This window comes from Eurosta solidaginis, chromosome 2 (assembly GCF_040869045.1).
Source record: "Eurosta solidaginis isolate ZX-2024a chromosome 2, ASM4086904v1, whole genome shotgun sequence".
Classification (NCBI taxonomy): Eukaryota; Metazoa; Arthropoda; class Insecta; order Diptera; family Tephritidae; genus Eurosta; species Eurosta solidaginis.
In genome coordinates this window covers 294,685,527-294,807,422 of record NC_090320.1, presented here as the reverse complement: position 1 = coordinate 294,807,422, position 121,896 = coordinate 294,685,527, and the positions used below count along the sequence as shown (strand labels likewise).

At 37.6% G+C, this 121,896-nt stretch overlaps 3 protein-coding genes across 4 annotated transcripts; all 3 read right to left on the bottom strand.

Annotated features, from left to right (window-relative positions):
* Positions 1-208: 208 nt before the first annotated feature.
* Positions 209-32,144, bottom strand: LOC137241234 (bilin-binding protein-like). Its single transcript, XM_067768603.1, has 6 exons — positions 32,055-32,144; positions 9,904-10,018; positions 9,652-9,779; positions 7,363-7,439; positions 7,206-7,298; positions 209-601 (listed from the first exon to the last, which is right to left on the bottom strand). Exons 1-6 carry the CDS (start codon positions 32,075-32,077, stop codon positions 381-383), a joined length of 657 nt encoding a protein of 218 aa, XP_067624704.1. The 5' UTR covers positions 32,078-32,144; the 3' UTR covers positions 209-380.
* Positions 32,145-58,848: 26,704 nt separating this feature from the next.
* On the bottom strand, positions 58,849-99,525 carry LOC137241233 (apolipoprotein D-like). 2 transcript variants are annotated; one of them, XM_067768601.1, is made up of 6 exons: positions 99,403-99,525; positions 68,576-68,690; positions 68,324-68,451; positions 66,037-66,113; positions 65,880-65,972; positions 58,849-59,237 (listed from the first exon to the last, which is right to left on the bottom strand). In XM_067768601.1, exons 1-6 carry the CDS (start codon positions 99,423-99,425, stop codon positions 59,017-59,019), a joined length of 657 nt encoding a protein of 218 aa, XP_067624702.1. In that variant the 5' UTR covers positions 99,426-99,525; the 3' UTR covers positions 58,849-59,016. The 2 variants fall into 2 exon arrangements, with proteins under 2 accessions (XP_067624702.1, XP_067624703.1); XM_067768602.1 differs by having other exon boundaries at positions 66,046-66,113.
* On the bottom strand, positions 79,826-91,372 carry LOC137241229 (uncharacterized). Its single transcript, XM_067768595.1, has 3 exons — positions 91,339-91,372; positions 82,578-91,274; positions 79,826-82,513 (listed from the first exon to the last, which is right to left on the bottom strand). The coding sequence occupies exon 2, from the start codon at positions 87,630-87,632 to the stop codon at positions 86,238-86,240; it is 1,395 nt and encodes a 464-aa protein (XP_067624696.1). The 5' UTR covers positions 87,633-91,274; positions 91,339-91,372; the 3' UTR covers positions 79,826-82,513; positions 82,578-86,237.
* Positions 99,526-121,896: the final 22,371 nt, after the last annotated feature.

The window sequence follows — 121,896 nt, the reverse complement described above, 5'->3', positions numbered from 1 at the left end:
TTGGTACTAGTACAAATATGTACTCAGTACTTTACAGGTCTGGGGTATAAGCGGAGCACGCTACCATCACACAACGGTGGCCGCCGAACAGGTCGTAGTTATCGCGATAAAATTTCGTAATCGCCAACTTTAGATCAGCCATATCGTAAAGTATCAATAGAATTATCGAACAAACATATTACACATTTAAAAAATTTCACAAAAAATATTAACTTGTAATAAGAAAATTCTATATTTTGTGTTCAGATCCAATTACAAGAATGAGAAGAAATTTCAGTATTATAATAAAATTACTGACAATTACAAGTGTTAACTAGATATTTTTAATATAAAAGTATGTACATATATGCAAATGTAAATTAGATATAAATCAAAAATATTTAGAAATCAAGACCTTGCCCCTTTTTCGCATATTTCTTACGCAGCTCCTGCTGCACCTTCTTCAGCTGATCTGTGACTGACTCTCCATAACCTCCGCAATCCTTATGAAGGGCCGGTACGAGTTCCTCTCCGGAAATCTTTTTGGCTTTTAAAGCTTTCAAGTAACCTTTTTTAACTTTATCGGATGGTTCAAGGTCTCGTGTATGTATCCAAACGTATTCTGAATTTTGGAAGAGAAAATAATGTTATAAATATGTTTATATGTGATTTTTGAATGACATGTAAAACTATGATAACGTTCGTGCATTTGTCCTCCATTTTTCAAAATTTATTAAAGGTATAAATGGATTGTTGAACTCTAATCCATTACGTACACTTTTGGTTCAGGGAATATGTTAAAGATATGTGTGGGAATTTTCGAATTTGGTTTGTTATCGAAATTATTACGATGTTGGGCCATCTTCAGTGTCATTGTTTTTTCTGCTTTCCATCGTTTTGTAGAAAAAATAGCTAAAACCTATTGCAAATACAACTACACGAAGCCCAACATAACAGCTGTATTTTGCTTAATGTTTGACGTATCTAAATTTGAGAGTTGGCGAAAATCCCATATTGAAAATTTGCGATTTTTCCAGAGCTAACGTTGAGAACAAGGTTAGGTTAGGTTGAACTGGCCGGTCCATGAGGACCTCACATAGACTGAATAAGTCCGTAGTGTTACCAGAAGTTTTTTTTAACGACCAAACTGAAAAACCCTATCAAAAGCCAGGACCAATGTTATAAAACAACTCCATCCTCTTTGCAAATACTAGAAGCTTCCTGGAATTAAGCCACTTGCTGCTTCTAGATATGACAGCTGTATCACTCCTAAACCCGCACTTCCTACATCTGCTATCACTGACCAAGCCTAATTTAAAGGCATGTGACGCCTGAAGGCAGTACCCAGTCAGGATACCCGTCATGAGTCTACAGTCCTCTCTTTTTAATGATAGAAGCAACTTTGTTAGTCTAAGGTTGTAAGACCTACACATAACCTTAGACACTTCACAGCCCCGCGCTTGAACCCACACTTTACCGCTTGGTCGATCATGTGCACATCTCGCTTTCGCTTAATCTCGCCCAGTCTAATTGGGACGTCTACGGAGCAAGCTTCAAGGGATGCGCCCTTTTTAGCTAGTTCATCCGCTTTTTCATTCCCATCTATTCGCATATGCCCTGGGATCCAATATAGATGTATGCTTCTCGCTGTCCCGATTCTCTCCAGAGATTGCTTACACTCTAACACACATTTAGATGCTGTGCTATGCGAGATTATTGCCTTAATTGCTGCTTGACTGTCAATATAAAAGTTAACGCGGTTGCAGCTTAAGCTATTCTCTTCCAGGGTTTCTACTGCTTTGGTTACGGCTAATATTTCCGCTTGGAAAACGCTACAGTAACCCGGCAGCCTGTAGGATCTGTTTATTTCCGGATCAGCACAGTATACCGCAGACCCTACTCCTTCCACTACTTTGGAACCATCTGTGTACACATGTATCGCCCCGTCTGCCATTTGTGCAGCCTTGCGCCAACCGTTCACCTCTATTGTGGCCTTAAGATCTTTCACGAAGCGCAGATAGGGAATCAGGTAGCCTGTTCGTCTTATGATTGATGACGCTATACTACTATGGCCATATGGTCGGCGCTCAAGCTGCCCCGAGGCACCGAGCCTGGTTGCGGTTGTTAATGCTTTGTTCTTTGCTACCAGGTCTACAGGTGGAGTGTGCAGAATGGCATACAGTGCAGCCGTCGGGGTTTTTTTCAGGGCTCCCGTAATGCTAAGCATCGATAGTCTGCATACCCCCTCTAATTTGTTGAGGTATGTTGTTTTTTGTGTGGCTTTCCACCAAAAAAGAACTCCATAGTATAGAATAGGGCTTACAATCGCTGTAAAAACCCAATGAGAAAGAGAGGGCGATAAGCCCCACGTACACCCCAGTATTCTTTTACATGCATAAAGTGCCGTTGAGGCCTTCTTCACCCTCTCCTCCACATTAAGCTTCCATGACAGCTTACTGTCTAGGATGATACCTAGAAATTTTTTGCAAGGTTTCTCCTGTAAGGTCGCTCCTCCTAACTTAGGCCTGGTCCAATTTGGGACCTTGTATCTCTTTGTAAACAAGACCATATACGTCTTCTCAGCATTCACTTTCAACCCGACATTAGATGCCCAGGTATGAATATCCCGAAGCGCCCGATCCATCAAAGAACTAATCGTTGGAAGGCAATTTCCACTTATGTCAATTGCAACGTCCTCTGCGTAAGCCGTAAGTTTTACGGGTCCCTCATCGAATCGCCTGAGCAGTTGGTTGATGACCAGCGTCCACAGCAGAGGTGATAGCACCACTCCCTGCGGTGTGCCCCTGTCCACTGATTTCGTGGCCTCGCAATATCCCCATTGTGATGTAATTCTCCTACAATATAACATGCAGCCGATCCATCTGATTAAGGCGGCATGTACTTTAATGTAATTAAGACCAACCATAATCGCCCATTTAGAAACATTATTGAAAGCCCCGGCAATGTTCAAGAAGACTCCTATAGCATACTCGTTATATTCCAGGGATTTCTCTATGCTTATTACCACCCTATGTAATGCGGTGTCTGCCGGCTTGCCTTTGGTGTACGCATGCTGTGTTGTGGACAGCAGCTTTTCATCCACGTTGGGCTTTATGTACACATCTATCAGCCTCTCAAAGGTTTTGAGCAGAAATGATGTTAAGCTAATGGGTCTATAGTCTTTGGGATACACGTGACCGATCTTCCCGCCTTTGGTAGGAAAGCTACACGAGCAGTTCTCGAAGAGTGCGGTACATGATTCAGCCTTATGCACCCATCGAATATTGTTTTAAGCCATTCCACGACCGCCATACTTGAAACTTTTAGCATAGCCGGGAATATACAGTCTTGGCCCGGCGATGTAAACTTAGAAAACGTTTTCACTGCCCATTCTGTCTTGGTATCGGTCACCAAGCCCGGCATTACCTGCTCCGTGATCGAAGTGTGAGTGATGTCTGCTGGCTCTTCTAAACCGTCCCCAATGGGAAATGTGTGTGAAGTAGCACCTTAAGGGATTCCTCACTACTAAGTGGCCATTCCCCGTCCTCTTTATTTATTAGTCCCTAGGCTATATTTCCCCTTGCTAGGACTTTTTTCAACCGTGCTGTTTCGCTGGAGCACTCGATGTCCGTACAGAATCTTTTCCAGAAGATTCTCTTCGCCCTGGAAATTTCACGCTGGCAGATCCTAAGTAGATCCCTGTATTCGTCCCGACAAGCTTCGCTTTCCGCGGTCTTTGCGAGCCTCAACATTTCTTTTACCTGTCTTTTTAGAAGACTCAGCTCATTGCTTCACCATGGCGGCTTTGCTTTTCCTCTGAATGTTCTTAGAGGGCAAGCTTTGTTATACGCAGTCATAAGCGTCCTTGTTAGGAATTCATTCGACTCCTCCAGTTCTTCCACATTGGCAACCTCTTTGGGTTGTCCCAGTTTTGTTTCTACCTGTTCTTGAAATTTAGTCCAGTTCGTTGACCTAGGGTTTCTAAAGGTTCCTCCCTTCTCTACCCCCTTTAGGGGGATGCTGAAACTGATATACGCATGGTCGGAGAAGGATGGTCTATCAAGAACCATCCAATCATACCTTGTTATGTCACGCTCGGAGCTCAATGTAATATCCAGAACATTACTGAATGTTGGACCAATGTTTGTAGGGACATTTTCCCTGTTGGCTATATGCAAATTGGTTTGCAGGATGTAACAAAATAGAGATTCGCCTCTCTCGTTCGTATCTGCTCCTCCCCACGCATTGTGGTGCGCATTTGCATCGGCGCCTTTGACCAACCGCCCTTTGCGCCTTTCCTCCTGTACTAGCCTTTTGCACTTCATCGGTGGAACCTCCGCAGCACGGGCAATGTAGCAGGACGCCAGGATAAATGCCTGCTTATTCTTTTCCTCAACGGCCACCACTACGAGGTCCTCAGTAGTGTAATTAGGCAGCATATATGATTGCAGCTGTTCGCCAAAAACGTGCGCGCTAAGTCCAGAAACCTTTCCTCCCGATGAGAGCCACGGCTCGTGAATCAGCGCCACGTCAAACGAACCCCCCTCCAGGGTTAGGAGGAGTTCGCTCGACGCCACTTTACTGTGTTGGAGGTTTATTTGTAGGACTCGCAGCACCATTTGGCTGTTTGTGCCCCTCCAGCACCTACGTCGTGACGTCGTCGTCCTCCCCTTGCGCTTTTCGTTGAGAGTATTCGAGGCCCCCTTCAGCCTCTCGTAACTGTTGTGCCGGGTGTTCCTCTGTGCGAGTCACAGCACCATTTTAGAATAAGGCTAACGTTAATTTGAGATTTTCAATTAGAGTTCTCACAACCATCACAAACATGGAATAGTCTGGAATCAAAGAGATGTTCTTACATGTTTCTTAAGTCGTAGTGAAGTTTGAAAATTTTTCAAAACCGTCTTTGCTTTCAAAAGTTGAGCAATGCAGAAAATCAAATTGGGAGCTAAATTTTCCTACAAGTTTTGAGAATTTTTGTTCTGTTGCTTGCTCGGAAAAATCCGCAAAATAAATTTATTTTTTATTACCTATCAATTTGATCACTTATTGCAATGGAAAATAGTTAGTAGTTTGAAAAATGTTTAAAAATGTATTAGATAAAAATAAGTAGACATATTTTTTGAAAAAAAAAAAAAAAAAATAACAAAAATATTTTATAAAAAAAATAATTAAACAAATGAATTTAATTAAACTATTAAAAGAAACAGCAGGAAAAGTTTGTATAAAAATTAGTAATTCAAAAAATTTTATTAAAAAAAATAATACAACATAAATTATTTAAATCAAATTCAAAAAATTGTAAAAATTTTTACAAATAAATTAATAAATTATTTTTCATATGTTTGTGTGTTTAATGGCGTGTTCAATTTACTTAAGATTTTTTAAGAATAAATGAGCTTAAAGTCGATAAATGACAATTGTTATTCAATTATTATTTTTGGTTTTATTAGGAAAAACTGAAAAGAAGTTTTCGAAATGGTACCATCGCAATTTGCCAGTAAATGTTTCCTTCTTTTCAGTTTTTTCCAATAAAACCAAAAATAATAATTGAATAACAATTGTCATTTATCGACTTTAAGCTCATTAATTCTTAAAAAAATTTAAGTAAATTATTTTTCTATAAAAGTTTTTAATGTAAAAAAGAATTTATGAGACAATTGGTAAAGAGTTAAAAAAAAAAAATTAAAAACTTTTACAACTTGTTAATAACAAGTAAGGGGTGTCTAAGTTCGGGTGAAACCGAACATTATATACTCAGCGTGAGCTTCAATTGTACATTTCATTTCACATAAATTACTTTTCTACATAACACGTGGCACCGCCCGTTTAAAAGAAAAATATCTCCCCATTTCCTCTTACAGTAAAACTTGATAAGTGAAATATCATTGATTCAAAACTACTATTTGCTAAGATATAGCTTATTGCTCTAGTCTACGACCCTTTTAAACTTGTTTTATATCTAAGTTGCCGTGGTCTTTAACCGATCCCGTCCATTTTTACTAGAAATATATTCCGCTATAAAGAAAATATGTGTACACAAATAAATTACGATATGTTAATTTTTCTTCGAGTTATGGCTCACGAAACATAGAAAATTGCTTAGTCATAAAAGGAGCGGTGCACCGCCCATTTTTTAAAATTTGGAGTTTTTCCTATTTATTGTTATAAATTCACTTGGGAAATGAAATACCATTGATTTAAACTCTTTTTTTGCAAAGATATAGCTTATTTTATTCGTCCACGACCCTTTTAGAAATCTTTTATATAAAAGTGGGCGTGGTCCTTAACCGATTTCGTTAATTTTTCTTCAAAGCATTTCTTATAGTAAAGGCAACCTCTCTTTGTTACGGTAAGTTTAACGATTTTCGATTTATGATTAATAATATTTGTAAAATTAATTTTATCATAACTGGGCGCTGCCACTCCCATTTAAAAAAATGTTTCCAAATTTTTGTCAAGAGTCCCAATGTCAAATTTCAACATTCTATGTGTATTATTTACTAAATAATCAGGTTTTTGGGTTTTCGAAAGTGTTTTATATATAAAAAGTGGGCGTGGTTATCATCCGATTTCGCTCATTTTCAATACCCATCTATCCTGGGTCCAGATAAGCTAGTGTAGCAAATTTGGTGAAGATATCTCAATATTTACTCAAGTTATCGTGCTAACAGACGAACGGACGGACGGACGGACGGACGGACATGGCTGAATCAAATTTTATTTCGATACTGATAATTTTGATATATGGAAGTCTATATCTATCTCGATTCCTTTATACCTGTACAACCAACCGTTATCCAATCTAAGTTAATATACTCTGTGTACAAAGCACGCTGGGTATAATAAGTAAAAAAGTTTTTTTACTCCAATTATTGCACCGCACTATGGACTCATTGATCCATGAGGTCATAACGGACCGGCCAGGTCAACTATACATTGCAATACATTTTAAAATATATGTCCTGTATGTGAGAGAGTCGTACTAGCGTGTGCTCCTATATCTTCTTTACTGCCTTTATCGCATAGAGAATGAGAATAAGTCGGCTGAAATAACTTTTAGTAAAATAAGACATTGTCCAAAAAACTTAAGATTCGAAAAGGTTTTCACTGGCACTGGTTTTCCACCAATTAGAAAACCGTTTCTACATGCATAATAGGGACCTGTTCTGGCGGCGTTCGGACACAGACACAAATCGAAATGTTTATTCAAAACAAAAAATACTAACCGGTGTGTTTATCCGATTTTATATTCTCGCAGAAATAGAAGATAATATATTTTTTGTAATCAACACTTAGAATTTTGTAAAGAAAAGGCAAAGCTGCAAAATATAAATAAAAGTTATAGTTTCAATTTCTTAGAAAGATATGATTATAATAACATACTTATTTCACCATATTTAACTTGAAATTGTCCATCCGAATGGAATATAAGTTTTCCGGTTTTACATTCTGCGGACCCGCTAATAAATGTGAAAAATATGTGTTAAACTGTTGTGTATATTTTCAAATTAAACAACAAGAAGAGTATGTGAACGCTACTGCGAGTTTAAAGAGGGGGCGAGACGCCTTTGCAGGAGGAAAAAAGCATAGGCAGAAAGGCATGAGTGCGAGGAGCATGAGGTCCTTAGTCCGATGTTTAGAGAGTACTTAGATTATATTGGGAATACTCCTCTGACCTTCCAAATGGAGACAGCGATGTACCTATCGCCCAAGCAAGATGATTTCTTTGAGCCCGCAATCGATGAATTTATGGAATTTATGTTCCTCCATCCGACTATGACGCAATCAGAATAGCAATAACCAGATTGAAAAACAAAAAAGCCGCGGACGCTGATAGATTGCGGAGCTATTAAAATACGGCGGCGAGGAGTTGGTAAGGCGCATGCATCAGCTTCTTCGCAAAATGTGGGCGGACGAGTGTATGCCCGACGATTGGAATCTAAGTGTTCTTTGTCCAAAGTATTTTTTGTCCACAAGAAAGGGGATTTTGCACACTGCACCAACTATCGCGGAATTGGCCTTCTTAATATCGCATATAAGGTCCGGTCAAGTGTATTTTGCGAAAGATTGAAGCCCACCGTGAATCGGCTGACTGGACCTGATCAGTGCGGCTTCGGACCTGTTAAATCTACTAATGACCAGATATTCACAATGCGCCAAATTTTGGAAAAAAACCGCGAAAAAAGAATCGACACACATCACCTCTTCGTCGATTTTAAAGCCGCCTTCGACAGCACGAAATGGAGCTCCTATATGCCGCTATGTTTCAATTTGGTTTCTCCGCCAAATTTATACGGCTGTGCAAATTGACGTTGTGCAACACCATCAGCTCAGTCAGAATTGGGAAGGACTTCTCCGAGCCGTTCGTAACTAAACGAGTTTTCAGACAGGTTGAGCCCCTATCGAGCGATTTCTTTAATTTGATGCTGGAGAAAATTATACTAGCTGCAGAACTTAAACGCTCTGGAACAATATTCTATAAAAGCGTGCAACTACTGGCATATACTGATGACATTTATATCATCGGCCTAAATATCCGCGCCGTTAGTTCTGCTTCGCCAAACTGGAAGAAGAAGCGGTAAAGATGGGTTTGATGGTGAATGAGAACAAAACAAAGTACCTGCTGTCATCGAGCGAAGAGTTAGCGCATATGCGCCTCGGCAGCCACGCTGCTGTTGGCAGCCATAATTTAGAAATAGTAAAAGATTTCGTTTATTTGGGAACCAGCATCAACACTAGCAACAACATCAGCTCTGAAATCCAGCGAATAATCACCCTTGCCAATAAATGCTACTTTGGACTAGGTAGGTAACTGAAAAGTAAAGTCCTCTCTTGGCAAACGAAAATCATACTCTACAAGTCAGTTATCGTACGCGTCCTGCTTTATGCGGCAGAAGCATGGATCATGACAACATAAGATGAAGCGGCTCTGGGGGTGTTTGAAAGGAAAGATCTACGAAAGATTTATGTACCTCTACGAGTTGGCGATGGCGAGTAACGAAGAAGATTTAGCGATGAGCTGTACGAGCTATACGCAGATATCAACATAATCCAGCGAATTAAAACACAACAGCTGCGCTGGCTAGGCCATGTTATGCGAATGAAAGATGACGATCCAGCCACGAAAGTTTTTCTATCGGAACCCGCCTATGGAAGTAGAAGTAGAGGGCGGCCCCTATTCCGCTGGAAGGACCAGGTGGAAAACGAATTAAACTCCCTTGGTGTGACCAATTGGCGCCGGTTGGCAGAGAGAAGGAGCGACTGGCGCGCTTTGTTGGACGTTCATAATCGTGTAAACGCTTAAGCGCCAATTAGGTACGTAAGTAAAGATAGCATAACGCCGAAACCGGTTTGTCTCCAAACAAAACTTGACAAGGAATGACGGAAAATGGTTCCAATTCAAGTAATTGATGTATATTGAAGCAATTTTCCATCATTCCTTGTCAAATTTGATTTGAATACAAACCGGCTTCAGTAAAGTGCCATCTTCAGTGTTAGTTTTTGAGAACGAAAAGGGAAACAAATATTTTACCTATGCACTTGGAATTTGAAAAAAGTTTCTTTTGACACAAAAGTCTTCACTTTTACATCCTGTCGTAAAATCACCAACATAAAAGGTAACATAACTTTCAACTAAAACCAAAAGCTTTGCCTGCAATTAAAAATACTTACATTAATCTACTTATTTGGAAGTTTTTTACTTGAGGCTCATCGTTATCTCCAAGACTGTAATCAGACTTTTGGCATCGGTCAAAGCTAATCTTATCGAAACTACTTTGCATATACCAGGTACCTGTGAACTGTAAATAATTAAAACATAAGCTTTGAAAATGGTGTTGAAGTCTATGCATAGAACTATAAAATTGGCCTAGCTTTATAGAGCTGGCACTTAATTTATTTAAGTATATAGAACTTAATACTCACCCTTTTTAAGTCCAATTTTTTCTTATATGCTATTTTCGGACACCGACCTGGTTTTGTAAGTCCTCCGGCCACCAAACATGATGATGTCAAAAAAATAAAAATTAACAAAGGGACACTGAAAAACAAGGGAAATTAATTTTAAACAAGTAAGGAAGGTTAAGTTCGGGTGTAACCGAACATTACATACTCAGTTGAGAGCTATGATGACAACATAAGGGAAAATAACCATGTAGGAAAATGAACCGAGGGAAACCCTGGAATGTGTATCAAATGAAAGGCATTAAAGAGTATTTTATGAGGGAGTGGGCCATAGTTCTATAGGTGGACGCCATTTAGGGATATAGCCATAAAGGTGGATCAGGGTTGACTCTAGAATGCGTTTGTACGATATGGGTATCAAATGAAAGGTGTTAATGAGTATTTTAAAAGGGAGTAATCCTTAGTTCCATAGGTGGACGTCGTTTCGAGATATCGCCACAAAGGTGGACCAGGGGTGAACCTAGAATTTGTTTGTACAATATGGGCATCAAACGAATGGTGTTAATGAGTATTTTAAAAGGGAGTGGGCCTTAGTTCTATAGGTGGATGCCGTTTCGAAATATCGCCATAATGGTGGACCAGGGGTGACTCTAGCATGCGTTTGTACGATATGGGTATCAAATGAAAGGTGTTAATGAGTATTTTAAAAGGGAGTAATCCCTAGTTCCATAGGTGGACGCCGTTTCGAGATATCGCCATAAAGGTGGACCAGGGGTGACTCTAGAATGCGTTTGTACGATATGGGTATCAAATGAAAGGTGTTAATGAGTATTTTAAAAGGGAGTAATCCCTAGTTCCATAGGTGGACGCCGTTTCGAGATATCGCCATAAAGGTGGACCAGGGGTGACCCTAGAATTTGTTTGTACAATATGGGCATCAAACGAAAGGTGCTAATGAGCATTTTAAAAGGGAGTGGGCCTTAGTTCTATGGGTGGACGCCGTTTCGAAATATCGCTATAAAGGTGGACCAGGGGTGACTCTAGAATGCGTTTGTACGATATGGGTATCAAATGAAAGGTGTTAATGAGTATTTTAAAAGGGAGTAATCCCTAGTTCCATAGGTGGACGCCGTTTCGAGATATCGCCATAAAGGTGGACCAGGGGTGACCATAGAATTTATTTGTACAATATGGGTATCAAAAGAAAGGTGTTAATGAGTATTTTAAAAGGGAGTAATCCTTAGTTCCATAGGTGGACGCCGTTTCGAGATATAGCCATAAAGGTGGAGCAGGGGTGACCCTAGAATTTGTTTGTACAATATGGGTATCAAAAGAAAGGTGTTAATGAGTATTTTAAAAGGGAGTAATCCTTAGTTCCATAGGTGGACGCCGTTTCTAGATATCGCCATAAAGGTGGGCCAGGGGCGACTCTATAATTTGTTTGTACAATATGGGTATCAAATGAAAGGTGTTAATGAGTATTTTAAAAGGGAGTAATCCTTAGTTCTATAGGTGGACGCCGTTTTGAGATATCGCCATAAAGGTGGAGCAGGGGTGACCCTAGAATTTGTTTATACAATATGGGTATCAATCGAAAGGTGTTAATGAGTATTTTAAAAGGGAGTAATCCTTAGTTCCATAGGTGGTCGCAGTTTCGAGATATCGCCATAAAGGTGGACCAGGGGTGACCCTAGAATTTGTTTGTACAATATGGGTATCAAGAGAAAGGTGTTAATGAGTATTTTAAAAGGGATTAATCCTTAGTTCCATAGGTGGACGCCGTTTCGATATATCGCCATAAAGGTGGAGCAGGGGTGACCCTAGAATTTGTTTGTACAATATGGGTATCAAACGAAAGAGTTAATGAGTATTTTAAAAGGGAGTGGGCCTTAGTTCTATAGGTGGACGCCTTTTCGAGGTATCGCAGTAAAGGTGGACCAGGGGTGACTCTGGACTTTGTTTGTACGATATGGGTATCAAATGAGGGGTGTTAATGAGTATTTTTAAAAGGGAGTGGGCCTTCGTTCTATAGGTGTTCGCCTTTTCCAGATATCGCCATAAAGGTGGACCAGGGGTGACTTTAGAATATGTTTGTACGATATGGGTATCAAATGAAAGGTGTTAAGGAGTATTTTAAAAGGGCGTGGGGCTTAGTTCTATAGGTGGACGCCTTTTGAGATATCGCCATAAAGGTGGACCAGGGGTGACTCTAGAATGAGTTTGTACGATATGGCTATCAAATTAAAGGTATTAATGAGAGTTTTAAAAGGGAGTGGTGTGAGGCGTTTTCCAGATATCGACCAAAATGTGGACCAGGGTGACCCAGAACATCATCTGTTGGATACCGCTAATTTATTTATATATGTAATACCTGCCAAGATTTTAAGGGTTTTTTATTTCGCCCTGCAGAACTTTTTCATTTTCTTCTACTTAATATGGTAGGCGTCACAACCATTTTATAAAGTTTTTTCTAAAGTTATATTTCGCGTCAATAAAACAATCCAATTACCTTACCATGTTTCATCCCTTTTTTCGTATTTGGTATAGAATTATGACATTTTTTCATTTTGCATAATTTTCGATATCGAAAAAGTGGGCGTGTTCATAGTTGGATTTCGTTCATTTTGCATACCAAGATAAAGTGAGTTCAAGTAAACACGTGAACTAAGTTCATTAAAGATATGCCGATTTTTGCTCAAATTATCGTGTTAACTGCCATGCGGAAGGACAGACGGACGACTGTGTATAAAAACTGGGCGTGGCATCCACCGATTTCGCCCATTTTCACAGAAAACAGTTAACATCATAAAATCTATGCCCGTACCAAATTTCAAAAGGATTGGGTAATTTTTGTTCGACTTATGGTGTTTAAGCGACTTAAACTATGAACATTTTTCGTTCGTTTGTTTCAGTAGATCAGTTTTCGCTATTTTTTGGAGGATGTTGGGATGGTTTGCCGTGATCTTTTTTAGGGGAAAGCCGGTTGAATTGAGAGCGTCTATGGTCTCTGTTAGGGATTGCTCGGCTGATTGAAGATCATGACTGCCAGATAAAATATCGTCAACATACGTCTCGGATTTTAGTATTGGGGCTGCGCGTGGATGGGAATCGGCTATGTCTTTCGCCAGCTCGTGTAGAGTGCGAATAGCCAGGAAAGGCGCGCAGTTAACCGCGAAGGTGACCGTTTTTAACTTGTAGTCCTTTATTGGACTGTGTTCGGGGGTTCGGAATATTATCCGTTGGTAGTCTCGGTCATCGGGGTGCAAGAGAATTTGGCGGTACATTTTCTCGACATCGCCATTAAACACATATTTATATGTTCGCCATTTCAGCAACATAAGTCGGAGATCGGGTTGGAGGGTTGGTCCGGTACATAAAACATCGTTGAAGGAGTGACCGGAACCCGACTTTTTGGAGGCGTTGAACACAACTCTGACTTTTGTTGTCTTTTTGTCTGGCCTTACGACTGCATGGTGAGGGAGATAGAATGAGCAGTATTTACCCAGGGATTCTATTTCGTTGGGACTGCATTCTTCCATGTGGCCTAGGGACAGATATTCTTCGAGTACCTGGTCGTACTGCTGCTTGAGATCGCCCTTTTTTGAGAGGGAACGTTCCATGCCGTGGAACTGTCGTAGGGCTGGTTCATATCCGGCTCGAAGGACCAAAAGGAATGCTTGGTGGGAGTTGAACCCGCAACCCCGGGCGTTTGGTCGGTTACGTCAGCCACTGTGCCACGACTCATACGCTTACAAGCACATAAAATTACTCATTTATAACTCTTAATAAACTGCTCGCCCTCAATTGCCCAAAGCTTAGACATGGTCCTTCGAGCTGGATTACTGGCTCGTATGGAAGTTTCATTAGACGACTAAGCCGTCTAAGGGGGGAGTATGTTTAAGCGACTTAAACTATGAACATTTTTCGTTCGTTTGTTTCAGTAGCCATTGAGTGTGCTTGTAATTCTCAACTGGTTAGTGAAATATTCTAAAGACATAGTTTGAGTTTTTTAATTAAAATCGAGGTTCTTCGGATGGTGTGCTAATACATCAGAGCCCAGTGCTCGCCTCCATATCACACTTTGAAGGGGTTCTTCAAATAGAAGATGAGGTGGCTCATTAGAGCGAAACCTCAGAGTGCCCAACGCTCGCCCCAAATTAAATAAATAGAGGTTTTTCTAGTAGAAAATGGGGTGCCAATACCTCAGAGCCGTCCCGTGCTCGCCTCCATATCACATTTTAAAGGGTTCTTCAAATAGAGGATGAGGTGGCTTAGTAGAGCGAAGCCTCAGAGCCCCCAGTGCTCGCCCCCAAATTAAATAAATAAAAGGTGTACTGATGCTATGCATCCTCCCATGACTTAAACACACCAATAACACTAAAACTACCCAACTTAATAAACTAAACCCCTTAAAATAAACACAAATAAATAAAGGTGTACTGATGCTATGCATCCTCCCATGACTTAAATACACCAATAACACTAAAACTACCCAACTCAATAAATGTAATACATTAAAGCAAAAACCCCATAAACTCAATACAGTCCATTAATAATAATAATTTATAAATTTAAAAAAAAGGAATGCTTGGTGGGAGTTGAACCCGCAACCCCGGGCGTTTGGTCGGGTACGTCAGCCACTGTGCCACGACTCATACGCTTACAAGCACATAAAATTACTCATTTATAACTCTTAATAAACTGCTCGCCCTCAATTGCCCAAAGCTTAGACATATGGCGTTAACAGTATCCTAGACAAATTAAATGAAAAAAGGGCAGAGCCACGCCCATTTTGAAATTTTCTTTTATTTTTATATTTTGTTGCACCATATCATTACTGGAGTTGAATGTTGACATAATTTACTTATATCCTGTAAAGATATTAAATTTTTTGTTAAAATTTTACTTAAAAAAAAATTGTTTTTTAAAAGTGGGCGTGTTCCTTCTCCGATTTTGCTAATTTTTATTAAGCGTACATATAGTAATAGGAGTAACGTTCCTGCCAAATTTCATCATGATATCTTCAACGACTGCCAAATTACAGCTTGCAAAAGTGTTAAATTACCTTCTTTTAAAAGTGGGCGGTGCCACGCCCATTGTCCAAAGTTTTAATAATTTTCTATTTTGCGTCATAAGTTCAACTCATCTACCAAGTTTCGTCGCTTTAGCTGTCTTTTGTAATGAATTATCGCACTTTTTCGGTTTTTCGAAATTTTCGATATCGAAAAAGTGGGCGTGGTTATAGTCCGATATCGTTCATTTTAAATAGCGATCTGAGATGAGTACTCAGGAACCTACATACCAAATTTCATCAAGATACCTCAAAAGTTACTCAAGTTATCGTGTTAAAGGACGGACGGACGGACGGACATGGCTCAATCAAATTTTTTTTCGATCCTGATTATTTTGATATATGGAAGTCTATATCTATATCGATTCCTTTATACATGTACAACCAACCGTTATCCAATCAAACTTAATATACTCTGTGAGCTCTGCTCAACTGAGTATAAAAAAGTGATATTGTTAAAAGAAACTTGGTGGGCTGAGTAAATTATTTTATTACATTTTATTACATTTTGCTTTTGATTTTATATTTTTTTTAACTTAGTTTGATACTTTTTATTTAATTTTATATATTTTTATATTCTTTAATTTAAAGTGAAAAACTTTATCTTTTTTTAATTTTATTTTATTTTATTTGTTTCTTCCTTGAGCTCCACTTTGGCCTATACATTATACATCGGTTGTATACAACAAGACATATAAAACCATTTATACTAAATATACATAGGTAAATTCATAATAATCTGTAAATTACATGTCAGTATCTAAAAACGAACGTACAATGGAGATGGAATTACTGCCTTTTGAATAGGTAGAAGCTTATCTTATAATTTTAGTTTCTCCAGGGTCGTCATAAGAGTTTTGGGTACCACGCCTGTTGATGAGATGATTACTGGCCCTATGCTTACTTTGTCAAGGTGCCATAACAGCTTCATTTCCTGAGCAAGTCCTATGTACTTTCTTTTCTTTTCTGAGTGCATGTCTTTCAAGTTGTGCGTATTGGGAACCCCAATATCAATTAAATACGCGCTATTTTCTTTCTTTTCTAATAGGACTATATCTGGTCTGTTATGGGGTATGTTCTATCTGTAAATATAGTGCGGTCCCAGTAAAGTTTATATTCGCTACTGTCACCGACAGTTTGCTTGTGAGAGCAGTGAGGGCATTCGCTGGTTGACTGTGAAGTAGAACGGTAGTCAGTTCGTGGTACAATCAATTTCCTTAACATTTGAATTATAATTTAACCTAAACCTTTTGTTAATTAAATAAATAAATACATGTATTACTTTTATAAACGTAGTGAGACTATTCATTTTAATCCATTTGGACATTCCTGACACTACTTTCTAGCACTGCCGAGGGAGTATATTTATAATACGGAAACAGATTCGTACGGATTGCCAAGCGCTGGTGAACGATTTTCGCTACGCCGTTATGTCTTGCTAAATAGTCTGTTGCTGCGAGCATAACGCAAGCTCCTGTTATGTGCTGTATTGTTTCCGACTGCTGTTGGCACTTCCTGCATTTGTCACTGCCAATTTCAGCGCGTACAATGTATTTTAAGTAATTTTTTGTGGCAATGACTTGGTCCTGTATTGCTATCATGAGGCCCTCAGTTTCCATAAAGAATCCTGAATTCTTCAGCCATAGGTTTGAAGCAACGGTATCGATCCCTGGTTGGCTTAATGAATGGGGGTGTCTGCCATGGAGTGTTTTCTTTTTCCATTCATCAATGAGTAGTGCTGTATGAATAGAATCGCTTTCTTTATTCTGTATGTCGACATTAAACAGGTTTAAAAGCGTATAGTTTTTATCCGCTCCGCATGCAGCTTGGTGTAGTGCTGTGTTCTGCCCTAAGAAATACTGGCGTAGGTTTGCGATCTGTTTTTTTATAAAGATGTTGGATACCTATCAGGCCACGCCCTCCTAGACTTCTAGATAAGTTTATTCTCTCCACTGCAGATTTCGGGTGATGTGCTCCGTATTGTGAGCTGTGTTTGACTCACTCTTTTAACACCTTCCAACTGCGTGTAAGACCATTTTAATACTCCGAAACTATACTTTAGCACTGGTATCACAAACGTGTTTATTGCTTTAAATAAATTCCTGCCACTAAGACCAGATTTAAGGATTGATCTTGTTCTATATAGGAAGAAGTCAGTGATGTTCTGTATCATGACATTATGATGTATTCTTCTGGCCTGCATATAACCTAGGTATTTATAGTACTCATCTGCTTCTAATGCATCTATTTTTTCATTATTCGCTAAGGGAAAATTATGCTTTACTACATTTGCGTGCTGAACACTCAGTATTTTACATTTATCTAGTCCAAATGTCATACAAATATCTCGTGAGAAATCTTCGGTTATTTGAAGGAACTCATTCATGTGCCGCTCGGGCCCTGCATATAACTTACTATCGTCCATATAGAGGAGGTGTGAGACCTTATACGATGGACCTTCTCTTCCTTTTATGTTAAATCCATTTTTGGTATCATTAATCAAGGTCGATAGTGGATTAAGCGCGAGGCAGAACCAAAGAGGACTTAAGCTATCTCCTTGTAGTATGCCTCTTCTAATGGGTATCGTGGAAATACTTTGTAGTCCATTTTTTGTTTTTAGATTAAGTGTTATCTCCATATACTCGAAAGATATTCAAGAGTAGTTATTATGTTTGGAGCTAGTTTATACACTTTTAGCACCTCAGGTAACCATGAGTTGGGTACACTGTCATAGGCTTTCTTGTAGGCGATATATGTCGTATATATATTTCTTTATTTGTGGTATGCTTGTTCCATTACAATGGAGTCTATAAGAAGCTGCTCTTTGCATCCTTGGGAATTTTTTACACAACCTTTCTGTTCAATAGCAAGGATATTTTGCGTCTTTAGATGGTGGTAGATCTTATTAGCAATGCATGCTGTTAAAAATTTGTAAATTTTATCTTATTTTATTTCATCTTATTTTATTTTATTATTTAGTTTATTTCATACCATTTTTTTTATTTCACGTCAGTATAAATAGGCTTTTTGACCATTATTTGCTTAGTGCAAAGTTAAATTAAACTCCACTATTTCGGCTCAACGTTTCGCTAAGCATCTTAGCTTCTTCAGAGGCGAAACTGAATTTATTTAGTAAGTTTTATCACATCCAAGTAATTTTATCACAACAATAATGTACGTAAAAGAAAGTTATTAAAAGAAATTTCGGTTTTTTTTTACATATGTACGTATGTATGAAGGGGTGTGTTCAGTGAATACCTAAGAATGTGAAAATGTAAACAAAAACTTTATAATAAACATAAAAGGAATGCGGCGAAGATGTCATTCTTTCTATTAACAGTTCTATCTCTATTTTGCATAATTCTTAAGCTTTCTGTTGTGTATCTCACTTTTTCCCGCCTTTCCTTGTCCAATATTCTCGCTTTACGTAGATCAACAGAATGTCCGCTTTCCGTTGTGTGTTGCGGTAGTGCTGTATTATTATACCTTTCATGAAAATGAAATGGTATATTAATTTCGTCACGAAACCCAAAATTGTAAGTCCTTAAAGGAAAATAGATAGACCCACCATTAAGTATACCGAAATAATCAGGTTGAAGAGCTGAGCTGATTTAGCCATGTCCGTCTGTCCGTCTGTCTGTTTGTATGCAAACTAGTCCCTCAATTTTTGAGATATCTTGATAAAATTTGGTGAGCTGGTGTATTTCGGTGTCCGATTAGACATTTGTCGGAACCGGCCGGATCGGACCACTATAGCATATATCCTCCATAGAACCGATTTTTCAGAAAAAGAGGATTTTTGTAATATCTTACTCAATTTAACAGATTGAAGCCTCAAACTTCACCATATACTTTCGTATATTGCACATATTGTTGCCTGAAAAAATTGATGAGATCGGATTGTTCAGATAAGAAACTTTTCGTAATTACTGCCCTATTTTAAGAGCTAGAGGCTTCAAATTTCAACAAATGGTTCTGTTCCTTTCCAGGTCTTTAAGCTACAGTTTGAGAAGACCGCAGCAGTGAACAACTGGAATGTGGAAGATAAAGTTGCCGCACTCTTCGTAGCATTGAAAGGACCAGCTGCCGAAATCTTACAGACTATTCCAGAGTACGAACGGAACAGTTATGACGCATTGATGACTGCTGTAGAACGGCGATACGGAAGCGAACACAGGAAACAGATATTTCAAATAGAATTGCAAAACCGCTACCAAAAAGCTAACGAGACTTTGCAGGAGTTTGCTTCGGACATTGAAAGATTGGCTCATCTTGCAAATGCGGATGCACCCGTGGAATACACGGAAAGAGTGAAGATTCAGAGCTTTATAAATGGCATACGGGACGTCGAAACGAAGCGAGCCACATACGCGAACCCAAAGCAAACATTTGCTGAAACGGTATCACATGCATTGACCCAGGAAACTGCCTCCCTATTAAGTAAACCAGCATATAAGGCTCATCGTGTAGAAGTAGAAAGGTCAGAATGGGTAGACACAATTTTGGAAGCACTGAAGGGATCACAACAGAAAAATGCCGGAGTTATTAAATGTTTCAAGTGCGGCAACCCAGGTCATATTGCACGACATTGCAGCACCGGTCCCAATAGCCCCAACAATGTGGGTGGCCGTAAACGCAGAGTTGAAGGAGATGAGCAAATCTCCAAGTCCACACAATCGTTAAACTAAAGCGAGTCAGCCGCAAGGGGCGACAGCTGGCTCCCTCAATTGAATGCCCCATAATCTCTATCTCACAAATTGGAAGAAGGTCAAACAATCTTACTGTCGGAGGACATGTGGATGGAAAGGAACGTTTACTGACTGTAGATACGAGTGCATCTCATTCCATCATTCGAGCGAATTTAGTCAACAAGAAGATAACACCATTGCATGGAGCAAGATTGCGTACAGCCACTGGAGAAGACAGCACGGTTCTAGGAGAAGTATCATGTGAAGTCGCAATTGGGAACGTCACGGTAGTACACAGTTTTATAGTGGCAGAGATTGTTGATGAAATCATAATTGGAGTGGACTTCTTAATCGACCAGGGCATCAAGATCGACATGCAAAGCAAGACGATGCGATATAAGAACATGGATGTACCACTTAATTTCGGCTACGAGAGATGCTACAGCAGTAAACGAGTGCTGGTGGAAGAGAGTCAGCGAATACCACCAAAATCCGAAGCAGTCATCTGGGCAAAGGTTGATGGAGGTTGTGGGACAAACAAATTGTGGGTTGTCGAAGCAGCAAACAAATCAGCACTGAACATACTTGTAGGAAAAACCCTGGCTATGACAAAACAAGATGGACGTGTTCCGGTAAGAGTACTCAATGAGTTCAATTCACCACTCAAACTGACTAAAGGAGCTATTTTGGGAAAATGCCAAGAGGCTGAAGTAGTTATTAACTGTGAACAGCTCCAGGAACACGTTTCAGCTAGTAATACTAATCTTTCAAATGACATCACGGCATGGACGCAGGGGCTAGAGGAAGCATATCAGAGTAAGGCAAAACAACTGCTCCTAAAGTACGCGAACATATTTGACCAGGATGGTTCTAAACCAGGCCGCACCAACGTTGTGAAATATCAAATTGACACTGGAGATGGGAGGCCGATCCGTCAAGCTCCACGTAGTGTTCCACTGGCGAAGCGGCAAGTTGTGAGTCAAATTATACAAGAAATGAGCGACAGCGGCGTCATCGAACCATCAGCTAGTCCCTGGAGCTCACCGGTAGTACTTGTAAAGAAGAAGGATGGAAAAATGAGGTTTTGCGTGGACTACCGGAAGTTGAATGACGTTACGAAAAAGGATAGCTACCCATTGCCAAGAATTGACGACACTCTGGACTCGCTCTCTGGTACGAAATGGTTTTCCACGCTGGACTTGAAAAGCGGCTACTGGCAAGTGGAGGTAAAGGAGGAAGACAAAGAGAAAACAGCCTTCAGCGTCGGATATGGTCTTTGGCAATTTACAGTAATGCCCTTTGGACTATGTAATGCACCAGCTACTTTCGAGAGACTCATGGATCAGGTATTGAAAGGACTACATTGGAAAACATGCTTGGTGTACCTGGACGACATCATCGTATTGGGCAAGAATTTCGATGAACATCTTAAGAACTTGGAGGAAGTTTTCCAAAGAATAGCTGGCGCTGGTCTGAAGTTAAGTCCCAAAAAGTGTGCGCTGTTTAAAAAGGAAGTAAATTATTTGGGTCACAAGGTAACGACAGAGGGCATCTGCACTGCGAACGAAAAGATAGAGGCTGTAAAGGATTGGCCAAGACCACAGAACCTACATGAATTAAGAAGTTTCCTTGGGCTGTGCACATATTACCGCCGATTTGTACAACATTTTTCCAGCGTAGCCCATAGCCTCCATGAGCTTACAAGAAAAAATAAAGCTTTTGAATGGAAGAAGGAGCAAGAAGTGGCTTTCCAAACATTGAAGGAGCGTTTGTGCACTGCCCCAATGTTAGCATATCCGATTCCAGGAGCAACATTTATTCTAGATACAGATGCGAGTGGATATGCTATAGGAGGCGTTTTATCACAACTGGTCGATGGACAGGAGAAGGTAGTTGCATGTTACAGCCGTTCGATTGGAAAACTAGAGAGGAACTACTGCGTTACGCGGAGAGAGCTGTTGGCATTGGTAGAGTGCGTTAAACATTTTCACAAATACCTCTACGGCCAGCGATTCCGTGTCAGGACAGATCACGCAGCTTTAAAATGGCTACTGCAGTTCCGTAATCCGGAAGGACAATTGGCACGGTGGATCGAGCGACTACAAAGCTATGACTTTTCCATTGAGCATCGAAAAGGTAGTACCCATGGAAATGCCGATGCAATGTCACGAAGACCATGTAGTTTGGAATGCAAGCACTGTTCAAAAGCCGAAACTAAAGAAGACATTATAGATGTCCGGCTAATGACTATAACATGTACAGATGAATGGGACAAGGAACAGCTAAGAAAGTGCCAGCTAGAAGATGCAGATCTGTCACGTGTTATGCAAGGGCTCGAACGAAATGAAAGACCAAACAGAGAAGAGATGTCAGCAGAAAGTCCCATTGCGAAGTCATATTGGGCACAGTGGAACAGTTTAGAATTGATATCCGGTTGCCTTCATCGAGTATGGGAGAGTGAGGATGGTAAATACAAGAATAAACTGATAGTTGTTCCCAGAAAGAGGATTCCTGATGTGCTCAGCGAGCTGCATAATGGTCCAAGCGGAGGTCATCTTGGAATCACGAAGACGCTCGAGAAGATTAAACAGAGATTCTATTGGGTTGGTTGCCGTCAGTCAGTCACTGAGTGGATTGCGAACTGCGAGGTTTGCAGCAGAGCGAAAGGGCCCAGAACACGAAGTCATGGCCAGATGAAGCAATATAACTCAGGTGCGCCATTTGAAAGGATCGCTATGGATGTCGCCGGTCCATTTCCTACTAGCAACGGCGGAAACAAATATGTACTGGTAGTTATGGATTATTTCAGCAAATGGCCAGAGGTATACCCAATCCCAAATCAAGAAGCGGAAACGGTAGCAGAAGTGTTTATAAACAATTGGGTTGCAAGGTATGGTGTACCAATGGAGTTACATTCTGACCAAGGCAGGAATTTCGAATCAGCTGTGTTCCAGGAAATGTGTAAGTCATTGGGCATTCGAAAAACACGGACAACTGCATTGCATCCTCAATCCGATGGTATGGTAGAACGATTCAATAGAACATTGGAGGAGCACTTAAGGAAAGTAGTGGACAAGTACCATAAAGAATGGGATACCCGCATACCATTATTCTTGATGGCTTACCGATCAGCAGTGCATGAGACAACGGGCCAAACCCCTGCAAAAGTAATTTTTGGCAATGACCTTAGACTGCCAGCTGATTTGAAGTTTGGGATAGATGCCAATTCGGAGAGAAATGTCAGGAAATCCACTAGTGATTTGGAAGAAGAGCTAAGAGAAATACATGATCTGATAAGGCAACGAACAAAGATTATGAGCGACAAGATGAAAGCCAGATATGATAAAGCAATTAATTCAGAAGGTTTTCAGGAAGGAGATTTGGTGCTGTTATACAACCCACAACGTAAAAAAGGTTTGTTCCCGAAATTGCAGTGTAATTGGGAAAGCCCATACAAAGTTGTAAAACGGATCAACGATGTAGTGTACCGCATACAGACCATCGGTAAACCACGAACCAAAATGAAGGTGGTCCATTTGGAAAGGCTAGCAACGTTTAGATCGAGAGATTTGTCTGATCGGGACGATCAGACTTAGGTGGAGGGCAGTGTCACGGATATTAGCATAACTAAATTATCCCATTACTAAGGCGATGCTAAGGCCATGCCAAGCAGTATTTACGTTAATAATTAAATCAAGTATACACATATACAAGGCAGCCCAGAGAGATGTCACACACAAATGCATTTACTTATATGCCTATGTGCGCGCGAGAGACTGTAAATTACAAACATTCACATCAATAATTCAATCTTTATGTATCTACATAAACGAATAAATAATTGCGTCTACACATATGTACGTATACGAGCAGCGGAGCGGCAATGCACAAACACATGCATATATCTTATCTGAGTTGTCACAAGAGAGAGCAATAATTTGTGCACGTAGTTGTGGCTGGCGATTTTGTAGCCGAAACAACTAGTAAGTTCTGGAAATCGAAGAGCCTAGAAGTATGCAGCGTAAACTATTAAATCGGGGCAAGCGAGTAATAAGTAATTCAGTTTGATTTGAGTTGTCAAGCAGTTGCGATTAAGACGATATCTAGCGAGCAATAGCAGTATTATTTTGAATAGTAGAGTTTCATTGAGCTATCAATCAGTGTGGTTATTAAGCAAGCTATTCGTTGCACAGTTTGAGTGTATTGTGAAGTACTTTAATAAAGGCCATTTTGCATTATTACAAATTGGAGTTATTTATTCAACAGTTTAGTGATTCGAACTTAGCAGAGGATTGCAAATAAGAGGATTTGCAGCAAATTCGTTACAATATTTTATTACATTTTTCGTTCTCGGTTCCTTCACCAGGTATTTCGTATACTATATTAGCCGTGTTTTTTAACACGCGTATATCCGTTTACGCTTAAACTTTATATTAACTGCTAAGAGACAAACTATAAATACACCTCTGAAATTGCTGCGCATAAATTTTGTCCTTCTAAATTTCAATACGCATTATACTCAGATGTAACTGAAATATGTGTCTTTGTTTCACCCTCTACACTAATTCTATGTATTCTATGTGTGTCCACAATTCATCGCAACTGATTCAGCTATATGTTATACCCTATGGCCATCAGAGCGTTGCGTCTCCGCTTTTCGGTACACCCTGTTGCTGTAGCTAGTTGTTTAACCACAGCCGCTAGATGGGTCTCCTAAGCATTTTCTAAGCGAAGATAGGCATTTTTTTACACGCGCAAACGAAGCGTATACGCGCGTGTTAAAAAACACGGCTATTGTTGTGTTGTGAAAGGAGGAAAGAAAGGGCTTTTTGACAAGGAAAGGCGGGAAAAAGGGAGATACACTAGTAAAGCTATGAAAACAGTTTACTACGCATTATTTCACTCAAAATTGCTACATGGAATCACCTGTTGGGGAGGCGCCAGCTTGAACAAAATTCAACCCTTATAACATTGCAAAAGTTTGTAATACGGAAAATATGCAAGGTGACCCGAATGCAATCCTTAAGGGAGCTTTTTAGAAGGTTACTCATTCTTCCAGTGAGAGACCTATATTATTTTAAAGTTTTAAAAGTTTTTTTCCTTAGATGTGGTTATCTGGAAAGCATGGCATCTGAAGTATATAATATGAGGAGAAACACAAACAACACCGTCGCTGTGCCTTCTTGGAGAACCACACACTCTAACAAATTTTATACAATAGTGTCTCGTAAACTATTCAATGCACTACCAGCAGAAGTTCGGGCCTTAAGAAATCTTCGCCCGTTTTTAAAATATGTGAAATCCTTCCTTCTAAGCAGGTCGTATCTCGAAATAGAAGTTTTGCTTCGGACAGATAATTAAAAATTTGATTTCTTAAGAGTTGTAATTTAATTAATTTCTTCTGTTTATTTTTGAATACTATTCACTTTTACTCAACCCACCTTATGTACACAATTTTGTTATGAATTTACAAGTTTTGTTATTTTGTTATCTTTATAACCTCATGTAAAAATTTACCATTAATTTAACAGTCCACCCCACTGTATTATTAACAAAAATAGGATTGGCATTTGACACTATGTTTTGCATAACATATAAAATGCCCTAACTTTTCTTATATTAATACTTTGCCTTATTGTAATTATATTTAAAATTTGTGTAGATATAAGCAAAATGAATAATAAACTACTACTACTACTACCACTACATACATTTATATATGTAAGTTTTTTACTAAACAATCTGTTTGCTTAATTCTAACCGAAATTTCTTTTAATAGCTCTCATTTATGTACATTGTTGTTGTGATAAAATTACTTGGTTGTGACAAAAGTTACTAAATAAATTCAGCTTCGCTCCTGAAGAAGCTATGATGCTTAGCGAAACGTTGAGCCGAAATAGTGGAGTTTAATTTAACTAAGCAAATAATGGTAAAGATGCCTATTTATACTGACGTAAAACACATAATTCACCAGCTATCTTTTAACTTTTTTATTTCATTTTATTTTGTGTCTTTCCTTTTATTTCATTTTTTTTCTGTATTTTACTAAATTATCTTTTGTTAATTTTTTTTAGATTTTATATTATCTAAGTTTGTTTTATTAAATAAAATTTTATTTCAATTACTATTTTTATTTTAATTTTATATTATTACATTTTATTTTGTTTTATTTCATTTTATTATATTTTCTATTATTTTATTGTTTTTATTCCACATTTTTTTTATTAATTTTTAACTTACTTAAATTAATTTCTTTATTTATTTTATTTAATTATTTTAATTTTTTAATTTTATTTTATCTTACTTAGTTTATGCTATTTTTTTATATATATTAGCCTCTGTTTTAAATTATTTTTATTTATTTTATTTTCCTATTTTGTTTCGGCGCTTGTCTTGAACTTTGCGTCAGTCTTCGATAAACTTCTAACAAAAATTAAGGAATGGTCGAGTTTTCTGAATAAGCACCCAATGTAATGGCGGACGCCGTGGTGTGATGGTAACGTTCTAATCTACCACATCGAAGATCCTGTGGTTAAGGACAATAAAATGCAGCTTCAAAATCTTTAAAAATGTGATTGCTCTAGAAACAATCGGGGCAAACCCTTTGCATTAATTTGGTATTTCTGCCATGAAAAGCTTCTGAGCGAAAATTCATCTCCTTGCAAATACCTTTCGAAGTCAGCATAAGGCATGTAGGGACGGGCCGCCAGATTGTATCACAAATTTTAAAAGTAGCACGACGCGAACATGAAGTAGAGCTCGGCCTAAATATTCTCGGTGTTATGTCGCGTAACCACAAATACATAAAAGCATGTTGATTTACATATATAATCCCTAAACTATTTCTAAAAGTAGTAAATCTGTTTTGCGAATTTCGGTAAAGTATTAACTTGTTTGAATGTTTGTCTGGTAATATTGAAGTTTGTTTATTTAATAAACAAAAATTGCTTAACATATTTGGATAACACACTATCTTTGTATTATTTTTCTTGTCAACAGATATGGGATGCGTTTGAAGCGAGCCATTTATTCGAGCATTTCATGGAAAATCGTTAATTTTTGCCGATTTTAGAACTGGTCTCATTATCAATTTTAAATGTCTAAATACTTTTAATATAACAAATCCCAACGTCCCAAAGGAAGAAAAAATTAAAATTAATATAACTAAAGAAAAAAGTTATTTTGAAAAACAAAAAACCAAGTAAGGAAGGCTAAGTTCGGGTGTAACCGAACATTACATACTCAGCTGAGAGCTATGAAGACAAAATAAGGGGTCGAAAAATGAACCTAGGGTAACCCTGGAATGTGTTTGTATGACATGTGTATCAAATGGAAGGTATTAACGAGTATTTTAAGAGGGAGTGGGCCATAGTTCTATAGATGGACGCCATTTAGCGATATCGCCATAACGGTGGACCAGGGCTGACTCTAAAATTTGTTTGTACGATATGGGAATCAAATGAAAGGTGTTAATGAGTATTTTAAAGGGGAGTGGGCCTTAGTTTTATAGGTGGACGCCTTTTGAAGATATCGCCATAAAGGTGGACCAGGGATGACTCTAGAATGCGTTTGTACAATACGAAAATCGAATGAAAAGTGTTAATGAGTATTTTAAAAGGGAGTGGGCCTTAGTTCTATGGGTGGACGCCTTTTCGAGATATCGCCATAAAGGTGGACCAGGGGTGGCTCTAGAATTTGTTTGTATGATATGGGTATCAAATGAAAAGTGTTAATGAGTATTTTAAAAGGGAGTTGGCCTTAGTTCTATAGGTGGACGCCTTTTCGTGATAGGGAGTGGGTCTTTGTTCAATGGGTGGACGCCTTCTCGAGATATCGCCATAAAGGTGGACCAGGGGTGACTCTAGAATTTGTTTGTATGATATGGGTATCAAATGAAAAGTGTTAATGAGTATTTTAAAAGGGAGTTGGCCTTAGTTCTATAGGTGGACGCCTTTTCGTGATATTGCCATAAAGGTGGACCAGGGTTGACTCTAGAATGCTTTTGTACAATACGGGGTATCAAATGAAAGGTGTTAATGAGTATTTTAAAAGGGAGTGGGTCTTAGTTCAATGGGTGGACGCCTTTTCGAGATATAGCCATAAAGGTGGACCAGGGGTGACTCTAGAATTTGTTTGTATGATATGGGTATCAAATGAAAAGTGTTAATGAGTATTTTAAAAGGGAGTTGGCCTTAGTTCTATAGGTGGACGCCTTTTCGTGATATTGCCATAAAGGTGGACCAGGGTTGACTCTAGAATGCTTTTGTACAATACGGGGTATCAAGCGAAAGGAGTTAATAAGTATTTTAAAAGGGAATGTGCCTTAATTCTATGGGTGGACGCCTTTTCGGGACATCACCATAAACGTGGACCAGGGGTGACTCTAGAATGCGTTTGTACAATATGGGTATCAAATGAAAGGTGTTAATGAGTATTTTAAAAGGGCGTGGGCCTTAGTTCTGTAGGTGGACGCCTTTTCGTGATATTGCCATAAAGGTGGACCAGGGGTGACTCTAGAATGCGTTTGTACAAAATGGATATCGAATGAAAAGTTTTAATGAGTATTTTAAAAGGGAGTGGGCCTTAGTTCTATAGGTGGACGCCTTTTCGAGATATCGCCATAAAGGTGGACCAGGGGTGACTCTAGAATTTTTTTATACTATATGGGTTTCAAATGAAAGGTGTTAATGAGTATTTTAAAAAGGAGTGGGCCTTAGTTCTATAAGTGGACGCCTTTTCGAGATATCGCCATAAACCTGGACCAGGGGTAACTCTAGAATGCGTTTGTACAATATGGGTATCAAATGAAAGGTGTTGATCAGTATTTTAAAACGGAGTGGGCCTTAGTTCTATGGGTGGACGCCTTTTCGGGATATCGCCATAAACGTGGACCAGGGGTGACTCTAGAATACGTTTGTACAATATGGGTATCAAATGAAAGGTGTTGATGAGTATTTTAAAACGGAGTGGGCCTTAGTTCTATGGGTGGACGCCTTTTCGTGATATTTCCATAAAGGTGGACCAGGGGTGACTCTAGAATTTGTTTGTACAAAAAGGATATCGAATGAAAAGTGTTAATGAGTATTTTAAAAGGGAGTGGGCTTTAGTTCTATGGGTGGACACCTTTTCGGGATATCGCCATAAACGTGGACCAGGGGTGACTCTAGAATACGTTTGTACAATATGGGTATCAAATGAAAGGTGTTGATGAGTATTTTAAAACGGAGTTGGCCTTAGTTCTATAGGTGGACGCCTTTTCGGAATATCGTTATAAAGGTGGACCAGGGTTGACTCTAGAATGCTTTTGTACAATACGGGGTATCAAGCGAAAGGAGTTAATAAGTATTTTAAAAGGGAATGTGCCTTAATTCTATGGGTGGACGCCTTTTCGGGACATCACCATAAACGTGGACCAGGGGTGACTCTAGAATGCGTTTGTACAATATGGGTATCAAATTAAAGGTATTAATGAGGGTTTTAAAAGGGAGTGGTGGTAGTTGTATATGTGAAGGCGTTTTCTAGATATCGACCAAAATGTGGACCAGGGTGAGCCAGAACATCATCTGTCGGGTACCGCTAATTTATTTATATATGTAATATCACGAACAGTTATCCTTGCAAGATTCCAAGGGCTTTTGATTTCGCCCTGCAAAACTTTTTCATTTTCTTGTACTTAATATGGCAAGTGTCACACTCATTTTACAAAGTTTTTTTCTAAAGTTATATTTTGCAACAATAGGCCAACCCAATTACCACGTTTCATCCCTTTTTTCGTATTTGGTATATTATTATGGAATTTTTTTCATTTTTAGTAATTTTAAAAATCGAAAAAGTGGGCGTGGTCATTAGTCGGATTTCGGCCATATTTTACACCAATATAAAGTGAGTTCAGATAAGTACGTGAACTGAGAGTAGTAAAGATATATCGATTTTTGCTCAAGTTATCGTGTTAACGGCCGAGCGGCAGGACAGACGGTCGACTGTGTATAAAAACTGGGCGTGGCTTCAACCGATTTCGCCCTTTTTCACAGAAAAGAGTTATCGTCCTAGAATCTAAGCCTCTACCAAATTTCACAAGTATTGGTAAATTTTTTTTCGACTTATGGCATTAAAAGTATCCTAGACAAATTAAATGAAAAAGGGCGGAGCCACGCCCATTTTGAAAATTTCTTTTATTTTTGTATTTTGTTGCACCATATCATTACTGGAGTTGAATGTCGACATAATTTACTTATATATTGTAAAGATATTAAATTTTTTGTTAAAATTTTACTTAAAATTTTTTTTTTTTAAATTGGGCGTGGTCCTTCTCCGATTTTGCTAATTTTTATTAAGCGTACATAAAGTAATAAGAGTAACGTTGCTGCCAAATTTCATCATGATATCTTCAACGACTGCCAAATTACAGCTTGCAAAACTTCTAAATTACCTTCTTTTAAAAGTGGGCGGTGCCACGCCCATTGTCCAAAATGTTACTAGTTTTCTATTCTTCGTCAAAAGTTCAACTCATCCACCAAGTTTCGTCGCTTTAGCTGTCTTTTGTAATGAATTATCGCACTTTTTCGGTTTTTCGAAATTTTCGATATCGAAAAAGTGGGCGTGGTTATAGTCCGATATCGTTCATTTTAAATAGCGATCTGAGATGAGTGCCCAGGAGCCTACATACCGAATTTCATCAAGATACCTCAAAATTTACTCAAGTATCGTGTTGACGGACGGACGGACGGACGGACATGGCTCAATCGAATTTTTTTTCGATACTGATGATTTTGATATATGGAAGTCTATATCTATCGCGATTCCTTTATACCTATACAACCAACCGTTATCTAATCAAAGTTAATATACTCTGTTAGCTCTGCTCAACTGAGTATAAAAAAGGTATAGAAACAGAAGGGAGAACTAAAATTTAAAAGTCAAACAATAAAATAGAATAAACACACTTAATTTTTGTTTGTTTGTTTGTTATTTTAATAAACCTTAATCCAAATAGTACAAGAGGTGAGTTTAGGATTTTTCAAATAGTAATGAAATTTGACCTGGAATTGATAAAAGTTTGCGTATTTTTTTACTAGAATGTTAAACATTTTTATTACAAATATTTCTCAAAAAATATTATTTAAAATAGAAAAAGTCTCAAAATTTACAGCTCTTTAGTAAAAAAGTATTCATGTCACCGAATACAAAATTTAGAAGAAAACGAATGAAAATTATAAATTTGGATGCTGTTCCAAACTGTTGTCACTTTTCGCGAAGAACTGTTCCCCCAAAGTGAAACGAAGTTAATATACGAAGAGAGACAGCATGTGGAAATTTCTATAGGAATAAAATTTACTAGATTGATAAGACGAAATGTGTCGAGAAAGATAGTATTTCTGTATCACAACAAATTCGATAAAATTTTTTGGATAGTTGAAATTGGCTAAGAAGATTCATAATGCGAGAAAATCTTACGGCAGAACTGGATAAAAACCTTTGAAGACATTTGAGAGGTAAAAGGGGGATACCCTCGCCTATGTCTTGCAGCAGCTGGGTTAACAGCAAGCGCTTCTAGGAAGTCAAATAATGAAAAATGGAAATGCATTTGTGTCGCATAAATAAAAGTACGAAAGTATGTCCCTGCGAATAAATAGATTAGAGACAAATTTTTGGTTTCGCTCAACTCTCAAATGTTTCCAAAAAATCTCTGTTTGGACCATTCACCGCAATAAAATATTAAAACACGGGAAAATTCTAAACGTTACAGTTGATGATAGCCTGAATATCTGCTTGAAGGAAAAATTTCTGGTAAAGTATTTATTGTTTGTTTATGAAATGAATATTTATATCGCCCTAGTAACTGCAAAACGTATTGGATTATTTACTTCTTAGTGTTAGGCGATAAAATTGTGTAATAATTGCTGGCAGGGGAACTTTGATATGTATTTCAACCGACGGCAGAAATAAACTACGGAATTTATAACGTGGCCGAATCGATCCTCTTGGTATTTTTAAATTTTGTTTGAGTGTGAACGCATTGAATGAAGCCAATAGCCTATCAGAAATCAGATTCATCGAGCTCAATAAGGTTATGTTAGGTTGAACTGGCTGGTCCGTGAGGACCTCACATAAACTATATGCGTCCATTGCGTTTAACGACCAAACTGAGAAATAATATTTAAAACCAGGACCTATCTTATAAAATTACACCGTCCTCTTGATAAAGCTTTCTAGGACCTATACCAATAGCTGTTTCACGATCTGATTTAAACACAGGAAAAATTCAAAAACAGGATGTATATATTTCTCAAAATTTAAACCAAAAGGACATATAGCAGTATGTCGTTTGCTTATATATCTAATTGATTATTAAAATATCTTTTAATTTACAACACTATTTTTTTCTGAATGGATAATATAATTTAGTTACTTACATAGCAAACTGATGTTTTAGCATTTTGTATAGTATTATCTTGTAAAGATCAGAACCAAATATATATCACTTACGTCTTCTACACTTAAACTGACAATGTGATATTAAAATGTTTCACACCTTTTATACTTGTACTCTATGCCGATTTTTTTTAGCGAAAATTCCACACAAACACAAAACAGATTATACCATTCCAAATAAAAAAACAAAAACGGTAAGTAGCCTAAGTTCGAGTAACATTGTATATACCCTACATAAAAAATCAGAGACACACAAAGCGACAGTTTCGCAATAGGTTTATGTCCGTCACTTTTTTCTAAGATAAATATACAAATTTCCATTTTCTACATACTCGCGTCTCTGTAATGTGCATTTCGTAACAGAGTGTAAAAAAATAAACTGTTTGGCAAATTTTCGTGTATTTACAAAGGATGTATTGTTTTCTGCTTATTGATTTAACCCTTGGTTGGTCACCCTGTGTTGGTGAAAACATAAATGTCAAATGGATCCATCTGCTAGGTAGCTATCCTGCACATATAATCTAGCTTAACTGGAGATAGTAAAACGGCCCTTAATTACTACCTCCGAAATGATGATAATCGGATGCATATCGGGACAGTGGGTAGCCACACTTGTATCAACAGCGCTGAAGTCTGAACAATATGGATTTAAATTAATTAATAAAAGTTTGCGACTATTTCAGAACCACCTAAGAATGAACCAAATAGAAACGCTTTAAAAAGGTCTAATTCAATCGCAGGTGGTTTGAAATTGTCGCAGCCTTTGATTAATTCATTTAAATATAGCTCGAACCTAAGCGCTTCAAATGTGAGTACTAAATGTCGCGCTTTTCATTCGATTTGTGGCCGTCCAGCACAGTTCGTTTTTTGTTCTGGGTATTAATTTTTGTTCTAAAACTTATTGGTTTTTATGATTCAATAACACACAATACTAGTTTGGTTTCCTTAAAGTGCTATGAAAAGGCAATTATAAGCTCAAAAAATAAATTATTTACCTTTAAGAGACACGTATTGTTTAATTTATCTCATTCGTACACTTTTTTGCGTATATTGAAAATGAGCCAAGCAAGCAGAACATAAAAAGTTTTAAAAGTGAAAAAATCAATTTTCATCTCTTTTATCTATAAATATAAGCAGACGTGGCAGACGTTGTTCTGCCCTAACTTTGATCTGTCTATATAAGTTTTAAGAAGTTTTTATCTCTTACTCTCCCATCCCCTTTTTCTTATCCTTTTATTCACTCCTCCTTCTGCCTTTCTCTTTCTATGCATCTCTTTCTCCCTCTCCGTCTTTTCCGATCTATCTTCATTTAACTCCATCTCTTTCTCAGTCACTCTTTTCTTTTTCTAGTTCTTATCCTTATCCATCCCTTATTCCCAGTCCCAGTCAAAGTCCACGTTGCAGTCCCAGCCCTTCCAGCCTAATCCAGGCAAAAGTATGCCTCAATGATGAACTATTAACCATTTATGCTGCGTGCTGTAGTGCCAAGAAGTATGACTGTGTGATTCGTAAATCAACACCCCTTCGTTCTGTTGAAGTAGGTGCAAGCTAACTAATAAAATGAAAAGGAAAATACGGATTTGGGCTATCCCATATTAATAGTGAATTTTTTTAAAATTAAGCCAACATGAAAGCAGTATCAAGTTTAAGTGAGTTCGCCTTTCCGCTATGCAACTGAATTTGGCAAACATTGTAACGCTTGATTATGTCAGCAAAAACGGTTTTTTATACTACGTCAAATGGTTTGCCGTCCATTTTGACTACAAAGTGACAACTAAGTTGACCAATAAATGAAAACTTTAATAACCCATTTACCATGAAAATTTCATTTGCTAACATGTTGGCATTTTATTTTCGTTTGCCGACTGGCGTCCCATCATCATAATGAAATTGGTTGTGAAATAAATGAACACAAAATTTTAGCGTGGATTTTGACCATGAACTTCTTTATCGACTTTGAGCTAGTACCCTGCAAAAAACGTTGGATCATGTGGTCCACTGGGGTACTTACCTTTATACTCCACTGTAATGCAGCAATGGACCAACTCATGTTTCTACACGAACATATTGTAATCCGATCATTGCGCGTTTTTAACGATTGTAATCACTACACGATGTTTATTGGATTGTGGGTACTCCAGGATTACTCTGATGTAAAGCTGAGCTGGAGTATATGGTTCAGTCCTAGGACATCGCAATGTTAATTGGACCATATTTTTTTTATGAATTGTGGTTAATTTTGGAGCACTCGCACTCATACATTCAAGCATGGAGTACTCGCTATTTTTGCAGGGGACGATGAATTCGTGGCGGTTTTCGAAATGGTACCACCGCAATATGCCAGTAAATGATTTGTTCTTTCTTTTCAGTTTCTCTTAGAAAAATATAATAATTGAATATTCAATTATTATAAGCCGGTGTTAAGCTCATGAATTCTTAATAATTTTTATTTGGTGAAAAATAATACTTTTCTTAATTTATTTACTTAATTAATTTCATAAATATATGCATAGGCACTATCGCAATGACAAGACGCAAATCCCATTTCTGGGCCTGCAAGATTGCGGCTAATACATACGAATGTACGTTGTCAGCGAATGTTCCATAAAAACAACGATAATGCAGTTTCTTATGGGTGCTATCTATTATTGAGTTATGTACAATCTAAAGAAAGCTGTGAAGGGATGGGAATTCCCGGAGCTCGATGCCTTAGTATCTAGGTCTTACATTTGTTTCGTTAATATACCTAATTCATTCGTACAGTAAAGGATTTAGTTATAAACATGAAAGGGATCGGTCGAAGGATACAAAAAAATAAAATAATGTTCCGAAACCTTTTCAACTTTAGTCACTGACTTTAATACTTTTTTTTTTGTTGTGGGTTCGTTGGGAAATATTTTGTTATTTTTAAGTTATTATTTTTCTAGTTTTTGCCATTTGTTTATACAAAGCAAACAAAACACATTAATTAAGCTTTCAATTATGAGGTTTTAAAATTGGGCACCTGTTTATTTGAACAAAAAAATGAAACTATTTTTAAGATATTTTTCACCTGTTCAAAAGTAAACAAAGAAGTATTTCTTGGAAAATAAATAATAAAGTGGCATTTAAACTGCAGAAATTCTCACCTATTCCCAACATCAAATACTTTGCAAATGACTAAATTAACTTTATAACAATCTATGATTGGTTTTCACTTGGTCGAATTTGATCACTAATTTGGTCAAATAAAAAAAAAAACGGCTTGTCATACAACGTCAAATGGTTTTGCCATCCGCTTTGACTACAAAGCTACAATTCAATTGGTCAATAAGTCGCCGTTTCCACACAAAATGTTTGGTTGCTGATTATGGCAACTTCTCTTTTGGAATTGCTTATTATATTTACACATAGCGACTCCTTTTAAGCAACAGTTTGACATTTCATTTCATTTCATTTCATTAAAAAAATTGTTTTATTTATTGAAGGATTGTGAATTATTGGAAATATGAATAAAAATTATAAAAATGTGTGTTTCAAATCAAAAAAAAAAAAAATCTTCAATAAAAACAGTTTAAACAAGTAAGGAAGTCTAAGTTCGGGTGAAAACGAACACTACATACCCAGCTGTACACTTGAAATGCTGTTGTTGTTTGTTTTATGTGCTTAATAGTGTTACAAGACTGCGCAATAATACATATACAAATGGTTCTACTCTGAACTAATTTTCGTTTAAAGGAAGCAAAAAGGATACAGAGGCTAACACCAATGAACTTGAGCGGGTAATAATGCAGTTTTCCTTCAGATAAGGGGATTTCCCTACTGTTTATTTTAAAATAAATATATAAGAGAACAATAAACATAAATATACAAGTGCCATTGTACTAAAAAGCGTTACTACAAAAAAAGGGCAGGGTTATTAACGAAAATTTCCAAAATTTATTAGAAATAGCTTATTACCTGCATCTACGCACTTTTACAAAATCTTTTATATAAAAGAATGCGACTTAACCGATTTAGTCCATTTTTACTGAAAATATTTACTGTGAAAAGTCATACATGTGCACCAAATTTTTCGCCGAGTTATGGCTCCAGAAACGTTGAGAAATGCATTGTAAGAAATGGGCAGTGCCACGCCCATTTTTAAAGATTTGAATTTTTTCCCATTTCTGGTTATAATGGCACAAAGTGCGATTGGTATAAAACTATTTTTCGCTAAGATTTAACTTATTATTTTTGCCTACGACCCTTTTTAAAGTCATTTATATAAAATTGGTCCTTAACCAATCTTATCCATTTTTACTAGACAATTGTTTTTGTTTTTATCGGCCTACAGATAAATGCTTCAAGGTTCGATTCGAGCTCAAGGCCAGAACAACATTTTTTTTTCTAATGATAATTATTGTTATTTTTGAATTTTTCTATAATTGAAAAATTGTATTTTGTTTTTGGAATAGTAAGTAGAAATTTTTTCAGACAACCTGCCGTAGCTACGCAGATAGATCCGTTTCGAAGGGTGCTAAGCCTTCATCACCAATACGCTTTAGGCACGCTGAGCTGAGCTCACAGAGTATATTAATTTTGTTCATATAACGGTACCCCGTAACGGCATAATCTAATCGAGATAGATATAGACTTCTATATATCAAATTGATCTGGGCGAAAAAAGAAATTCATTTAGCCATGTCCGTCCGTCCGTCTGTCCGTTAACACGATAACTTGAGTAAATTTTGAGGTATCTTAATGAAAATTGGTATGTAAGTTCCTGAGCACTCATTTCAGATCACTGTTTAAAATGAATGAAATCAGACTATAACCACGCCCACTTTTTCGATATCGAAAATTTCAAAAAAGTGCGATAATTCATTACCGAACAAGGATAAAGCGATGAAACTTGGTAGGTGGGTTGACCTTATGACACAGGATAGAGAATTAGTAATATTTTGGACAATGGGTGTGGCACCGCCCACTTTTAAAAGAAGTTAATTTGAAAGTTTTGAAAGCTATTAATTAAAACATTAAAAATTTGTGTTTCAAATCAAAAAAAAAAGTTCAATAAAAACAGTTTAACAAAAAAACAGAATTGGAGCCGTAACCTGGGTAGCGCAGGACACGAATGCAGAACGTGCTTAACTGCTTAACTGTTTCTTCCTGCAGCTCACATTTCCTACACCTTCTGTTACTACCAAGGCCTAAGAAATAGGTGTGTGACGCCAGAAGGCAGTGTCCAGTTAGAATGCCCATCATGAGCTTCAAGTCTTCTCTTTAGAGATATTAGACACTTTGTGAGTGTAATATCGTTGGCTTTGCATATGATGTTATAAATTTTGCAGCCGCACGCTTTTGTCTAGTTGCTTTTCCAGCTTGATGGATCATATACAGCACCTGTCCCCTTTTGATTTCTCGAAGGTTCAATAAAAAAATGATGATGCAGTTTCTTATGGGTACTATTTAAAGATCTATTCATGTATCTATTATTGAGTTATGTAACGTGTAAAGAAGTGGCGTAAAAATAGGGTGACAGGTCTGAAAAAATGCCATGGAACCCCGGGCCATGAGGCCTCGAACTCAAACATATTTTTTCAAATTGTACCTGAGTATTTTGTTTTATTTGAAAAGTATATTTTTATAAGTTCTGTTTAAGGAAAGTAAAAACCATAATACAATTTCAAGTTAATCGTTAAGCCCTTCAAACAAACTAAACAAAAATATGTTGATTAATTTTTAAAGATATACACTTTACACGTGAGAGAAATTATTGATAGTTGTGCAAATTTTTTTTGAAACATTTCAAAAATGTTATAATTTTTTTTAAGCATAGTATCAAAAGATGGAATATTTTATCAAGTTTTATATATAATAAAGAAAGTGAGTCCTCAAATTCAATAATACTAAATAAACTACTAGATGGGAAGAACGTTATGATGTCGTTCTTGTTTTAAAAGTCCGGTTTGTTGAAGTCCAAAAAGCACTAAGAAAACCATTCTGTTAAATTGCAAATCAAGTGAAAAAAATTAAGGTGTTTCATTTAAAAAGAAGATCGAAAACTAAAATTTGTTATATTATTGGTTTTCCATTTCAATATCCTACTTACTATCGACGCAGCCTCTAAAGCGCTTCAGTCTAAAGCCACGGATCTTTCAAATGCCTTAAAACGTTTGAAAATTTTTCGAGAAGAATTGGAAAGGTATCGACATGAATTTTAATGAATTGTAGCAGAAAAATGGTCCATCACCCTTTAATTTTCTAAAACTCGCCAGAGACTGGTACAACGCCATTTTTATGAGCTTTGCGAAGATGAGCAAATTGAACATAAATATTTTATCGATTATAATAATTATTGGACATTATTATAAACCAACTGAAATCGCGTTTCATTCCAAGGAACGAAATTGTTCCGAATTCCAGCAGCCTTCCACTGTTGATGAGTGCTTTAGTTCAGAGTAATATATTATCCAGAGACGGACTGGAACTGGGATTAGGACTAGGACTGGGACTGAGACTCGGAGTGCGACTGGGACTGGGACTGGAATAAAATACATACCACCCTCTGGGACAGGCAATAAAGGATGCAGAAGAATGAGAAGAAATTTAGAGAAGAGAAAAGAGAGAAGGAGATTGAGAAAGAGATAGAATGAGACGAAGATAGAGATAGATGAAGCGAAAAAGACGGAGGGAGGAGTGAATAAAAGGATTAGGAAAAAGTGAAGAGGGGGAGGACAGAGTTAGACGGAAAAAGCTTATTAAAATGTATGCAGATAGACCAAAATTAGGGCAGAACAATCGATTGTTCAGATAAGTAACTTTTCGTAATTTCTGCCCCATTTTAACAGCTAGAAACTTGAAATTTCACCAAATGCTTACGTAAATAGCATATATTGTTGTCTAAATAAATGATAGAGATTGGGTTTATATAATATATACTAGAGATATACGCCGCCGATTTTGGTCGTTTTTCGATCGCCGCTGGACTGTATGTTTTATTTATTCATGTTCATACATAAACATTTTGCGGGCGGCCAGAAAGATTTATATTTGTGTATGACATAGAACACTAGAATGCATATTGCAAGTTAAATGATTAATATTAGGGACAATTGTCCGCTATGATTTCTGAAATTCAAATTTTGTCTGCCTAGTTTTTGCCATTTGTTTATACAAAGCAAACAAAGCACATTAATTGAGGTTTCAATTATGAGGTTTAAAGATTAATCACCTATTTATTTGAACAAAAAAAAAAAAATGTTTTTAATATATTTTTCACCTGTTCAAAAATCAACAAAGGAGTATTTTTTTGGAAAATAAATTAAGTGACATTAAACCTTCAGAAGTTCTCACCTATTCCCAACATTAAATACTTTGCAAATGACTATATCAACGTTATAACAATCTATAGCTTGGTTTTCGCTTGGACAATTTTGGTCAAATCAATAAAAAACGGCTTGTCACACAACGTCAAAAGCGATAATTAAGTTCACTGCTGATTACCGGCAATTTGTCTTTGGATTTGCTTATCATATTTACACACGGCGACACTTTTTAAGCAACATGACATCTCACTTCATCTCATTCCAAAAAGTTGTTTTATTTATTGAAGATTAGAAAAATTGTTTTGAAATATTGGAAGTACCTATCAATTAAAACCAAGGCAAATTTAGTACCAGGTGTTGTTATCCCAACAGCTGATTGCTTCTTGATTATTTTCCATACAAATCTTGTACAACAATACCTGTGTTTTTTTACATCTATATACGTTAACGCTAAGCGTTAAACTTTAAATACACCTCTGAAATTTCTGCGCATAAAGTTAGTACTACTAAATTTCAATACGCATTATACTCAGATGTAACTGAAAGATGTGTCTATGTTTCACCCTCTACATTAATTCTATGTATCCTATGCGTGTCCACTATTCATCGCAACTGATCCAGCTATATGTTATACACAGATATACAACAGAGGGTTGTGTCTCCGCTTTTCGGTACACCCTGCGCTGCAGCTAGTTGTTTAACCACTGCCGCTAGATGGGTCTCCTAAGTATTATCTAAGCGAGGATAAGCGTTTCTTTTACGCGCAAACGAAACGTATACGCGTGTAAAAAAAAACACGCCCAATATGTCAGTTATGTATATATGAGCCGTGTTTTTTTTCACACGCGTATACGTTTACGTAGCGGCAGTGGTAAAATAACTACAGCTACAGCACAGGGTGTACCGAAAAGCGGAGACACAACCCTCTGATGGCTATAGGGTATAACATATAGCTGAATCGGATGCGATGGATTATGGACACACACCATTTTAAAAGATGATACAAAGAATTAGTGTAGAGGTGAAACATAGACACATATTTCAGTTACATCTGAGTATAATGCGTATTGAAATTTAGTAGTACTAACTTTATGCGCGGCCACCGTGGTGTGATGGTAGCGTGCTCCGCCTATCACACCGTATGCCCTGGGTTCAACTCCCGGGCAGAGCAACATCAAAATTTTAGAAATAAGATTTTTCAATTAGAAGAAAATTTTTCTAACCGGGGTCGCCCCTCGGCAGTGTTTGGCAAGCACTCCGGGTGTATTTCTGCCATGAAAAGCTGCCAGTGAAAACTCATCTGCTTTGCAGATGCCGTTCGGAGTCGGCATAAAACATGTAGGTCCCGTCCGGCCAATTTGTAGGGAAAATCAAGAGGAGCACGACGCAAATTGGAAGAGAAGCTCGGCCTTAGATCTCTTCGGAGGTTATCGCGCCTTACATTTTTTTTTTTTAACTTTATGCGCAGAAATTTCGGAGGTGTATTTAAAGTTTACCGCTTCGCAGTCCATGTAAAGTTTAGCGCAAACGTATATACCTAGGTGAAAAAAAAGCACAGCTAACAACAATGAAAACATGAAAATAAAATGTAAAATTACAAAGGTGGAAATTGTTTGGATAGAATTATTAACAATTATATATTTAAACATGTGTATCACCAGCTACATCAAGGCGTCAAAAGAATACGATTTTTTGTTGCAAATTGTATACATTGTGCAGCGTATCGTAAAAAAGTTAAATTAAATATATAAATAAGTATGGTACTTGATGTTTGTAGTACACTTGTCAAAAACAACTTGGATACGTATACATACGTTTGTTAGTACGTATGCATATACATTAGACTGGGTCGATTTATTAACGGATATCGATTTTTCGATAGGATTTGGGCTCAGGAAAAAAAGTTCCCAAAAAAATAATTTTCGAGCCTGCGAAAAAAAATGGCGAAAGGGTCAATTTCGCGACCAAAAACCACCAAATATATTTTTTTTTTTCAAAAAACTGTTACCGCCAACGTTTCGACTAGAGTTTAAAAAAAAAAAAAATAATTTTTTGGTTAAGAGGAGTGTTTTGGTCGAAAAATTTACCCTTTCGTCATTTTTTTCGCAGGCTCGAAAATAATTTTTTTGGGTATGCGTAGTGGAACTTTTATTCCTGAGCCCAAATCCTATCGAAAAATCGATGGCGCGATATCGGTTAACTTTCGTCCATACAAATAGACCCAGGTTAATATACATACATACATATATACAAAAAAGAGAAATAGTAAAAAAATGATTATATGCATAATAGGTATGCAGCGGAGATGTCAGCTGTATCTTCTTTTCTGTTGACAGTCCTGTTTCTCATTTCTGTTGTGAATCCTTTACTTCACTTTATCCCTCGTTTCTTTATCCAATATTTTCACATTGGACAGATCAGCTGAATTCCCGCTTTCGGTGTGTGCTGAGAGGGAGCTGTATTGTTTTCTATTTTGTTAATGTCCGACCCATGCTCTTTGAGCCGAACACCTAGTGTATGTTTTGTTGTACCTATATATATTTGGTTACATTAGCCGTGTTTTTTAACACGCGTATATCCGTTTAGGCTTAAACTTTATATGGACTGCTAAGCGACAAATTTTAAATACACCTATGAAATTGCTGCGCATATTTCAATATGCATTATACTCAAATGTAACTCATATACATATGTGTCTTTGTTTCACCCTCTACACTAATTCTATGTATTCTGTGTGTGTCCACAATTCATCGCAACTGATTCAGCTATATGTTATACCCTATGGCCATCAGAGCGTTGTGTCTCCGCTTTTCGGTACACCCTGTTGCTGTAGCTAGTTGTTTAACCACAGCCGCTAGATGGGTCTCCTAAGCATTATCTAAGCGAGGATAGGCGTTTTTTTTTCACGCGCAAACGAAACGTATACGCGTGTAAAAAAACACGGCTATTATTCTTTATCATTCCCTTTACATGCTATTTGGTAAACGATATTGTTTTGTTGTAAATGTGGGATAGGGCTTTTTGTTTTTGTGAACACGCTTTGTAGAGTGCGTTTCGATTTATAAGCCAAGCATGTGTTGTTGTTGTGTGTTATTTCAGAGCCGAAGGTTTCTTTTGGTTTCGGAAGGCCTGCCGATATCATACTTTTGATCATTTTTATTACAAACATATCAACAACACTAAACCAACAATGAAAAATTATTACGAACACATGAAATACAAATATGTAAAGAATACCTGCAAAACACTGAAACGTTATAGCAAACAAAAACCAAAAATTGACCAGGTTTACGAGACAACTTAAATTTTTGTTGGAATGCAAGAAGTATGGTCTAATCCCAACTCATCTAAAAAATGTCACCAAAAATATAGCGATCACTACAACTTCTCACAAGGTTAAACGGCAATTGGAGACCTCAAAACGTAATTTTCTTAACAAAATACTTAATATAGAGATTACACAAATGAACATCAACATCAAAGTAACTAGAAATAATACATACCACGCGTCACAGAGTTTAAAACGAGACATACGCGAAACAGAATTTCTGACGTTTACGGACAATCAACACTATCTATATCAGAGAGTCACTAAGGAAGTAGAAACTAAACATACTACAAAATTAAACATACCTAAGTTGTAAATTTGTTGCTGTTTTAGTTTATGTTTTAACAACGATTGGTTCGTAAATAAAACTGGCATAGTTTTTCTGTACGAGGTAAAATAGTTGCTTTCAATTGGAAGGAAGTTCGCGATACCAACAACAACAAAAAATCTCAAACCTACAACAATAATTGCGGAAATGGAGCAAATAATATAAAGTTTAGACGACGAAAAGAACAAAGACATAGCAAGAAACAAACTTAGTAATGTTATTTTACATTTAAAACGGGGAAGAAGGTTCAATACCACAGAAAGATTCATATTGGAAACTTTTAATAGAACAAAACAGTTCTTAAATATGCAAAAAAACATCATAGTCACTGACGGGGACAAGAGAAATAAAACAGTGGTACTGTACAAGGACGTATACTCAGGCAAGATGGACAGGATACTGGAAGATAAAAATACTTACAAAACACTAAGAAAGGACCCAACAAACGATCTCAAACGTAAAAACAACAAACTGGTCAATGCCTTATGCAAGAACATAGTAATTAACATAAGCGAAAAACAACGTCTATTGTGCTCAAACGTTTGAAATCGAATGGTAAGTCCGTCGAAATCAGTGGAATTCTGGGTATCAAAACGTCTTCTGCTTTGTACTTCCCTTTCAAAATTGGTGCTTCGATAACGTTACCCATTAGCTTCTTCACAGCGAGTCTGGTACCATTGCAAAGTCCTGGCACGTTAATGTTCCGCAGCATAATAATCGATGCTCCAATTTTTAATCGTAAATTATGAGGTGGTAGGCCTGGCAAATTGGGTGAGTTTAAGAATTCAGTTGGATAATTTACGACACCATCTTGATCAGTAATATTATCCATTGACTTATATTCAACTTTGCCACCAGATAGTTGATCCAGAATAGCTGCATTTATACCACTGACGTCTTTATTTTTGCTAGCTAAAATTGCTCTTTCGCTGAGCCAATCATAGTTTTTGTAATGTTGAACAATGTTTGGAAATACACTGTGTATCAATGCCTCTTTATTTAGACTGTGCAAAAGTGCAGAAATTGTTAAGCAATGTAATCATTCCTGTTGGATCGAACGACATTTGGCTATTTCCGATTTTCAGTAATTGCTGTGAAAATTCAGCTGCTGACTTATCGTTTTGTAGTTGAACACGTACGTTTGTAGTAAGTGTAAGCGTGTTTACATGTCTCCATAAATACGATGATTTTAAACATGTATTGATTTCATCTGCAGCAGTGGGTTTTGGGATCACAGGTAATGTTTGTCTGAAATCTCCAGCCAATAAAATCATTTCACCTCAAAAGACTGTTTGGCTTCCTTGTAGATCTTTCAAAGTTATATCAAGTGCTTCCAATGATTTCTTGTGTGCCATAGTACATTCGTCCCATACGATGAGCTTACATACTTTAAGAACTTTTCAATTACAGATGATTTCGAATTATTACATGTTAGTGTTTCATTTACCTGCATTTTCAAAGGCAACTTCAATGCAGAATGTGCTGTGCGACCGCCTTCCAGTAATGTAGCCGCAGTTCCGGAAGAAGCGAGTGCCAATGCAACGTTATTATCTGATCGAATTGTTGCTAAAATCAATGAAATCAAAAAGGTCTTGCTTGTTCCCCCAGAAGCATCCAATGAAAACAATCTACCAGTTCCATGGCTAACATTATTCATGATTGCATCATAGACATGTTGGTCATTCAATTTCGTTAAATTTGATGGTACAAATGTGTTTAGTTCATTACAATCATAATGGTATTCACGCTCCAGTTCTCGATTGAACATATCATGCATTGGACGATTTGCTGCTGGCATGTCCAATTGTACTAACGATTTGCTTGACATCGACAAACAAATGTCGTCAAGCCTTATCAATATTTCATTGTAAATTTCCAATGTGAATTCCAACTCATAATTTGCAGTATTTCGACGCATTTGGTTTAAAATATCATCTACCATATAATCTTTGAAATTATTCCATAATTCCATTGGATTAGATGGGGGGGGAGCACATTGCAATTATTATCGAAAATAATGTTCGTATTTGATGTGGACTGGTTATTACAGCTGAAACGGCAATGCTTATCATCCTCCAACAAGTTTAATTGTTGACATGCTTCGCGATATGTAGCGCACAATTCACCATTAATTTTTCTTAAAACTTGAAATGATGTTGGGCCACGAACATTAATTAACAACAATCGCAAGTAAAAACACTCAGCATTATTTGGATGAACTGCATAAATGCGTCCTTATGCATCTGTTGAGAACACATTAGGACGACCTTGAACTGGTTTTCCTTGTCTTCGCCTTCGTTTTCCTGGATTTATCCCATGTGAAATATTGTGGCACTTCTGCATATAGCAATGTTCTTGCAAAATCGTCCGATTGACATAAATGAAAAAAGGCAGTCAAAGTTGTAGACGGTGCGCTTGTTGCTCTAAGCGCTGCATTTTCACGAGTAAAATAACGCGTTGGCTATTTTCAAGGTGAACCGCTAAATGAACGACTGTTGGATGTCTTTCGTGTATTGGGAATTAAAAAATTCGCCATATCGCTTCGTTACAGCTTCTATAACGTTTCATTTGATATTTTTAATCTCGTCATTGTCATTTTGGACTGCACCGAATACAGCCATATCGCTTCTTTTATTTACATATTTGCAAATGTATTTAATTGATTTAACGGAACTACAGTATTCCACGTTAAAATGCGCTTTGAATGTTTTGGACAACAATGGACAATATGGAACAATCCAACGATTGTCAACTTCAACATTTTGATTTCCCATCTTAATTATCGTTGACTTACCATTGTCATCAGTGGATCGACGACGATATGCCGAATATCCATCGTCACATGTGGCCGTATCCGAAATTAATGCTCATGGGCATCGCTTCGAACATTTTCCATCAATCATGCACGGAGAGTTCACATTCAATGCACCGCAAGGTCCATGCATCATATCTTTTGTGACGACTTCGAACAAATCTGGATCAATCGTTTGATCTGGTATTTCAGCTGATATCACACTATCAATTTGATCCGGTGTAATTTTATCAACCAACCAAATCAAAATGTGTGCGTGCAGTAATCCCCGCTTTTGCCATTCAACGGAATACATATAACAACGCACCTCTCCAAACACTCTATGTTTGATAATAAAGTCCATAGGTGATTTTAGTTTTAGTTTGAAAATACGTGCAGTTATGTCGTGTCGATCTATTGAGGATTGGCCAGGAAACAAATGGTCTTTGATTTCTCTCCATTGCGGATTACATGTAAAAGTACAAAACAGATCCGGCCGTCCATAAGCGAGAACACACGCCGTGGCATCCTGTGCATATTCATGCGTGTGTCGCGGGCTAGCAGTATATATTGCTGGTAATATGATCATTCTACCGATGTTATTCTACCGTAAGCGAATGTATTCCTCGGACCATAACTTAGTCTGGTTGAATTTGATATAGTTTAAGCGCATGGTCTCAATTTTTGCATACATATCCGCGACAAATTGGTGGAACAATCTTCTGCATTTCATAATGTGAGATTCTTCATTTTCACGAATCATTAATCGATATGAATATAATTCATAGCGCAAACTTTTTTTTCTTTTCTGCGCCTGAATTAAAAAAAAAATCACATTTGTTAGATTATTATTATCATATGTGAATATTTTTGATGTGCAAGCATCTTTGCTTGCGGTACGGGGGAATTTGAATGTAAGATGTAAGATGTAAGTGTAAGATGTAAGGTATGCGTGGGTATGGGTATGTATATGGGGGATGGTATGGATATGAGGGATATATGATGTAAGATGTAAGATGTAAGGTATGGTTGGGTATGGGTATGTATATGTAGGATGGTATGGATATGGGATTCTTCATTTTCACGAATCAATCATTGATATGAATAAATGTAGGGTGTAAGATGTTAGATGTAAGATGTAAAATGTAGGGTATGGATGGGTACGGGTAATAATGTCGGCAACGATTTTGATATCGATTTCGATATCGACAGCGATAACGATTTCGATATCGATAACGTTTTGGGCAATATCTCGAGACCCTATTCACCCAGATGTATGAAAAGTACCCTCTGCTAAAGAACTCATCAACAGCTTTCATTTGATATCCATATTGTATAAACACACTCTAGGGCTATCTGGGTCCACGTTTTGGCCTATATCTCGAGACCCTAGTCACCCAGGGGTACGAAAAGTACCCCATATTAAAGTACTCATCAGAAGCTTCCATTTGGTACCCATATTATACAAACACATCGTAGGGTTATCCGGGTCCACATTTTGACCTATATCTAAGGACCCTAGACATTTTTTAAACATTTTTTTGCTAAAAACCTTCCCCTATTTGATCCCTATAATATGAAAAAAGAACGAATGAAATTGGCCTTGTATCGGCCCCAAAACATGGACAGGAACGAACATCATTTCATTTTTATATATATAGATAATAATAATATAAAGTATTTACCTGAAATATCAGAACCCATCACAATTACTCAATTCAATTGGCTTAAAACTTAAAATATTCATGTTAAAACATGCGATTTCACATAGGTTAAAATAAAAACTATAACACGCTTTTCAAAAATAGCTAAATTCCGATTACTTGACGCCAGGTATGCGATGGATGGGAAGGGGTAGAATTATTGTTCCCCTGTATATTCTTAAGCTATGGGAGTGCTTTTTGTTTGTTATTGTTGCAACTTTCAGAAATTCAATTATGGCCGCCTAAATGTCTAAAATCTACCTATGTGCGGCGTACGTTGTAACGCCCGAGATCGAATGAATGTTGCGTTATTTTTTCTGTTTTGTTTGTCGATAATTTAATTTATTGTTCTGTAAATTGAATTGAATTTTGTACGCACATTTTGTGAAACTTTCTGTTAAAACATTTTATTCTTGTATCTTATTGTAATGCATGTGAGTGCACAATAGTTTTGGTTTTTTCGTTCGGTGCAAAGATAAAAAAATTTTTTGGTGTTCCAACGCTAGAGCAAGCAACATATAGCTGGCCATGGGAAAAGCAGGGACTCTCTAAATTTAAGCCTGCAACAATAAGCGATTGTCCTTGTGCTTTGTTGATTCTAATTGCAAAAGCAAGGCGTACAGGAAACTGTAAGCGCTTAACATTTAATGGCAAATCTGTAGGAATCATTGGGATTCGTGGTATGAGCACATCTTCACTTTTGTTTTTACCGCTGATGATTGTTGCTTCGATTACATTCTTCATTAATTTCTAAACGCAAAGTCTGGTTCCATTGCACAATTTTGGTGGGTTTAAATTCCGAAGAAGCATTACTGGTGAGCCGATTTTCAAAGCTGATATATGCGCAGGCATTCCTTTTGGTTCTAAGGAGTTTAGAAATTCATTTGGATAATTCACAATTTTATCTTTATCTGTAACTGTGTCGATTGATTTATATTTCGTCACTTCACCAGGAAATTGGTTTTGAATGCGATCATTGATTTTGTTAACATGATCATTTCGTTCGAATAGACAAAAAACAAAAACATTCAAATTTAAAATTCTTAATTCTGAAATATGAATTATGAAAAACTTTCGGCTTGATCGAAGGAACCTAGAGCCAAAATTTGGTGATGATTGAAGTATGGCAAACACGTTTTCATAGGGAACACACACACAGAATTTGATTTTTATAGAGGACTAGAAGACTCGGCAGACGTTGCCCTGCCCTAAATTTGGCCTATCTGCATACATTTTAATAAACTTTTTCCGTCTGACTCTGCCCTCCCCCCTCTTCACTTTTTCCTAATCCTTTTATTCACTCCTCCCTCCGTCTTTTGCGCTTCATATATCTCCATCTTCTTCTCATTCTATCTCTTTCTCAATCTCCTTCTCTCTTTTCTCTTCTCTCAACTCTTTCTATTTCTTCTGCATCCCTTATTGCCTGTCCCAGAGGCTTGTATGTATTTTATTCCAATCCCAGTCCCAGTCCCACTCCGAGTCAGTTTGATATATATAGATTTTTATTTTTCACACTTCACTATAATATTAAAGCGAAATGCAGACATTCGTTGCTTTTGAAATTCGGCTTAAAAATTGCACTTAGAACAACTATAGAATCTCCTGAATTAAAAAAAATGTCTTAGTACTTCAAATCGCGGGCCCCCTTAGAAACCCCGGCCCCCCTCTCGCCGGCCCTGGTGATGTGCTATATATATAAATGTAGGATTTGTTAATTAAAAATAGAATGTAATTTAAGGTTTTATTTTTTTTTCCTTTCTCTATTTTACATTCATTTTTTTTAAATTGAATTAGTTAACAAATTTATATTTTATAGTTATTTTTTAAAATAATATTTTTTAAAGAAATTAATTATTTAACCAAAAATTATTTTAATTATTTTCGTATGCGTAACCGTATATGCCTCGCTTGAATTCCTCGTTACAAACTGAAAAAATATTGTTTGCATTTCAAAAGTACACTTGATAATTTTCAATGAAATAGATTTGAAATTATAAAGTGTTTCATATAACAAGTAGCTACACACTATAATTTAATTAAAACATAAATATCCTACCGAATGATATAATCCTACATTCGGCTATCCTGACAGTCATTCGCCCCGAATGATAGGTTCCCATGGTTTCATGAACTCTGCCACTGAAGTTGTTTTGTTAGGTCCTTCATGCTCTCCTACTTTCTGCACATTATACCTATCATGATTTAGAACATCTGTGACTTTATATGGCCCAAGAAAACGAGCCCTAAGTTTAGTACATACACCAAATTGTGTCTTTTTTATAGCTACTAAATCTCCTATTTTGTATTTATTAGCTATTCTACGATTACGATTGAAAGTTTTACGGTTTTCTTCCTGCATTTTGCTGATGTTTTCTTTAACCTCAGACCTAACGCGTTCTCTTTCTTCATTTAATTAATCTAATTCCAGGTTCTCTAATAACTCTCGTAAATCTTGGTTTTCAGCTGTGCGCATGTCTAATCCCGTTAGTATTTTAAAAGGCGTTACTTTTGTACTACGCGGAGGAGTATTATTAATTAAGCGTTGAACCTCATCTACATGACGATACCATTGAGTTGGATTTTCCAAACACAATTTACTAACCATTGGAATGATTATCCTGTGCATGCGTTGAACTTGCCCATTGCCACGGGGAACACCAGTTGTTATCATTAAATGCTGTATATTTTCACTGACACAATATGCTTGAAACTGTTGACTAGTAAATGCTGAACCCCTGTCTGTAATAATACGTCTTGGGTTACCAAAATTTATTGATTGTTTTCGCAACCGTTCTACCACTTCGTCGGCACCTGTCGATTTTGTAGGGTACAACCATACAAATTTAGAAAAACTATCCACAACAACAATAATGTAATTATATTTCTTCCGAGTTTCTGACAAAGGACCAACGTGATCTATATGATATGTCCCTAAAGGTTCTGAAGCTTTGTCAATTGGCGTTAACAAGCCTTCTTTCTTCCAGCTTTCGCGTCCATCATGATACATTCAATACAACTTTTCACTACTCTACCCACCTTTTCGTTTAATTTTGGAATATAGTACCTATTTTAAAACAGCTCCTGTGTTGTTTTAGTCCCTACATGACCCTGTCTATGCGCAATTTTTATAATTTCATCCTCCATATCTTCTGGAACTACTAAAAGCTCTTTATTCATGTCCTTATACAAAATTCCATTCTTCTCAAAATAATCGTCGTAAACATCCTTTTTAAGTACTTTCTTCACTACTCTAATCCATTCATCCCTACTCTGAGCCTGTTCAAGTCTAACTTTTAATGAATCTTCGACTAATAACAGACAATACACACGACTGAGGGCATCCACATGTTTCATCTGAGTTCCACTTCTATGTTCAACCGAATAATCAAACTGTTGTAACTACATTGACCACCGCATAACCCTGTCTGGCATGTCAACTTTATTCATAGTCACAGCGAAAGCATTGCAGTCAGTGACTATCTTAAACCGAATATCTTTAAGATACACTCGCCACTTCTTTAACGCCTGAATAATAGCTAAAACTTCTAACTCGTATGAGCAATATTTCTCCTTGCATGACGTAGTTTTGCGACTTAAATATTCAACAGGGTGAAAATTTTGATCCTCTGAGTCTTTTTGCATCAATACTGCACCGTATCCATATTTTGAAGCATCCGTATGTATTTCCGTTATAGCATTTGGATTATATAATTTAAGAGCAGGAGCTACCACCATCCCATGTTTCAACTCCTTAATAGCTAAAATCTGATCATCGGCTATTACAAATTTCACATCCTTTCTAAGCAAATCTGACAGAGGTTTTGCTATTTCTGCGTATTTGTTAATAAACCGTCTAAAATAAGACGTTAGACCCAAAAATCGTTGCAACTCTTTCCTATTCTTTGGAACTGGAAAATCACGTATTGCTTTTGTTTTACATTCGGAAGGTAAAATCTTACCATCCTTGATTATATAACCTAAAAATGAAATTTGTTCTGTGAGAAACTGACACTTTGCCCACTTAATCTTTAATCCATATTTCATAGCAACATCTAAGACCCTTTTAAATTTATTAATTCCTTCATCGATATCCTTGGCTGGAATCACGATATCACCCATATAAATTATTACTGTACCATCTTTTAATAAATCGCGATATACTGCCTGAATGTATAGGCAAAACACTGCAGGAGAGTTAGAGATCCCAAATGGCACATAACAAAATTCGAATTGCCCACAATGTGTAACAAAAGCCGTATACTTACGTGAATTCGGTTCTATAGGCACATGGAAAAAACCATTAGCTAAATCCAATGTAGTAAAAATATTTGCACCTTGCAACTGCTCTAGAACTTCGTCTATCAGGGCCATAGGAAAATTGTCCCGCACTATCTTTTCATTTATTTTCCTATAATCACAACACAGACGTTTAGTTCCATCTTTCTTAGGGACTAGAACTACTGCTGCATACTCAGATGTGCTCGGAACAATTATCCCATCTTTTAACCAGACATCGATTTGCTCATCAATATATTTCCTATCACCAAAAGACACCCTACGCAGAGATTGGTATACAGGAATATCATCCTTTACAACAATTTTCATCTCAATTGGAGATATCTCATGTTTGTTTGGCTTGAAATCATCAATTAAATTTTCTATTATCAATGCAGTTGGCTTTGGAAGATAAGTTAGATCTATTTTAGGAACTTCACACTCAATATTATTGCACAACAATGTAAAAAATTCTTGAAAAAGATCATTTTGTTCAGAGTTATCAAAATTATTAACTGACTTTTTCCCTTGCAATGATTCTAATAACCCCTTCTTTTTAGACGTTACACCTGATTGTCCGATAATCATGTCAATCTTCTCAAAAAGACTACTGCCTAATATTACTGAAAATACCGTATCTATCTTCCTCACAACGTAGAAAGTTACTTTCACAATAATATCATCGAGCTTCACATCCGTATCAAAAGAACCAACTGTTGTTATTCTACCTTCCCCAATGCCACTTAACTGAAATATCTCGTTATCTAATTCAATATTCCCAATCGTTATTAAGGTATCATATCGAATAATACAAAGCTCAATTCCAGTATCAACCAATGCATTAAAAATATTACCCCCTATGTCGATATCCGTGAAAATCATATTACTTTTCCTATTTCCTTTCAAGACTGTTTTCTCAAGAGTATTCACCTGTTCACTTCTCCCTGACTTTATTGTCTGATTTCCTTTACAATCTTTTGCGAAATGTCCCTTTTGTTTACACTTGAAACAAATTATTCCCGTTTCACTACAACCCTTCGCTAAATGAGATTCAGAACCACACTTGAAACACATTTTTTTCCCCTCTTTTGATTTATCTTCTAACATTTTAAGACTATTCGATGGATTATTTTTGTTTGACGACAAATAAGATCCTCGAATTTTCTCATAAACCCGAATCTTTTCTTTTAATACTCTTAAATTTGTAGCGTCATATAAAACTGCTTTGTTTAACCGAGAATCGGGTATTCCATCAATAAAATATTCTATCACACTAGCTTCATCTACCTGTATTGGACTACCTATCTCAATCAAGGCATACAGATACTCATTAAGACTCTCTTTTGGTCGTTTTTGCCTCTGCCTCATTATTTTATGAACTTCTGCCACACTTAAATGTTTCCCAAATTCATCAATTTATTTTTCTTTAAGTGTCGTCTAACCTCTTACAGACACTAAACCTCTCACAAATAACTTGGCTGCACCCCGCAACAATTGCTTTGCATACACAAATTTTTGCAAATCATCCCAACCCACTGTGTCGGCAATATCTTCAAATTCCCGAACCCAATGGTTAACATCAGAGTAATCGTCTCCAGAGAACGAATTTACACTATCCTGAATATCTCGCAATGTAAAATTAACTTTTCTAGAATTCCTACTCAATTGCCTATCTGCAATTGCTTCAACAAAATCTGAGTTTGACGACTCATCATCACTTACAACATCACCTACCCCAAGATGTTCCATTAAACGGTTACAAAGAGTTTGCTTCCGCCCCACTGTATCTAAATTAAATTCTCTCAATTCCACTACTGACATTGAACGAATAGATTGTGCAACCATATTTAGTATCTAATAATCACGCAATTTAATACACAAAAAAAAAAATTATATATATAGATGTATATATATGTATATATATTTGTAAACCCAAATTAATTCGGTTTTTATCACACACAAATTATAAAATGCAAAACTATTTCATTCAAAGCTATTTCATGCAAAAATAACTAATATGTATTAAAATCAAAGAATCATAAATATCTTCAAATAGGCTGCTTCCAAATTTTCACCAGTCAGTTGATTGTTGTCTCAATTTTCTTCCCGATTCGGATAATTTTTGATTCCTCATTTTAAATTGTTTATTCATGCATACATGATTGATTCGTTTTGCTTCGTAGTTACTTATTTATGTTTTCGCTTTCACTTGTTTTTCATCTTTATTTATTCTGTCATAAAATATTTCAATTCTTTTCTATTTACTTTTTGAAATATGTTTCACTGTCAATTCGCCTTTTCACAAAACTCTCCAATAACTAATTTCTTTTATTTAAATTCGCCGTTTCGTTTTCCAAATTTTTGTTTCACTACAATATTTTATCTCGTGCGCAATATTCTTATTCTAACAAATGTTTACTAAATTTTTTTGCAACATTTTTTGTCGGTCCGAATTAATGATTTGGAATTTTCAAATTCCTTCCTTATCGACTGTAAAACCAAAGCTTTGCAGAAATCGTCCTTAAAACAGAAGTAATCGCGAGTAAGAACTTAGGAGAGAATGGGGAGGGAGCCTGAAAAGCGATACTACATCCACGAATGCAGCAGGCGCGCAAATTACCCACTCCCGGAACGAAGAGGTAACTACAGAATATACCGAAACGATTAAGACTCAATCGGGCTTTTTTCCATATGAATAGTTAGTTAAACTACTGGCTTGTTTTTCTGAATTAAAATTTGTTATTGTTTCTTTATTCGGTAAGAATTTGTGGTTAGATATGTTGAAATTATAATTAATTCCTTCTATATCGACTGTAGGAACAAAGCTATGCCGGAATGATCTTTGAAACAAAAAGTAATCAGCCCCAATAACCACGCCTGCAATGCAAAAACTGCTATGCAGAGATTGGAGACAAACAGCAGTCAAATTGACTGCAAAATATGAATTTTCAGACTTTGTTCTCAGATTGACATCAATCTACTGACGCAGTTGGTTGTCAATCTGAGCCGCAGATTGATATCAGATTGGCTGCAAATATTACAATGTAAAGATCTGCTGTCAGTTTGCTTACAAAGTGGCATCAATGTTTGCCGTCTAACTTGAGACATCTATCGTTACCGTCCAGTTTGCTGTCAATCTGCATGCAGTTTGCTGGCAAATGTTGCATTGCAATTTTTGCAGCCAATCTGACACCAATCTGCGCCCCAAATTGGTATCAAATTGCGTTAGTGGGTTCTGACCTCACATGGCTATTGGCGACGATAAATACTCTCGTCACGAAGAGAGATGACAGTGGAATATACTGACACAATTAAGAAGCAATGAGCCATTTTCCCACACGTCTAGTCAATTAAAGTCCCGGTCTTGTTTTTTTCTAATTCAGATGTGTTATTTTGTACTTTAATCAAGAAGACTTTAATATTAAACATTTTTTTATCTTATAAGTTATTCCTTGTTTACCGACTGTAATTTCAAAGCTTTGGTGTTTACCAAATTTTGTTCCGTAAAATAAATAGATCGAAATTTATGGTCTGATTATTTGTTGATTAAGAAGACTTTTGTGACTCATGGTTATTATAATTCATATATTTTATAAATATTATATACGGTAATTTGTGAGTATTTTACTCATTTGTACCTACGACGCATGTATAACGGATGAACAAGGTGAGAATGCACCTACCTTGAAAAAGTATCTGCCTCCGTTTTGCTGTGCCGAGTGCCCGAGCGAAAGACGTGCGCAGATCGCGCGCTAGCTCAATCTCTCTTACTCCACTACAGAGGATCTGTAAAAGAATTTATCAATCCTGGCGGTCATAATAAGGATAATGGGAATCTGTCCACAAATAATTGCATTGTCATCGGTCCTTGATACCTATCCAAGGTTTAAAATTAATCAGACTTCTAGAAACCGATGAAAATTAAGCTCAAAGATTCCGTTACATACATACATGGATACATAGATACATATATAGATATAGGCCAAGCTAATAAAAGCGTGTTAATAAAATTACAATAAAATTTAAGTTATTAACAGAATAATTTAATTCAGAGTAAAAAGCGTAAGGTGCTTGATATTGAACGTTACAATCATTCTATTGGCAACTATCTGAGAGGAAAGATATGAAATGTAGTCAACTGCACCCCATGCTTTTTACTCTGAATTATGTTATTCTGTTAATAACTTAAATTTTATTACAATTTTATTTTGAGGCGATTAACTATAAATGATTGTTTGACCTTCTACTACTGTTACATAAAACCCTTTTAAATGAAATTTATATTCTATTTTTTAGTTCGGTTAGCTATAAAAACGTGTTTTTTTAGTTTTTTTAAACTATTATTTATTATGATGAGATGAAGATATGGTTTCTGGGTATTCGTATCCAGTTTGATTTTATTCAAGGATCACCCAGCTCAGTTTTCCAATTGCCTGCCAAAAATTCGACAAATTGAAAAATGTCTTTTAGGGTCAGTTAGGCATAATATCGATTTCACTTTAGGGCTATATCTGGACAAATTTGGGACCATTTCGCGAATATTTTAGATTTCACACCGATCTCTTCCATTTCAGTATTAAGATGTATGGTACTCCTCCTCATCTATCCCTTCTGAAGAACTTTACAACATCCGCCTCATCTGTTCTTTGAATCCAAGACGAACAACCGCTTAGTGACTGCGAAGACGGAAGCCTATCGATTTTCCAGTTTCGTCGTTCAGGGAAATGTCCATTTTTTGGTAAATTTTCGTGTTAAGAGAAATTTTTATATGAATTGTCCCTTGGATGTGTTACTGTTGCTACTATATTAACTAATTCCTTCCAATGGGGGAGCTATTATCTAGGAATGGTCATCACAATCCTCTAATGGGAGTGCAAGAAAGCTGTATATGTCAACAGGCTTTGACCATCGCATCATTGTTCATTCAGCGGATGTTAGGTGGTCGTTACCTCAGTGGAAGGACCTCACTTACCCAGCATGAAGGTTGTTTTGAAACCACATAAAGTGACTCAATTTTTCCACCCCAGCATACTCCACGCGTCGGGAGACGTACTGCTCAGACCAAGAGCAAATATGTCTTAAACATATATCGATTTTTGCTCAAGTTATCGTGTTAACGGCCGAGCGGAAGGACAGACGGTCGAATGTGTATAAAAACTGGAAGTGTCTTCAACCGATTTCGTCCATTTTCACAGCAAACAGTTATTATCATAGAACCTATGCCCTTATTAAATTTCTCATGGATTGGTAAATTTTTGTTCGACTTATTGCATTAAAAGTATTCCAGATAAATTAAATTAAAAAGGGCTGGGCCACGCCCATTTTAAAATTTTCTTTTATTTTTGTATTTTGTTGCACCATATCATTACTGGAGTTGAATGTTCACATAATTGACTTATATACTGTTATTCATTTATTGTTACTTGTTTTTATCAATATTTTGTTTATAGAATGTTATTTTTTTATATAAATTTTGCAGTTTATATATCTGAGGAGTCACCGCTGATTCGGATTAAAAAAAAAAAAAAAAACTGGTGGCTTTCTTTTATTTTAATTGACCTCGTGCCGGCAAAACAAATATAAATATATTGATTACGCATATTTAAAACGTTGATTTTGTTTCTCAGATTCTTCAAATCTAGCGCCGTGATCAACGTAACATGTGCTCGGTAAACTGCAAGACAGACCAATCATATTTTGCATACTTACAGCTGCTTATCCGCACCATTTGCGTAACTTCAACCGCCGGTTCAATAATAATTGAAGCATCCGTGTCTCCCTGCTTCGATGAGGTATCTGGAGTTTCAGGAACAGGACATTCAATGACATCCCAAACCTTTTTCTTTTCCATAATAAGCTGCATTTTATATTTCCACAGCTCGTAGTTATAAAATAAATAAATTTAAGGCGCGATAACCTCCGAAGGGATCTAAGGCGGAGCTTCTCTTCCAATTTGCGTCGTGCCTCTCTTGATTTTCCCTGCAAATTGGCCGGGCGGGACCTACATGTTTTATCGCGACTCCGAACGGCATCTGTAAGGCAGATGAGTTTTCACTGAGAGCTTTTCATGGCAGAAATACACTAGGAGCGCTTGTCAAATACTGCCGAGGGGCGACCCCGCTTAGAAAAATTTTCTTCTAATTGAAAAACTTAATTTCTAAAATTTTGATGTTCCTTTGCCCAGGGTATAGCAGACCTGTAAAGAAAAAGTACCAGTACAAGTACAAGTATCAGTACTTCAGTACTTCGAAAAATGAGTACAAGTATAAGTATCGATGTACTTGTACTTGAATTGTTGAAGTACAAGTAAAGTACGTGTAAGTACTTTCGAAGTACTTTGATAAGTATTGAACGGTTTTGAAGTGGATCAACCAGCACCCTTACGATCACCTAACTTTGACAAAATGGTTGAAGAAAAGTTTTACAGGTATTTTAATGGTGACCTATCACTCAAAATGAATACGCCGACAGCTTCCTCCGACCCAGTAGAGTGTTTATTTTCTTTAGCAGGCATTGTTTATAGTCCTAGAAAGCAATCAATGACGGACTTTTCGTTTGAAAAGCTAGTACTAATGAAGGCAAACACAAAATTACTTTAATATTGCTAGCTGCTGTACAATTTATACTTCTTTAATATGTTGTTTCATTTCTTGTTGCTTTCTAATATGAATTTTACTCGTATTTTGATTTTCCATTTATGAATCAAACTGACATATTTTATCAGAAAAAGTACTTTCGTGTACTTGCAAGTATTTCGTAAGTATATCGACTTGTACTTTCGGATTCGAAGTACAAGTACTGCAGTACTTATACTTGGTACTTAGATTTGAAGTACTTGAGTACTTGTACTTATTTGGTACTAGTACAAATATGTACTCAGTACTTTACAGGTCTGGGGTATAAGCGGAGCACGCTACCATCACACAACGGTGGCCGCCGAACAGGTCGTAGTTATCGCGATAAAATTTCGTAATCGCCAACTTTAGATCAGCCATATCGTAAGGTATCAATAGAATTATCGAACAAACATATTACACATTTAAAAAATTTCACAAAAAATATTAACTTGTAATAAGAAAATTCTATATTTTGTGTTCAGATCCAATTACAAGAATGAGAAGAAATTTCAGTATTATAATAAAATTACTGACAATTACAAGTGTTAACTAGATATTTTTAATATAACAGTATGTATATGCAAATGTAAATTAGATATAAATCAAAAATATTTAGAAATCAAGACCTTGCCCCTTTTTCGCATTTTTCTTATGCAGCTCCTGCTGCACCTTCTTCAGCTGATCTGTGACTGACTTTCCATAATCTCCGCAATCCTTATGAAGGGCCGGTACGAGTTCCACTTGGGAAATCTTTTTGGCTTTTAAAGCACTCAGGTAATCTTCTTTAACTTTATCGGATGGTTCAAGGTCTCGTGTATGTATAAAAACGTATTCTAAATTTTGGAAGAGAAACTAATGTTATAAATATGTTTATATGTGATTTTTGAATGACATGTAAAATTGCGATTACGTTCGTGCATTTGTCTTCCATTTTTCGAATTTTACTAAAGTATAAATGGATTGTTGAACTCTAATCCATTACGTACACTTTTGGTTCAGGGACTATGTTAAAGATATGTGTGGGAATTTCCGAATTTGGTTTGTTATCGAAATTATTACGATGTTGGGCCATCTTCAGTGTCATTGTTTTTTCTGCTTTCCATCGTTTTGTAGAAAAAATAGCTAAAACCTATTGCAAATACAACTACACGAAGCCCAACATAACAGCTGTATTTAGCTTAATTTTTGACGTATCTTAATTTGAGAGTTAGCGAAAATCCCATATTCAAAATTTGCGATTTTTCTAGAGCTAACGTTGAGAACAAGGTTAGGTTAGGTTGAACTGGCCGGTCCATGAGGACCTCACATAGACTGAATAAGTCCGTAGTGTTACCAGAAGTTTGTTTTAACGACCAAACTGAAAAACCCTATCAAAAGGCAGGACCTATGTTATAAAATAACTCCATCATCTTGGCAGATACTAGAAGCTTCCTAGGACTTAAGCAACTTGCTGCTTCTAGATATGACAGCTGTGTCACTCCTAAAAGCTGGAGTCTTAGCCTGGCAAGTGCAGGGCATGAGCACAGAACGTGCTCGATCGTTTCCTCCAACCGGCACTTCCTACATCTGCTATCACTGACCAAGCCTAATTTAAAGGCATATGACGCCAGAAGGCAGTACCCAGTCAGGATACCCGTCATGAGTCTACAGTCCTCTCTTTTTAATGATAGAAGCAACTTTGTTAGTCTAAGATTGTAAGACCTACACATAATATTAGACACTTCACAGCCCCGCGCTTGAACCCACGCCTTTCCCGCTTGGTCGATCATGTGCACCTCTCGCTTTCGCTTAATCTCGCCCAGTCTAATTGGGACGTCTACGGAGCAAGCTTCAAGGGATGCGCCCGTTTTAGCTAGTTCATCCGTTTTTTCATTCCCATCTATTCACATATGCCCTGGGACCCAATATAGATGTATGCTTCTCGCTGTCCCGATTCTCTCCAGAGATCGCTTACACTCTAACACGCATCTAGATGCTGTGCTATGCGAGATTATTGCCTTAATTGCCGCATGAATGTCAATATAAATGTTAACGCGGTTGCAGCTTAAGCTATTCTCTTCCAGGGTTTCTACTGCTTTGGTTACGGCTAATATTTCTGCTTGGAAAACGCTACAGTAATCCGGCAGCCTGTAGGATCTGTTTATTTCCGGATCAGCACAGTATACCGCAGACCCTACTCCTTCGCCTTGCGCCAACCGTTCACCTCTATTGGGGCTTAAGATCTTTCTCGAAGCGCAGATAGGGAATCAGGTAGCCTGTTCGTCTTATGATTGATGACGCTATACTACTATGGCCATATGGTCGGCGCTCAAGCTGCCCCGAGGCACCGAGCCTGGTTGCGGTTGTTAATACTTTGTTCTTTGCTACCAGGTCTACAGGTGGAGTGTGCAGAATGGCATACAGTGCAGCCGTGGGGGTTGTTTTCAGGGCTCCCGTAATGCTAAACATCGATAGTCTGCATACCCCCTCTAATTGGTTGAGTTATGTTGTTTTTTGTGTGGCTTTCCACCAAACAAGAACTCCATAGTATAGAATAGGGCTTACAATCGCTGTAAAAACCCAATGAGAAAGTGAGGGCGATAAGCCCCACGTACACCCCAGCATTCGTTTACATGCATGGAGTGCCGTTGAGGCCTTCTTCACCCTCTCCTCCAAATTAAGCTTCCATGACAGCTTACTGTCTAGGATGATTCCTAGATATTTTGTGCAAGGTTTCTCCTGTAAGGTCACTCCTCCTAACTTAGGCCTGGTCCACTTTGGGACCTTGTACCTCTTTGTAAACAAGACCATATACGTCTTCTCCGCATTGACTTTCAATCCGACATTAGATGCCCAGGTATGAATATCCCGAAGCGCCCGATCCATCAAAGAACTAATCGTTGGAAGGCAATTTCCACTTATGACAATTGGAACGTCATCGGCGTAGGCCGTAAGTTTTACGGGTCCCTCATCGAATCGCCTGAGCAGTTGGTTGATGACCAGCGTCCACAGCAGAGGTGATAGCACCCCTCCCTGCGGTGTGCCCCTGTCTACTGATTTCGTGGCCTCGAAATATCCCCATTGTGATGTAATTCTCCTGCAATATAACAAGCAGCCGATCCATCTGATTAAGGCGGGATGTACTTTAATGTAATTAAGACCATCCATAATCGCCCGTTTAGAAACATTATTGAAAGCCCCGGCAATGTTCAAGAAGACTCCTATAGCATACTCGTTACATTCCAGGGATTTCTCTATGCTTATTACCACCCTATGCAATGCGGTGTCTACCGACTTGCCTTTGGTGTACGCATGCTGTGTTGTGGACAGCAGCTTTTCATCCACGTTGGACTTTATGTACACATCTATCAGCCTCTCAAAGGTTTTGAGCAGAAATGATGTTAAGCTAATGGGTCTATAGTCTTTGGGATACACGTGACCGATCTTCCCGCCTTTGGTAGGAACGCTACACGAGCAGTTCTCGAAGAGTGCGGTACATGATTCAGCCTTATGCACCCATCGAATATTGTTTTAAGTCATTCCACGACCGCCATACTTGAAACTTGTAGCATAGCCGGGAATATACAGTCTTGGCCCGGCGATTTAAACTTAGAAAACGTGTTCACTGCCCATTCGATCTTGGTATCGGTCACCAAGCCCGGCATTACCCGCTCCGTGATCGAAGTGTGAGTGATGTCTGCTGCCTCTAAACCGTCCCCGATGGAAAATGTGTGTCAAGTAGCACCTTAAGGGATTCCTCACTACTACGTGACCATTCCCCGTCCTCTTTCTTTATTAGTGCCTGGACTATATTTCCCCTTGCTAGGACTTTTTTCGAACGTGCTGTTTCGCTGGAGCACTCGATGTCCGTACAGAAACTTTTCCAGAAGATTCTCTTCGCCCTGGAAATTTCACGCTTCCAGATCCTATGTAGACCCCTGTATTCGTCCCGACAAGCTTCGCTTTCCGCGGTCTTTGCGAGCCTCATCATTTCTCTTACCTGTCTTCTTAGAAGACTCAGCTCATTGCTTCACCATGGCGGCTTTGCTTTTCCTCTGAATGTTGTTAGAGGGCAAGCTTTGTTATACGCAGTCATAAGCGTCCTTGTTAGGAATTCATTCGACTCCTCCAGTTCCTCCACATTGGCAACTTCTTTGGGTTGTCCCAGTTTTGTTTCTACCTGTTCCTGGAATTTAGTCCAGTTCATTGACCTAGGGTTTCTAAAGGTTCCTCCCTTCTCTACCCTCTTTAGGGGGATGCTGAAGCTGATATACGCATGGTCGGAGAAGGATGGTCTATCAAGAACCATCCAATCATACCTTGATATATCACGCTCGGAGCTCAATGTAATATCCAGAACATTACTGAATGTTGGACCAATTTTTGTAGGGACATTTTCCCTGTTGGCTATATGCAAATTGGTTTGCAGGATGTAACAAAATAGAGATTCGCCTCTCTCGTTCGTATCTGCTCCTCCCCACGCATTGTGGTGCGCATTTGCATCGGCGCCTTTGACCAACCGCCCTTTGCGCCCTTCCTCCTGTACTAGCCTTTTGCACTTCATCGGTGAACCTCCGCAGCAAGGGCCATGTAGCAGGACGCCAGGATAAATGCCTGCTTATTCTTTTCCTCAACGGCCACCACTACGAAGTCTTCAGTAGTGTAATTAGGCAGCATATATGAATGCAGCTGTTTCCTTACCATTACACAGCTCGCACTCGTCCTTCCGTTTGCGCGTAGTAAACGCCAAACCCGCGCGCGCTAAGTCCAGAAACCTTTCCTCCCGATGAGAGCCACGGCTCCTGGATCAGCGCCACGTCAAACGAACCCCCCTGCAGGGTTAGGAGGAGTTCGCTCGACGCCACTTTGCTGTGCTGGTGGTTTATCTGTAGGACTTGCAGCACCATTGGGCTGTCTGTCCCCCTACAGCACCTACGTCGTGACGTCGTCGTCCTCCCCTTGCGCTTTTGGTTTAGAGTATTCGAGGCCCCCTTCAGCCTCTCGTAACTATTGTGCCGGGTGTTCCTCTGTGCGAGTCACAGCACCATTTTAGAATACGGCTAACGTTAATTTGAGATTTTCAATTAGAGTTCTCAAACCCTTCACAAACATGGCCGGAATATTGTGGAACAAAAACGATTTTCTTATATGTTTGTTAAGTTATAGTGAAGTTTGAAAAATTTCTAAAATCGTGTTTGCTTTCAAAAGTTGAACAATGCAGAAAATCAAATTGGTAGCTGAATTTTTCTACAAGTTTTGAGAATTTTTGTTCTGTTGCTTGCTCGGAAAAATCCGCAAAATAAATTTATTCTTTATTACCTATAAATTTGATCGTTGATTGCAATGGAAAATAGTTAGTAGTTTAAAAATGTATTAGATAAAAATAAGTAGACATATTTTTTGAAAAAAAAAATAACAAAAATATTTTATAAAAAAAATAGTCAAACAAATAAATTTAATTAAATTATTAAAAGAAATAGCAGGAAAAGTTTGTATAAAAATTATTAATTTAAAAAATTTTATTAAAAAAATAATACAACATAAATTATTTAAATCAAATTCAAAAAATTCTAAAAATTTTTGCAAATAAATTAATAAATTATTTTTCATATGTTTGTATCTTTAATGGTGTATTCAATTTTACTTAAGATTTTTTAAGAATTAATGAGCTTAAAGTCGATAAATGACAATTGTTATCCAATTATTATTTTTGGTTTTATTAGAAAAAACTGCAAAGAAGTTTTCGAAATGGTACCATCGCAATATGCCAGTAAATGTTTCCTTCTTTTCAGTTTTTTCCAATAAAACTAAAAATAATAATTGAATAACAATTGTCATTTATCGACTTTAAGCTCATTAATTCTTAAAAAATCTTAAGTAAATTATTTTTCTTTAAAAGTTTTTAATGTAAAAAAGAATTTATGAGACAATTGGTAAAGAAGTAAAATAAAAATAATAAAATTTGTTCATACCAAGTAAAAGTGTCTAAGTTCGGGTTAAACCGAACATTATATACTCAGCGTGAGCTTCAATTGTAAATTTCATTTCACATAAATTACTTTTCTACATAACACGTGGCACCGCCCGTTTAAAAGAAAAATATCTCCCCATTTCCTCTTACAGTAAAACTTGATAAGTGAAATATCATTGATCCAAAACTACTATTTGCTAAATTATAGCTTATTATTCTAGTCTACGACCCTTTTAAACTTGTTTTATATCTAAGTTGCCGCGGTCTTTAATAGATCCCGCCCATTTTTACTAGAAATATATTCCGCTATAAGGAAAATATGTGTACACAAATAAATTACGATATGTTAATTTTTCTTCGAGTTATGGCTCCCGAAACATAGAAAATTGCTTAGTTATAAAAGGGGCGGTGCACCGCCCATTTTTTGAAATTTGGAGTTTTTCCTATTTATTGTTATAAATTCACTTGCGAAATGAAATACCATTGATTTAAACTCTTTTTTTTGCAAAGATATAGCTTATTTTATTCGTCCACGACCCTTTTAAAAATCTTTTATATAAAAGTGGGCGTGGTCCTTAACCGATTTCTTTAAGTTTTCTTCAAAGCATTCCTTATAATAAAGGCAACCATTCTGCCGAATTTTGTTACGGTAAGTTTAACGATTTTCGATTTATGATTAATAATATTTGTAAAATTGATTTTATCATAAGTGGGCGCTGCCACTCCCATCTAAAAAATTTTTTTCAAATTTTTATCAAGATTCTCAATATCAGTCCACATGTCAAATTTCAACATTCTAGGTGTATTATTTAGTAAATAATCAGGGTTTTTGGGTTTTCCAAAATGTTTTATATATAAAAAGTGGGCGTGGTTATCATCCGATTTCGCTCGTTTTCAACACATATCTATCCTGGGTCCAGATAAGCTAGTGTAGAAAATTTGGCGAAGATATCTCAATATTTACTCAAGTTATCGTGCTAACAGACGAACGGACGGACGGACATGGCTGAATTCAATTTTATTTCGACACGGATAATTTTGATATATGGAAGTCTATATCTATCTCGATTCCTTTATACCTGTACAACCAACCGTTATCCAATCTAAGTTAATATACTCGGTGTACAAAGCACGCTGAGTATAATAAGTAAACAGTTTTTTTACTCCAATTATTGCACCGCACTATGGACTCATTGATCCATGAGGTCATAACGGACCGGCCAGGTCAACTATACATTGCAATACATTATAAATATATGTCCTGTATGTGAGAGAGTCGTACTAGCGTGTGCTCCTATATCTTCTTTACTGCCTTTATCGCATAGAGAATGAGAATAAGTCGGCTGAAATAACTTTTAGTAAAATAAGACATTGTCCAAAAAACTTAAGATTCGAAAAGGTTTTCACTGACACTGATTTTCCACCAATTAGAAAACCGTTTCTATATTCATAACAGGGACCTGTTCTGGCGGCGTTCGGACACAGACACAAATCGAAACGTTTATTCAAAACAAAAAATACTAACCGGTGTGTTTATCCGATTCTATATTCTCGCAGAGATAGAAGATAATATATTTTTCGTAATCAACACTTAGAATTTTGTAATGAAAAGGCAAAGCTGCAAAATATAAATAAAAGTTATAGTTTAAATATCTTAGAAAGATATGATTATAATAACATACTTATTTTACCATACATAAGTTGAAATTGTCCATCCGAATGGAATATAAGTTTTCCGGTTTTACATTCTGCGGACCCGCTAATAAATGTGAAAAAAATGTGTTAAACTGTTGTGTATTTTTTCAAATTAAACAACAAGAAGAGTATGTGAACGCTACTGCGAGTTTAAAGAGGAGGCGAGACGCCTTTGCAGGAGGAAAAAAGCATAGGCAGAAAGGCATGAGTGCGAGGAGCATGAGGTCCTTAGTCCTATGTTTAGAGGGTACTTAGATTATATTGGGAATACTCCTCTGACCTTCCAAATGGAGACAGCGATGTACCTATCGCCCAAGGAAGATGAATTCTTGAGCCCGCAATCGATGAATTTATGGAATTAATGTTCCTCCATCCGACTATGACGCAATCAGAATAGCAATAACCAGATTGAAAAACAAAAAAGCCGCGGACGCTGATGAATTGCGGAGCTATTAAAATACGGCGGCGAGGAGTTGGTAAGGCGCATGCATCAGCTTCTTCGCAAAATGTGGGCGGACGAGTGTATGCCCGACGATTGGAATCTAAGCGTTCTTTGTCCAAAGTATTTTTTGTACACAAGAAAGGGGATATTGCACACTGCACCAACTATCGCGGAATTGGCCTTCTTAATATCGCATATAAGGTCCGGTCAAGCGTATTTTGCGAAAGATTGAAGCCCACCGTGAATCGTCTGACTGAACCTGATCAGTGCTGCTTCAGACCTGTTAAATCTACCAATGACCAGATATTCACAATGCGCCAAATCTTGGAAAAAACCGCGAAAAAAGAATCGACACACATCACCTCTTCGTCGATTTTAAAGCCGCCTTCGACAGCACGAAATGGAGCTCCTATATGCCGCTATGTCTCAATTTGGTTTCTCCGCAAAATTTATACGGCTGTGCAAATTGACGTTGTGCAACACCATCAGCTCAGTCAGAATTGGGAAGGACTTCTCCGAGCCGTTCGTAACTAAACGAGGTTTCAGACAGGTTGAGCCCATATCGAGCGATTTCTTTAATTTGATGCTGGAGAAAATTATACTAGCTGCAGAACTTAAACGCTCTGGAACAATATTCTATAAAAGCGTGCAACTACTGGCATATACTGATGACATTTATATCATCGGCCTAAATATCCGCGCCGTTAATTCTGCTTCGCCAAACTGGAAGAAGAAGCGGTAAAGATGGGTTTGATGGTGAATGAGAACAAAACAAAGTACCTGCTGTCATCGAGCGAAGAGTTAGCGCATATGCGCCTCGGCAGCCACGCTGCTGTTGGCAGCCATAATTTAGAAATAGTAAAAGATTTCGTTTATTTGGGAACCAGCATCAACACTAGCAACAACATCAGCTCTGAAATCCAGCGAATAATCACCCTTGCCAATAAATGCTACTTTGGACTAGGTAGGTAACTGAAAAGTAAAGTCCTCTCTCGGCAAACGAAAATCATACTCTACAAGTCAGTTATCGTACGCGTCCTGCTTTATGCGGCAGAAGCATGGATCATGACAACATAAGATGAAGCGGCTCTGGGGGTGTTTGAAAGGAAAGATCTACGAAAGATTTATGTACCTCTACGCGTTGGCGATGGCGAGTAACGAAGAAGATTTAGCGATGAGCTGTACGAGCTATACGCAGATATCAACATAATCCAGCGAATTAAAACACAACAGCTGCGCTGGCTAGGCCATGTTATGCGAATGAAAGATGACGATCCAGCCACGAAAGTTTTTCTATCGGAACCCGCCTATGGAAGTAGAAGTAGAGGGCGGCCCCTATTCCGCTGGAAGGACCAGGTGGAAAACGAATTAAACTCCCTTGGTGTGACCAATTGGCGCCGGTTGGCAGAGAGAAGGAGCGACTGGCGCGCTTTGTTGGACGTTCATAATCGTGTAAACGCTTAAGCGCCAATTAGGTAAGTAAGTAAAGATAGCATAACGCCGAAACCGGTTTGTCTCCAAACCAAACTTGACAAAGAATGGCGGAAAATGGTTCCAATTCAAGTAATTGATGTATATTGAAGCAATTTTCCATCAGTCCTAGTCAAATTTGATTTGAATACAAACCGGCTTCGGTAATGTGCCATCTTCAGTGTTAGTTTTTGAGAACGAAAAGTGAAACAAATATTTTATCTATGCACTTGGAATTTGAAAAAAGTTTCTTTTGACACAAAAGTCTTCACTTTTACACCCTGTCGTAAAATCAACAACATAAAAGGCAACATAACTTTCAACTAAATCCAAAAGCTTTACCTGCAATTACAAATACTTACTCTAATCTATTTATTTGGAAGTTTTGTACTAGAGGCTCATCGTTATCTCCAAGACTGTAATCAGATTTTTGGCATCGATTAAGGTCAATCTTCTCGAAACTACTTTGCATATACCAGGTGCCTGTTAACTGTAAATAATTAAAACATAAGCTTTGAAAATGGTGTTAAGGTCTATGCATAGAACTATAAAATTGGCCTAGCTTTATAGAGCTGGGACTTAATTTATTTAAGTATATAGAACTTAATACTCACCCCTTTTAAGTCCAATTTTTTGTTATATGCTATTTTCGGACACCGACCTGGTTTTGTAAGTCCTCCGGCCACCAAACATGATGATGTCAAAAAAATAAAAACTGACAAAGGGACACTGAAAAACAAGGAAATTAATTTTAAAAAAAGTGATATTGTTAAAAGAAACTTGGTGGGCTGAGTATATTATTTTATTATATTTTGCTTTTGACTTTATATTTTTTTTAACTTAGTTTGAAACTTTTTATTTAATTTTATATATTTTTATATTCTTTTATTTAGAGTGAAAAACTTTATCTTTTTTTTATTTTATTTTATTTGTTTCTTCCTTGAGCACCACTTTGGGCTATACATTATACATCGGTTGTATACAACAAGACATATAAAACCATTTATACTAAATATACATATGTAAATTCATAATAATCTGTAAATTACATGTCAGTATCTAAAAACGAACGAACAATGGATGTTGTTGATGGAATTACTGCCTTTCGGATAGGTAGAAGCTTATCTTCTAATTTTAGTATCTCCAGGTGCGTCATAAGAGTTTTGTGTACCACGCCTGTTGATGAGATGATTACTGGCCCTATGCTTACTTTGTCAAGGTGCCATAACAGCTTCATTTCCTGAGCAAGTCCTATGTACTTTCTTTTCTTTTCTGTGTGCATGTCTTTCAAGTTGTTCGTATTGGGAACCCCAATATCAATTAAATACGCGCTATTTTCTTTCTTTTCTAATAGGACTATATCTGGTCTGTTATGGGGTATACTTCTATCTGTAAATATAGTGCGGTCCCAGTATAGTTTATATTCGCTACTTTCTAGTACTGCCGAGAGAGTATATTTATAATACGGAAACAGATTCGTACGGATTGCCAAGCGCTGGTGAACGATTTTCGCTATCTTGCTAAATAGTCTGTTGCTGCGAGCATAACGCAAGCTCCTGTTATGTGCTGTATTGTTTCCGACTGCTGTTGGCACTTCCTGCATTTGTCACTGCCAATTTCAGCGCGTACAATGTATTTTAAGTAATTTTTTGTGGCAATGACTTGGTCCTGTATTGCTATCATGAGGCCCTCATTTTCCATAAAGAATCCGGAATTCTTCAGCCATAGGTTTAAAGCAACGGTATCGATCCCTGGTTGGCTTAATGAATGGGGGTGTCTGCCATGGAGTGTTTTCTTTTTCCACTCATCAATGAGTAGTGCTGTATGAATAGAATCGCTTTCTTTATTCTGTATGTCGAGATTAAACAGGTTTAAAAGCGTATAGTTTTTATCCGCTCCGCATGCAGCTTGGTGTAGTGCTGTGTTCTGCCCTAAGAAATACTGGCGTAGGTTTGCGATCTGTTTTTTTATAAAGATGTTGGATACCTATCAGGCCACGCCCTCCTAGACTTCTAGATAAGTTTATTCTCTCCACTGCAGATTTCGGGTGATGTGCCCCGTATTGTGAGCTGTGTTCGACTCGCTCTTTTAACACCTTCCAACTGCGTGTAAGACCATTTTAATACTCCGAAACTATACTTTAGCACTGGTATCGCAAACGTGTTTATTGCTTTAAATAAATTCCTGTCATTAAGACAGGATTTAAGGATTGATCTTGTTCTATATAGGAAGAAGTCAGTGATGTTCTGTATCATGACATTATGATGTATTCTTCTGGCCTGCATATAACCTAGGTATTTATAGGACTCATCTGCTTCTAATGCATCTATTTTTTCATTATTCGCTAAGGGAAAATTATGCGTTACTACATTTCCGTGCTGAACACTCAGTCTTTTACATTTATCTAGTCCAAATGTCATACAAATATCTCGTGAGAAATCTTCGGTTATTTGAAGGAACTCATTCATGTGCCGCTCGGGCCCTGCGTATAACTTACTATCGTCCATATAGAGGAGGTGTGAGACCTTCTCCGATGCACCTTCTCTTCCTTTTATGTTAAATCCATTTTTGGTATCATTAATCAAGGTCGATAGTGGATTAAGCGCGAGGCAGAACCAAAGAGGACTTAAGCTATCTCCTTGTAGTATGCCTCTTCTAATGGGTATCGTGGAAATACTTTGTAGTCCATTTTTTGTTTTTAGATTAAGTGTTATCTCTATATATTAGCAAGATATTCAAGAGTAGTTATTATGTTTGGAGCTAGTTTATACACTTTTAGCACCTCAGTTAACCATGAGTTGGGTACACTGTCATAGGCTTTCTTGTAGTCGATATATGTCGTATATATATTTCTTTATTTGTGGTATGCTTGTTCCATTACAATGGAGTCTATAAGAAGCTGCTCTTTGCATCCTTGGGAATTTTTTACACAACCTTTCTGTTCAATAGCAAGGATATTTTGCGTCTTTAGATGGTGGTAGATCTTATTAGCAATGCATGCTGTTAAAAATTTGTAAATTTTATCTTATTTTATTTCATCTTATTTTATTTCATTATTTAGTTTATTTCATACCATTTTTTTTATTTCACGTCAGTATAAATAGGCTTTTTGACCATTGTTTGCTTAAAAAATAAATGTAAGGCGCGATAACCTCCGAAGAGATCTAAGGCCGAGCTTCTCTTCCAATTTGCGTCGTGCTCCTCTTGATTCTTCCCTACAAATTGGCCGGACGGGACCTACATGTTTTATGCCGACTCCGAACGGCATCTGCAAGGCAGATGAGTTTTCACTGAGAGCTTTTCATGGCAGAAATACAATAGGAGCGCTTGCCAGACACTGCCGAGGGGCGACCCCGATTAGAAAAATTTTCTTCTAATTGAAAAATCTTATTTCTAAAATTTTGATGTTTGTTTGCCCGGGAGTTGAACCCAGGGCATACGGTGTGATAGGCGGAGCACGCTACCATCACACCACGGTGGCCGCCTGCTTTGTTTGCTTAGTGCAAAGTTAAATTAAACTCCACTATTTCGGCTCAACGTTTCGCTAAGCATCTTAGCTTCTTCAGGGGCGAAACTGAATTTATTTAGTAATTTTTATCACAACCAAGTAATTTTATCACAACAATAATGTACGTAAAAGAAAGTTATTAAAAGAAATTTCGGTTTTTTTTTACATATGTACGTATGTATGAAGGGTGTGTTCAGTGAATACCTAAGAATGTGAAAATGTAAACAAAAACTTTATAATAAACATAAAAGGAATGCGGCGAAGATGTCATTCTTTCTATTAACAGTTCTATCTCTATTTTGCATAATTCTTAAGCTTTCTGTTGTGTATCTCACTTTTTCCCGCCTTTCCTTGTCCAATATTCTCGCTTTACGTAGATCAACAGAATGTCCGCTTCCGGTTGTGTGTTGCGGTAGTGCTGTATTATTATACCTTTCATGAAAATGAAATGGTATATTAATTTCGTCACGAAACCCAAAATTGTAAGTCCTTAAAGGAAAATAGATAGACCCACCATTAAGTATACCGAAATAATCAGGTTGAAGAGGATCGGACCACTATAGCATATATCCTCCATAGAACCGATTTTTCAGAAAAAGAGGATTTTTGTAATATCTTACTCAATTTAACAGATTGAAGCCTCAAACTTCACCATATACTTTCGTATATTGCACATATTGTTGCCTGAAAAAATTGATGAGATCGGTCGTATATATAGTATATATCCCCCACAACCGATTGTTCAGATAAGAAACTTTTCGTAATTACTGCCCTATTTTAAGAGCTAGAGGCTTCAAATATCAACGAGTGCTTACGTATATAGCATATATTGTTATCTGAAAAACTCATACAGATCGGTGGTATATATAGTATATATATGGTGGTATATATAGTATATATATATAGTATATATATATATTTTCGCAATTTGGGCAGCTAGAAGCTTCAAATTTCACCGAACGCTTACGTATATGGCATATATTGTTGTCTGAAAAAATCATAGAGATCGGTTGTATATATAGTATATATATCATACAACCGATTGTTCAGATAAGAAACTTTTCTCAATTTCTACCCCATTTTAACAGCTATAAGCTTCAAATTTCACCGATTGCTTACGAATATGGTATATATTGTTGTGTCAAAAAATCATAGAGATCGGTGATATATATAATATATATATGATGGTATATATAGTATATATATATAGTATATATATATTTTTTTTTGCGATTTCGGCCCCATTTTAACACCTAGAAGCTTGAAATTTCACCAAATGCTTACGTATATAGCATATATTGTTGTCTGAAAAAATCATAGAGATCGGTGGTATATATATTATATACTTCATATAAACTGTCATTTTTGCCCCTTTTTTACGCATAGAAGCTGCAAAATTAATCAAATTTCATCAAATAGTTACGTTTACTTCATATATTTTTGAAATACGTGATTCGTGGTCACAGTTTTTACATGCAGACCACAAAAAACGTGAAGCTTTGCATCCTCACACAAAGACCTACCTATTTGTTATTTTATATTTATCTTAAAAATCGTTTAGGTATGTAGATCTGTTCACTAGATATTTCTTATCTTATACATCCGATTATTCGCAGATTACAAACGAGATAAGATTATTGTTTAGACCCATTCATGAAAGGTATGAAGTCTTCGGCATAGCCGAAGACAGTCCCGTCCTTACTTGTTTTTCTTTTTATTAATATCCGACTAATGTTCTTTGAGTCGAATACCCAAGGTGCGCTTTGTTGTACCTATATATATTTTATTAAATTTTTCGTTCTCGGTTCCTTCACCAGGTATTTCGTATACTATATTAGGCGTGTTTTTTAACACGCGTATATCCGTTTACGCTTAAACTTTATAGCCGTGTTTTTTAACACGCGCGTATACGTTTCGTTTGCGCGTGTTAAAAAACGCCTATCTTCGCTTAGATAATGCTTAGGAGACCCATCTAGCGGCTGTGGTAAAACAACTAACTACAGCAACAGGGTGTACCGAAAAGCGGAGACGCAACGCTCTGATGGCCATAGGGTATAACATATAGCTGAATCAGTTGCGATGAATTGTGGACACACATATAATACATAGAATTAGTGTACAGGGTGAAACAAAGACACATATTTCAGTTACATCTGAGTATAATGCGTATTGAAATTTAGTAGGACAAAATTTATGCGCAGCAATTTCAGAGGTGTATTTATAGTTTGTCTCTTAGCAGTCAATATAAAGTTTAAGCGTAAACGGATATACGCGTGTTAAAAAACACGGCTTATATTAACTGCTAAGAGACAAACTATAAATACACCTCTGAAATTGCTGCGCATAAATTTTGTCCTACTAAATTTCAATACGCATTATACTAAGATGTAACTGAAATATGTGTCTTTGTTTCACCCTCTACACTAATTCTATGTATTCTATGTGTGTCCACAATTCATCGCAACTGATTCAGCTATATGTTATACCCTATGGCCATCAGAGCGTTGCGTCTCCGCTTTTCGGTACACCCTGTTGCTGTAGCTAGTTGTTTAACCACAGCCGCTAGATGGGTCTCCTAAGCATTATCTAAGCGAAGATAGGCGTTTTTTTACACGCGCAAACGAAACGTATACGCGCGTGTTAAAAACACGGCTATTGTTGTGTTGTGAAAGGGTGATAGGGCTTTTTGACAAGGAAAGGCGGGAAAAAGGGAGATACACAACAGAAAGCTTAAGAATTATGCAAAATAGAGATAGAACTGTTAATAGAAAGGAAGACACAGCTGACATCTTCGCCGTATATCTTTTATGTTTATAAAGTTTTTGTTTACATTTTCACATTCTTAGGTATTCACTGAACACATCCTTTCATACATACGTACATATGTAAACAAAACATACCAATTATGTTTGATGATCAAAGACCAGCATAATGACAAGTGTACTACATATTACTAGTACCAATTTCATACTTTTAATTTTCATGCATAAGTTAGTTTATACTAAAATTGTGCAATTTATGACGCCTTCGATGTAATCTAGGGATACATACATTTATATATGTAAGTTTTTTACTAAAAAATCTGTTTGCTTGATTCTAACCGAAATTTCTTTTAATAGCTCTCATTTATGTACATTGTATTTGTGATAAAATTACTTGGTTGTGATAAAAGTTACTAAATAAATTCAGCTTCGCTCCTGAAGAAGCTATGATGCTTAGTGAAACGTTGAGCCGAAATAGTGGAGTTTAATTTAACTTTGCACTAAGGAAATAATGGTCAGAAGCCTATTTATACTGACGTAAAACACATAATTCACCAGCTATGTTTTAACTTTTTTATTTTATTTTATTTTGTGTCTTTCATTTTATTTCATTTTTTTTTACTAAATTGTCTTTTGTTAAATTTTTTTAGATTTTATATTATCTAAGTTTGGTTTATTAAATAAAATTTTATTTTAACTATTATTTTTATTTTAATTTTATATTATTATATTTTATTATATTTTATTTTATTTTATTGTTTTTATTCCACATTTTTTTATTAATGTTTAACTTATTTAAATTAATTTCTTTATTTATTTAATTTAATTATTTTAATTTTATTTTATCATAGTTTATGCTATTTTTTTATATATTTTTGCCTCTGTTTTGAATTATTTTTATTTATTTTATTTTCCTATTTTGTTTCGGCGGTTGTCTTGAACTTTGCGTCAGTTTCCGATAAACTTCTAACAAAAATTAAGGAATGGTCGAGTTTTCTGAATAAGCACCCAATGTAATGGCGGACGCCGTGATGTGATGGTAACGTGCTAACCTACTACATCGAAGATCCTGTGGTTAAGGACAGTAAAATGCAGCTTCAAAATCTTTAAAAAATGTGATTGTTCTAGAAAAATCTGCGCTACCCATTTGCATTAATTTGGTATTTCTGCCATGAAAAGCTTCTGAGCGAAAATTCATCTCCTTGCAAATACCTTTCGAAGTCAGCATAAGGCATGTAGGGACGGGGCCGCTAGATTGTATCACAAATTTTAAAAGTAGCACGACGCAAACATGAAGCAAAGCTCGGCCTAAATATTTTCGGTGTCATATCGCGTAACCACAAATACATAAAAGCAAGTTGATTTACATATATAATCCCTAAAGTATTTCTAAAAGTAGTAAATCTGTTTTGCGAATTTCGGTAAAGTATTAACTTGTTTGAATGTTTGTCTGGTAATATTGAAGTTTGTTTATTTAATAAACAAAAATTGCTTAACATATTTGGATAACACACTATCGTTAAATCCCTTGTCTTGTTAACAGATATGGGATGCGTTTGAAGCGGGCCATTTATTCGAGCATTTCATGGAAAATCGTTAATTTTTGCCGATTTTAGAACTGGTCTCGTTATCAATTTTAAATGTCTAAATACTTTTAATATAACAAATCCCAACGTCCCAAAGGAAGAAAAAATTTAAATTAATATCAACTAAAGAAAAAAAGTTATTTTGAAAAAAAAAAACCAAGTAAGGAAGGCTAAGTTCGGATGTAACCGAACATTACATACTCAGCTGAGAGCTATGAAGACAAAATAAGAGGTCGAAAAATGAACCTAGGGTAACCATGGAATGTGTTTTTATGACATGTGTATCAAATGGAAGGTATTAAAGAGTATTTTAAGAGGGAGTGGGCCATAGTTCTATAGATGGACGCCATTTAGCGATATCGCCATAACGGTGGACCAGGGCTGACTCTAAAATTTGTTTGTACGATATGGGAATCAAACGAAAGGTGTTAATGAGTATTTTAAAGGGGAGTGGGCCTTAGTTTTATAGGTGGACGCCTTTTGAAGATATCGCCATAAAGGTGGACCAGGGATGACTCTAGAATGCGTTTGTACAATACGAAAATCGAATGAAAAGTGTTAATGAGTATTTTAAAAGGGAGTGGGCCTTAGTTCTATGGGTGGACGCCTTTTCGAGATATCGCCATAAAGGTGGACCAGGGGTGACTCTAGAATTTGTTTGTATAATATGGGTATCAAATGAAAAGTGTTAATGAGTATTTTAAAAGGGAGTTGGCCTTAGTTCTATAGGTGGACGCCTTTTCGTGATAGGGAGTGGGTCTTTGTTCAATGGGTGGACGCCTTCTCGAGATATCGCCATAAAGGTGGACCAGGGGTGACTCTAGAATTTGTTTGTATGATATGGGTATCAAATGAAAAGTGTTAATGAGTATTTTAAAAGGGAGTTGGCCTTAGTTCTATAGGTGGACGCCTTTTCGTGATATTGCCATAAAGGTGGACCAGGGTTGACTCTAGAATGCTTTTGTACAATACGGGGTATCAAATGAAAGGTGTTAATGAGTATTTTAAAAGGGAGTGGGTCTTAGTTCAATGGGTGGACGCCTTTTCGAGATATAGCCATAAAGGTGGACCAGGGGTGACTCTAGAATTTGTTTGTATGATATGGGTATCAAATGAAAAGTGTTAATGAGTATTTTAAAAGGGAGTTGGCCTTAGTTCTATAGGTGGACGCCTTTTCGTGATATTGCCATAAAGGTGGACCAGGGTTGACTCTAGAATGCTTTTGTACAATACGGGGTATCAAATGAAAAGTGTTAATGAGTATTTTAAAAGGGAGTTGGCCTTAGTTCTATAGGTGGACGCCTTTTCGTGATATTGCCATAAAGGTGGACCAGGGGTGACTCTAGAATGCGTTTGTACAATACGGATATCGAATGAAAAGTGTTAATGAGTATTTTAAAAGGGAGTGGGCCTTAGTTCTATGGGCGGATACCTTTTCGGGATATCGCCATAAACGTGGACCAGGGGTGACTCTAGAATGCGTTTGTACAATATGGGTATCAAATGAAAGGCGTTAATGAGTATTTTAAAAGGGCGCGTGCCTTAGTTCTATAAGTGGACGCCTTTTCGAGATATCGCCATAAAGGTGGACCAGGGGTGACTCTAGAATTTGTTTGTATGATATGGGTATCAAATGAAAAGTGTTAATGAGTATTTTAAAAGGGAGTTGGCCTTAGTTCTATAGGTGGACGCCTTTTCGTGATATTGCCATAAAGGTGGACCAGGGTTGACTCTAGAATGCTTTTGTACAATACGGGGTATCAAATGAAAAGTGTTAATGAGTATTTTAAAAGGGAGTTGGCCTTAGTTCTACAGGTGGACGCCTTTTCGTGATATTGCCATAAAGGTGGACCAGGGGTGACTCTAGAATGCGTTTGTACAATACGGATATCGAATGAAAAGTGTTAATGAGTATTTTAAAAGGGAGTGGGCCTTAGTTCTATGGGCGGATACCTTTTCGGGATATCGCCATAAACGTGGACCAGGGGTGACTCTAGAATGCGTTTGTACAATATGGGTATCAAATGAAAGGTGTTAATGAGTATTTTAAAAGGGCGTGTGCCTTAGTTCTGTAGGTGGACGCCTTTTCGTGATATTGCCATAAAGGTGGACCAGGGGTGACTCTAGAATGCGTTTGTACAAAATGGATATCGAATGAAAAGTTTTAATGAGTATTTTAAAAGGGAGTGGGCCTTAGTTCTATAGGTGGACGCCTTTTCGGAATATCGTTATAAAGGTGGACCAGGGTTGACTCTAGAATGCTTTTGTACAATACGGGGTATCAAATGAAAGGTGTTAATGAGTATTTTAAAAGGGCGCGTGCCTTAGTTCTATAAGTGGACGCCTTTTCGAGATATCGCCATAAAGGTGGACCAGGGGTGACTCTAGAATTTGTTTGTATGATATGGGTATCAAATGAAAAGTGTTAATGAGTATTTCAAAAGGGAGTTGGCCTTAGTTCTATAGGTGGACGCCTTTTCGTGATATTCCCATAAAGGTGGACCAGGGGTGACTCTAGAAGCGTTTGTACAAAATGGATATCGAATGAAAAGTTTTAATGAGTATTTTAAAAGGGAGTTGGCCTTAGTTCTGTTGGTGGACGCCTTTTCGTGATATTGCCATAAAGGTGGACCAGGGGTGACTCTAGAATTTGTTTGTATGATATGGGTATCAAATGAAAAGTGTTAATGAGTATTTTAAAAGGGAGTTGGCCTTAGTTCTATAGGTGGACGCCTTTTCGTGATATTGCCATAAAGGTGGACCAGGGGTGACTCTAGAAGCGTTTGTACAAAATGGATATCGAATGAAAAGTGTTAATGAGTATTTTAAAAGGGAGTGGGCCTTAGTTCTATGGGTGGACACCTTTCCGGGATATCGCCATAAACGTGGACCAGGGGTGACTCTAGAATGCGTTTGTACAATATGGGTATCAAATGAAAGGTGTTAATGAGTATTTTAAAAGGGCGTGTGCCTTAGTTCTGTAGGTGGACGCCTTTTCGTGATATTGCCATAAAGGTGGACCAGGGGTGACTCTAGAATGCGTTTGTACAAAATGGATATCGAATGAAAAGTTTTAATGAGTATTTTAAAAGGGAGTGGGCCTTAGTTCTATAGGTGGACGCCTTTTCGGAATATCGTTATAAAGGTGGACCAGGGTTGACTCTAGAATGCTTTTGTACAATACGGAGTATCAAATGAAAGGTGTTAATGAGTATTTTAAAAGGGCGCGTGCCTTAGTTCTATAAGTGGACGCCTTTTCGAGATATCGCCATAAAGGTGGACCAGGGGTGACTCTAGAATTTGTTTGTATGATATGGGTATCAAATGAAAAGTGTTAATGAGTATTTTAAAAGGGAGTGGGCCTTAGTTCTATGGGTGGACACCTTTCCGGGATATCGCCATAAACGTGGACCAGGGGTGACTCTAGAGTGCGTTTGTACAATACTGGTATCAAATGAAAGGTGTTAATGAGTATTTTAAAAGGGCGTGTGCCTTAGTTCTGTAGGTGGACGCCTTTTCGTGAAATTGCCATAAAGGTGGACCAGGGGTGACTCTAGAAGCGTTTGTACAAAATGGATATCGAATGAAATGTTTTAATGAGTATTTTAAAAGGGAGTGGGCCTTAGTTCTATAGGTGGACGCCTTTTCGTGATATTGCCATAAAGGTGGACCAGGGTTGACTCTAGAATGCTTTTGTACAATACGGGGTATCAAATGAAAGGTGTTAATGAGTATTTTAAAAGGGCGTGTGCCTTAGTTCTGTAGGTTGTTACTCGTCTGACCTGGTTCATTCACCTACCATTGGTGTTACCTATTACCAGTGAGGTTACCTGGGTTATGGCTAAGGGCATCTCAAAAAAAGAAATGCCATGGCCTGACGATCCGCTGGGTACGCTTGCGTTATCGACTGAGCTCGCCGGATTGGGGTGGGTCTGTGTAGATCGATGCTGGTGACAATTAACCATAGGTTGACAACAAAAAGAAAAATTTCGTACCCTTGTGCTATGTCGATGGTGGAATACCTACCCTATAACTCGAGTGTCCACTCTCATGATGCGCCTTCATCGTCGATGCAGTTCATCTCCATGGAATCGAGATTGGCCCTTCTGCTTTCATTAACCCTCCCTGCCATTGTCGACCGTGGCCAGTATTGGTCGACCCTAATGCCAAACACCCGTCCATTCGTCCGTCTGTCTAGCCGAGGCGATCACCCACTTCACCCCCAATCATCACACACCACTTCGTTTGTACTTAGAAATTCATTTCTTTTAATATGTATCACTTGTCTAGAACATGTATAACTTATTATCTAATACATTGCTCCATTACTCTCTCTTATCACCCTAACGCTACTACCACCCTTATCCTAAGTTACTTTTTATTCCTATTAATTCCTTCAAAAAAAAAACTCATTCAAATTTAAATTTCTTCCGCTTACTTTAGCTGAGCTGTCTCATATCAAGCTCGTTATTAATCTATCCTTTGGATTATATTACATTCTTAGTAACTAACCATGTCTGCACACATGGGCCTGAGTGTGATTACACACACACTGATTGTACATTGGCTACAATATTAGCACATGCCTACGTACAGGCATTTATGTTTATGATTGGTTGTTTGTTCAGTATAGAAAAAAAACTGCAATATGAATTCCCATGGCCCGCTCTCATACGGGGTTGTCTCGACCCGGGTCCATTGACCCCTTATACCTTGAATGGAATCAAATTCCTATTAATCAAATGTTCCCGCATGTATGTATGTACGACTACGCTTACCCAGGTAGACTAGTCATCTATTAAATGTCAAGTTAAGCAAGCGCACAAATATGGCATATATGTGCATGAGCTATCAGGTAATCATTCATAAAGAGTGAATTCAAAAAAAAACTTCAACATGGGACTCTGCAGTCCACGCTGCGATTGTATGGGTTGGTCTTAAAACTAGGTTAATCATCAATTTTCACATTGGATGTATTGTGTTTGTGTTAGATAAATGTGTCTATATATATGGACGGAATTATGCTCACTAACGCCTGCTAACTACTTATTAAATATGACGTTGAGTTCATGTACGTATGCATATATGCATATCTGCTTATCATCAGCTACATATATATAACCATGGTTATCCTAAGAGAGTGATCAAAAAAAACCAGAAAAGAAACCTCCACACACGGCTCTGTAGTCTACGTTTACATTTGTTCGCCTTGCTTCAGGCTCGTTGTCAACTAAATACATTCTAGATATATAGATACGTTCATATATATATACATGTATGGATACAATTGTGCTTACTATCGCATCCGGTATACTGCCTAGACCTGGTACTTTGATTACTGGATATGATGTCGATCAAATGGATATGCAAATGCAAGCGACCACCTGTGACATAATTACTTACTCAAGAGAATCAATACACAATATTCATTCAGCAATCCGCATGTATATAGATATAAGCGTACCTACTGACCCGTACAAATCGCTGTACCGACAGGCAGTTTTATTTCATTGCTCGTCCGCCTGAGCATATGCACATATATACATACGTGTGTATATCCATCGGCAATGAATCATTTGAAGAGTAGTAAAACAAGATCCCTTTACTGATCCCAGCGTATATCATACACACAAATTATGCGCTATCAATACGGTTCATGGACAGACATCGCGCCAAGATACACACGCGTACACACATAGATCAGAACAAGAATTGAATTTTTCTTAGCCACTTACACTCAAATTGAGCTATTGTTACTTTGTTTAATAATCGCACTACCTCACGCCTAGTTATGAGCTAGCGGAATGTGCGCTTTTTTCGCACTCAATAAGTCCCTTTTGGCCCGAGCCCTATTTCTACACTACTGCGCGCTTGCAGTCTATGTTAATTTCTTGCATGTTTTCCTAGGCAATCATATGGGTACATATATCTGTAATTCACAACGGACAGAGAATTTCAGGGGCTATTTATTATTGCGTGGCATGTGCGCTTGAACGTATGCGCTATTTACCCTATAAACGCATGCTCATAGCCCATGCAATCCACTGGCATGAATCGATACTTATTTGTACTTATAGCTAGTTATTAACTACGATCTGCTATCGCTCGCTCGTGTCGGTGTGTCGCATTGATGGTGGTGGAAGTGTCTAACTGCGTGTGTGCACTTCGCTCTCGCCGAAATTTGTTAGAGCGTGCCCGTTCATGGCATGTATATAAAGATTCAATGGCCAGCGCGCCACATGCCCTCTGCCAACGCTTATAGCGGCTGAGCGCAAAATTCGCAAATCTTGAGAAACTGGTCGTACGTGATTCTCTCACTTGCCAACCTCTGCGCGCTGTCTATGCTACGAAACAGAACACTTACCCGTTTTGTTGATTGGGCTTACTCATTATTTACTGTTCTGCTTAGGCGGACAGCGCCCTGAATGCGCACTTATATGTATTTAATGTTGCTGGACCAATGACACTGGTGTTGCTGGTGAATATGCTGACGCTCGTTGTCTGTCCAGGGGGTTGTGGTATGCGCCGCCGTATGCCTTAGTATGCCTATCCGCTGTGCCACTGCGTGGATGTGATGCCGCAACTTGCGAATGATGGCGTAATCCTTATTTTTCTGCTCCGCAGTGGGTGAATCCTTTTATTGCCCTCTTTCTCCGTGGTGCCAGGTGATGGTTCATTGCACGCACGTATATATTTCTGCATAAAAGAATTTGTTTGTTAGCATTAGCTACCTTTTTACATGAGGTTTGCCCATTCTTACCTTTCGTTTTCTTTTGCGTGTTGTTCGTTCGGCTGCCTGTTTTAGAAAGGCCGGAAATCGAGCAACGCTAACTTAGCTGTGACAGCCATTTGCAGGCATGGTGTGTTCGCAAATTTTTGAGTATTTATCTGTCACGCATGGATGTGCCAGTTTTGAAACATTTACTTTTCCGTTCTACCTAAAGGCTGATGCACATCTCACGTAACAGGGCGAGCTAATCGAGGAGGCTTTTGGTGAGTCGATGAGCTCGAAAGAGGGGAGATGTTCATCCATGTGGGGCTCGAACCCGCGTCCTTGAGTCAAACCCTGATGTCTTTGGCGTGGAAAACCCCCAGGATCCTACCCTTCATATCCGCCAACTCGTACAAACATTGTCCGACACGTCGCACAATCACTGCCCTGGTATATTTCGAGGACAGTTTTGCATTGAAACCCTCCACCGCGTTACTTTGCCGAAAGCTTCTCCGATACACAATCTGCCCTACCGCGTAGGTTATCGATCTGGCTCGCATGTTGTAGGCCTTGCGGCCCTTCTCATGCGCCAACCTCAGACTTCGAGATATCCTATCCCTTAGCAGCTTGAGCCGGAGATCTTTGGGCACAAGCTCCGTATCTGAATCAGCGACCTGCTCGATTTTGCGGAGCAATGCGTAGGCTTCTCCATGCTGGACCATGCTCTGACCAAAGACCGCTCTATATGGCTCCATTTGTATAGCCTCGTGAACTGCGCTACGGAGTGCGAAAGCTGCTTTGGATATGTGCGTGTCCCACGACCTTTGGTCTCCATCCTCGATGTACGACCTGATTATGGCTAGGAGTGATCGGTTGACCCTTTCCGAGGCATTTGACTGAGGTGAGTATACCGCCGTTCTTACGTGCTTAATGCCGTACCCCGTGAGGAAGTCTTGGAATGTCTCAGAAATGAACTGTCGGCCGTTGTCCGAGTGCACGAATTCCGGAACCCCAAAAACATGGAATACCTCGTTCTCTAGGTATTGGATCACCCCTTTGGCCGTAGCACTCCTCATAGGTTTCAACAGTGGAAATTTTGAATAATGATCGAGTACTACAAATATATAACAATTTCCCTCGCGCGAGCGCGGATATGGCCCACAAAAATCAATATATAGCCGCTGAAATACTCTTTCGGATTCGGTTTGCGCTCCCATCAGCGGACGGCTTAACTGATTCGACGCCTTGCTGCACTTGCATATCTCGCACTGTCCTATAAAGCTTCGCACTGCCGCGACCATCCCCGGCCAATAGTACCTGCTTTGCAGACGATGTACCGTTTTATATATGCCTCCGTGGCCCGCTGCTACTCCGCTGTGCAAACGCCGTACCAATTCATTCCTCAGTCCTTCTGGTACCCAGATTTTCCAGAGGCTGTCTTCCACCTCTTCGCCTCTCCTAAATCCTGTCCGCTTAAAGATTACCTTGTCCACGACTTTCACATCCGGTAGTCGCTCAGTGTTCTCCTCCACCGCCTTCACCAGCTGCTGATAGCTCTCCGATTGAAATTCCTCCTCATCCAGCGATATGTCCGTCTCGAGTCCTGTTCCGTCTATCTCGTCCATGTGTACTCTACTTAGTGCATCTGGTACGATGTTCTGCGCTCCTTTCCGATGGATTATCGTAAAGTCAAAGCCCTGTAATTTGAGGCTCCACCGCGCTAGTCGCCCGGAAAGATCTTGTTGGCTCATAAGCCATTTGAGGCTCATGTGATCCGTGATGATCGTGAATGGGGTACCGTCGACGTAAGGACGAAACTTCTTCACACTCATTACGGCGGCCAGGCATTCGAGCTCGGTTATCGTATAATTTCTTTGCGCTGAATTCAGCTTCTGGGATATGTATGAAATTGGACGTTCATTCCCCTCGTCGTCCAGCTGGAAGAGTACGGCTCCGATGCCAGTAGTGGACGCGTCGCATTGAATATAAAAATGTTTCGAAAAGTTCGGGTTTACCAGGACTTTTGGTGAAGCCAAGTCGCTTTTCAGCTGCCCGAATGCAGCAATGGCTTCCGGTGTCATGCTAAATTCCTTCTTTTTTCTTAAGCAGTCCGTAAGAGGTGCGGACACGGTGGCAAAGTTTGGGATGAACCTTCTATACCACCCTGTTAGTCCAAGGAAACGCCTTAGCTGTTTCAAGGTCTTGGGCACTGGGAAGTCGAGCATGGCCTGTACCTTCCAAGGATCAGTTTTCAATTCGCCTTGCCCTATGATGAATCCCAGATACCGAATCTCTTTCTGACAAAATTTGGATTTCTGCAGATTTATGGTTAACCCTGCTTTTGACAGGCATTCGGCCACTTCCGAGAGGTGTTGCATGTGAGTCGCAAAATCTGGTGAGCAAACGAGTAGGTCGTCAATATACACAAAGACATTGTCCCTCAATCGTGATGGAATAATACGATCCATTAGTCGGCACAGCCTCTGACTGGCATTGCAAAGCCCGAAGGGCATCACCTTAAAATGATAGAGGGGCCGCCCTGGGACGGTGAAGGCCGTCTTCTCCCGCGACTGCTCCTCCAAAGGGATCTGCCAAAAGGCATCCTTCAAGTCAATGCCAGTTATGAAAAATGTGTCGCGCAGCCGACTGAGGATTCCCTCCACGTGCTGAGTTGGATACGCATCTTTTTTCGTACGCTCATTGAGCTTCCGCATGTCCACGCAAAGCCGGTTTTTCCCAGGTTTTTGTACCAACACAATTGGGGAACTCCACGCGCTATTGCTCTCTTCTATAACGCCGAGGCTAAGCATGCGGTCTATTTCCTCGTATGCACACCTCTGCTTAACCGGTGACATCGGATAATACCGCTGCTTCACAGGCACCGTCTCATCGTAGACCTCGATCCGATGTTCCGTCAGATGCGTCTTCCCCAGTCCAAGCTTCGCGGATGATGGAAAAAGGCTCTTGACATTATCTAACTCTCGCAGCTCCCTTGGAGTTAGTTCGACCATACCCGACTGCTCTACGCTTATCTCCGAGACCACTGTTGGAAGTAGATCGAATGCTTCCCAAAAGTCCATGCCTAAATAGAGTGCTTGCTTGAGGCTCGGCACCAGATATAAACTTAGTACTGCCGACCTCCCTCGCCAAGTCACGTTTGCATCTATTTTCCCCACTACTGCTTGTCCTTTCCCATCAGCCGTTTTCAGCTCCTCGTTCAGCAGATACGTTCTCTTTCCGCTGAATCGTCCAATGGCCGTTCCTCCCAAACAGCTTACAGAAGCCCCGCTATCCAACAACCCCGTCATTGGCTCTCCTTCGATGATGACTTCCGCATACGGTCGGCGATCCACATCACTTCTGATTATTGTCGCCGCTATTGCCCGTTTCATTATTTTATGTTCTCGAGTCTTTCGTCGTAGCTTTTCAATCTTCTTAGCGCGCCTTCGTCTTCTTCCCAAGGCACAGCTACTGGCGCCGTTTTTCGACGTTCCGAATATCCTTCTCCTCACTTCTTGATACCGTCTCTCCCTGTCCTGTAATGTGTGGAATGTAGCTCCAGTTGGTATCGGTGCTGATGTCGGTTCCGATGTTTCTCGTCTTAGGATGACTTTGTCTGCTGATTGTTCTCCGGGAGCTTCTTCTCCTGGCCGGATTTCCCGGTACTTTCGCCAGGGAAGTGGTTTTCCTGCCCGCATTCTCCACACATCACAAACCTGGCACCCTCCTGGTTACACTTGAGCATTTTAAATTGTGAAAATGTGAGTTGCATCTTTGTTCGCCCGACTTTTCGGTCACCGTTAGGTCTGCCTTCTTCCTAAAATGCTCATTCCTCTTGCTCCCACGCTCCTTTCTTTCGAAAGCTTCCAGCAATGGTCCTCGGTCTCCGTTTTCACATTCCTCCCCCTGTGGCAGATCGATCTCTTCAATGGTCGTCCTCTTTGTAAACTTCCGCTCGTATTCGTCCAAATGCTTTTCCGCTCGCCTACACTGTGTTTTCAACTCCGCGAGTGTTGTTATCTGGCAACCGAATATGAGATTTTTGATTCTTGATTTCAGGTTCCTACGCATGAGGTTGACCAAGCTCCCCTCCGCCATCGGAGATTTCATGGTAAGTGCCATGCCTCTCACGCACGCATAAAAGTTATCGAACGATTCTCGGTGTTCTTGCTTCCTCTCGTTCATTGCTTGCCGAATTTCCTCGTCACAGTCCGCCTTGCGGAAATGATCCAGGAGTGCCTCTCTGAGATGAGTGAATCCATCTTCCTCCTCACCTGTGCGTTCCTCCATATATAGCCAGAACCATTCCTGCGCGGCTCCAGTTAGCAGAAGATGGAAGCTCGCGTACAGGTCGTTTGATGATATGCCGTGTCGTCTTTGCAGAGTCTCTACCCTGAACAAAAATCGTTCAATGGGAATTGACTTGATGCCGCCATCATATTTCAACCCCCAGTCCCTAATTGTCTTAAATTTGTTTTTGTTAATGTCCGAGTAATTGCGTTCCTTCTGTGGAGATGGTGTGAGCAGCCTTCGGCCAGTGAATCCTGGTCGATCCGTAGCAGCCTGCTCTTCCTCTTTCCCAGCATTCTCGCCTTGACCCAGCGCTGAAGAAGTATCAGCATTCTCCAGGGGCATCGCCGCGATTGGCTGTGCGCCTTCGCGAGTCTTCTCCACTTTGGAGATTCGTTCCCCCAAGGATCTGACGTCCCTTCGCACCCCGTTCATGGCTTCGCGTATCGCGTCCGCCGTCGTGCGATTAACATCCAGCTGATATTGAAAAAACATTGCTTCGAACTTTTGCAGCAGTTCACCACCCACCTTATCTACTAAACTTGTTTCTGGGGTAGCGACCGGGACTACCCTTTGCCTAGTTTGAGAAACTGATGCCTGAGGCGCCGGCTTCCCCGAGGATAATTGCTCCTCTTCCTCTCCACTCTCGCGTTCTTCCGTTGACTTCGAAGCACTATGCTCCCTTCCCGTCAACGCATTCTCTCTTTCACTCAACCTTGTCTTCCTTTTCCCTTTCCTAGTCATGGCTGAGATTGGTTTGGTATTGAATGTTTGTAAAAATTTGTATATGTAAAATTCAATGTGTTTACGCATACACCTTTGTATGCTGAATTTGAGAAAAATAAACTCTTCTAACTTCCTATCTTTTCTTCCTAATTGATGATCAATATAATAAAAAAACAAAAAAATATACTCGTTGTCGTGTGTGTAATGATTTAGGCTTTGGGTGACCTGCCTCAACTACTTCGTCCTGTCCTGTTTCGTTCCCCCCTGTCCCCTATTATTTGTGTCCACAACCAAAAGGATTTGACCCTCATCCTAATGGGCTGGACACGAAGTCCTACCGGAGTGGGTCATCGGGAGGCTACCTCATACGAAAGTGAGCATATACCCCTTACGTAGTAGCCGCCTCGTCGATAAGACGCCCCTCCCGATCCTTCCATCGTGTATCTCTGAGAACCTACCTCATGCCAACGTGAGCGTACAGCCCATTGGCAGTAGCTGCCTCGCCGATGAGATACCCGCCTTGCCGCAAAATCTACCTCATAAAATCCGGTTAATGACCCGATAGTTAGTAGCTGATTCTGCCCTATAAAAAAAATGTAATAAACACCCGCTGACACATTTATAAGACTTAACGAACCGTCTAATAAGCTGCCAACAGTAATCCCCCTATTTAACGTCCAAAGTCTTCCTGTCCAAATGAATGATGCATCATAATTGTGAACAACTCGCGAATCCTCAATTTTGAATTTTGTTTTCGTGATTGCCCTTCTCGGGCCAACCACGTTGGGCGCCATTTCTTTTGTTACTCGTCTGACCTGGTTCATTCACCTACCATTGGTGTTACCTATTACCAGTGAGGTTACCTGGGTTATGGCTAAGGGCATCTCAAAAAAAGAAATGCCATGGCCTGACGATCCGCTGGGTACGCTTGCGTTATCGACTGAGCTCGCCGGATTGGGGTGGGTCTGTGTAGATCGATGCTGGTGACAATTAACCACAGGTTGACAACAAAAAGAAAAATTTCGTACCCTTGTGCTATGTCGATGGTGGAATACCTACCCTATAACTCGAGTGTCCACTCTCATGATGCGCCTTCATCGTCGATGCAGTTCATCTCCATGGAATCGAGATTGGCCCTTCTGCTTTCATTAACCCTCCCTGCCATTGTCGACCGTGGCCAGTATTGGTCGACCCTAATGCCAAACACCCGTCCATTCGTCCGTCTGTCTAGCCGAGGCGATCACCCACTTCACCCCCAATCATCACACACCACTTCGTTTGTACTTAGAAATTCATTTCTTTTAATATGTATCACTTGTCTAGAACATGTATAACTTATTATCTAATACATTGCTCCATTACTCTCTCTTATCACCCTAACGCTACTACCACCCTTATCCTAAGTTACTTTTTATTCCTATTAATTCCTTCAAAAAAAAAACTCATTCAAATTTAAATTTCTTCCGCTTACTTTAGCTGAGCTGTCTCATATCAAGCTCGTTATTAATCTATCCTTTGGATTATATTACATTCTTAGTAACTAACCATGTCTGCACACATGGGCCTGAGTGTGATTACACACACACTGATTGTACATTGGCTACAATATTAGCACATGCCTACGTACAGGCATTTATGTTTATGATTGGTTGTTTGTTCAGTATAGAAAAAAAACTGCAATATGAATTCCCATGGCCCGCTCTCATACGGGGTTGTCTCGACCCGGGTCCATTGACCCCTTATACCTTGAATGGAATCAAATTCCTATTAATCAAATGTTCCCGCATGTATGTATGTACGACTACGCTTACCCAGGTAGACTAGTCATCTATTAAATGTCAAGTTAAGCAAGCGCACAAATATGGCATATATGTGCATGAGCTATCAGGTAATCATTCATAAAGAGTGAATTCAAAAAAAAACTTCAACATGGGACTCTGCAGTCCACGCTGCGATTGTATGGGTTGGTCTTAAAACTAGGTTAATCATCAATTTTCACATTGGATGTATTGTGTTTGTGTTAGATAAATGTGTCTATATATATGGACGGAATTATGCTCACTAACGCCTGCTAACTACTTATTAAATATGACGTTGAGTTCATGTACGTATGCATATATGCATATCTGCTTATCATCAGCTACATATATATAACCATGGTTATCCTAAGAGAGTGATCAAAAAAAACCAGAAAAGAAACCTCCACACACGGCTCTGTAGTCTACGTTTACATTTGTTCGCCTTGCTTCAGGCTCGTTGTCAACTAAATACATTCTAGATATATAGATACGTTCATATATATATACATGTATGGATACAATTGTGCTTACTATCGCATCCGGTATACTGCCTAGACCTGGTACTTTGATTACTGGATATGATGTCGATCAAATGGATATGCAAATGCAAGCGACCACCTGTGACATAATTACTTACTCAAGAGAATCAATACACAATATTCATTCAGCAATCCGCATGTATATAGATATAAGCGTACCTACTGACCCGTACAAATCGCTGTACCGACAGGCAGTTTTATTTCATTGCTCGTCCGCCTGAGCATATGCACATATATACATACGTGTGTATATCCATCGGCAATGAATCATTTGAAGAGTAGTAAAACAAGATCCCTTTACTGATCCCAGCGTATATCATACACACAAATTATGCGCTATCAATACGGTTCATGGACAGACATCGCGCCAAGATACACACGCGTACACACATAGATCAGAACAAGAATTGAATTTTTCTTAGCCACTTACACGCAAATTGAGCTATTGTTACTTTGTTTAATAATCGCACTACCTCACGCCTAGTTATGAGCTAGCGGAATGTGCGCTTTTTTCGCACTCAATAAGTCCCTTTTGGCCCGAGCCCTATTTCTACACTACTGCGCGCTTGCAGTCTATGTTAATTTCTTGCATGTTTTCCTAGGCAATCATATGGGTACATATATCTGTAATTCACAACGGACAGAGAATTTCAGGGGCTATTTATTATTGCGTGGCATGTGCGCTTGAACGTATGCGCTATTTACCCTATAAACGCATGCTCATAGCCCATGCAATCCACTGGCATGAATCGATACTTATTTGTACTTATAGCTAGTTATTAACTACGATCTGCTATCGCTCGCTCGTGTCGGTGTGTCGCATTGATGGTGGTGGAAGTGTCTAACTGCGTGTGTGCACTTCGCTCTCGCCGAAATTTGTTAGAGCGTGCCCGTTCATGGCATGTATATAAAGATTCAATGGCCAGCGCGCCACATGCCCTCTGCCAACGCTTATAGCGGCTGAGCGCAAAATTCGCAAATCTTGAGAAACTGGTCGTACGTGATTCTCTCACTTGCCAACCTCTGCGCGCTGTCTATGCTACGAAACAGAACACTTACAAGTTTTGTTGATTGGGCTTACTCATTATTTACTGTTCTGCTTAGGCGGACAGCGCCCTGAATGCGCACTTATATGTATTTAATGTTGCTGGACCAATGACACTGGTGTTGCTGGTGAATATGCTGACGCTCGTTGTCTGTCCAGGGGGTTGTGGTATGCGCCGCCGTATGCCTTAGTATGCCTATCCGCTGTGCCACTGCGTGGATGTGATGCCGCAACTTGCGAATGATGGCGTAATCCTTATTTTTCTGCTCCGCAGTGGGTGAATCCTTTTATTGCCCTCTTTCTCCGTGGTGCCAGGTGATGGTTCATTGCACGCACGTATATATTTCTGCATAAAAGAATTTGTTTGTTAGCATTAGCTACCTTTTTACATGAGGTTTGCCCATTCTTACCTTTCGTTTTCTTTTGCGTGTTGTTCGTTCGGCTGCCTGTTTTAAAAGGCCGGAAATCGAGCAACGCTAACTTAGCTGTGACAGCCATTTGCAGGCATGGTGTGTTCGCAAATTTTTGAGTATTTATCTGTCACGCATGGATGTGCCAGTTTTGAAACATTTACTTTTCCGTTCTACCTAAAGGCTGATGCACATCTCACGTAACAAGGTGGACGCCTTTTCGTGATATTGCCATAAAGGTGGACCAGGGGTGACTCTAGAATGCGTTTGTACAAAATGGATATCGAATGAAAAGTTTTAATGAGTATTTTAAAAGGGAGTGGGCCTTAGTTCTATAGGTGGACGCCTTTTCGGAATATCGTTATAAAGGTGGACCAGGGTTGACTCTAGAATGCTTTTGTACAATACGGGGTATCAAATGAAAGGTGTTAATGAGTATTTTAAAAGGGCGCGTGCCTTAGTTCTATAAGTGGACGCCTTTTCGAGATATCGCCATAAAGGTGGACCAGGGGTGACTCTAGAATTTGTTTGTATGATATGGGTATCAAATGAAAAGTGTTAATGAGTATTTCAAAAGGGAGTTGGCCTTAGTTCTATAGGTGGACGCCTTTTCGTGATATTGCCATAAAGGTGGACCAGGGGTGACTCTAGAATGCGTTTGTACAATACGGATATCGAATGAAAAGTGTTAATGAGTATTTTAAAAGGGAGTGGGCCTTAGTTCTATGGGTGGACACCTTTCCGGGATATCGCCATAAACGTGGACCAGGGGTGACTCTAGAATGCGTTTGTACAAAATGGATATCGAATGAAAAGTGTTAATGAGTATTTTAAAAGGGAGTTGGCCTTAGTTCTATAGGTGGACGCCTTTTCGTGATATTGCCATAAAGGTGGACCAGGGGTGACTCTAGAAGCGTTTGTACAAAATGGATATCGAATGAAAAGTTTTAATGAGTATTTTAAAAGGGAGTTGGCCTTAGTTCTGTAGGTGGACGCCTTTTCGTGATATTGCCATAAAGGTGGACCAGGGGTGACTCTAGAATTTGTTTGTATGATATGGGTATCAAATGAAAAGTGTTAATGAGTATTTTAAAAGGGAGTTGGCCTTAGTTCTATAGGTGGACGCCTTTTCGTGATATTGCCATAAAGGTGGACCAGGGGTGACTCTAGAATGCGTTTGTACAATACGGATATCGAATGAAAAGTGTTAATGAGTATTTTAAAAGGGAGTGGGCCTTAGTTCTATGGGTGGACACCTTTCCGGGATATCGCCATAAACGTGGACCAGGGGTGACTCTAGAATGCGTTTGTACAAAATGGATATCGAATGAAAAGTGTTAATGAGTATTTTAAAAGGGAGTTGGCCTTAGTTCTATAGGTGGACGCCTTTTCGTGATATGGCCATAAAGGTGGACCAGGGGTGACTCTAGAATGCGTTTGTACAATACGGATATCGAATGAAAAGTGTTAATGAGTATTTTAAAAGGGAGTGGGCCTTAGTTCTATGGGTGGACACCTTTCCGGGATATCGCCATAAACGTGGACCAGGGGTGACTCAAGAATGCGTTTGTACAAAATGGATATCGAATGAAAAGTGTTAATGAGTATTTTAAAAGGGAGTTGGCCTTAGTTCTATAGGTGGACGCCTTTTCGTGATATTGCCATAAAGGTGGACCAGGGGTGACTCTAGAATGCGTTTGTACAATACAGATATCGAATGAAAAGTGTTAATGAGTATTTTAAAAGGGAGTGGGCCTTAGTTCTATGGGTGGACACCTTTCCGGGATATCGCCATAAACGTGGACCAGGGGTGACTCTAGAATGCGTTTGTACAAAATGGATATCGAATGAAAAGTGTTAATGAGTATTTTAAAAGGGAGTGGGCCTTAGTTCTATGGGTGGACACCTTTCCGGGATATCGCCATAAACGTGGACCAGGGGTGACTCTAGAATGCGTTTGTACAATATGGGTATCAAATGAAAGGTGTTAATGAGTATTTTAAAAGGGCGTGTGCCTTAGTTCTGTAGGTGGACGCCTTTTCGTGATATTGCCATAAAGGTGGACCAGGGGTGACTCTAGAATGCGTTTGTACAAAATGGATATCGAATGAAAAGTTTTAATGAGTATTTTAAAAGTGAGTGGGCCTTAGTTCTATAGTTGGACCCCTTTTCGGAATATCGTTATAAAGGTGGACCAGGGTTGACTCTAGAATGCGTTTGTACAATATGGGTATCAAATGAAAGGTGTTAATGAGTATTTTAAAAGGGAGTGGGCCTTAGTTCTATGGGCGGATACCTTTTCGGGATATCGCCATAAACGTGGACCAGAGGTGACTCTAGAATGCGTTTGTACAATATGGGTATCAAATGAAAGGTGTTAATGAGTATTTTAAAAGGGCGTGTGCCTTAGTTCTGTAGGTGGACGCCTTTTCGTGATATTGCCATAAAGGTGGACCAGGGGTGACTCTAGAAGCGTTTGTACAAAATGGATATCGAATGAAAAGTTTTAATGAGTATTTTAAAAGGGAGTGGGCCTTAGTTCTATAGGTGGACGCCTTTTCGGAATATCGTTATAAAGATGGACCAGGGTTGACTCTAGAATGCTTTTGTACAATACGGGGTATCAAATGAAAGGTGTTAATGAGTATTTTAAAAGGGCGTGTGCCTTAGTTCTATAAGTGGACGCCTTTTCGAGATATCGCCATAAAGGTGGACCAGGGGTGACTCTAGAATTTGTTTGTATGATATGGGTATCAAATGAAAAGTGTTAATGAGTATTTTAAAAGGGAGTTGGCCTTAGTTCTATAGGTGGACGCCTTTTCGTGATATTGCCATAAAGGTGGACCAGGGGTGACTCTAGAATTTGTTTGTATGATATGGGTATCAAATGAAAAGTGTTAATGAGTATTTTAAAAGGGAGTTGACCTCAGTTCTATAGGTGGACGCCTTTTCGTGATATTGCCATAAAGGTGGACCAGGGGTGACTCTAGAATGCGTTTGTACAAAATGGATATCGAATGAAAAGTGTTAATGAGTATTTTAAAAGGGAGTGGGCCTTAGTTCTATGGGTGGACACCTTTCCGGGATATCGCCATAAACGTGGACCAGGGGTGACTCTAGAATGCGTTTGTACAATATGGGTATCAAATGAAAGGTGTTAATGAGTATTTTAAAAGGGCGTGGGCCTTAGTTCTGTAGGTGGACGCCTCTTCGTGATAGTGCCATAAAGGTGGACCAGGGGTGACTCTAGAATTTGTTTGTATGATATGGGTATCAAATGAAAAGTGTTAATGAGTATTTTAAAAGGGAGTTGGCCTTAGTTCTATAGGTGGACGCCTTTTCGTGATATTGCCATAAAGGTGGACCAGGGGTGACTCTAGAAGCGTTTGTACAAAATGGATATCGAATGAAAAGTGTTAATGAGTATTTTAAAAGGGAGTGGGCCTTAGTTCTATGGGTGGACACCTTTCCGGGATATCGCCATAAACGTGGACCAAGGGTGACTCTAGAATGCGTTTGTACAAAATGGATATCGAATGAAAAGTTTTAATGAGTATTTTAAAAGGGAGTGGGCCTTAGTTCTATAGGTGGACGCCTTTTCGGAATATCGTTATAAAGGTGGACCAGGGTTGACTCTAGAATGCTTTTGTACAATACGGGGTATCAAATGAAAGGTGTCAATGAGTACTTTAAAAGGGCGTGTGCCTTAGTTCTATAAGTGGACGCCTTTTCGAGATATCGCCATAAAGGTGGACCAGGGGTGACTCTAGAATTTGTTTGTATGATATGGGTATCAAATGAAAAGTGTTAATGAGTATTTTAAAAGGGAGTTGGCCTTAGTTCTATAGGTGGACGCCTTTTCGTGATAGGGAGTGGGTCTTAGTTCAATGGGTGGACGCCTTTTCGGGATATCGCCATAAAGGTGGACCAGGGGTGACTCTAGAATTTGTTTGTATGATATGGGTATCAAATGAAAAGTGTTAATGAGTATTTTAAAAGGGAGTTGGCCTTAGTTCTATAGGTGGACGCCTTTTCGTGATATTGCCATAAAGGTGGACCAGGGCTTAGTTCTATGGGCGGACACCTTTTCGGGATATCGCCATAAACGTGGACCAGGGGTGACTCTATAAGCGTTTGTACAAAATGGATATCGAATGAATAGTTTTAATGAGTATTTTAAAAGGGAGTGGGCCTTAGTTCTATAGGTGGACACCTTTTCGGAATATCGTTATAAAGGTGGACCAGGGTTGACTCTAGAATGCTTTTGTACAATACGGGGTATCAAATGAAAGGTGTTAATGAGTATTTTAAAAGGGAGTGGGTCTTAGTTCACGCCTTTTCGTGATATTGCCATAAAGGTGGACCAGGGCTTAGTTCTATGGGCGGACACCTTTTCGGGATATCGCCATAAACGTGGACCAGGGGTGACTCTATAAGCGTTTGTACAAAATGGATATCGAATGAATTGTTTTAATGAGTATTTTAAAAGGGAGTGGGCCTTAGTTCTATAGGTGGACGCCTTTTCGAGATATCGCCATAAAGGTGGACCAGGGGATACTCTAGAATTTGTTTGTATGATATGGGTATCAAATGAAAGGTGTTAATGAGTATTTTAAAAGGGCGTGTGTCTTAGATCTATAGGTGGACGCCTTTTCGAGATATCGCCATAAAGGTGGACCAGGGGTGACTCTAGAATTTTTTTATACGATATGGGTTTCAAATGAAAGGTGTTAATGAGTACTTTAAAAAGGAGTGGGCCTTAGTTCTATAAGTGGACGCCTTTTCGAGATATCGCCATAAACGTGGACCAGGGGTGACTCTAGAATGCGTTTGTACAATACGGATATCGAATAAAAAGTGTTAATGAGTATTTTAAAAGGGAGTGGGCCTTAGTTCTATGGGTGGACACCTTTTCGGGATATCGCCATAAACGTGGACAAGGGGTGACTCTAGAATGCGTTTGTACAATATGGGCATCAAATGAAAGGTGTTAATGAGTATTTTAAAAGGGCGTGGGCCTTAGTTCTGTAGCTGGACGCCTTTTCGTGATATTGCCATAAAGGTGGACCAGGGGTGACTCTAGAATTTGTTTGTACGATATGGTTATCAAATTAAAGGTATTAATGAGGGTTTTAAAAGGGAGTGGTGGTAGTTGTATATGTGAAGGCGTTTTCTAGATATCGACCAAAATGTGGACTAGGGTGAGCCAGAACATCATCTGTCGGGTACCGCTAATTTATTTATATATGTTATATCACGAACAGTTATCCTTCCAAGATTCCAAGGGCTTTTGATTTCGCCCTGCAAAACTTTTTCATTTTCTTGTACTTAATATGGTAAGTGTCACACCCATTTTAAAAAGTTTTTTTCTAAAGTTATATTTTGCAACAATAGGCCAATCCAATTACCACGTTTTATCCCTTTTTTCGTATTTGGTATATTATTATGGCATTTTTGTCATTTTAGTAATTTTCAATATCGAAAAAGTGGGCGTGGTAATAGTCGGATTTCGGCCAATTTTTACACCAATACAAAGTGAGTTCAGATAAGTACGTGAACTGAGAGTAGTAAAGATATATCGATTTTTGCTCAAGTTATCGTGTCAACGGCCGAGCGGCAGGACAGACGGTCGACTGTGTATAAAACTGGGCGTGGCTTCAACGGATTTCGCCCTTTTTCACAGAAAACAGTTATCGTCCTAGAATCTAAGCCTCTACCAAATTTCACAAGGATTGGTAAATTTTTGTTCGGCTTATGGCATTAAAAGTATCCTAGACAAATTAAATGAAAAAGGGCGGAGCCACGCCCATTTTGAAAATTTTTTTTATTTTTGTACTTTGTTGCACCATATCATTACTGGAGTTGAATGTCGACATAATTTACTTATATATTGTAAAGATATTAAATTTTTTGTTAAAATTTTACTTAAAAATTTTTTTTTTTAAATTGGGCGTGGTCCTTCTCCGATTTTGCTAATTTTTATAATTCATACATAAAGTAATAAAAGTAACGTTCCTACCAAATTTCATCATGATATCTTCAACGACTGCCAAATTACAGCTTGCAAAACTTCTAAATTACCTTCTTTTAAAAGTGGGCGGTGCCACGCCCGTTGTCCAAAATGTTACTAGTTTTCTATTCTGCGTCATAAGTTCAACTCACCTACCAAGTTTCATCGCTTAATCCGTATTTGGTAATGAATTATCGCACTTTTTCGATTTTTCGAAATTTTCGATATCGAAAAAGTGGGCGTGGTTATAGTCCGATATCGTTCATTTTAAATAGCGATCTGAGATGAGTACCCAGGAGCCTACATACCGAATTTCATCAAGATACCTCAAAATTTACTCTAGTATCGTGTTGACGGACGGACGGACGGACGGACATGGCTCAATCGAATTTTTTTTCGATACTGATGATTTTGATATATGGAAGTCTATATCTATCGCGATTCCTTTATACCTGTACAACCAACCGTTATCTAATCAAAGTTAATATACTCTGTGAGCTCTGCTGAACTGAGTATAAAAAAGGTATAGAAACAGAAGGGAGAACTAAAATTTAAAAGTCAAACAATAAAATAGAATAAACGCACTTAATTTTTGTTTGTTTGTTTGTTATTTTAATAAACCTTGATCCAAATAGTACAAGAGGTGAGTTTAGGATTTTTATTGTAATGAAATTTGACCTGGCATTGATAAAAGTTTGCGTATTTTTTTTTACTAGAATGTTAAACATTTTTATTACAAATATTTCTCAAAAAATATTATTTAAAATAGAAAAAGTCTCAAAATTTACAGCTCTTTAGTAAAAAAGTATTCATGTCACCGAATACAAAATTTAGAAGAAAACGAATGAAAATTATAAATTTGGATGCTGTTCCAAACTGTTGTCACTTTTCGCGAAGAACTGTTCCCCCAAAGTGAAACGAAGTTAATATACGAAGAGAGACAGCATGTGGAAATTTCTATAGGAATAAAATTTACTAGATTGATAAGACGAAATGTGTCGAGAAAGATAGTATTTCTGTATCACAACAAATTCGATAAAATTTTTTGGATAGTTGAAATTGGCTAAGAAGATTCATAATGCGAGAAAATCTTACGGCAGAACTGGATAAAAACCTTTGAAGACATTTGAGAGGTAAAAGGGGGATACCCTCGCCTATGTCTTGCAGCAGCTGGGTTAACAGCAAGCGCTTCTAGGAAGTCAAATAATGAAAAATGGAAATGCATTTGTGTCGCATAAATAAAAGTACGAAAGTATGTCCCTGCGAATAAATAGATTAGAGAAAAATTTTTGGTTTTGCTCAACTCTCAAATGTTTCCAAAAAATCTCTGTTTGGACCATTCACCGCAATAAAATATTAAAACAAAGGAAAATTCTAAACGTTAGAGTTGATGATAGCCTGAATATCTGCTTGAAGGAAAAATTTCTGGTAAAGTATTTATTGTTTGTTTATGAAATGAATATTTATATCGCCCTAGTAACTGCAAAACGTATTGGATTATTTACTTCTTAGTGTTAGGCGATAAAATTGTGTAATAATTGCTGGCAGGGGAACGTTGATATGTATTTCAACCGACGGCAGAAATAAACTACGGAATTTATAACGTGGCCGAATCGATCCTCTTGGTATTTTTAAATTTTGTTTGAGTGTGAACGCATTGAATGTAGCCAATAGCCTATCAGAAATCAGATTCATCGAGCTCAATAAGGTTATGTTAGATTGAACTGGCTGGTCCGTGAGGACCTCACATAAACTATATGCGTCCATTGCGTTTAACGACCAAACTGAGAAATAATATTTAAAACCAGGACCTATCTTATAAAATTACACCGTCCTCTTGATAAAGCTTTCTAGGACCTATACCAATAGCTGTTTCACGATCTGATTTAAACACAGGAAAAATTCAAAAACAGGATGTATATATTTCTCAAAATTTAAACCAAAAGGACATATAGCAGTATGTCCTTTGCTTATATATCTAATTGATTATTAAAATATCTTTTAATTTACAACACTATTTTTTTCTGAATGTATAATATAATTTAGTTACTTACATAGCAAACTGATGTTTTAGCATTTTGTATAGTATTATCTTGTAAAGATCAGAACCAAATATATATCACTTAAGTCTTCTACACTTAAACTGACAATGTCATATTAAAATTTTTCACACCTTTTATACTTGTACTCTATGCCGATTTTTTTTAGCGAAAATTCCACACAAACACAAAACAGATTATACCATTCCAAATAAAAAAACAAAAACGGTAAGTAGCCTAAGTTCGAGTAACATTGTATATACCCTACATAAAAAATCAGAGACACACAAAGCGACAGTTTCGCAATAGGTTTATGTCCGTAAATTTTTCTCAGATACATATACAAATTTCCATTTTCTACATACTCGCGTCTCTATGATGTGCATTTCGTAACACAGTGTAAAAAAAAATAAACTGTTTGGCAAATTTTCGTGTATTTACAAAGGATGTATTGTTGTTGTTGTTGTTGTAGCAATGCTCGCCCCACCTAATAGCCGCGATCGATCACAAATTGTCATCAATATCCTCTAACGGGAGTCCAAGGAAACTTGCCGTTTCACCAGGGGTGGACCATAAGGAAAGGGGTGTTAGAGGCGTTGGTTCCACATTACAATTAAAGAGATGGTTGGTGTCATGTGGGGACACATTGCAAGCGGGGCATACATTTTGTATGTCGGGGTTGATTCTGGATAGGTAAGAGTTTAACCTGTTACAGTATCCAGAACGAAGTTGAGCAAGAGTGATACGCGTTTCCCTGGGGAGTATGCGTTCCTCTTCTGCGAGTTCTGGATATTTTTCTTCAAGTACTGGATTCACCGGGCAATTCCCGACATAAAGGTCCGACGCCTGTCTATGGAGTTCACCAAGGACCTGCTTGTGTTTTTTCGCTTCATACGGCTGGGTTCTCAGGTGCCGTATTTCCTCAAAATGCTCACGGAGATGACTCCTTAGGCCCCTAGGCGGTGTTGGTTCGTCAATCAGATGTCTGTTGGGATGCCCAGGTTTCTGGGTATTCAACAGAAACTGTTTGGTCAGCATCTCATTTCTCTCCCTGATGGGGAGTATTCTCGCCTCATTATGCAGATGGTGTTCTGGGGACATAAGAAGACAGCCCGTGGCGATTCTGAGAGCAGTATTTTGGCAGGCCTGTAGTTTCTTCCAGTGGTTGGTTTTTAGGCTTGGCGACCATATGGGTGACGCGTAGCACGTAATCGGCTGGCTAATTGCTTTGTATGTGGTCAAGAGCGTTTCTTTATCTTTTCCCCAGGTACGGCCAGCAAGGGATTTGAGGATTTTATTACGGCTCTGAATTCTTGGAACAATTGCGGTTGCGTGCGCACCAAAATGTAGATCCTGATCAAACGTCACACCCAAGATTTTGGGGTGTAGGACAGTCGGTAGCGTAGTGCCATCGACGTGGGATGTATTGTTTTCTGCTTATTGATTTAACCCTTGGTTGGTCATCCTGTGTTGGTGAAAACATAAATGTCAAATGGATCCATCTGCTAGGTAGCTATCCTGCACATATAATCTAGCTTAACTGGAGATAGTAAGACGGCCCTTAATTACTACCTCCGAAATTATGATAATCGGATGCATATCGGGACAGTGGTAGCCACACTTGTATCAACAGCGCTGAAGTCTGAACAATATGGATTTAAATTAATTAATAAAAGTTTGCGACTATTTCAGAACCACCTAAGAATGAACCAAATAGAAACGCTTTAAAAAGGTCTAATTCAATCGCAGGTGGTTTGAAATTGTCGCAGCCTTTAATTAATTGATTTAAATATAGCTCGAACCTAAGCGCTACAAATGTGAGTACTAAATGTCGCGCTTTTCATCCGATTGTTGGCCGTTCAGCACAGTTCGTTTTTTGTTCTGGGTATTAATTTTTGTTCTAAAACTTATTGGTTTTTATGATTCAATAACACACAATACTAGTTTGGTTTCCTTAAAGTGCTATGAAAAGGCAATTATAAGCTCAAAAAATAAATTATTTACCTTTAAGAGACACGTATTGTTTAATTTATCTCATTCGTACACTTTTTTGCGTATATTGAAAATGCGCCAAGCAAGCAGAACATAAAAAGTTTTAAAAGTGAAAAAATCAATTTTCATCTCTTTTATCTATAAATATAAGCAGACGTGGCAGACGTTGTTCTGCCCTAACTTTGATCTATCTATATAAGTTTTAAGAAGTTTTTATCTCTTACTCTCCCACCCCCTTTTTCTTATCCTTTTATTCACTCCTCCTTCTGCCTTTCTCTTTCTATGCATCTCTTTCTCCCTCTCCGTCTTTTCCGATCTATCTTCATTTAACTCCATCTCTTTCTCAGTCACTCTTTTCTTTTTCTAGTTCTTATCCTTATCCATCCCTTATTCCCAGTCCCAGTCAAAGTCCACGTTGCAGTCCCAGCCCTTCCAGCCTAATCCAGGCAAAAGTATGCCTCAATGATGAACTATTAACCATTTATGCTGCGTGCTGTAGTGCCAAGAAGTATGACTGTGTGATTCGTAAATCAACACCCCTTCGTTCTGTTGAAGTAGGTGCAAGCTAACTAATAAAATGAAAAGGAAAATACGGATTTGGGCTATCCCATATTAATAGTGAATTTTTTTAAAATTAAGCCAACATGAAAGCAGTATCAAGTTTAAGTGAGTTCGCCTTTCCGCTATGCAACTGAATTTGGCAAACATTGTAACGCTTGATTATGTCAGCAAAAACATTTTTTTATACTACGTCAAATGGTTTGCCGTCCATTTTGACTACAAAGTGACAACTAAGTTGACCAATAAATGAAAACTTTAATAACCCATTTACCATGAAAATTTCATTTGCTAACATGTTGGCATTTTATTTTCGTTTGCCGACTGGCGTCCCATCATCATAATGAAATTGGTTGTGAAATAAATGAACACAAAATTTTAGCGTGGATTTTGACCATGAACTTCTTTATCGACTTTGAGCTAGTACCCTGCAAAAAACGTTGGATCATGTGGTCCACTGGGGTACTTACCTTTATACTCCACTGTAATGCAGCAATGGACCAACTCATGTTTCTACACGAACATATTGTAATCCGATCATTGCGCGTTTTTAACGATTGTAATCACTACACGATGTTTATTGGATTGTGGGTACTCCAGGATTACTCTGATGTAAAGCTGAGCTGGAGTATATGGTTCAGTCCTAGGACATCGCAATGTTAATTGGACCATATTTTTTGTATGAATTGTGGTTAATTTTGGAGCACTCGCACTCATACATTCAAGCATGGAGTACTCGCTACTTTTGCAGGGGACGATGAATTCGTGGCGGTTTTCGAAATGGTACCACCGCAATATGCCAGTAAATGATTTGTTCTTTCTTTTCAGTTTCTCTTAGAAAAATATAATAATTGAATATTCAATTATTATAAGCCGGTGTTAAGCTCATGAATTCTTAATAATTTTTATTTGGTGAAAAATAATACTTTTCTTAATTTATTTACTTAATTAATTTCATAAATATATGCATAGGCACTATCGCAATGACAAGACGCAAATCCCATTTCTGGGCCTGCAAGATTGCGGCTAATACATACGAATGTACGTTGTCAGCGAATGTTCCATAAAAACAACGATAATGCAGTTTCTTATGGGTGCTATCTATTATTGAGTTATGTACAATCTAAAGAAAGCTGTGAAGGGATGGGAATTCCCGGAGCTCGATGCCTTAGTATCTAGGTCTTACATTTGTTTCGTTAATATACCTAATTCATTCGTACAGTAAAGGATTTAGTTATAAACATGAAAGGGATCGGTCGAAGGATACAAAAAAATAAAATAATGTTCCGAAACCCTTTCAACTTTAGTCACTGACTTTAATACTTTTTTTTTTGCTGTGGGTTCATTGGGAAATATTTTGTTATTTTTAAGTTATTATTTTTCTAGTTTTTGCCGTTTGTTTATACAAAGCAAACAAAAGCACATTAATTAAGCTTTCAATTATGAGGTTTTAAAATTGGGCACCTGTTTATTTGAACAAAAAAATGAAACTATTTTTAAGATATTTTTCACCTGTTCAAAAGTAAACAAAGAAGTATTTCTTGGAAAATAAATAATAAAGTGGCATTTAAACTGCAGAAATTCTCACCTATTCCCAATATCAAATACTTTGCAAATGACTAAATTAACTTTATAACAATCTATGATTGGTTTTCACTTGGTCGAATTTGATCACTAATTTGGTCAAATAAAAAAAAAAACGGCTTGTCATACAACGTCAAATGGTTTTGCCATCCGCTTTGACTACAAAGCTACAATTCAATTGGTCAATAAGTCGCCGTTTCCACACAAAATGTTTGGTTGCTGATTATGGCAACTTCTCTTTTGGAATTGCTTATTATATTTACACATAGCGACTCCTTTTAAGCAACAGTTTGACATTTCATTTCATTTCATTAAAAAAATTGTTTTTTTTATTAAAGGATTGTGAATTATTGGAAATATGAATAAAAATTATAAAAATGTGTGTTTCAAATCAAAAAAAAAAAAAAAATCTTCAATAAAAACAGTTTAAACAAGTAAGGAAGTCTAAGTTCGGGTGAAAACGAACACTACATACCCAGCTGTACACTTGAAATGCTGTTGTTGTTTGTTTTATGTGCTTAATAGTGTTACAAGGCTGCGCAATAATACATATACAAATGGTTCTACTCTGAACTAATTTCCGTTTAAAGGAAGCAAAAGGGATACAGAGGCTAACACCAATGAACTTGAGCGGGTAATAATGCAGTTTTCCTTCAGATAAGGGGATTTCCCTACTGTTTATTTTAAAATAAATATATAAGAGAACAATAAACATAAATATACAAGTGCCATTGTACTAAAAAGCGTTACTACAAAAAAAGGGCAGGGTTATTAACGAAAATTTCCAAAATTTATTAGAAATAGCTTATTACCTGCATCTACGCACTTTTACAAAATCTTTTATATAAAAGAAGGCGACTTAACCGATTTAGTCCATTTTTACTGAAAATATTTACTGTGAAAAGTCATACATGTGCACCAAATTTTTCGCCGAGTTATGGCTCCAGAAACGTTGGGAAATGCATTGTAAGAAATGGGCAGTGCCACGCCCATTTTTAAAGATTTGAATTTTTTCCCATTTCTTGTTATAATGGCACAAAGTGCGATTGGTATAAAACTATTTTTCGCTAAGATTTAACTTATTATTTTTGCCTACGACCCTTTTTAAAGTCATTTATATAAAATTGGTCCTTAACCAATCTTATCCATTTTTACTAGACAATTGTTTTTGTTTTTATCGGCCTACAGATAAATGCTTCAAGGTTCGATTCGAGCTCAAGGCCAGAACAACATTTTTTTTTCTAATGATAATTATTGTTATTTTTGAATTTTTCTATAATTGAAAAATTGTATTTTGTTTTTGGAATAGTAAGTAGAAATTTTTTCAGACAACCTGCCGTAGCTACGCAGATAGATCCGTTTCGAAGGGTGCTAAGCCTTCATCACCAATACGCTTTAGGCACGCTGAGCTGAGCTCACAGAGTATATTAATTTTGTTCATATAACGGTACCCCGTAACGGCATAATCTAATCGAGATAGATATAGACTTCTATATATCAAATTGATCTGGGCGAAAAAAGAAATTCATTTAGCCATGTCCGTCCGTCCGTCTGTCCGTTAACACGATAACTTGAGTAAATTTTGAGGTATCTTAATGAAAATTGGTATGTAAGTTCCTGAGCACTCATTTCAGATCGCTGTTTAAAATGAATGAAATCAGACTATAACCACGCCCACTTTTTCGATATCGAAAATTTCAAAAAAGTGCGATAATTCATTACCGAACAAGGATAAAGCGATGAAACTTGGTAGGTGGGTTGACCTTATGACACAGGATAGAGAATTAGTAATATTTTGGACAATGGGTGTGGCACCGCCCACTTTTAAAAGAAGTTAATTTGAAAGTTTTGAAAGCTATTAATTAAAACATTAAAAATTTGTGTTTCAAATCAAAAAAAAAAGTTCAATAAAAACAGTTTAACAAAAAAACAGAATTGGAGCCGTAACCTGGGTAGCGCAGGACACGAATGCAGAACGTGCTTAACTGCTTAACTGTTTCTTCCTGCAGCTCACATTTCCTACACCTTCTGTTACTACCAAGGCCTAAGAAATAGGTGTGTGACGCCAGAAGGCAGTGTCCAGTTAGAATGCCCATCATGAGCTTCAAGTCTTCTCTTTAGAGATATTAGACACTTTGTGAGTGTAATATCGTTGGCTTTGCATATGATGTTATAAATTTTGCAGCCGCACGCTTTTGTCTAGTTGCTTTTCCAGCTTGATGGATCATATACAGCACCTGTCCCCTTTTGATTTCTCGAAGGTTCAATAAAAAAATGATGATGCAGTTTCTTATGGGTACTATTTAAAGATCTATTCATGTATCTATTATTGAGTTGTGTAACGTGTAAAGAAGTGGCGTAAAAATAGGGTGACAGGGCTGAAAAAATGCCATGGACCCCCGGGCCATCAGGCCTCGAGCTCAAAAATATTTTTTCAAATTGTACCTGAGTATTTTATTTTATTTGAAAAGTATATTTTTATAAGTTCTGTTTAAGGAAAGTAAAGACCATATACAATTTCAAGTTATCGTTAAGCCCTTCAAACAAACTAAACAAAAATATGTTGATTAATTTTTAAAGATATACACTTTACAAGTGAGAGAAATTATTGATAGTTGTGCAAATTTTTTTTGAAACATTTCAAAAATGTTATAATTTTTTTAAGCATAGTATCAAAAGATGGAATATTTTATCAAGTTTTATATATAATAAAGAAAGTGAGTCTTCAAATTCAATAATACTAAATAAATTACAAGATGGGCAGAACGTTATGATGTCGTTCTTGTTTTAAAAGTCCGGTTTGTTGAAGTCCAAAAAGCGCCAAGAAAAATATTCTGTTAAATTGCAAATCAAGTGAAAAAAATTAAGGTGTTTCATTTAAAAAGAAGATCGAAAACTAAAAATTTGTTATATTATTGGTTTTCCATTTCAATATCCTACTTACTATCGACGCAGCCTCTAAAGCGACGGATCAGTCTAAAGGCACGGATCTTTCAAATGCCTTAAAACGTTTGAAAATTTTTCGAGAAGAATTGGAAAGGTATCGACATGAATTTTAATGAATTGTAGCAGAAAAATGGTCCATCACCCTTTAATTTTCTAAAACTCGCCAGAGACTGGTACAACGCCATTTTTATGAGCTTTGCGAAGATGAGCAAATTGAACATACATATTTTATCGATTATAATAATTATTGGACATTATTATAAACCAACTAAAATCGCGTTTCATTCCAAGGAACGAAATTGTTCCGAATTCCAGCAGCCTTCCACTGTTGATGAGTGCTTTAGTTCAGAGTAATATATTATCCAGAGACGGACTGGAACTGGGATTAGGACTAGGACTGGGACTGAGACTCGGAGTGCGACTGGGACTGGGACTGGAATAAAATACATACCACCCTCTGGGACAGGCAATAAAGGATGCAGAAGAATGAGAAGAAATTTAGAGAAGAGAAAAGAGAGAAGGAGATTGAGAAAGAGATAGAATGAGACGAAGATAGAGATAGATGAAGCGAAAAAGACGGAGGGAGGAGTGAATAAAAGGATTAGGAAAAAGTGAAGAGGGGGAGGACAGAGTTAGACGGAAAAAGCTTATTAAAATGTATGCAGATAGACCAAAATTAGGGCAGAACAATCGATTGTTCAGATAAGTAACTTTTCGTAATTTCTGCCCCATTTTAACAGCTAGAAACTTGAAATTTCACCAAATGCTTACGTAAATAGCATATATTGTTGTCTAAATAAATGATAGAGATCGGGTTTATATAGTATATACTAGAGATATACGCCGCCGATTTTGGTCGTTTTTCGATCGCCGCTGGACTGTATGTTTTATTTATTCATGTTCATACATAAACATTTTGCGGGCGGCCAGAAAGATTTATATTTGTGTATGACAAAGAACACTAGAATACATATTGCAAGTTAAACGATTAATATTAGGGACAATTGTCCGCTATGATTTCTGAAATTCAAGTTCTATTTTTCTAGTTTTTGCCATTTGTTTATACAAAGCAAACAAAACACATTAATTAAGGTTTCAATTATGAGGTTTTAAGATTAATCACCTATTTATTTGAACAAAAAGAAAAAAACTGTTTTAAGATATTTTTCACCTGTTCAAAAATCAACAAAGAAGTATTTTTTTGGAAAATAAATTAAGTGACATTAAACCTTCAGAAGTTCTCACCTATTCCCAACATTAAATACTTTGCAAATGACTATATCAACGTTGTAACAATCTATAGCTTGGTTTTCGCTTGGACAATTTTGGTCAAATCAATAAAAAACGGCTTGTCACACAACGTCAAAAGCGATAATTAAGTTCACTGCTGATTACCGGCAATTTGTCTTTGGATTTGCTTATCATATTTACACACGGCGACACTTTTTAAGCAACATGACATCTCACTTCATCTCATTCCAAAAAGTTGTTTTATTTATTGAAGATTAGAAAAATTGTTTTGAAATATTGGAAGTACCTATCAATTAAAACCAAGGAAAATTTAGTACCAGGTGTTGTTATCCCAACAGCTGATTGCTTCTTGATTATTTTCCATACAAATCTTGTACAACAATACCTGTGTTTTTTTACATCTATATACGTTAACGCTAAGCGTTAAACTTTAAATACACCTCTGAAATTTATGCGCATAAAGTTAGTACTACTAAATTTCAATACGCATTATACTCAGATGTAACTGAAAGATGTGTCTATGTTTCACCCTCTACATTAATTCTATGTATCCTATGCGTGTCCACTATTCATCGCAACTGATTCAGCTATATGTTATACACAGATATACAACAGAGGGTTGTGTCTCCGCTTTTCGGTACACCCTGCGCTGCAGCTAGTTGTTTAACCACTGCCGCTAGATGGGTCTCCTAAGTATTATCTAAGCGAGGATAAGCGTTTCTTTTACGCGCAAACGAAACGTATACGCGTGTAAAAAAAAACACGCCCAATATGTCAGTTATGTATATATGAGCCGTGTTTTTTTTCACACGCGTATACGTTTACGTAGCGGCAGTGGTAAAATAACTACAGCTACAGCACAGGGTGTACCGAAAAGCGGAGACACAACCCTCTGATGGCTATAGGGTATAACATATAGCTGAATCGGATGCGATGGATTATGGACACACACCATTTTAAAAGATGATACAAAGAATTAGTGTAGAGGTGAAACATAGACACATATTTCAGTTACATCTGAGTATAATGCGTATTGAAATTTAGTAGTACTAACTTTATGCGCAGAAATTTCAGAGGTGTATTTAAAGTTTACCGCTTCGCAGTCCATGTAAAGTTTAGCGCAAACGTATATACCTAGGTGAAAAAAAAGCACAGCTAACAACAATGAAAACATGAAAATAAAATGTAAAATTACAAAGGTGGAAATTGTTTGGATAGAATTATTAACAATTATATATGTATTTAAACATGTGTATCACCAGCTACATCAAGGCGTCAAAAGAATACGATTTTTTGTTGCAAATTGTATACATTGTGCAGCGTATCGTAAAAAAGTTAAATTAAATATATAAATAAGTATGGTACTTGATGTTTGTAGTACACTTGTCAAAAACAACTTGGATACGTATACATACGTTTGTTAGTACGTATGCATATACATTAGACTGGGTCGATTTATTAACGGATATCGATTTTTCGATAGGATTTGGGCTCAGGAAAAAAAGTTCCCAAAAAAATAATTTTCGAGCCTGCGAAAAAAAATGGCGAAAGGGTCAATTTCGCGACCAAAAACCACCAAATATATTTTTTTTTTTCAAAAAACTGTTACCGCCAACGTTTCGACTAGAGTTTAAAAAAAAATAATAATTTTTTGGTTAAGAGGAGTGTTTTGGTCGAAAAATTTACCCTTTCGTCATTTTTTTCGCAGGCTCGAAAATAATTTTTTTGAGTATGCGTAGTGGAACTTTTATTCCTGAGCCCAAATCCTATCGAAAAATCGATGGCGCGATATCGGTTAACTTTCGTCCATACAAATAGACCCAGGTTAATATACATACATACATATATACAAAAAAGAGAAATAGTAAAAAAATGATTATATGCATAATAGGTATGCAGCGGAGATGTCAGCTGTATCTTCTTTTCTGTTGACAGTCCTGTTTCTCATTTCTGTTGTGAATCCTTTACTTCACTTTATCCCTCGTTTCTTTATCCAATATTTTCACATTGGACAGATCAGCTGAATTCCCGCTTTCGGTGTGTGCTGAGAGGGAGCTGTATTGTTTTCTATTTTGTTAATGTCCGACCCATGCTCTTTGAGCCGAACACCTAGTGTATGTTTTGTTGTACCTATATATATTTGGTTACATTAGCCGTGTTTTTTAACACGCGTATATCCGTTTAGGCTTAAACTTTATATGGACTGCTAAGCGACAAATTTTAAATACACCTATGAAATTGCTGCGCATATTTCAATATGCATTATACTCAAATGTAACTGATATACATATGTGTCTTTGTTTCACCCTCTACACTAATTCTATGTATTCTGTGTGTGTCCACAATTCATCGCAACTGATTCAGCTATATGTTATACCCTATGGCCATCAGAGCGTTGTGTCTCCGCTTTTCGGTACACCCTGTTGCTGTAGCTAGTTGTTTAACCACAGCCGCTAGATGGGTCTCCTAAGCATTATCTAAGCGAGGATAGGCGTTTTTTTTCACGCGCAAACGAAACGTATACGCGTGTAAAAAAACACGGCTATTATTCTTTATCATTCCCTTTACATGCTATTTGGTAAACGATATTGTTTTGTTGTAAATGTGGGATAGGGCTTTTTGTTTTTGTGAACACGCTTTGTAGAGTGCGTTTCGATTTATAAGCCAAGCATGTGTTGTTGTTGTGTGTTATTTCAGAGCCGAAGGTTTCTTTTGGTTTCGGAAGGCCTGCCGATATACTTTTGATCATTTTTATTACAAACATATCAACAACACTAAACCAACAATGAAAAATTATTACGAACACATGAAATACAAATATGTACAGAATACCTGCAAAACACTGAAACGTTATAGCAAACAAAAACAAAAATTGACCAGGTTTACGAGACAACTTAAATTTTTGTTGGAATGCAAGAAGTATGGTCTAATCCCAACTCATCTAAACAATGTCACCAAAAGTATAGCGATCACTACAACCTCTCACAAGGTTAAACAGCAATTGGAGACCTCAAAACGTAATTTTCTTAACAAAATACTTAATATAGAGATTACACAAATGAACATCAACATCAAAGTAACTAGAAATAATACATACCACGCGTCACAGAGTTTAAAACGAGACATACGCGAAACAGAATTTCAGACGTTTACGGACAGCCAACACTATCTATATCAGAGAGTCATTAAGGAAGTAGAAACTAAACATACTACAAAATTAAACATACCTAAGTTGTAAATTTGTTGCTGTTTTAGTTTATGTTTTAACAACGATTGGTTCGTAAATAAAACTGGCATAGTTTTTCCGTACGAGGTAAAATAGTTGCTTTCACTTGGAAGGAAGTTCGCGATACCACCAACAACAAAAAATCTCAAACCTACAACAATAATTGCGGAAATGGAGCAAATAATATAAAGTTAGACGACGACAAGAACAGAGACATAGCAAGAAACAAACGTAGTAATGTTATTTTACATTTGAAACGGGGAGGAAGGTTCAATCCCACAGAAAGATTCATATTGGAAACTTTTAATAGAACAAAACAGTTCTTAAATATGCACAAAAATAGCATAGTCACTGACGCGGACAAGAGAAATAAAACAGTGGTTCTTTACAAGACGTATACTTAGGCAAGATGGAAAGGATACTGGAAGATAAAAATACTTACAAAACACTAAGAAAGGAACCTACAAACGATCTCAAACGTAAAAACAACAAACTGGTCGATGCCTTATGCAAGAACATAGTAATTAACATAAGCGAAAAACAACGTCTGGTGTGCTCAAACGTTTGAAATCGAATGGTAAGTCCGTCGAAATCAGTGGAATTCTGGGTATCAAAACGTCTTCTGCTTTGTACTTCCCTTTCAAAATTGGTGCTTCGATAACGTTACCCATTAGCTTCTTCACAGCGAGTCTGGTACCATTGCAAAGTCCTGGCACGTTAATGTTGCGCAGCATAATAATCGATGCTCCAATTTTTAATCGTAAATTATGAGGTGGTAGGCCTGGCAAATTGGGTGAGTTTAAGAATTCAGTTGGATAATTTACGACACCATCTTGATCAGTAATATTATCCATTGACTTATATTCAACTTTGCCACCAGATAGTTGATCCAGAATAGCTGCATTTATACCACTGACGTCTTTATTTTTGCTAGCTAAAATTGCTCTTTCGCTGAGCCAATCATAGTTTTTGTAATGTTGAACAATGTTTGGAAATACACTGTGTATCAATGCCTCTTTATTTAGACTGTGCAAAAGTGCAGAAATTGTTAAGCAATGTAATCATTCCTGTTGGATCGAACGACATTTGGCTATTTCCGATTTTCAGTAATTGCTGTGAAAATTCAGCTGCTGACTTATCGTTTTGTAGTTGAACACGTACGTTTGTAGTAAGTGTAAGCGTGTTTACATGTCTCCATAAATACGATGATTTTAAACATGTATTGATTTCATCTGCAGCAGTGGGTTTTGGGATCACAGATAATGTTTGTCTGAAATCTCCAGCCAATAAAATCATTTCACCTCAAAAGACTGTTTGGCTTCCTTGTAGATCTTTCAAAGTTATATCAAGTGCTTCCAATGATTTCTTGTGTGCCATAGTACATTCGTCCCATACGATGAGCTTACATACTTTAAGAACTTTTCAATTACAGATGATTTCGAATTATTACATGTTAGTGTTTCATTTACCTGCATATTCAAATGCAACTTCAATGCAGAATGTGCTGTGGGACCGCCTTCCAGTAATGTAGCCGCAATTCCGGAAGAAGCGAGTGGCAATGCAACGTTATTATCTGATCGAATTGTTGCTAAAATCAGTGAAATCAAAAAGGTCTTGCTTGTTCCCCCAGAAGCATCCAAAGAAAACAATCTACCAGTTCCATGGCTAACATTATTCATGATTGCATCATAGACATGTTGGTCATTCAGTTTCGTTAAATTTGATGGTACAAATGTGTTTAGTTCATTACAATCATAATGGTATTCACGCTCCAGTTCTCGATTGAACATATCATGCATTGGACGATTTGCTGCTGGCATGTCCAATTGTACTAACGATTTGCTTGACATCGACAAACAAATGTCGTCAAGCCTTATCAATATTTCATTGTAAATTTCCAATGAGAATTCCAACTCATAATTTGCAGTATTTCGACGCATTTGGTTTAAAATATCATCTACCATATAATCTTTGAAATTATTCCATAATTCCATTGGATTAGATGGGGGGGAGCACATTGCAATTATTATCGAAAATAATGTTCGTATTTGATGTGGACTGGCTATTACAGCTGAAACGGCAATGCTTATCATCCTCCAACAAGTTTAATTGTTGACATGCTTCGCGATATGTAGCGCACAATTCACCATTAATTTTTCTTAAAACTTGAAATGATGTTGGGCCACGAACATTAATTAACAACAATCGCAAGTAAAAACACTCAGCATTATTTGGATGAACTGCATAAATGCGTCCTTATGCATCTGTTGAGAACACATTAGGACGACCTTGAACTGGTTTTCCTTGTCTTCGCCTTCGTTTTCCTGGATTTATCCCATGTGAAATATTGTGGCACTTCTGCATATAGCAATGTTCTTGCAAAATCGTCCGATTGACATAAATGAAAAAAGGCAGTCAAAGTTGTAGACGGTGCGCTTGTTGCTCTAAGCGCTGCGTTTTCACGAGTAAAATAACGCGTTGGCTATTTTCAAGGTGAACCGCTAAATGAACGACTGTTGGATGTCTTTCGTGTATTGGGAATTAAAAAATTCGCCATATCGCTTCGTTACAGCTTCTATAACGTTTCATTTGATATTTTTAATCTCGTCATTGTCATTTTGGACTGCACCGAATACAGCCATATCGCTTCTTTTATTTACATATTTGCAAATGTATTTAATTGATTTAACGGAACTACAGTATTCCACGTTAAAATGCGCTTTGAATGTTTTGGACAACAATGGACAATATGGAACAATCCAACGATTGTCAACTTCAACATTTTGATTTCCCATCTTAATTATCGTTGACTTACCATTGTCATCAGTGGATCGACGACGATATGCCGAATATCCATCGTCACATGTGGCCGTATCCGAAATTAATGCTCATGGGCATCGCTTCGAACATTTTCCATCAATCATGCACGGAGAGTTCACATTCAATGCACCGCAAGGTCCATGCATCATATCTTTTGTGACGACTTCGAACAAATCTGGATCAATCGTTTGATCTGGTATTTCAGCTGATATCACACTATCAATTTGATCCGGTGTAATTTTATCAACCAACCAAATCAAAATGTGTGCGTGCAGTAATCCCCGCTTTTGCCATTCAACGGAATACATATAACAACGCACCTCTCCAAACACTCTATGTTTGATAATAAAGTCCATAGGTGATTTTAGTTTTAGTTTGAAAATACGTGCAGTTATGTCGTGTCGATCTATTGAGGATTGGCCAGGAAACAAATGGTCTTTGATTTCTCTCCATTGCGGATTACATGTAAAAGTACAAAACAGATCCGGCCGTCCATAAGCGAGAACACACGCCGTGGCATCCTGTGCATATTCATGCGTGTGTCGCGGGCTAGCAGTATATATTGCTGGTAATATGATCATTCTACCGATGTTATTCTACCGTAAGCGAATGTATTCCTCGGACCATAACTTAGTCTGGTTGAATTTGATATAGTTTAAGCGCATGGTCTCAATTTTTGCATACATATCCGCGACAAATTGGTGGAACAATCTTCTGCATTTCATAATGTGAGATTCTTCATTTTCACGAATCATTAATCGATATGAATATAATTCATAGCGCAAACTTTTTTTTCTTTTCTGCGCCTGAATTAAAAAAAAAATCACATTTGTTAGATTATTATTATCATATGTGAATATTTTTGATGTGCAAGCATCTTTGCTTGCGGTACGGGGGAATTTGAATGTAAGATGTAAGATGTAAGTGTAAGATGTAAGGTATGCGTGGGTATGGGTATGTATATGGGGGATGGTATGGATATGAGGGATATATGATGTAAGATGTAAGATGTAAGGTATGGTTGGGTATGGGTATGTATATGTAGGATGGTATGGATATGGGATTCTTCATTTTCACGAATCAATCATTGATATGAATAAATGTAGGGTGTAAGATGTAAGATGTAAGATGTAAAATGTAGGGTATGGATGGGTACGGGTAATAATGTCGGCAACGATTTTGATATCGATTTCGATATCGACAGCGATAACGATTTCGATATCGATAACGTTTTGGGCAATATCTCGAGACCCTATTCACCCAGATGTATGAAAAGTACCCTCTGCTAAAGAACTCATCAACAGCTTTCATTTGATATCCATATTGTATAAACACACTCTAGGGCTATCTGGGTCCACGTTTTGGCCTATATCTCGAGACCCTAGTCACCCAGGGGTACGAAAAGTACCCCATATTAAAGTACTCATCAGAAGCTTCCATTTGGTACCCATATTATACAAACACATCGTAGGGTTATCCGGGTCCACATTTTGACCTATATCTAAGGACCCTAGACATTTTTTAAACATTTTTTTGCTAAAAACCTTCCCCTATTTGATCCCTATAATATGAAAAAAGAACGAATGAAATTGGCCTTGTATCGGCCCCAAAACATGGACAGGAACGAACATCATTTCATTTTTATATATATAGATAATAATAATATAAAGTATTTACCTGAAATATCAGAACCCATCACAATTACTCAATTCAATTGGCTTAAAACTTAAAATATTCATGTTAAAACATGCGATTTCACATAGGTTAAAATAAAAAATATAACACGCTTTTCAAAAATAGCTAAATTCCGATTACTTGACGCCAGGTATGCGATGGATGGGAAGGGGTAGAATTATTGTTCCCCTGTATATTCTTAAGCTATGGGAGTGCTTTTTGTTTGTTATTGTTGCAACTTTCAGAAATTCAATTATGGCCGCCTAAATGTCTAAAATCTACCTATATGCGGCGTACGTTGTAACGCCCGAGATCGAATGAATGTTGCGTTATTTTTTCTGTTTTGTTTGTTGATAATTTAATTTATTGTTCTGTAAATTGAATTGAATTTTGTACGCACATTTTGTGAAACTTTCTGTTAAAACATTTTATTCTTGTATCTTATTGTAATGCATGTGGGTGCACAATAGTTTTGGTTTTTTCGTTCGGTGCAAAGATAAAAAAATTTTTTGGTGTTCCAACGCTAGAGCAAGCAACATATAGCTGGCCATGGGAAAAGCAGGGACTCTCTAAATTTAAGCCTGCAACAATAAGCGATTGTCCTTGTGCTTTGTTGATTCTAATTGCAAAAGCAAGGCGTACAGGAAACTGTAAGCGCTTAACATTTAATGGCAAATCTGTAGGAATCATTGGGATTCGTGGTATGAGCACATCTTCACTTTTGTTTTTACCGCTGATGATTGTTGCTTCGATTACATTCTTCATTAATTTCTAAACGCAAAGTCTGGTTCCATTGCACAATTTTGGTGGGTTTAAATTCCGAAGAAGCATTACTGGTGAGCCGATTTTCAAAGCTGATATATGCGCAGGCATTCCTTTTGGTTCTAAGGAGTTTAGAAATTCATTTGGATAATTCACAATTTTATCTTTATCTGTAACTGTGTCGATTGATTTATATTTCGTCACTTCACCAGGAAATTGGTTTTGAATGCGATCATTGATTTTGTTAACATGATCATTTCGTTCGAATAGACAAAAAACAAAAACATTCAAATTTAAAATTCTTAATTCTGAAATATGAAATATGAAAAACTTTCGGCTTGATCGAAGGAACCTAGAGCCAAAATTTGGTGATGATTGAAGTATGGCAAACACGTTTTCATAGGGAACACACACACAGAATTTGATTTTTATAGAGGACTAGAAGACTCGGCAGACGTTGCCCTGCCCTAAATTTGGCCTATCTGCATACATTTGAATAAACTTTTTCCGTCTGACTCTGCCCTCCCCCCTCTTCACTTTTTCCTAATCCTTTTATTCACTCCTCCCTCCGTCTTTTGCGCTTCATATATCTCCATCTTCTTCTCATTCTATCTCTTTCTCAATCTCCTTCTCTCTTTTCTCTTCTCTCAACTCTTTCTATTTCTTCTGCATCCCTTATTGCCTGTCCCAGAGGCTTGTATGTATTTTATTCCAATCCCAGTCCCAGTCCCACTCCGAGTCAGAGTGATATATATAGATTTTTATTTTTCACACTTCACTATAATATTAAAGCGAAATGCAGACATTCGTTGCTTTTGAAATTCGGCTTAAAAATTGCACTTAGAACAACTATAGAATCTCCTGAATTAAAAAAAATGTCTTAGTACTTCAAATCGCGGGCCCCCTTAGAAACCCCGGCCCCCCTCTCGCCGGCCCTGGTGATGTGCTATATATATAAATGTAGGATTTGTTAATTAAAAATAGAATGTAATTTAAGGTTTTATTTTTTTTTCCTTTCTCTATTTTACATTCATTTTTTTTAAATTGAATTAGTTAACAAATTTATATTTTATAGTTATTTTTTAAAATAATATTTTTTAAAGAAATTAAATATTTAACCAAAAATTATTTTAATTATTTTCGTATGCGTAACCGTATATGCCTCGCTTGAATTCCTCGTTACAAACTGAAAAAATATTGTTTGCATTTCAAAAGTACACTTGATAATTTTCAATGAAATAGATTTGAAATTATAAAGTGTTTCATATAACAAGTAGCTACACACTATAATTTAATTAAAACATAAATATCCTACCGAATGATATAATCCTACATTCGGCTATCCTGACAGTCATTCGCCCCGAATGATAGGTTCCCATGGTTTCATGAACTCTGCCACTGAAGTTGTTTTGTTAGGTCCTTCATGCTCTCCTACTTTCTGCACATTATACCTATCATGATTTAGAACATCTGTGACTTTATATGGCCCAAGAAAACGAGCCCTAAGTTTAGTACATACACCAAATTGTGTCTTTTTTATAGCTACTAAATCTCCTATTTTGTATTTATTAGCTATTCTACGATTACGATTGAAAGTTTTACGGTTTTCTTCCTGCATTTTGCTGATGTTTTCTTTAACCTCAGACCTAACGCGTTCTCTTTCTTCATTTAATTAATCTAATTCCAGGTTCTCTAATAACTCTCGTAAATCTTGGTTTTCAGCTGTGCGCATGTCTAATCCCGTTAGTATTTTAAAAGGCGTTACTTTTGTACTACGCGGAGGAGTATTATTAATTAAGCGTTGAACCTCATCTACATGACGATACCATTGAGTTGGATTTTCCAAACACAATTTACTAACCATTGGAATGATTATCCTGTGCATGCGTTGAACTTGCCCATTGCCACGGGGAACACCAGTTGTTATCATTAAATGCTGTATATTTTCACTGACACAATATGCTTGAAACTGTTGACTAGTAAATGCTGAAGCCCTGTCTGTAATAATACGTCTTGGGTTACCAACATTTATTGATTGTTTTCGCAAGCGTTCTACCACTTCGTCGGCACCTGTCGATTTTGTAGGGTACAACCATACAAATTTAGAAAAACTATCCACAACAACAAGAATGTAATTATATTTCTTCCGAGTTTCTGACAAAGGACCAACGTGATCTATATGATATGTTCCTAAAGGTTCTGAAGCTTTGTCAATTGGCGTTAACAAGCCTTCTTTCTTCCAGCTTTCGCGTCCATCATGATACATTCAATACAACTTTTCACTATTCTACCCACCTTTTCGTTTAATTTTGGAATATAGTACCTATTTTGCAACAGCTCCTGTGTTTTTTTAGTCCCTACATGACCCTGTCTATGCGCAATTTTTATAATTTCATCCTCCATATCTTCTGGAACTACTAAAAGCTCTTTATTCATGTCCTTATACAAAATTCCATTCTTCTCAAAATAATCGTCGTAAACATCCTTTTTAAGTACTTTCTTCACTACTCTAATCCATTCATCCCTACTCTGAGCCTGTTCAAGTCTAACTTTTAATGAATCTTCGACTAATAACAGACAATACACACGACTGAGGGCATCCACATGTTTCATCTGAGTTCCACTTCTATGTTCAACCGAATAATCAAACTGTTGTAAGTACATTGACCACCGCATAACCCTGTCTGGCATGTCAACTTTATTCATAGTCACAGCGAAAGCATTGCAGTCAGTGACTATCTTAAACCGAATATCTTTAAGATACACTCGCCACTTCTTTAACGCCTGAATAATAGCTAAAACTTCTAACTCGTATGAGCAATATTTCTCCTCGCATGACGTAGTTTTGCGACTTAAATATTCAACAGGATGAAAATTTTGATCCTCTGAGTCTTTTTGCATCAATACTGCACCGTATCCATATTTTGAAGCATCCGTATGTATTTCCGTTATAGCATTTGGATTATATAATTTAAGAGCAGGAGCTACCACCATCCCATGTTTCAACTCCTTAATAGCTAAAATCTGATCATCGGCTATTACAAATTTCACATCCTTTCTAAGCAAATCTGACAGAGGTTTTGCTATTTCTGCGTATTTGTTAATAAACCGTCTAAAATAAGACGTTAGACCCAAAAATCGTTGCAACTCTTTCCTATTCTTTGGAACTGGAAAATCACGTATTGCTTTTGTTTTACATTCGGAAGGTAAAATCTTACCATCCTTGATTATATAACCTAAAAATGAAATTTGTTCTGTGAGAAACTGACACTTTGCCCACTTAATCTTTAATCCATATTTCATAGCAACATCTAAGACCCTTTTAAATTTATTAATTCCTTCATCGATATCCTTGGCTGGAATCACGATACCATCCATATAAATTATTACTGTACCATCTTTTAATAAATCGCGATATACTGCCTGAATGTATAGGCAAAACACTGCAGGAGAGTTAGAAATCCCAAATGGCACATAACAAAATTCGAATTGCCCACAATGTGTAACAAAAGCCGTATACTTACGTGAATTCGGTTCTATAGGCACATGGAAAAAATCATTAGCTAAATCCAATGTAGTAAAAATATTTGCACCTTGCAACTGCTCTAGAACTTCGTCTATCAGGGCCATAGGAAAATTGTCCCGCACTATCTTTTCATTTATTTTCCTATAATCACAACACAGACGTTTAGTTCCATCTTTCTTAGGGACTAGAACTACTGGAGCTGCATTCTCAGATGTGCTCGGAACAATTATCCCGTCTTTTAACCAGACATCGATTTGCTCATCAATAAATAAGATCCTCGAATTTTCTCATAAACCCGAATCTTTTCTTTTAATACTCTTAAATTTGTAGCGTCATATAAAACTGCTTTGTTTAACCGAGAATCGGGTATTCCATCAATAAAATATTCTATCACACTAGCTTCATCTACCTGTATTGGACTACCTATCTCAATCAAGGCATACAGATGCTCATTAAGACTCTCTTTTGGTCGTTTTTGCCTCTGCCTCATTATTTTATGAACTTCTGCCACACTTAAATGTTTCCCAAATTCATCAATTTATGTTTCTTTAAGTGTCGTCCAACCTCTTACAGACACTAAACCTCTCACAAATAATTTAGCTGCACCCCGCAACAATTGCTTTGCATACACAAATTTTTGCAAATCATCCCAACCCACTGTGTCGGCAATATCTTCAAATTCCCGAACCCAATGGTTAACATCATAGTGATCGTCTCCAGAGAACGAATTTACACTATCCTGAATATCTCGCAATGTAAAATTAACTTTTCTAGAATTCCTACTCAATTGCCTATCTGCAATTGCTTCAACAAAATCTGAGTTTGACGACTCATCATCACTTACAACATCACCTACCCCAAGATGTTCCATTAAACGGTTACAAAGAGTTTGCTTCCGCCCCACTGTATCTAAATTAAATTCTCTCAATTCCACTACTGACATTGAACGAATAGATTGTGCAACCATATTTAGTATCTAATAATCACGCAATTTAATACAAAAAAAAAAAAAAAATTATATATATAGATGTATATATATGTATATATATTTGTAAACCCAAATTAATTCGGTTTTTATCACACACAAATTATAAAATGCAAAACTATTTCATTCAAAGCTATTTCATGCAAAAATAACTAATATGTATTAAAATCAAAGAATCATAAATATCTTCAAATAGGCTGCTTCCAAATTTTCACCAGTCAGTTGATTGTTGTCTCAATTTTATTCCCGATTCGGACAATTTTTGATTCCTCATTTTAAATTGTTTATTCATGCATACATGATTGATTCGTTTTGCTTCGTAGTTACTTATTTCTGTTTTCGCTTTCACTTGTTTTTCATCTTTATTTATTCTGTCATAAAATATTTCAATTCTTTTCTATTTACTTTTTGAAATATGTTTCACTGTCAATTCGCCTTTTCACAAAACTCTCCAATAACTAATTTCTTTTATTTAAATTCGCCGTTTCGTTTTCCAAATTTTTGTTTCACTACAATATTTTGTCTCGTGCGCAATATTCTTATTCTATTGCAACTGCTCACTCTTCTTTTTCAAAGCATTCGTATTTATATGTAAAATAATGACTCTCATTTTTGTAGCAATATTTTATCGCATGAACTTTCTCAGAATTTATTTAACACTCTTTCAAGGCGAATATTTCACTAAATTCGCCATTCTTTTGGAAAATATCGAATTCTTTTCACAAATATCGTATTCTATAATTCATTACGTGCTTTTAACTGTTGATACAAAATAGTTATAATGAAATTCTTTCTTATACCATGTATTGTTTATCGCAAACGCACATACAAATAACACATTCTACAATTATTATCATATGCTATAAACGATGCGAAATAGTTATAACAAATTATTTTCTTTTATCACATACGCAAATGCATATGTTCGTTTACTTTTTTTTTTGTGCATATGAACGCTTTTCACACATTTTCTTCTTTTTTTTGTCTCAATTTGGAACACCCTTTTCTGAGGTTATGTTTCGGAATTTTCAGCACCTCTTTTCAAAAGATACATCTCACATTATCAAATAAAAAATATTTTCATACGGCTGTTTTCTTGACCGTAACAGATTTACGCATATCGTTTTTTGGACAAATATTTAAAAAACATCCCGAATTTCGGCACAATTAGACGAGCCCCCAATT

Excerpts from the sequence above, each read along its gene's own strand:
- LOC137241229 (XM_067768595.1), bottom strand. The coding sequence starts at position 87,632 with ATGCGTAAACACATTGAATTTTACATATACAAATTTTTACAAACATTC.
- LOC137241234 (XM_067768603.1), bottom strand. The coding sequence starts at position 32,077 with ATGCTAAAACATCAGTTTGCTAT. Across the intron at positions 10,019-32,054 it reads CTAAAACATCAGTTTGCTAT|TGTCCCTTTGTTAATTTTTA; the intron begins GTAAGTAACTAA and ends CTTGTTTTTCAG. Across the intron at positions 9,780-9,903 it reads AAAAATTGGACTTAAAAAGG|TTCACAGGTACCTGGTATAT; the intron begins GTGAGTATTAAG and ends AATTATTTACAG.
- LOC137241233 (XM_067768601.1), bottom strand. The coding sequence starts at position 99,425 with ATGCTAAAACATCAGTTTGCTAT. Across the intron at positions 68,691-99,402 it reads CTAAAACATCAGTTTGCTAT|TGTCCCTTTGTCAGTTTTTA; the intron begins GTAAGTAACTAA and ends CTTGTTTTTCAG. Across the intron at positions 66,114-68,323 it reads TTCCAAATAAATAGATTAGA|CGGGTCCGCAGAATGTAAAA; the intron begins GTAAGTATTTGT and ends CACATTTATTAG.